At 36.5% G+C, this 129,040-nt stretch overlaps 6 protein-coding genes, 3 long non-coding RNA genes and 3 pseudogenes across 26 annotated transcripts; 6 read left to right on the plus strand and 6 right to left on the minus strand.

Moving 5' to 3' along the window:
- Nucleotides 1-2,820: 2,820 nt before the first annotated feature.
- On the minus strand, nucleotides 2,821-5,286 carry LOC139783479 (serine/threonine-protein phosphatase 6 catalytic subunit-like). 2 transcript variants are annotated; one of them, XM_071722659.1, is made up of 7 exons: nucleotides 4,745-5,286; nucleotides 4,522-4,630; nucleotides 4,304-4,426; nucleotides 3,827-4,036; nucleotides 3,717-3,732; nucleotides 3,530-3,635; nucleotides 3,390-3,405 (listed from the first exon to the last, which is right to left on the minus strand). In XM_071722659.1, the coding sequence occupies exons 1-6, from the start codon at nucleotides 4,936-4,938 to the stop codon at nucleotides 3,628-3,630; spliced, it is 660 nt and encodes a 219-aa protein (XP_071578760.1). In that variant the 5' UTR covers nucleotides 4,939-5,286; the 3' UTR covers nucleotides 3,390-3,405; nucleotides 3,530-3,627. The 2 variants fall into 2 exon arrangements, with proteins under 2 accessions (XP_071578761.1, XP_071578760.1); XM_071722660.1 differs by lacking the exons at nucleotides 4,304-4,426; nucleotides 4,522-4,630; nucleotides 4,745-5,286 and adding an exon at nucleotides 2,821-3,157 and having other exon boundaries at nucleotides 3,244-3,405; nucleotides 3,827-3,966.
- An 8,453-nt stretch (nucleotides 5,287-13,739) lies between these two features.
- Nucleotides 13,740-18,533, plus strand: LOC139783474 (CLIP domain-containing serine protease HP8-like; annotated as a pseudogene).
- A 3,515-nt stretch (nucleotides 18,534-22,048) lies between these two features.
- LOC139783473 (CLIP domain-containing serine protease HP8-like) lies at nucleotides 22,049-25,847 on the plus strand. Its single transcript, XM_071722649.1, has 5 exons — nucleotides 22,049-22,429; nucleotides 22,848-23,014; nucleotides 24,020-24,311; nucleotides 24,490-24,761; nucleotides 25,139-25,847. Exons 1-5 carry the CDS (start codon nucleotides 22,354-22,356, stop codon nucleotides 25,487-25,489), a joined length of 1,158 nt encoding a protein of 385 aa, XP_071578750.1. The 5' UTR covers nucleotides 22,049-22,353; the 3' UTR covers nucleotides 25,490-25,847.
- LOC139783472 (protein FAM161A-like) lies at nucleotides 24,414-32,433 on the minus strand. Its single transcript, XM_071722648.1, has 9 exons — nucleotides 32,347-32,433; nucleotides 30,406-30,959; nucleotides 29,666-29,872; nucleotides 29,198-29,356; nucleotides 28,755-28,973; nucleotides 28,035-28,277; nucleotides 27,599-27,721; nucleotides 27,378-27,522; nucleotides 24,414-26,964 (listed from the first exon to the last, which is right to left on the minus strand). Exons 2-9 carry the CDS (start codon nucleotides 30,951-30,953, stop codon nucleotides 26,563-26,565), a joined length of 2,046 nt encoding a protein of 681 aa, XP_071578749.1. The 5' UTR covers nucleotides 30,954-30,959; nucleotides 32,347-32,433; the 3' UTR covers nucleotides 24,414-26,562.
- A 181-nt stretch (nucleotides 32,434-32,614) lies between these two features.
- Nucleotides 32,615-33,486, plus strand: LOC139783475 (uncharacterized). Its single transcript, XR_011721277.1, has 2 exons — nucleotides 32,615-32,699; nucleotides 32,962-33,486. It is a non-coding gene; the product is annotated as an uncharacterized lncRNA (long non-coding RNA).
- A 2,052-nt stretch (nucleotides 33,487-35,538) lies between these two features.
- On the plus strand, nucleotides 35,539-45,371 carry Coq6 (ubiquinone biosynthesis protein COQ6, mitochondrial). Its single transcript, XM_071722662.1, has 8 exons — nucleotides 35,539-35,756; nucleotides 36,269-36,459; nucleotides 36,717-36,956; nucleotides 43,707-43,814; nucleotides 43,948-44,010; nucleotides 44,323-44,633; nucleotides 44,881-45,163; nucleotides 45,249-45,371. The coding sequence occupies exons 1-8, from the start codon at nucleotides 35,561-35,563 to the stop codon at nucleotides 45,297-45,299; spliced, it is 1,443 nt and encodes a 480-aa protein (XP_071578763.1). The 5' UTR covers nucleotides 35,539-35,560; the 3' UTR covers nucleotides 45,300-45,371.
- LOC139783480 (transient receptor potential channel pyrexia-like) lies at nucleotides 36,955-43,329 on the minus strand. Its single transcript, XM_071722661.1, has 6 exons — nucleotides 42,024-43,329; nucleotides 41,651-41,952; nucleotides 41,390-41,572; nucleotides 39,570-39,855; nucleotides 38,945-39,322; nucleotides 36,955-38,764 (listed from the first exon to the last, which is right to left on the minus strand). The coding sequence occupies exons 1-6, from the start codon at nucleotides 42,141-42,143 to the stop codon at nucleotides 37,205-37,207; spliced, it is 2,829 nt and encodes a 942-aa protein (XP_071578762.1). The 5' UTR covers nucleotides 42,144-43,329; the 3' UTR covers nucleotides 36,955-37,204.
- Nucleotides 45,372-53,660: 8,289 nt separating the features above from the next.
- On the plus strand, nucleotides 53,661-57,122 carry LOC139783483 (uncharacterized). The gene is made up of 2 exons (XR_011721289.1): nucleotides 53,661-55,097; nucleotides 55,198-57,122. It is a non-coding gene; the product is annotated as an uncharacterized lncRNA (long non-coding RNA).
- Nucleotides 57,014-62,176, minus strand: LOC139783482 (uncharacterized). Of its 11 annotated transcripts, none has more exons than XR_011721282.1 (5): nucleotides 61,974-62,176; nucleotides 61,824-61,915; nucleotides 58,817-60,040; nucleotides 58,579-58,744; nucleotides 57,014-58,348 (listed from the first exon to the last, which is right to left on the minus strand). It is a non-coding gene; the product is annotated as an uncharacterized lncRNA (long non-coding RNA). The 11 variants fall into 11 exon arrangements; XR_011721283.1 differs by lacking the exon at nucleotides 61,824-61,915 and having other exon boundaries at nucleotides 58,817-59,256; nucleotides 59,503-60,040; nucleotides 61,974-62,175; XR_011721279.1 differs by lacking the exon at nucleotides 61,824-61,915 and having other exon boundaries at nucleotides 58,817-59,053; nucleotides 59,123-60,040; nucleotides 61,974-62,175.
- Nucleotides 62,177-78,358: 16,182 nt separating this feature from the next.
- Nucleotides 78,359-83,452, minus strand: LOC139783476 (uncharacterized). 7 transcript variants are annotated; one of them, XM_071722657.1, is made up of 8 exons: nucleotides 83,206-83,452; nucleotides 83,042-83,114; nucleotides 82,692-82,930; nucleotides 82,346-82,570; nucleotides 81,161-82,189; nucleotides 80,442-80,587; nucleotides 80,170-80,379; nucleotides 78,359-79,987 (listed from the first exon to the last, which is right to left on the minus strand). In XM_071722657.1, exons 1-5 carry the CDS (start codon nucleotides 83,245-83,247, stop codon nucleotides 82,118-82,120), a joined length of 651 nt encoding a protein of 216 aa, XP_071578758.1. In that variant the 5' UTR covers nucleotides 83,248-83,452; the 3' UTR covers nucleotides 78,359-79,987; nucleotides 80,170-80,379; nucleotides 80,442-80,587; nucleotides 81,161-82,117. The 7 variants fall into 7 exon arrangements, with proteins under 7 accessions (XP_071578758.1, XP_071578756.1, XP_071578753.1 ...); XM_071722655.1 differs by having other exon boundaries at nucleotides 80,170-80,352; nucleotides 82,342-82,570; XM_071722652.1 differs by having other exon boundaries at nucleotides 80,170-80,355; nucleotides 82,342-82,570.
- LOC139783477 (uncharacterized) lies at nucleotides 81,933-95,109 on the plus strand (annotated as a pseudogene).
- A 29,220-nt stretch (nucleotides 95,110-124,329) lies between these two features.
- LOC139783478 (BMP-binding endothelial regulator protein-like) lies at nucleotides 124,330-127,984 on the minus strand (annotated as a pseudogene).
- Nucleotides 127,985-129,040: the final 1,056 nt, after the last annotated feature.

Consider the following 129,040-nt stretch of genomic DNA (forward strand, 5'->3'; position numbering starts at 1 on the left):
CCCTCTCTACCTTATGTAATACATTACTCGCGTAAAGTATCGCGCAATTGTAATTGTACGTTATAATATGTAGTATAAATAGAGAATATACCGCGCGCGCGTGATGTAAAATTGTAAGAGTAGACCTAAAAGGTAGTAAAATCGTAAAACGTAAATATCGTAGAAAAAGTTTCGCGAAAAGCAAAGGCTCGTTCCAAAACAATAGCGGAAGGCTTATGAAAATGAATAAGAAAGCATTTATACTTCTAGTAGACCGTCGTGTTATAGTTCTGAAGGCACTGTTCAAAAGTTTATTACATTTCTTGGAATAACGGGTCTTCGCAAAACACCTCTTCGAATGGTGCGACAAGGAGAGTCGTTATAAACATCGACATGACCATTGCACACGCCTCCTTCGGTCTATATCACAAAATTCAAATAGAGTAGTCTCAACTTGACAGCCTGTGCCACAATGCCAATGCCATATTGTCGGGTCTGTGATCGGTTAGGAATTATCGTGAGCTAGCAAAAATCGATGGTCAGAATTCAGGCTTATGATACGCAATGGCCGGTGCATTTCCATAATTATGTCATATCAATATCGTACATTATATTACACAAACGCTTATTAATTTAGAGGCACATTGCTAAGGGTCTCGGTTTTTTTTCTTTTCAAGTGCTCTCTACATTAATGAACTTATGACAATTAGCTAATTACGATTATTCAATACGACAGCGATTTGGCATATATGTATATATACTATATATAGAAGAGAGAAGTGTGTGTGACGAACGAACGGTGGATATCTTTCTTGAAAAGAACATTAATGTGTGTCAAGGTAGTTTAAGGGATGCTGGAGCCGTCTGTTTTGTCTATATCTTTGTCTATACAAGGACAGATATAGTCGGTGAGCACTTCTTTATCGACGCTGATCGAGTTCGCCTGCGGCTCCAGCATCCCCTTAAAGACAATATTTGAGCTCGGAATTTCTTAAAATTAAGCGTAAAAAAATGTCATGTGCATAAAAATAATAAGACAACTCTCTACAGATGCTATAACGATCCCGCTATCGGATTTCCTTACCTAAGCAGGAAAACTTTGGCTACTGCTACACGCTATTTGTACTTCGGCGAAAAAGAGCCGAATTTACGATTCTTGCTAAGAACACCGATTGCGCATTTAGAAGAAAAAAGAATGGTACGCAGCACACACAGTACCTAAACCAGCAACAGATCATTATATGTTCAGGAAGACCTCCCTTAGGAAAATTTACTTAAAAAAACTTAAAATAAACTAGAAAGTTTACCAAAGAAATTACTATTGATAAACTAGAAGTGATTTCGAACCAAACTTTAAGTATTTCTATAATATACTTTAAAGGTTACTTTAAGTTAACTCATGCAATTACTATTAATCACCCAAAAAAAATATTCTGTCATTTAGTGGCTCCCGCTTGATTTAGAGGATTTTCCTCTGAAATACGGTCTCAAGAAGATATTTTAAAATCTAGAGGAATATCCTCTAACCATGAGACACTAGACTTAAGATTACAGTCCTCTTAATACTAGAGGACACTGATTTCCGATATTCACCCGGAATAAAAAAAAATTATTTATTTCGAAATTTTATTACTATTTTATAACTAAATTGTTTCTTAAGATGCAGTCTATGATTATAAATATTTTCTCGTATTTGAAAAACACACTTACCTTGGTGGGATTCGAACTCGGGACCTCTGGATCGTGAGCCAACTGCCTTACGTGGTAGACTACTTCTTAATTTGATGTAAGTGTATATATAGTCTACATATGTCATAACCAGCGCAATTATATAATTTTCCAAAAATCATCTTAAGAAACAAATTCAGTTTAAAAAGAGTAATAAAATTTTGAATTGGATATATGATAATATTTTTTAATGTCTCGTGTGGTGCAAGTGTGGTGAAAAAGGGAACTTGTCTTTTTAAGTATACTGTTGAAACAACACCCATAAGTTAAAATCAGCTTTAAGTATTACCTTTATAAAAAGTAAAGTTAAAGTATATTTATAAGTATTACGTTTGTTAAAAGTAAATTTAAAGTATATTTGCGACTTGCTTATAAAGTTTTTATTGAGGTTAATAACTTAAAGAAAACTTTACGCTCGGCTGTCAGTATACTATTAGTCTACTATTATACTATTAGTATACTATTATTACGGCTAGTATACTTTATAATACTTTAAAATACTTTAAGTAACTTTAAAAAACTTTAAGTAAATTTTCCTAAGGGCTTAACAGTACTATATATGCTCACGCTTTAATAAATCTGAATTCTACGCACAACGATTGTAATGTCAGAGAAGCATTTACTGTACTCAGAGAGTGTACTTTTTGCCGGAATGTTTAAAAGTGATATTTCTTTCTTTTCTTTTCTTTTATATTCACACACAGCACTGGACTATTTGCGTTATTCGCGCTCATAAATTATTTAAAAGCTCTTAGTCTTTGAACATTAAAGTCCAGAATGCTGCTCTGAGATATGAATGCTCTACAGAATGTACATAGTAGACAGCAAAAGCGTCTATACCACAGAATGTTCACATTTGCTCTGATGCAAAATATCGTTTTCTTTTTTTTCTCGAGCTACAAAAATCAGGCTGATGCAATGGCAGATACTATGTAGATATATAAAAGTAGCTTTACAACATGTAAAACCTGATAAAGTTCTTAAAAAATCTAAAGAACATTCCCTGAATAAGATCAATCACACGACAATTCAGTCCTCTCTAAGTATCGTACTTTGATCGTAGAACGCATCAAATAATTTCTTTTAAGGGAATCAAAATTTTCTAAAGTAATATGTATATAATCAGTGATATATTCTCATGAATGTGTGGGTCCGTCATGGTACCAGCCTGGATCCGGCCAATCAAATCATGTGATTCCGTAGAGTCTAGACACAGACATTTCTCTTCCGCATCCGTACAGATGAGCCACTAAGATAGATCACAAAAAGTACGGAGTGGGCATTAGAGGTGGGATTACTCTCTCGGAATCAGGCACTGCCTGGAACAGCACTGGTGATCTCTGATCCACTGTCGTGAACTGCATGATACTAGCTATGTTACCACATCGATAACAATAATTTGGGACCGACCACACTGTGACGAGTTTGTCATTAAACATGTACCTATAACCTGCATGATAAAAATATGCGTCATCATACATACTTCCGAGATATTTAAAAAAAATCTGCGACAGAAATATTTGAGCAAAGACATACCTTCCTGAACTAATTGGTGCGCCCTACAGATGAGTTTAAGATCATTCACTTCCATGAACATGTAAGTCACTTTGCTGCCAAACAGCCAGCCTGCACCATGCGGACTTACTGTCCATGTTTCTACATCTTCTGGATCGGACCAGACCAAATCACAGAAAGCACCTGTAATATGGCAATTAAGCAACGATATTTTATTATTATTGTACAATAACAGTAAATATCCAGTCATGTAACTTTTATTATTATGTAACTTTTGCAATGACATATCACTTTATACAATTAATACCTTTGTGTGGAATCTCTTGATTTCTTTCAATCGTTCTAATTTGATCTAGTGTTCTAATAGCTGGAGACAATCCACCGTGTACACAAAGAACCTGTTCATCAATTAACTAAAACAGAATTTATTCGAGCGTAATCAAAAGTGGAGTTATACTCTACAACAGTACTTCCACGCATTAGCATTGCCGTACTTGTTTTGGCATTCATCTAGAACAGAAAATGAAGAGACCAATGAAATCAAAGCTTTATTATACACAAATGTAAAAAAAGCCCAGAAAAGAAAGTATCGTTGCGCACTTACCGTAAAATCCAAATAAACGTGCGTGATTTGTCTAGTTTCGTGATTACCGCGTAGTAACGTTATCCTGTCGGACCATTTAGCTTTAAGTGTGAGCAGACGAGTAAACGTTTCTAAGCTATAGTAGCCCCGATCGACAAAATCTCCCAGGAATATGTAATTTGTATCTGGCACGGGGCCACCGTTACGAAACAGTTCCTCTAAATCATAGAACTGTAACAGCACAAAAACATGAACAATCTGATGTATATTAATATCACGATTGTGTACAAATAACTATACAGCTACAGAATATTAAAATCGAAAAGTTGTGAGGCAATAGATAATGGAAGACTAATATTGTTGCGACGCTAATTCGGAAGATTAAAATCCGCTAAAACTTTACGTCGATCCCGTAGCGGTGAGCAAGGATGCTCCGACTTTGAGGTTAGTACAACATTCATCGCACGATACTGTTATAATTGCAAATCGGAAACGTACCTCGAGTCCAGCTCTTCTGCGATCAACGAAGTCGGGATCGAACGTGTCAGTCGTCACTTTCTGCCAAGCGTAGAGAACCTTCTTTTCCGGCAGCGGTGGTAATACGATGTAGGGATACGAAATCTCCAGATAAGCACGAAGCAATTCAATTTTCAGTATATCGCCGGCACGATTACGGTGTTACTGCCGTTTCGCGTACGCGTGTTGTCGCACCTTACCTCGCGACAGCGTGCGGCTCGTGCAAACGTTAACGCGCGGCCGCAATCGCGCGGCAGAAACGCCTCGTGTGAACAGGCTCCTTGACTCCTTGATCTCAGTATCAGCTCCCTGCCGTCAATATATAAATAAATATAATAGGTTATTAACCTATGTAAACACTCACGTAAACGTAGTATATAGAATAAGATAATTAATTATAGGATAATTACATAAAACAATTACCTTGATTGAATTAATCGTCGCGTCGCGTAAAGAGTCACGGTCGGTCTCGCTCCGCGCGTACTACCGTGTCTCTCTCGAGAATAGGTTAACTGATGAACTGACTGATGACAGCGCGCTAAATGCACTGTCTCCACTGCACTGCACTGCGATACTAACGCCGCTAGCCGCCAGTGTCGAAAAAGTGAAAGTGACATTTTCTGATATATATATGTTATATTGATTGAGAGACGACGACGTATCTCCGTATCTTAAAAATAAATTTTCACATTTCGACTTTGCGTCGCAATATCTCCGCTCGTAGGGCACGTAGCGGAAATATTATAACAGAAACCCCCCCCCTAATTCGACCCCAAGCTATCGATCAAGCCTACTTAGAACTTGATCCGTTCACTCGTTATCGAGATCTCAACATCTCGAGTACTCGCAACCCGTCGCGTCGCGTAAAAGAGTCACGGTCGGTCTCGCTCCGCGTATACTTGGCGCGAGACACTACCGTGTCTCTTGATATATATTTTTTAAAAACGAAAATCTTTGATTGACCAAACTGCTTCAACCTCCTTAACTATATATAGTAATTAATTGTTTCATGCCATGATTGAGGTTATTCGATCTTGATTGTGGAAACAGCATATATATAAATTTTAATAGGTTAAAAGAATCTAACTCTTATATATCATTATTATAATGATATAAAGCCAATGGCACACAATACGATTTTTAGATGTAAAAGAAGAAAAAGGATTACCTTTGATATAAATAACGTATAATTTTCGAAGTGATCAACATGAGATCCTGGCCTGCCCGGCCATAGAAGGTAACAGAAAGAGATCAGGATCGGAATGACATGCAGATGGCGTTGGCATAGAAGGATAGCATATGGATATACAAACTTGTCCATTTTGGGATATTCCTACAGTGTCCACAAATGTATATCCCATCGACATATAGTATGGACTACGCGATCCCTATATAAAAGCCTTCAAAAAGTGTCCGGTAGAGTTGACCTCTACCTCGTTCCCTCTTTGTCTGTACGCACTGGATAGAAAAAGACAGCTTGACCTCTACCAGTCACTATCTCTTTTCTTCCACCGGTGTGAGTCGCCGGTCATATTTTTCTATACCTGTGCGCAGTCCATACTATATGTCGATGGTATATCCTATGGATATCTTTATAAGGTCCATGGACATCCCGACAAGAAATGGACATAAAACGGACATCAGTAGGATATCCTGTGCTGTCTGGGATAGTAATCTGTCCTTGTTCGATCGCTGCGCCATCTCTCGCTACACGCAATACTGCTTACTCTATCAACCTGCATGTGCTTTTGCACAAAATAGTAGTGAAATTTCAAACTTTTTTGTTACGTTTTTAATTTTAATTTTTCATGTACGGTATTCTTTGTTCACATTATACGAATGGTGCGTGTATCTCATTTTGTACATACAAACTGTACAACTCCTGTATTAAGCAAACGTTTACGGTAGGTGACAGCTCAAAAATGTATTTTTTTAATTTTTTCCGATTTTTGTCTTGAAACCAACAGTCGCACTATTTGTTTTCGTGCATATTTCAATTGTGTATAAAAATTTTTAAGTTCTGTGCAGTCTACTCAAAGTTGGAACTCTCCCTGTAATTTTCGGTAATTTGGGTCAGTTTAGGATCCCCTTAAAGTGATGCTGGAGTCGTCTGTTTTACCGACATTTCTTTGTCGTCACGTAGCGTCGTATTAATTTGACAGAATTAAAAATCCTTTTCCAGAATTGCAGTACATACATCAATGATTCAGGGAAACTCCGATTTGATATAGAAAACGAGAAAAAATTACGGAATTACAGATTTCCTTACCTACTTTTATCCTAATATGGCGTCTCAAGTTACAGCGATCGCTGTCAGCTCATCACAAGATGTGCTTCATATAAAAGATATACCATATTGATACGAACGTGAAAACGAGTTTCCCTGAATTGCACAACAAGAAAAACATCGATAAACCCTCCAAATCGAGATTAGAAGTCTAATATAAGAGTATAGTGTATATGACGATTCGTGCGTATCTATGCCTGCAATGTAGGTGCTATCCTTGTCCATACAAGGACAGATATAGGTCGATAACATAGAAAATGGTAATTTTGTCGGTTATACAGACGGCTCCAGCATCACCTTAACACTACAAAAATGCGTGATATTAGTACAAAATCACCTTTTTCAAAAAAGATAAAAAAAAGGTGCCAAGTACAAGCAATGTATTTTGTAAATTCAAAAATCCAACCTAAGTAGTAGCTTTATTTCTCCTTAACAAAATTATATCATCACAAAATTACGTTACCTAACTCAACTCAAGTGACAAAAAAGACTTTTCTACTCGGTTTAACTGACTCTACTTGCATACAAAAGATTCGGCGATTATTACCGGACACCCTGTATATGTCTGTTATTGGCCTACAAAATTGTAATTTCCAGAATTTACCACGTGGAGGTTACATTACAATTTTATATTTAATTCGCGGTGCTTTTGTATAATGAGTCTTCTTGCTTCTCATGAATCAAGGTATTTGTTGTGAGTCATCCTCTTATCTATCACGAATCAGGGTGATGCTTATTTATCGTGAGCCTCCTCGCTTCTCATAAATAATGTTCTGAAAAATTAATTAATCTTCTTCGTTAGATATAACTCTTATATCGCTCAAATTATGTAAGTTGGGCATAGATTAAAAAAATCAGCGTTTTGGCTATCTTCAAGCAATAGAAGAAATCAGGTATACTATCTTCAAAATGCAATATGTATATATATTATAATTACATATTCTTTTTTAACAACTGTGTTTTTAACAGAAATGTTTCTTTTTACACCAATTGATTCAGCTCATTATTTCGTGTAGGGGAGACCGGCAAACTCGACACCGGGGCAAACTTAAGACTTTTTGCCAATTTAAATCTATCGTAGAAACTTGCCTTTCCTACTGTAAATGCGTCTTTATGTGCCAGTATTATCAACGGAATTTGGTGACATTCTGAGTTATGGTGTACTTTTTAGCGCGACATAAGTGTTTTTGATGATAAAAAGTAATTTGTCTGATCTCTCGAAAATTTCTATTCTTTCATCGAGCTTTAATCTTGCGAACCTATAGATGCTCTATACGAATCCAATAATAGTTTTTACATATTTTCAAAATTTTCATGTGTTTGGAGTAAAAAAAAGTGAAAAACGAGGTTCGGGGCAAAGTCGACACCACGCCGTTTCATCGGCTCCCAATAACAAACGATGCTTGTCATGCAGCCATATGACTCATGACAAATATGTGTGCACGTCCGATCGCGAATTTACTTACATAAATTAGTTTTTCAGACATGAGTTTAGATGAAAATAATTGAAAGTTTAACAAGTTTTGTTCTCATTATTTCCAATGATTGATTTACTTAATTCCGAATTTTTGTACTTTCCAAATACACGATAAACAATGTATTTTCAGTTTCAGACAGTAAAAAATAAGTTCCTGATCAAATTGTGTTGATCAGGCAAAGTGTCGAGTTTGCCCCGACATTTTTCAATTTAAAAATTTGTCTTTGCATCACTTTTCATTCCCTGGGGGCAAAACTAAGCGACATACAGCAAAACTTTCTTAAGCAATTTTGTACCTGAAGAACACTCTTTAAATGTGTACCATTGAATTTGCTTGAAAATTTTAATTAATTTTGTTAAAGAGAAATAAAGCTACTAGACGGAGAGCTGGCTACAGAGAAAGCGACATGCCTCGGTCCACGAAATATCTTACCTGGAAAAGGTTCGATTGCTGCCGGCAAAGCGAAAGCCCGATCGTCAGAAGGCGCGCTGGAAGCTAAGTGGGTGGCCGCCCGCCCAAACGTGTAAATTTTCCGACCAAAAAAACTGTCGATCGGCACGGCTGAAAATTTACATAAGTATCGAGGAGTATGAGAAAAAGCAGGGAAAAAATTGTCAGAAGAGTAAGTAGAAGCTAAAGAGTTGTCAGAAGCTGCCAAAGTTGAGAAAAATCTCGACAAATTTACATATTAAGAAGAACTTCTGACAATTTGCATTTGTATCGTTTACGTATAGAATAAACTAAGTGCAAAGTGTCAGAAGGCAAAGTGGAAGCAATCGTGAGAAAATCAGGTGCAAAGTGCGAGAGCGTCTTTCGGCGCGCGGCGCAGCGCCCAGTGGACCGATCGCTTTTCTCTTGATTTTCACACCGTACATATTTCATAGCACTTCTGACAATTTATCTAAATATTCATAAACGACTACAGGAACTATTATTAAAATGTCAGAAGTCAATTGAGAAGAATTAATAAATTTAATTAATTTTTTATCGTAACCTTAGCAACATTTTGCGTGATTTTTATTATCTTTAATAAAAGTATATTGATGTTTTTTTTTTAATCGATAGAGCATCATGTATGGAAAGTTGGTATTGAATTTGGCGATAATCAGTAAAAGGGTTCTTTTTTTAAAAAATTTTGAATTTTTTTAGAAATGTCCGTGGTTGCTTTAACTTCCGCAAATTTGGAGATATCGATCTATTTCTAATTTTATTATATTTTTCAGTCTTTTCTACCCCTATTTCATATATAATTTTTTAAGATTTGATTGATTAGACCCAGCTTTATACGCGATCAAAGGTCTATAATTTTGTTTCCATCATGTGTTAAACCCGATCCATGCTTGACGATGTCCACGAGTAATCCTAACTTTCGCTTAAATTCTTCTTGTATTTTCCTCTTCGTGCTTTCTCGTTGTTCCATAAAAACGGGATTGCGTACCGACCATTTTTTGAATGTTAAATTGTATGACACATGAAGCAAAAATTCGATATGGAACACGGCTAGACGTTTCTTTTCTGAAATTGATATTACTGCAGAAATTACAGGATTAGATAAAGAATTAATCAAACGATTTGCAATAATTCTCCAAACAATTTCATGCGGGGAAGCAATAGACGCGAAGAAATTCAGAAAATATGCCATAGAAACAGCAAGATTGTTTGTCCATCATTATGGCTGGTACAATATGCCTTCATCCGTCCATAAATTATTAATACATGGAGAAGGAATTATATCCAACTTCTCTATTCCTATAGGCGCCCTATCAGAAGAGGCAAGCGAAGCTTGGAATAGAGAATTCAGAAAATACAGAGAAGGACACTCACGCAAGATAAATAGAGTAGCGACAAATGAAGATGTTTTACATCAGTTATTAGTTACTTCTGATCCTCTTATTTCGAGTCTTCGATCACGGGATAATTTAAAAAAGAAAGACAAGTTGTTTCCTGAGGCAATGCAACTTTTAATTTAACACTACAGTCTGCAATCTTTGATTTACACACACACACACACACACACACACACACACACACACACACACGAGATGCAAATCCGACTGTGCAACCTCCACGTGGTGCATCTTGGGTAGGTAAGAAATACCTAGCAAATGCCAGCGGTAATACTTACTATTTTTAACAAAATTATTTCTTAAAAACCTTCGCTGGGACTATAGAGTAATTTTATTATCATGAAATCATCATTATTGTCATAGAAAATTTATCTTTTTATAAAAAAAAGTACCCACAACTTTTACATTTTCATTACACGGCATGGGATTGCAAGTATTCGCTATCGATACTTGCCATCTTGCGACTTTCGCTCAGAAAATTTTATATATTTTGCTAAGCGGCACCTAGCGGCACTTGATATCGCCATAGGTATGTAGTACAAGGCTTATTGTATACGATAAAATTATGGAGAATCCTAACAATGTTAAACATTTTTTTATAACTTAATTACAAATTGTATAACACGTACTTTTTCTCATGGATCAGATATTGTCCCGGAAAATATTCAAGTAATGCGATAAACTGTCTTTTATATCATTTTTGTTTACTTAAAACATGAACAATAACGTAGAAAAAACGTGCATTCGATCATCAACACCGTTTACAGATAGGGCAACCTGAAACATTAGCGCGGAAAAGTCGCAGAAGTTACATATGTAAGGATGACCTGTGTTATCGTACATCTGTACGGAAAATACGTAAATATTCAGAGTGAATGACGTTATTTCAGTAATCTACAACAAATTTACTATAAGAATTTGCAAAAAAAATAAATATTTCGATAATTCAATTTTTTGGTTCTATGTCCGCTATTTCCTACGCTTCGACCCACTGTGCGCCTGCGGGCCTGCATTCTCACCCTGACCAGCCGCCGATTCTGGGTATCCGAATCCCTGTCTCGTTAAACGTTTTCCACCTGTGCCTGCCATGACGGCATCAACGCCGTAATCCAGGGACTCAGCCGGATAACGGAATTGCTCCGTTGCCCGCCGTCACCGCGTGGAGGTGCCCTGTGAGGTTCAATATATTATAGGTATAAGGTTATGTCAAAAACCTGACGTGATGGGGTAAAATGGACTTCGGATTCGGTTTCAGCGACCCCAAAAACATATAATAAACATGGTCTGACCCCCAGGCCAGAAAATAATTTTTTTTGTGTAGCTGTGTTATTTTTTTAAGATTTTTGACATCTTTTTTTATCTCCGGTGAGCTGGTTGACCATCAAACAGAATCCAGTCCAGCGCGCAACCGGTGTTTTTAATTCTAGCTATATCTCAGAAACGAATAATCATACCGAAACGAAACACAAGGCATTTTAAAGCTAAAAGTTGGTACTTTCGCGTGGCATTAATGAAATTGAGGAAAAAAAATTTGCTGCCGTGCTACAACGTCACGACAACCATCAAAAATGCCGTTTTTACAACTTTGAGGCCATTTTTCTTAAAATTGTGACATGCTAGCTGAATTTGGACAACGGATTCGTGTTCAGCAGGCAAAAATACATCGAAAATGACTATTCACACTCATGTAATCGACAAAATTTAAAATTTGTTGCCTAATATTATCGTGCTTTTCCATTCTAATCACGATTCTGGGTCCGCCATTTTGAATTTTCAAAAACGCCACACGGCATCGAAAAATAGACACTTCAACGAAAATTTTAAGCCCTTTTAGAGCATTCTATCTCAAAAATTGAAGTGGGCAGGGGAAGGTGGCCTTTTTGACAGAAAACGCCCCATATTGTATATATATATATATATATATATATATATAATTTATTGTGAGACTAATTATTCATTATTGAAAAAATTAGTAATTATTTTCCACTAATTATTAATTTTTAAATAAGTATATTAATTCATTTGTTGTAAACTATTAATTATTTTAATAATAAACAATTTATTTCTACTAATTACTAATTTGCAAAAACAAATTAATTCAGTTTTTCCTAAATACTAATTTTCACTAGGAGAGACCGGGGCTAAAAGGTCAGTTTTTTTTCGGTGCCGATTTTTAACAAGAAAATAAATAATTTTAGTTAAATGTGGTATACCACTGTAAAGAGTGAACCTTTAGCTACAAAATTTATATAGGAAATTTTTATCTACGTCGCTTTGTTTAACCGATATAGAGCAAAAACGACAACGGTGGAAAAATTGAAATCTCAAAAATGCCGGGGTTTAAGCGTCACCCGCCCGGGGCTAATCAGTCACACTGCATTTTCAATACATATACGTACATCTAATCCGGAAAAATGATAGGATACATTTTAATAATTGTTTTTTAAGAGAAAAATATAAAAATTTATTTAAAATTTTTATGCGAAACATTAATAAAAAATAATTGTTTTACCTATTCCGTAAAACAATTTAGGCACGTGAATACAGAGGTTAACCAAATCGTAAACTCCCCAACGGCACGTCATATTGTCAACGCGAGCAACCACGGGGAACACGCGTGACGGCGTTCCGGTGCCATAGGATCAGCGCGGACCCTCGAGCAACCTAACCAAGCCGCGTTTCTCGCGGGGGAGCGATAAATAGCGACAGGGGGGTTAGAAAAGCTCGCGGTGGAGCGCGACCATTTTACCGACTCGACGGCGTCCTCGCGCCGATTCCTCGACGCGCCGACAACGACGACGACGACGACGGCCACGACCACCACGACGACGACGATGACGACGACGACGACGACGACGACGACGATGACCACCACGCCGACAACGACGACGACGATGACCACCACCGACACCACCACCACTACAACGCCGGCGACAATGACGCCGAGACGATGCGGCGAACGCTGGACGATGCGGTCGCACGCGCGACTGTCACTGACACAACGACCAACAACGACGATCTACCGCGCGCGCGGCATGTCAACTCTCGCGCGGAAATCGCGGGATCGCAGAGCCGTGCCGTGCCTCGCCGTACCTCGCCGACGTGCCGTGAGCGCGAGCGATCTCAAAAACAACAGTCCGCCATCTTTTCGGTCGGCCAAAACACCCGTTTTGCGACGATACGTGCGTACCATTTCCCTCCTATACAAACTGACGCACGTGCAAGGGAAGACAGAATCACGCTCGAGGGAAACCTAACCTGAAATCGCCGTGAGCTGAAGTCGTGCGCCCGGCGCGCCACAGTGACTGACCAGCCCCGGGTGCTTACTGACTGATTAGCCCCAAACACAAGTTTCAGGTTTGATCGCCCACGAAATATTAGACATCAACGATAATGAAAAAACTACACTCGATTCGTGTTCAGCATGCATTATTCTTTATAATCACGTACCTCGAGATTTGGAGAGCAAATATTATTGCAGATATTACAAAATTTCCACGCGCAGAAAATTTCACTTTCACCTTCCGAAAACACGTTTGCCCTCGTAAAAATCATAACACGGCAGGTAACCTGCCGAAACTCCGTTGGTCACATGGGTACCATAAGCAGCGTTTACAATGTTAATAGCGAGTTCGCACAATATACAGGTTCCGAGATATTTGATTTGACGCTTCAACCCCGTTGACCTTTTAGCCCCGGTCTCCCCTATAGTAACTAGACATTTTTCTCTGACAAATTACTAATTTTTTAAGTAATGCGTAATGCACTTCTACCTAAACATTATTAATTTTTACGTAATTAGTATATTTTTGTAACTAATAACTAATTCAATAAAACTTCTTTTTATAAAATTTTTTTTTTTCAAATTTCTAATTCAATAAAACTTTAGGTAAATATGTAGAATAACGGCACCCTCTCCGATTCTTTTAAAATTTTCAAATTTTTGTGTATTTTAAAATTTTTAAATAGTAAAAAAGATTTTCAGAAGAAAAATTGTCGCTCATTCCATTTGTTTATAATTAATACTTAAAGTATCACGATGTCTGTAAGTAAAGAAATAATAATTTATGGATATATATTTCGCTTCTTACTATTAAATCATATGTTATTTACAACTTTATTCAATTATATATTTTAGAATTATAACCTTTGGTAAGGGGATCCTATAGTGAAGGCCGAACTTCCTTGATGTCGATAATGTCGAACATTTTTAATTCCGTTCTAATTCGTTTTCTATCATTTTCTATATTACCGGCCTATATCTGCCCTTGTCTAACGAGAGGCATCTGTCCTTGTTTCGATTGCTGCGCCATCTCTCGCTACACGCCATACTGCTCTTCTTGTCATTCCGCATGTATATTTGCATGTGTAAAAGTTAAAACAATGACACTTTTTTTCTAGACTTCTATCGTAGTTGTAATTGCACGATATTGTTCTTTAATGTTTTCCCTAGAGGGCTAGATTCTCATTTTGTATATATAAACTGCAGTATTTTTGTATAACCAAATATTGTCGTCAGTGACAGCTCTATGTACCCAAATTTTTAATTTTTTTTTCGTTTTGGAAGTTAAAACCGATCTAGCCCTCTACATTTTTGTGCGTACTTTAATTCTAGACCAAATTTTTGCAATTCAGTAAAGCCAATTAAAAGTGGTTTTGTTTTAACTAAATGTCGGTAATTATTGCCACTATAGGATCCCCTTAAAGCAGAGAATAATAGAAATTAATACAAAGTATTCTCCTGTTTTAACCAAAAGCACAAACTGTTGTCTGCTTTAATTGTGATCCTTTAAATTTTTATCCCAAAACATTTTTCGAATAAATTTGGGCCGTGTATTTACATTACCAATTGCATCTTGAACTGCAATCAAGGACAATTATTAATTTGTTCTACTGAATATAAAATATAAATCAGATACTATATTGAAGTTGTAAATAACGTAGTATAATATGATCTAATTGAATAAGTAAGAAGCGAAATATAATATCCATAAATTATCGTTGTAATTATCATTTCCTTACTTATACTGTAGACATCGTAATATTTCAAGTATTAATTATTAGAAACAAACGGAACATGAGCGACGATTTTCCTTCTCAGAATCTTTTTTACTGCACAAAATAATGTAATACTTCACTAATACTAAAAAGTAATTAACATACTTTGGAAAAATCTTTATCACGCGATAGTGCCTGTCACACGTGCATATAATAGATACAGATAACTTTCTCGTTCTCTTTAACTTTTACAAGACAGCATATATACGTACGTATGCAATTTTGGATACACCTTCCTTCTTAAAGATCTCGGTATCAGCTCCCTGCCAAGATTGGTCAAGATCACTATATGTCACTATCTGTCACGACGTTCACAATTGTCACTACACTGATAAATCCGACCCGCTAATATGTCGTCTCTTGTGACGCCCATCCTAATTTCGACACTTCGATCCTTGCGTGACGCGACTGAAAATCGGAAGTAAACGATTGTATTTAATGATGAGAGATCACGGTTTTATCACGATACATTTCTAGGTTATAAGTAACTGACCGACAGCGCGCTGAACGCGCTAAACGCACTGTCTGCACTGAGCGCAGAGCGCACACGACACACACGTACGTATATGCTGTCTCTTTTCAATCAAAGTCGGTAAATGGCGCGTCGGTAGCGACGCTACATAAGGTCTTCCGACGGCCGCCATTTTGGATCCAGTGACTGTGCATTAGTGCACGTCGTACAATAGTTGTTACTGTGTACGTAGTTCGCCATTCGCGGACCTTGGATCAGCTGAGCGTTGTGGTCGCCATTTTGGATCCAAACAGCTCGAAGTGCGGCGGAAGACCTTATGTAGCGTCGCTACCGACGCGCCATTTACCGACCTTGTTTTCAATCACTCGAGGTATTCTCGAAAACGCTATCTATCGATGCAAAAGCAACCGTACGGCGACGACGACGTATCTTAATTGTAATTGTAAAAAACATTTCAGACTTTGCATCGTAATATTTCCGCTCGTAGGGCACGTAGCGGAAAAATAAAAACACGCTGTTATATAATTTAAACCCAAGCTATCGATTGGGTCTACTTAGAACTTGATCGGTTGAGTGGTTATTGAGATCTCAAAATCTCAAGTACTCGCAACTCGTGCGTTCGCGTAAAAGAGTCACGGTGCGATCTCGCTTCGCGTGTACTTGGCGCGAGACACTACCGTGTCTCTTGATAATTCACGTAACGTAAATTATATTATTATATTATGAGCTTTCGGCATATATCCGGGTTGAAGCCGCCTGAATTTTTCATTATTTGAGGGATCAAGTGAAAAACAAAAAATTTACGCGGTTCCAATCAGAAAGCCAAATTCAGTGCATATATACACACTTCAAATATCAAAATAAATTATATTCTTAAAAATTTACATATAACTCATGTATCTTTTCAATATTATTACAGCCTACGGGATATCAACGGTATGCGGTGGTGTCTTGATTAGTAAACGCTACGTTCTCACCGCCGCTCATTGCATCAAGGACAGGCTCATACTAGACGACTGGCGTCTGAACAGCGTCCGCCTGGGCGAATATGATACCGACATTGAAAAGGATTGCGTGACAAATGATTTCGGTACTGTGCAGTGCACTGATAATCCGGTAACCGTAGGGATAGAAGAACAGATCGTCCATGAGGAATACTGATGGCCACTGTCGCGAGATCAACGTTACGACATTGCACTGCTGCGTCTCAATCGCGACGTAAAGTTCACTGCTTACATCAGACCCATCTGCCTGCCGTCCAGTTCGCTGTATTATGGCAAACCCTATGTGGCCGGCTGGTCGAGCAGCGGCAGGACAAAGACCAGCTCGGCCTCAAATATTATACTGAAGTTGGCGTTGCCCTTGATGGATAAGAATCAGTGCAAGCAGATCTACACTAGAGTCGGTATCCAGCTCGGTTATGAGCAAATCTGTGCTGGTAGCCAGAGAGACAAAGACTTGTGCCGGGGCGATTCGGGTGGTCCCCTGATGGCTGCCGAGGGCAACGCCAATGGTGGAACCACCGGCAAGTGGACCGTCATGGGTGTTATATCTTTTGGACCATCGTCTTGCGGCATGCAAGGATGGCCTGGCGTATACACAAAAGTAGTAGACAATTTGTTCCCTGGATTCTTAGCAAATTGAGGCCATAAACGGAGACAACATGCATCTGTGAAGAAAGTTTCATCTCCTGATCATTGCTGTGGCGACGCATGAAATGCGAAGTTATAATGTCGCACATCGAGAAGAATACTGTTAAAACTAAAAAATTTACAATTTTCAAGAGAGAGGCAAAACAAAAATTTAATTCAATTTTTTTGAATTGTGAGATAACTAACACAGAAATCTGGTATGATTCTGAAAAGAATTTTTATTCAAAACTTCCAGCACCCTTGATAGGGTGGTTTTTTGAGATGTGTCATTGTTCTTGCAGCAATAGTTATGTTTTTACTAAACTTGTATAGGCTTTAAAAGTAGAATGAATATAAACTAAAATACATTTTTGAAGAGATCATGTATTATAAAATAAGTAACAAAATAATGAAGTATTACAAACGTAACAAAATAATGAAGTATTAATAAACTACGAAACTTAAACAACGTCTGAAAAAAACATAATAATTATTATTATTAAAAAAGACTGTTAATTATTTAAAAAATAATTAAATTTATTGAATTAATTGAATTATAAAAATATAAACTCGTAAAAAGTACGATAAAATTTTGGAATATGATTGTCTTTGAGAAATTCCCGAATATCAGATTTCTTTTTGTTTCCTAATATAATAAATAACTTTCTAAAGTACGCTGGTTGTAGTTCTAAATAGGCAGCGGCAGATTTTGATTTTCTCCTATTATTTACTAGTACTTTTTTGTAATTTTGCTCAGAGAAAGATGTTTTAAAAGAGATAATGTAAGAACTATTTTTTCTACTTCTATAATCTGAATGTCTGTCATTATATCTCATTCTCAGTTGTTTTTGAAAAACTGTTGTCCCAGTGCATTTGCCAGAAAAAATTTCCTTATTTTGTAAAAGAAGACTGTCACAAGTCAAAATATTTTCAGGTTGTGACATTGTTCCAGTAGAAATACTGCAACACTCACTGTATTTATTTACTTATAACACTATTCATCCAGCAATATAACCGGTTTAAAAGAATAACGACACTTTTTCTCCGTGCGGCAGATTTCGCATATAGACTTGTGACACTATAGTAACTTTTTGCAAAAAAGACATTTCGGTAACATTTTACGCATACTTTTTATGGGCTTAACTCAAAATCGAAAATTTTTTAAGTTATGACTATATTCTTCTAATAGTGCGATATGTGAGATAAAAGATGAGATTGTCATCATTATATAATAAATATATTTTTATCTGTGTTTCCTATATACACGAAAGACATAAACATACTCAATAATACTAAGAAAAGATGTATAGTTAAGTGACATTAATTGCTCATTCGTCTTATCTGCATTTATAATGACATATTTTATACTTTTATAGTAATACCTACAGATATTTTTAGCGAGTTTTATTCAAAGTGCAATAAATTTAAAATAAAATTCACGATATTGGATCATTGAGAAGTCAATATCCTAAAGAATATTATCATGTAAGAACGACAGTTTTAAAAAAAATATTTTTCAAGTTTTAATAACACTAATAAAAATAAATGAAAATTCTTTCTTAAATATATTAAATTAATAATTTTTTTCCTCGGCGCTCTATTCTGCTCATTTATTTTCTCTTCTATTATCTTAATATTATTTTAATAATTTCCTTATATATTTGAAATAATGCTTTTCAAGTTTGTTATCTTTTTTATAGTTATGCGTTATTTTCCTTAGGTATTATTATCCTTGTTCTTATAATGCGATTATTTTTATCAATGCAATCAAATCCTTGATGCCTGTCACATAAAATTTATATTTCTATAGAAATGTACGTGTCATTTATCGATAAATTGGAATATTATATATATTCCAATTGGAATATATATATATTATATACAATACTTCTTATACACATTTTTTATCTATCTAATAAAAAGAAATGAACGAATTTCCTGATAATTCCATCCTCTTTTGAGTATAACGTAGTATAAAATCGCAAATTGTTGGATTGCAAAATTATGTGATCGATGATTATGTTGTTCGATATTCGCCATCTTTATTTGCCCTCGGAGTTATCAACGCGCGAAGGTCACTGTGGAATTCGACCTATCGCCGTTGTATCATCATACGTCACAGTAGTCTACGCCTCTACGCCAAGCAACTTCAAAAAGCGTATTCAAAGACAACTGTGCTAGAAAATTTAAGAGGGAGAATAGAGAAGATTTCTATTCTCGTCTAGAGTACTGTTTTTGGAGGTAATTTTTAAAATAGAATAAATTTAAAACTGTTCGAGTTTTTTTTCTGAATTTTTTTACACGTATTTATTGTTGCTTTAAAAACATGTATAAATTTTGTTGAAAAAAAAAAAAGAAATTTAACATATGGTTTTGTACGCCCGGGCACAATGGTGCACTTTTGATTGGCGACCAGAGTTGCGGACGTTGTATGTATCTGAAAAAAAAAACCAAACATATTCTTCATCTATAATGTGAGTGTTGTAAGGATTGGTACCAGATTTGGCCAGAAAATTTTTTTTTACAAAATAACGACATGCTAAATGTTAATTGTCAATTTTTCTTACGTTTTTCCTCTTCAGCGAGTTATAAAAATAAGAAAAAAAATTATTTCAACTCAATTCTGGTACCAACCCTCACAACACTCATACAGATTAAGAATATGTTTGGTTTTTTTTTTTCAGATACGTACACATCCGCAACACTGGTTGCCAATCAAGAGCGCACCATTGTGCCTAAGCGTACAAAATCTCATGTTAAATATCTTTTTTTTCCAACAAAATTTATTATGTTTTTAAAGCAACATAATAAATATATGTAAAAAATTTCTGAAAGAAAACTCAAATAGTTTTAAATTTATTCTATTTTAAAAATCACCTCCAAAAACAGCATTCTAGACAAAAATACCCCCTTAAAATTTTCATATTATTTTGAGAGATAAGTCGACAAACCATCAAAAATTTCCTCCTCAAGCTTTACAAAAGAGTAATTCTCAAAAACTCAGTGATCAATTAATTATTATTAATCATGATGTGCCAATTAATCATTAACTCATTGATTGTACTAATCGCCTTACAGTAATAAATGCCTTTTCAATATTACGAAGAACTTCCTAAACGAATCTTCGCATTTTGTTGCGGTCATAGATCATGACGATACGTTTAAAGTTTAAAGATTCTGCTGAGTTGAATAACAAATATGTAAAGAGATACGCAATGGGCGACGTCCTTGGTAACGGTAGTAGGTTTAGAGGAAAGTGCTGATATTTTGTCGTAACTTTCCTCATCTGTCAACGATGACAAGTATCGTCTACAATACACGGAGTAAAAGGCCCGGTCTACAATGGATGTCGTAACTGTCGTAAGTCGTGAGTCGTAAGAAATTGACCAATCATTAGTTGATTATTTTCTTCAAATTCGATTGTGATTGGTCAATTTCTTACGACTAACGACTTACGACAGTTACGACACCTATTGTAGACCGGGCCTAAGCGTGGAGTAAGGAGTAAGAGTAGGCAGGAGTAAGCATTATAGCTTGTTGCGTCCTGATTGGCCGAGCGTAAGTGTAAGAATAAGAGTAGGAATAAGAAATAAACAATAATATAATTAGACTCGTGAAAGTGTCAGAGATTTAATGGCGAATGCGAGTCAGGGGCGCGGAACGTGGTGCGCAAATAAAACGAAAACATGTATTTAAAAGTGACGAACGTTTCGGCTCTTCTTTTGAGCCATCTTCAGCGTTTATTGAGAAAAAAAGATTTATTCTATTCCTGAGAAACAAAATTAATTTATTTCGCTTACGCCCTTACGCCAGCTCTCTTAAACCGAAAATAGCCCTCTTACGCCTGCTCTTACTCCTTACTCCACGCTTACTCTGTGTATTGTAGACGATGCTAATAGTTGCACGTTTTAACAGGACAACACTCCTGCCTGAGCTCAATCATGCAGTAATGTTATCTCGGGAAACTCCCGGTGATTACAAAAGTCATGCGTCTATTCTCGATCGATTTTTTCTTGCGAGACTTCTTGGAGTTATCATTTTCCGAACGAGAATAAGCTTTAATTATTCCAATATCCAACCGGTTTTTTTCTCTGCCTCTTTCCCTTTTATTTTACCCTCTCATTCCTCATATCTCCTCTCTACGTATATCTTTTAGGAAAAATTCCTGCTACTTCACTTTGCCTTTATTTTAATTTTATTTATAGACGACATTAATTTCCTTTCTAGAAGAAGATTGATTTTGTCATTTTTTTATTTTTATTTTAATAAACAAATATGTTTCTTTCAAAAAATTACGCCGTTAATTAAGATCAATTTAGCAAGAGTAGTAAATACATGTTTATCTAGCTTCCATGATTTCAGAACTGAATTGTGAAATAACATGAAATGATTCTTGAAATTGTTTATAGAGAAACATATGCATGTACAGTGTCGCCAGTGTTTAAAGTTTATTGCATAATTCTTCAAACGCAAATGATAAAGTAAGAGAAAGATCTATCTATAAACTTTTAAAATGTAATTAATAAAAGGTTAAACATTGAAAGTTTTAAATAAATTAAAAATCAAATTTTTAAAGAAAACAGATAACAGAATAATATAATGTACAAACGTACAAAATAAAAATTAGTTCTCTAGATAAAAATCATAAAAATCTTCCAATTGCAGATCGATTCTAAATTTATCGGAGGCGTGAATTCAAAAGACAAATTCACCCTATACAGACATATAACATTATTTCTGTGAACCGGATGTACGTAAACACAACATCAATATCAACATTCCTGGAACTATTAATTTGCGTCATAACGAATTATTCTCAACGATAAAAATTCGCGCATTTCCGCAAGGCACGAATCGCCAGATTCAGCTTTAATCGGCAACGAATCACGGCAACCGATGGATCATTATCGACGATCGTCCCCACCAAACTGACAGATTTAATAGGCCCAGCAAGTGGTGAAGGAGCTTAGTCGATTGGCGACTCACGGGCACCCGATTAGTACCGGTTTTGGTCTGACCCGTGATACACCTCGGATTGAGTGCGGACTTGTCACGAGAGACCGACGCGATTCGCGAGTGGGATTTATCGCATTCCTCAACGGAGTGCGAGCTCTCTTACCGAAGCGCGTTAATCGGTAAGAACCATCGGAGCGAAATAGGAAAATCCCCGGCTCGCACTGATCCGTGAGGGAGAGAAGAGAGAAGAGGGAAAGAAGAATAGCCAGAAAGTAATTTCGAGATTGATTGGCGAAGAGTTGTATGCTGATACCACAAATAAACATGATGTTTATCGGGACGCTTGTCCTTTTCCTCGCTCTATCAACAATCGATGCACGTGAGTGGTTCATTAGACGTCAATTCTAACGTCAGTTTTTCGTTGCATGAGCATTTCCATTTGAAAAAGACGTCAGTTCTAACAGCGAATCCTTGCTTGATCAAATTTTTAAAAAATTCATGCTTTTATTTTAAATCGTAAAAATTACATTTGACACAATTAATTGACATATTAACATTTTAATGCATCCATAAGACTTTTATCATACATTTGTATTTATATCGAGATGCTTTTCCAGATGAATGTTCCATTTGAGATAATCCAAATTATTTCTACATATGTACGTTTGAAAATTGGTCATGCGATTCATTCTAAACCGAATTTATTCTAAACTTCGATAAAGTGTGAATTTTGTCCTTAGAAAATTGCTATTTAAAAATATCGATTGAGTAAATTAAACAATGATTTACTGTTACAGAGAACAGGTGCTCGGATGGAAGTGCTGATTGCATTAACATTCGCAATTGTCCAGAGATTATAGCAATTCTGAGAGGTCCAAGACCACTTTCGGCAGAGGCGTTGCGAACTCTTAGAAACTCACAATGTGGCTTCGAGGGCAGTGACCCGAAGGTTTGTTGCAACCAGGTAATTGAACTTGATCTAGACACATTAATTTATTGATAAAAACATTAACTTAGAACTAACTAATTTATTGAAAGCAAATAAAGTAATCAAGTAAAGTTAATTAACGTGTAATATAATCCACAATCTCTAATTTAAGAGAAAGAATTTTATTTTATTTTATTTAAAGCTAATTTAATTAAAAAGTAAACAGAATAAACTAGAAAGCAAAGAGAGATTCTAATTAGGAATTATAATGCTTAAAAAAACACACTTCTTTCGCGACTAAATTATTGTAGCAACTTTGTATTAATGATTTTATTCCTCTATTTGTTTCCGATTCATTGCTAGTTTCGTAAATAAATTTTTGAAATGTCAAAAGATTATTTATTGTCAGATTGATTGGTTCTCATCAAGGACATCGAGATTAATGCGTTTCGGATGACTTTTTATCATTTCCACGTGATATATCACATTATACATATACATATCGCATGCTGTCGTCATTCGTGTACGTCATAAGGATGCGTCGTCGCTGCGAACCGTTTAATCGTCTTCTGAAATAATGCTGAAACAGGTTTCTGTGACCTCGAGTTTCCGTTTTATCCCGATCTCGTTGTATTAGCAGGACATCGAGTTAGAGCTTTATTATTCGTTGAAATTTGAAATTTGTTAAATTTTTTATTATACCGCGCGTAACGATAAAATCAGAGATTTTCTTGCAATCAAAGCTGTCTTAGTTTAATCTTAAGGATATATATTTTCTGAACAAAGCAATGAAAATATTTCTACGCACAATTCTCCTATATTTTTGAGGATTTTTAATATCACTTCGTGGACGCGCGTTTGTAATAATTGGACAATTATGCGTAGGGTGCATGTTACTTTTACATTTGTAAAACATAATAAAATTTCCTTATAAATTGTTTGTAATTGTAAGATAGTTGAATTTTCGCTTCTTCGTAAAAATTAAATTCAAGTGTTGTTTTTCCATTCTGTCTCATGTTAAATATTACTTTTTGGCAATAGGCAACAACAACGACGACGTCGACAACGACGACGACAGCCCCAGACACTGATCCAGGTCCACCAGATGTAACAAATCACCCGAAACTACGTCTGTTGGATCATGTAGCGTGCGGGCCTATCAACCAGCAGAAGGTGGTCGGCGGCAACAAAACTGGAATCTTCCAGTATCCATGGATGGCGTTAATCGCATACGACACCGGAAGACCGAATCCGGAATTCCGTTGCGGCGGCACAGTCATCTCCTCGCGTTACATCCTCACCGCTGCTCATTGCGTCACGACACTTCCAGCGGGTAAGGAAAACTTATATAGCCGTAAACATAACAAAAATTGGTTTAAATATAAAAAAGGAATCAAGGATAAAAAAATAAAGTTTGAAAGATATTTGAGAAACGTTGTTCTCAAGGGAGGTTTATTAATTGTTTCTTGTAATTGGTATAAATTCGTGTAATCCGAATCGTTATTCTCCAGGTCTCAGATTAATAGGCGTCAGAATAGGAGATCACGACATAAACAAGGAACGTGATTGCGAGAGAGATAACAATGGGCAAGAGGTCTTTTGTGCCGAGCAGTATCAGGATTTCGGCGTGGATAGCGTCCACTTCCATCCGGATTACACGAGAACGAGGCTGCAAAATGACATCGCGCTTATCAGATTGAACGATTCTGTAGACTTCAGACCTCGGAATGCCAAGCCCATTTGTCTGCCCTTTGGTACTGCGGCGATACTAAATCATAAAACGGTGAGAGAATAATCAATATACATTCTTTCCATTCAATTCTTCCAGTCAGGAAGTAATAACGGAAGAAGTAGCCGAGCAGATTTGCGAGAGTTACATTTTTATTTTATTTCAAAGTATTCAAATCTACTACTACTAATTTGACAATAACTAGCAAAGTAATATTTAAATAACATTTCTCATATATTCCCTCTCTTTCTCTCTCTTAAATTAGAATATTTCGCAACCATGTCTCTTCGATTCTATAATCCATCAAAGTTTTCCAAGAAACATTCTCTAATCGTTTCTAAAAAACTTCGTTTTGATATTCAAAGATTTATCTCTCGATTTTTATAAAGATTGATTCACTTCTATTTCGAAATTTCTCTTCTGATTGACAGGCTGTAGTGACCGGCTGGGGCGCGACGGAATTAGGTCCGCGCAGTCAGGACCTCCTGCAGGCGAAATTGCCGCTGATGAACAATGACCAGTGTAAAGAAATATACAAACGGACCACGCAGATTTGGTACAAGCAGTTGTGTGCCGGCGGCCAGATGAACGTGGACTCCTGCTTGGGCGACAGCGGTGGACCTCTTCAAGCGGGTGGTATATACAACGGCAGATCAGTGCGCATCATCCAATACGGCGTGGTCAGTTACGGACTGAAACAGTGCGGCACCGAGGGCTTCCCCGGAGTCTACACCAAAGTCGCTTACTACATGGACTGGATCCTTAACACGATGACAGATTAAAGTGCGACTGAAACGTTGCGGAACGCAAGTCTTTCACAATACTTCTAATCTACGTGTTTGAGATAAAGTGACGCAAACGCGGTAATCGATCGCGAGATGAGAATGAGAACATAAATTTCGCGAGGCATTCGAGAGACAGATAAAATTGAAATTCGAAATATTGGCAGGACAAGTAAAATTGCAGTGGCAGAAAATGAATATATTTGCAATTCTTGTGGAAATAGGTGATTTTTAGGCGTCTAGAAAAGTGGATCCACAAGTGAATACCGTTGGTGCGTGTTTTTAATTTATAAAAATAATTATTGTTAACTTTAAAGTTATCCTTTTATTAGAATAAAGTATCTTACTGCCGGTACAACTTTATTCCATTTAGACGGAGATCTTTCGGGATTGTAACGTAAATTAAATTTGATTATGCTACTTTATTGCATGTGTAATAAGCATGTAACACATAACATCTTCGATGAAAAGAAAAAATTGAGAGAAAGAGAGAGAGAGAGAGAGAGAGAGAGAGAGAAACGGACGTTCTGCTTGCTAATGGATATTTGTGCTAAACCGATGCGTGATTATAATTTATAACATATCATGTTAACATATCATGTTGTTTTTACTCTTTATAATATATCGATAATATACGATTTTTTTAATAAAAAAAAGATGTTGTTTGTTTCCTAAGTTCTACAAGACGTATTTGTGTCAGTCGCGATAACACTGGACTTCCCGGAATATATCGCAATCGCTTTAATTTCGTATAATTCTTCGATTAACTCAGAACTCAGAACCGTTCTTTCTCGACAAATGTCAATATATCAGAAACTTAGCTAGACTTATACCCTTATAAATAATTATATATATGAAAGTAGTAAAGATATAAAATGCAGTTTAATATATAAATAGTGATTATAAAAGTTGAATAGATAAAAAACTTCCTCTTCAAATATTTTCAAACTGCGTCTTGGTTAGCTAATCAAAGCTTAGCTAATTGTCGTAATATCTAATCATAATATAATTAGTCAAACGTAGGAACCTGATATTCAGAATAATTTCACGATAATTAGAATTATCGGTTCAATTCATTCTTCGGCAGTGACGTTATCACTGCGAGATCGTTCGTCGCTACTGGACAATTTCTCGTTACGATCCTCAATCAGTTCCGCCGTCTCGTTGATCGACACCTTCAGCGGCCCGCGATCGGCCTTCCTCTTCAACGTCGAGGCCTCCGACTTGGCTGCGGATTTATCGGAGAAATCACCCGACGACTTCGACGATGATTGGCTTAAGATCGGAGTACCGGAAGAACTGGTTAATGATCCGGAATTCGGTCTAGAGTTGCTAGCGAAGCTCAGATACGAATCCAAGCTACTTGACGTGGACCTTTTCGATTGCTGCTGTTTCTTCTTTTTCTTCTTCTTCTTTCGGGCATGAGCGCTTTTCGGAGAAGCCTTCTGTTGCGCCTTCACGAGCGATTGAAAGCTCTGCAAAGTTCATGTATAAAGCGCGCGTAGTTTATACGATACTTTCTTAGATTAGAACATATTCTAAAGAATTTACAATATCTTAATTTTATCCACTTTATATGTTAATGGGTAAAATGCACAAATAAAATATTAAAATACGTTTACTTCCCAGACAGCACGTATATCCAAAATTGGGACATATGACGTCTTAAAGACATCTTTTAGACGTCTTATAAAATGACGACAAAAAGACATCTTAATGACGTCTTATGTCTCGATTTTGGACACGGTGCTATCTATTTGAATTGTCACAGAGAAGGCAATCATTGATAAATATATTTAATTAATTCTTCCTTGAAAAAATTATCTAATATCCTGTAGTTATCTTGTAATGTTGACGCACGCAAATAACTATAAGGAACTCACAGTACCTGAGAATGCCGCTCAAAGAGGTTCGGTATTTGCGTCACGCGGTCCAGCATCATTTCCATCTGCAATCGATGACGTTCGGCCTGTTCCCGTGCCTCGTCGCGACGAAGGGACGTCCGCATGTCCAGGTCTCTATCGTGCTCGTGCCTTGTTTTCACGACATTAGATCAATATTCGATCGTGAAAATCGACGAACATTTAGATTTACAGTTCCAGTGCGTACCTCGCGGCCGATCTCAAGGCCTTCCACGCAGGTTTCCGACCAATCAGTGTCTCTCTGAACTTCAGTATCTGTTCCCGTCGCTTCTCCTCCATCCGCTCCCGTATCTCGCGCTCCAGTTTCTCTCTGCAATGAGTTTTTTTATTGTTACGCATGTGAATTTATTTCTAATTAAAGCTTTAGGGAGAATTCGTTGTGTTTAGAAAAAATTAAATCTTAAATTGGTATTCTGTGAAAATTTAGTCTTTAACATTGGCCCCAAAGAATAATATCCTTTTATTTATTTTCTCCCTTTTAATTCATGAAACTATAATGGTTTATAAAAAACAAGGATGGTTCATAATCGATTTTTATGTCTGAAAACAATTTGTTTCCTCGGTTGAATTCCTAAAATCAATCTTTTGGGAATATAAATAATGGGTAAATTATTAGGCCGTACCGTGAGGCCTGACATCTCAGAATCGCGGCCAGATTGTTCCCGCGCGAGGACAATATGGATGTCATTGCGGACCTGGTTCTCTCAGACGTTATTGCCGGGGTGACAAACTCGTCCTCATCTTTGTTGGGCTCCACGTCCTGCAAATGTGCACACGCAGACTTGACACGTTCACGCCTCGCCATCGACGGCGGTAAGGAAGACGACTTCAGCAACTCGGCGGCCCTCACCCTTTTCCTTAGCTGCCTGGAACCGCGCGCGTAAATCCTTACGCTGAATCTAATTGGTTTTAATTCTCGATTTCGTAAAGTCTTTAGGTAATCTTGTTAAATCGCCTAAGTGCCTTCAGGTTCTAATAATCAAACTCATCTTTTCGAATTGCAAGGCAATTTTAGTTGCTCATATATAAACCTTCACACATATACAGAATGAGCTATAAGATAATTAAACTAACAATAAGATTTAATTCCCCAAAATTTTTATCCATTTGCAATTCGAAGACAGTTGACAGTGTTTAACCGAGAGAAATGTCAGTATTTTCCGGACATTCGATATGAACAACGGTGCGATTTTGCCGTTTTCATTGGCACCAAGAAAGAAAGAGAAAGAGCAAGATATGATATAAATATATTAAACGCGTATACAAATTTAATTTTTTATTTAAAATTTTTTCTAAAATAAAATGTGCACAGGATGGGACAATTTTAATAGCGAGAGGCTGACCTATAGTATTCGTCCTCGAGCATACGGTCGTAAACCTCGGTGCCGAACAGGTTTCTCGGCACCGGTTTAGCCTTGAAACGCGAAGAGCCGCTCTTGCTCGAGCAAAGCTCAGGACTGGACCTCGCCATGGATCGCCAGGCACGGCGGTCGCACACCAGCTTAAACGGCCGCACCTGCGACAGCAGGTTCAGCGCACTCTCCTCGCGCACGATGCGACTTCTGGAAATAAAAAACGCGCATCACATTGAAATATTAATTTCGTAGATCTCTAAATAATTAGATTTAACTTAATTGCTTAAGAATTAAAATAAAGAAAATTAAATAATATATAAAAATATAGTTATAAACTTTCAGAATTGGAGATACGATATTAAATCCGGGAAATTAAAAGATATATAGTGTTACGCATCTATCTATAAATACGAAAGCGTTACGTAGCCGACCTTTCCTCTTTCTCGGCCATTAGTTTATCGTAGAGCGGTATCTTGGACGTGATAGGAATCGGTCTGACTCGCCGTTTTTTCGAGGGACTCTTCTTTCCATTATCCTCATTTGCACACTCGACTGTCTCTATTTCTGTCATATATTTTTCCACTTCTTCTCTAAAACAGGATATGTAACGTTCTACAGAAAAAAATATATGCAATGTATTATAGCATAAAAGCATAAAGATATTTCAAGACATTTTATGAAGCTAAAAGGAAAAAAAATAATTTAATCCTTTATTAGTAAAGTTGATTCTCATCCGATAAAAGAAATGCTGGCTGAATGTTTGTCAAGATTAGATTAATAATAGAAACGAATACATTTTTATGCTAATACTCGAAGAAAACTAATACATAAAGAAAGACGCATCCATTAAGCAGTTATTTTTAAATGCACGCAAGAAACTTCGCGGTTCGGATGTTTACCTCAGCGTGAAACTAAATGGCTTAGGCACCGTGGGATGCCACTCTTTCGAGCTATTCGGCGGTAAACTCTTCGTTTCAATGCTGTCTTCACTATCGCTATTCACGCTGTCATCGCTCTTCGACTCACTCCACGTGCTCCAACTCTTATTGGCCGCGAGGATCTCCTTATTGCGTATTGTCTTCGTCTCTTTGTCTTTGTCTCTGCATCTGGAATCAACATTGAAGCGTAAATAGCAGCGAGAGATGGCAAAAGACAGATATAATTATATATCATTTCTCCACTGTATTTGTAAATTGAGAGATTCTTTCTTATCAGCTGCCTGATCTCTTCCTCTATTATCGTCTGATAATTAATTAAAGTAATCAAAATGATACATGGCAGTCTGTCGACAGATTGGTAACAGACATGTCAGCAAACTGACATCAACTGCGTCCGTATTCAGCTTATGTTCTGCCGACAGAGTTTACTGAAATATATCAGACAGCAGATTGGCGGTAGAAACCGCGCAAAGCCTGAACGGTTCTAGAATAGAATCTCTGCTCGATTTCTGCCGCCAATCTGCTGTCTGATTATGTTTTAGAAGCCTCTGTTATAACTTCTGTTGGCGTTCTTCTGCCGACATCATGTGATATATCAGAACCGGCATCAATAAATTTGTAATCTTTCTGCCGACAAAATTTGTAGCAGATACTTGGCAAGATCTGCTTTCGACAGACTTGGCTGTCTGAGAATATATTACCTGTACGTTAGCAGATCTTGATCCTCGGCGAGACTGGCGAAACTGCCGGATGGGAACAGGATCGGACTGCTAGTTCTAGATTCCTCGAGGTAACACTTCTTGCCGTTCAGCTTGAGATCGTCGACGAGAACGTTCGGCTTGACGTTCTTTGACTTCGAGCTCTCGTTTCTCGCGATCGACAAACTCGACGGCGGCTCCTCCGCGTCATCCAGTGAGTTCCTCAGATTTTGCAGAAGCAGCCGCTGTTTCCTCCTCAGGTACTCGACCTTCTGCTTAAACTGCTCGTTCGACAAATGGTGCACCTGCCCGTAATCAGGTATGCTCTTCAGAAAGTCCAGAAAGTTCTCCAAGGTGTCGCGTGGACTTGACGACTCCGAGTTTTCGACGGTTTCGCCCTCGGCAAAGTTGATTTTCTTCACCTTCTCTGATCTTTGGCTCCCGGACGACAGTCGAGGACGTTCGTAAGAAGGGGTTGGTTGCCGGCTACAAGGATCCACCGGCATCTTCACGCACGAATGGAAGAAAGATGTGCCTCTGTGCTCCGTCATGGTTCACTGATTTATTACGAAATATGATGTAATACGTGCAAATAATGTAACATATAAATAATTTGTGATAGAATAAATATGGGCTATAATGAGGAGTAAGACCAATATACGAGCATTAATAGATGTTACGGCAAATTCATATTATATCTAATTTTATATGTATTATTGTAACACATATATATTCCAATTTACACATATATATTACAATAATACATATAAAATTAGATATAATATGAATTTGCCGTAACATCTATTAATGCTCGTATATTGGTCTTACTCCTCATTATAGCCTTTGTTTCAAACGAGCGAAAAATAAGTTTCTTATTGAGAATAAATATGCTTTTGAGTATTAATAAATTTGCTGCTAATTAAGTACGCATAATATTCATTGATAAATAAAAAGATACATCAGCTACAATCTACAATAGATATTTTGTAACTGCTAATATATTCATCTATCCTTTTTCCTTTTCGGCATTTAATTGATGAAAAATAATTATTAATTCAACAGACTGGAAAGCTATTTAAAACCTGTAATGACATGTAAATATTATCAAAGATAGGATCATAACGTAATCAAATTATACAATAGAATTGTACAACTGCTACCTATATGTATATAATTACAGTATAAGATTATAATTACACAGTACGTAAGATATGCCGCAGATGTACAGGATATCTAAAAATTACTATTACCAGAGATAGCAAACGTTAAACTGTAAGAGAGGAACATAAATTCTACTGACTTTTCTAATTACCAAATGACCAAATCTTTAGTCAATCACTGCAGGTCTTGCTATAGTCAAAGGCCCTAAAATTACGGAGCATTTAGGATAGCATGATTAATGTGTATTTAAGCTCTACCTACAAATGTATCTTTCGCAAACATATTATGTTCTAATCGTCATCAAAATTAAAAGACACTTTTCCAAGTCCATTTCGAAGGTCTACCGAATTCTTAGAAGTTTTTCTATCGGATTCTTCATGGGGCTTCCTCCTCGATCGCACAATAAGCAATAAACTGCCCGCAGATGTGACAACAGATTGGCAGCAGATTTGCCCATATATCTGCATATTAAACTCGTGTTTTATACCGGCAGAATCTGACATTAGCTAACAGCAAATTATCGGCAGAAACCGAACAAAATTTGCCATTTCGTAAACATCATTTAAGTGGAATACAATTAAATGTTATAAAACGACAGATTCTGGGTTCAGTTTCTGCAGTCAATCAGCCATTATATCCTGTTAATAACAGGATTCTATTATATATTTCTATTATATTTCTATTATATTGACATTCTATCGACAAAATTTGTAGTATATAGACACTTTAAAAATATGTTCTCGACAGATTTGTGCAGCTATCCGGGTCGTTACTATAAATCACCTTCATCCGAGCGATCAGCCGAATGTGATTCCAGGTCGACTCCGTAGCGGAGGTTTATTGCTCCGAGATCCGAGTCCCAGAAACGGGATGCAAACGGCGTTGGTTGCTTTGTTGATGGCCGTTACCGTACTTACTAAAGGGGATCAATGCGACCTGGCATCGCCGACCTGGCGTCGCCGTCGTCATGGTGAAGCTCGCGAGGAAGTGCTAACGCCCTGCGACCAGTCCCGTGGAAATAAATGGCGCGCAAAATAATTCGATCGATTCGTCAGAAATATGAACGTTACCGTCGTACCTGTGGGGAAGATCGTCGTATCTACCGACATTTTCTTTCGAGCACGAATCTCGCCCAGGTAAAACATAAAATTCATAATGACATTATGATGATGTTATCACGATTTTATTCATCACTGATATCATGAGTTTCAACTCATTATGAATTTTCCCAGACAGAACGCATAACTATAAAAAGACATATTTAAGACACGTTTTAGACATACGTACCATGTCTGAAAACATCTTAAAGATGTCTTTACGATGTCTTTTGACATGCGTGCTGTTTTGGTGCAGTTAAACATATATAATTATATATCCTACTTGGGCGTTTAATTGCAGGTGTATGTCGTGCGGGCGGTGAAATCTCGATGATCCGGCGAAATTTATACCCTCAAATCTCCGCTATTACACCGCGTATATATTGCATGCAGGCCCGGATTATTAAAAGAGGATTAACCCTCAGCCTCTGTCCATGGGTCATTTATGTCCGGCCAAAATTTATTACCTGTAATATCTTGAAACTCAGCAGAGGTGGTGCCATTTGTAGTAGCTGAAAAAAAACTTCAAGTGAAGAGCCACTTCAGGAAAAAACTTGGTTAGATTCCGTTGATACAACCGCGATTCGAGTACTGGAGATTACAAATCTCGAACGGACACGAATGACCCATGCACACAGGTGCTACGTGTGCCAAATGTATAATAGGGTCTTAAAACTTACATCAAAAGAAGTTAGATACATAAGTGTTAAAATTAAATATATAAGACAATTAAGACCCATATGTGAGGAACATCGCTTATGTGTATGCCGGGATTGTTAATATTATTAATCATAAAATATAAAAATATAAACTTTTATAATACTTTCACTGCTCTTTTATAATATTTTCTATAAATACGCAATTTAAAACAAATATCACATGATTATCTTATTTTTATTCCTTTTTTTCATGAATCTATAACGACATCAAAAATACGCATTTTTTAATTGTAAAAAAAATACTATTTTTCAATAATACAAGATTGACGTAATTTTTTTCTTAAAAAGAACAACTCTTCAGCTTCTATTTAAAAAAAAATTTTATTCTACATCAATTTCAACCAGAGATATGATTTTTTTTAAATGTTTACGTTTTTTTAACGACTTTTCCGAATTTATTTGTTAAATTCATAGAGATATAAGAATAGAGTGCGCAAGCGAGCTGAAACAACGATAGAGGAATAGAGAAAGAGAACGCTGCATATGGGCTCCTTCTGTCTTTGTCTCGCATGCGCGCATAGACAAAGACAGAAGGGGCCCATATGCAGCGTTCTTTTTCTATTCCTATATCGCAGTCTCTTACGTGCTAGCATATGACTCGCGCACTCTATTCTTATATCTCTATGGTTAAATTTAAACAGTTATTTAAAATTTGTTTTATTGTTCTAAAGTATTATTTCGTATTCTATAAGGTTCAAACATGCTCTATAAATTTTTTCAGATTTTTAAAACATTTTTAAAGTTATTTAATAAGCTCAGGACACGAACGACATTGATCGTCAAGTCTAGTCGTTTAGTTTGCACGCGCCGTCAAACTCCGAGACTCGGATCCCAAAAACTCTCGATTTCATCGTTTTTTTGATGTTGTGCCGGTGATTTTTTTCCGTCATTTAAAATGGAATTAAAAATCCCCAAAAAATCACACATCATCTGAGAATACTTTTCATGATGCAACCGATTTTTTAGACTCTTTTTCTTTAGTTTGTAGCTATGTAAGCAAAAAATTTTAACTTTTTGGATTAGTCTTAGTTTTTCGCTGTTTTCAGGCCTTAGAATTCATTTGAGACAAATTTTATCATATGCATCTTGTTTTGGACAAAATTTGTAACAAAAAAGGACCCTTGTATTTTTTTCGTACGATGAACGTTGATTTTTTTATTGACGCGCAAAGTTAAGCGTTATCCGACCTGAGCGCAATATTGGATAACTTTGCGCGTCAATAAAAAAATCAGCGTTTGTCGTACGAAAAAAATACAAGGGTCCTTTTTTGTTGCAAATTTCGTCCACAACAAGATGCATACGATAAAATTTGTCTCAAATAAATTCTAAGGCCTGAAAACAGCGAAAAACTAAGACTATTCCAAAAAATCAAAATTTTTTGCTTACATAGCTCTAAAAAATCGGTTGCATCATGAAAAGTATTCTCAGATAATGTGTGATTTTTTGGGGATTTTTAATTCCATTTTAAATGACGGAAAAAAATCACCGGCGCAACTTCAAAAAAACGATGAAATCGAGGGTTTTCGGGATCCGAGTCTCGGACTTTGACGGCGCGTGCAAACTAAACGACTGACTTGATGATAAATGTTGTTCAGATCATTATTGTAGATAATTTTACGCTCTACAAAAAAGGTATGTATAGTTAGTTACCCTATCTTGCTTAGTTTTCGAGATATTTGAGAAAAAATAAAAAAAATCGTGTTTTTTGTTGATAATATTGTTAATAACTTTTTATTGCGCGTTAATTTTGCGAAGCAAAATAAATCCCACTTATTATAGCACCTCAAATCAAAGCGATTCATGGTGATTGCAACCTGGGAAGATTAATTGGACGATTCGATGTCTAATATGACTGGCCTAAAAGCGCTAATTCTATCGAAAATGCATTAATTGTGCTTCGATATATGCACAAGTTCATATATTAGATAAGTTTGACTTTAACTTTTCTGCTTCTTCTACAATTTCTGAATACAGAATGGCGTCACAATAAGACTAAATGATAATGCGTATCGAACAGAGTAATTGAGCGATAAATCGGCCTGTGTTTTGCGTATTTTGCGAAACACGGAGGCGCAGTTTTCATTTTCTCCTTCTTCTCGAATTCTCGATCGTGTCGGGCGTTTCTACACCCGCTTCGCTCACTTCGCTGCACAGGCTGCACTCGTCAGTGACGTCAGTGCAATGGCGACTCTCATGGAGACGATGTCGACATGCCGATTAATTCTCGCGTCGTTATCGCGGAATTGCGAGCGTGTTATTCCCAGCGCGATTGCGGTCTCGAGAAGGAGCTACTCGAATACCGCGAAAAATGAGGAGACCTACGATGTCGTCGTCGCCGGAGGCGGCATGGTTGGCACGACGTTGGCATGCGCCATAGGTTAGCTTTTTATCAACACTATCAGTTTGTGTATAGCAGATGGTCAAGAAAAAATGTGAGAACCACTGACAGAAGTCTATCAGGTTGTTCAAAGAAATTTAAGAAAACTATTTAAGAAGTCTAATTAAAAGAAAAATTTTTAAAACTAAATTTTAGTGATAAAATTAGGACACAAAGCTGTCTTCTTTTTCAATTAAAGACCTCTCAAGAATTTTATTACATTTCTTAACAAACTTATAGATATTTAAAATAATTTCCACTTTTCTTCCAAAAATAATTACCTGTTAAAACAACAAACAAATATTCTAATACCACATGTATCAAAATTGCCATTAGCAATTATTAATTAATGGAATTATTTTAATTGTTGCAATTATTTTAAAGTATTCTGTGAGACAAAAAGAACTTGGAATATATATCCTTTAAAACTGAAGGTCTGCGTTTTATCTATGGTTTTGTTATGCTTTCTGCATCTAAGATATATGAGGCAAGTATATGTTTGTTTGTTTCAGCAAATAATCAAAGACTAGCGAATAAAAAGATCTTACTTTTGGAGGGTAACACTAAACAGGAATACACACCGCAGGAGCAATACTCCAATCGAGTTGTTGCATTGAATCAGCAAACTCGTATCTTATTATCCAGTATAGGAGCATGGAAACACATAGAGGCAATCCGCTGTTCTCCAGTAAGAAGAATGCAGGTAATCCTTTACATTCCTTCTTTGCTATTTTAGAATTAATTACATCGTTAAGTTACTAAGTTTGCATTAATAATATAAAGATAATTTCTACTTATAACGGTTGATCTTGATACATTACTTAGCTAATAGTCAATTATGATTAAAATGCTGTAGTTAAAATGTAATCTTTAGGGTTCTGATTTTTGTGTAGTTTATATGGTTCTGTTTTATAAAATTAGAGAATCTATGACATCTAGATATAATTTTTTTTACAATAGGTGTGGGAAGCATGTTCCGATGCTATGATAACGTTCGACGAGGATTTGTTGAACAATAATCTAGCTTATATAGTCGAGAATGACCTACTGTTGCACGCGGTCAACAAGCAGCTTTCTGAAATGGAAAATGTTACTGTAATTTACGATTCTAAGGTTGCCAATATAAAACTTCCAAAGACATCCATGGAGTTTGTCACTGTACAGCTGCAATCTGGGGAGCAATACAGGACCAGGTTACTGGTGAGGATTAAATAAAACTACATTGGATTTTTATACAATTTTCGAAATAGATATGTGTATGTAGATTGTCGTTGAAAATATGCGGCTCGTTAGAGTCATATCTCTATTAAATTATTATTAGGCTCTGATAATTTATATCTCTTTCACCTCAAGTTCGTGCTTCTTTTTTGAATCGCTAGTTCTCATGGTTTTTTCACTTATTTCTTTTAACAATTCGAAATGCTCGATAAGACAATAATTAGGCAACATTAATGTAAGTGCGTCGACATGCCCAAGTCCCTTGCGATACTCTCCACCTTATCGGTCAAGCTGTCCAGCCTTGTGCTGATGTTGTACGAGCATCTTTTCAACTCGACTGCCAGCTCGTTCAGCTGCTGCTGGCTCTCGTTGCTGTACATCCTGCTGAGCCTCGCGTGACTCGAATCTGCTGTGGACGCATTTGCATTTCGCGACAGTGGTGGCACGCCGCCTCTGAACGTCGCTCGCCGCGTTTTCCTCTCGCTGACCAGGCGATATATCGCTCGGATAAGATCTCGTGGTAAACGTTTTTCGCGCGGATCGTTCGGCCGAATGTGCAAGGCGCAGTGATACGGTGGATGTAATAGCAGAGCGCCTCTTCTACACGCCCGTATTATCCTGCGTGCCGGAGCGTGATCCAAAAGTTTGGAGAACAGCATATTCTCGAGATGAGCCACGAGCTCGGCACGACGTACTAGTCGATCAAGTCCGGCGCATCTGCGAAGCTCTTGGATATCCGATACGGCTAGACCAACCATCAGATTCGTCAGAATCACTGTCACTAGAATAACGAAGCCGAGGAGCATCAGGTGGGCCGTACCGGGATACTTGAGCGGCGCTGTTTCGTCGAAGAAGACATCCTCGAACTCGAGTTCACCCGACATCATAATCACCGTCTTGAGTAGACTGATCAATGGATCGGCGAAGGATTTATAATTTTTGTGCAGCACGCTAAAGCCGAGAGAGAAGCCGACTATGAGGCAAACGTAGGCTGCAAGAAACTTGAAGAAGTTGATGGACACTTGGGTGAACATCTGTACGTAGATACCGAACATGGGAAAGCGACCGACCACCATCATCAACTCGATCCAGACCAGCAGGACACCCAGGGCAGCAACGTGATGCTGCCAAGTATATACCGACGGAATCAGGATGATGCCAGAAGCCATGATCACGCTCCACTGTAGCCAGTTCTCCCAGCGTCTTGCGTATGAGCAGATACCGTGGGCGACTTGAAAGAGTTCCTTGCAGGCGAGCACGCAGGTGAATATCAGCACCGGCCAGAGGAGAACATTACTGAGCCGTTTTACTTGCCAAAGATACGTTGCTCCGATATACCCGGTAAAGAGGGCGACGAAGATCGAGTGAAACATCAAGCTGAGCAGGAAGAATTTGCGGATACGCAGCCACTTGAGATAGAGAAAGCTCTCGCACAACGGGTGCTTCAGCACATGACCCTGACCAACCTCCACCAGGCAGAGCATCAAATCCGTCTCGCCGCGACCGCCTGGCACCAACGGTCGGAAGTCCAGCCGTAGCTCACAGTCCACATCGCCCAATTCATGATCGTGCAACGAGATCGCCTGATCAAAGCGCGCCACAAAGCGCGGCAATACATCCGGAGTGCGACGTATAATAAAGCTAAGGGCAGAAACGCCGCCCTTGGTGCGCGCCGTCACATCAGCACCCTTCGCCAGCAGCATCATCACCGTGGGCGAACTCTCATTCAGGGCCGCGATGTGCAACGGCGTGTAGCCGAACTTGTCCGCCTTGTTGACCGAGGCACCTGCCTTTTGAAGGAAGAAAACTTCTATTATTTTCGTGTTGTTACTTTTAATTATTATTGTCTATTTCTTTTACAAAACTCTTTTATTAGAATATAATTTATTTAATCTTTTTTATTGACGCAAATTTAAAATAATATTAGGATTATTTTTTGTTCAAGGAAAATTTTCAATTAAATTGCGAACCTGTATTAAAGTTCTGACCAGTTCCCCGCTCCTTAGAGCTTTTGCAACTGCAGCATGTAGAGGAGTTCGCCCGTCGTCATCCTCTGCGTTGACTTTCGCCCCGGCATTTATTAATGCATCTAACGTTTCTACAGATTGAGCAAGCGCTGCTAGGTGCATTGCCGTCTGACCGCGCGAATTTTTTGCTTCCCAGGCCGCACCAGCATTCAACAACAACCTGGTGCACTCTACACTTCCCTCTTCGGCTGCCAGGTGTAGAGGTGTTGACCTCGCGACACCCAGTTGCACTCTCACATCTGCCCCATGACTCAATAACAGTTTGGTACAATGCACGTTGCCCAAACTAGCCGCCACATGCAAAGGTGTCTCTGTGTAAACCTGCCAACGAATCATATTAATTCATCGAAGATATATTCGCTCCCGAATCTTGAAGAGACGCGTTACTTTAGTGGGAAAATTTTGATTCGTAGAATTTTATTATTGCTCATTAATGTGACGTTAAACATCTTATGATCCATTACTTTCCGCATACAATTATCTCGATAAAATTTCACTTTAAGAATTTCTGTTTAGGCATTACTTCCCCACCAAATTCGTGCTTGACACGGTCGTGATAAAGGTGCACCTGTGGATTATTGGGACAAGCACCTGCTTGCAGTAGAGCCTCGACACAATCTCCGGCGTTGTTTAACACAGCATAGTGAAGCGGGCTTTTGCCGGACAATCCGGCGTCCACGTTCGCACCCGATTTGATCAAGCATTTGACGGTAGCAACGCAACCCGCCGCTGCGGCGCAATGCAACGGGGTGCATTTCTTCCCGAGGTCCCATTTGCGCGGATCGGCGCCGTGCTTCAGTAATTCCTCCACGAGTTTTACAGACGCGGCGCAAGCTGCCAGATGTAACGGCGTTCTAGGTTGTAAAAACGTCATTTTTCGAAAATCAGTTGAAGTTGCAGGCTTGCTTGATTAGTTCTAGTCAAGGTATGTCATAGTTAGATATGATAGAATCAGGTAATTTTCGAGATATTTACAAGAGGACACTACGCGCTGCTCTCCGCGGATTTTGATCAAACTTGTAGGAGTTGTAGGAGATACTATGTAATGAATATCTGTAAAGCCGTTTTTCTGAATGGGAGCCGAGTTATAAACAATTATAGGTGGATCTTTCCGCTGCGTATTTATATTAAGCCGCTTACCTTCTACCCTCTCGATTGAAATGAAACCTTGGGAAATTTAAGCATGCTTCAGGATCATTTAAAGCTAATCAGATTTGCTGCAATATTGCCAGAAACACCAGAATTCAAAATATTGGTGGCTTGGTGGAGTCTGCCATCTAAACTAATAATTACGTTTGCATGTATTTCTATGGGTAATGTTTCTGAATGTTTCTACAAAATTGCCCGTTTGCAGCAACTAGCAGCGGCTAAATGCAGTTTTGCTACTTTTCTCACTTATTTATTATCTATAAATTAATTTATTCGTAGTTTTATTTGATTGCTGATTAGATAATAATTATAAGTAACAAATTTTTTTAAACGATTTATACACAGTTTATGTGCAATGTTTCAAGCAAACAGTACTTGAAACAGTAGCACTTTTCACAGTTTGGATGGCAGATCCACCAAGCCCTTAAGGACGTTCTCCGGTCCTTATACTAGAGAAAATCGATTTTCTTTAGATTTTCTTGAAACTGTGAATATACGTTAATTTAGATGTGCTTTATGCGTGGTATAAATTTCAGTACCTCTTCCGGTATAAAAAATCAAGATACTGGGCCTCAAAGTTTCAATTTTTACCAAAAAAAATTTTAAAATTTAATTTTTTTTTAATTTTGGCATTTTTTCCTTATAGAACTCGACGAGAGGAACAACTTTGGTCCTCTTGGCCAACCTCGTATCTCTTACCGTTTGGCCTGAAAAACCTTTTCATTAGTAAAAGTTGAAACTTTGAGGCTCAGTATCTTTATTTTTTATACCGGAAGAGGTACTGAAATTTATACCACGCATAAAGCACACCTAAATTAACGTATATTCACAGTTTCAAGAAAATCTAAAGAAAATCGATTTTCTCTAGTATAAGGACCGGAGAACGTCCTTAACAGTGAATCCGAATTCTGCTGCTCCTGGCAATTTTGCAGCAAATCTGACTAGTTTTAAATAATTCTGAAGTATGCTTAAATTATTTCAAAGTTTCATTTCAATCGCGAGGATAGAAGTTAAGCGGCTTAATATGGATACACAGTGGAAAGATCCACCTATAATTGTTTATAACTCAGCTCCTAGGGCCCATTAAGAAAAAACGACTTTACAAATATTTACTACATAGTATTTCCTACAACTCCTGCAAGTTTCATCAAAATCGGTAAAGAGCAGCACTAATGTCCCTTGTTAATAAATTCTCAATAATAATATCTGATTATCGCAAATTATAACTATTATATATACCTTCCATCGCAATCACATGTGGAAACTGGTGCGCTTTTGTCCAGCAAAACCCTCGCGATCTCCACGTGACCCAACCAGCTAGAAATCAATAGACACGTGTCCGGCCATTCTGCAAGTAGCCGACCTGGAGTTGCGGCAGCCGCTGCTCCGTTTTCACTATCTAATAGAGCTTTTCGCATAAACCTGCACGGATAAGCTTATTTTTATTCCTCACTTTTACACCTGATGTAAGACTAAATTTTCGTTGTTGTCATTAGGTACCCATTTGCAAACGTAGGCAACGAGATCTTGCGATGCCTACAATCCACAGTTTCGTTGAGAGTCAAGCATTTGAATTCCTCTAAAGCCTTTTGTAGAGCGTCATCTTGAAGAGAAGGGATCAGGGAGAGGGCGACTTCGCCCCCTGGAAGATTCGATAGTGCCGCTTCAACTTCCTTCTTGCTCCAAGGTTGCTCCTGTGTCATCGGTGTCGTTGGTATATGGCAGGTAACAGAATCCGAGCTGTTCTCGGAGGAGATGCTGCCACCGTCGATCTCACTCATCCAAATGTCCTCGCGTTCTTCCTAAATTCAGTACAAGTGTTAAGGAAACGTCAGAAGATCATCGATAATCGATCATTATTTCTTTCACTGACTTGGTTGCTGATCACAATAGACGGTGTTCCGTTGTTGGCAGCTTCCATTCTCAGTGTCTCTCGCGTCAAACGATTGCCGGAGAGTCTTTCGAAGAAATTCTTCTTACCGAGAATTGACATAATTATGTCCTCCTTTGGATTCTTAAAGAAATTATCTGAGCCACATGAATGGGCACTATAATTGTAATGTCTCGAGATGCTCGGCAGTATTTATGTATGCCCTATAGCCACGCAGTGTGCGTGTGACTACTCCGAATTGCTCCCAATCTTGTTGATTTCCTCACGACGCGACTCGAGCCGCAGTTACCCGGCAGCCGCACAGTCACTCACATCTTATCTTCCAAATACATATTTGTTTGTTAGTTAATCCGTGGTCTGTTTATTAAAAACCTCAGTCCCGATATATAACAATAGATACTATAATCGCGTAGCGATTCGTACAAAGGGTGGAAAGTTTCTTCTCTCGGTTAGCTCAATATCATTCTCGCAGCACACTTCCACGCGTACAATAATACATTTATCACTAGACAATACGACGATGATTTTTTCATCCAAGTATTAACTTTGCGATGATGATTAACGGCGAATAACGGGAAACATATCGTTAGACCGGTCGTTTGATGAGCAATTCTCTTGACATTGTAGAATGGATGACTTTCTAATGCGTATCTATCGCTCGCTCTTGTTCGCTAATACTGAACACTTAGTCGACTATTCCGGCTCTCTGTATATCTCAAGATACCCACATGTGTTTATAAAACAGTTATATATTTAGCTTCCATTAATCTTTCGCGGTTCTCTCTCGTTCCTCGCGTATCCGGCATGTTTCAACGACGAAGAAGGAGAAGAAGAAAATCCCCGACCGCAGACTCTTTCCCTACTGTCCCGGCGGAAATAATTGTTTTATCAATCAACTCCGGTCATTCCATGCGTAAACACATTCAGTGGAATTCGGTCGGTCCATCAACCGATATCATTCAACGAAATCGTCGTTCACGTGTATTTCCTTCCTCTTATAATTAATTTTTAATTAATGAAAGACTCGAGAGAATATGTTTTATAACAGTCTATTTATTATGATTGATCAACATAGACATATGTTAAAGACATCTGTTAAAGACTTGCATCTACTTCAATTTGCAAGAAAAACTTAAAGGAAAAAACACATGAACACACACACACACACACACACACACACACACACACACACAAACTAAAGAAAAAAAAATAACATTAAAAATAAATATAATTTGGAAAATAAATTAACGTTTTCTTTAATAATAAGGATTAGTAATATAATTTGTTTTAAATAACTACGAGGTTTTGTGCAAGCTTTTGTGAGGTTTTCTAACATATTTGACTGTTATATCAGAATGTAAATAGCACTTTTTGCGGATAATATCTGCAGATTTGTGTATAAACGAAGTAGCGTTTACGACGGGAAACAAGTATAAGACGTTAACCATTCGACGCAGACGATCTCCGACATCTCCGCTGAAATCTGGAACAGCACTGACGTTATTTTCGTACATGTTTGTAAATCTTCGCGCTCGTCTGTCGCAACGCGCATTATCCGCGCTATCCTCGTGCTAATCCAATAATCTTCCTTATAACAACGTTTATAATTTTACTTTTAAGACGCGGTTACTGTCAAGCATAAATAAAGCGCTGGATGTGTTCCAGGTGGGCGCCGATGGTGTTAACTCGCTGGTGAGAAAGGCGATGGGGGTGATTTATCTTAACTGGCAATACAATCAATCGGGCATTGTCGCGACTCTCAAGCTGTCTGAGGTAATATTTCTCTTGAAAATATGTAATGTAATACACAGGCACAGAATAGAAATAAGAGATACGGCGGTTTCTCATATTCCAGAAATTATCTATGAGCTGCTAAGTTATAATACTAGTCGTTAATTGATTTCAGCCCACGGAGAACATTGTCGCTTGGCAGAGATTCCTCCCAACAGGACCCATCGCATTGCTTCCGGTAACTTATCAGTCTTTGTACTTATTCGTCTCTTCGCGTGAACAATATCAAAGCCTAAAGAGCGTCTGAACGCTTGGAAAATCTTGCGGGGACATAACAAAATCAATGAAATAAAATAAAAAAAGGGAATATTATTCCGTGTTATCTTCAGCGTCTTTCAAGAATAATTTATAATAAGATATGCAAAATGGATGTGCATGAAGTCGAATACTTTAAGTAATTTAATTGAACGCGATCCCCCCCCCCCCCTCCGAGGAAGAACGAGGATTAATGAATTGATTTATCATAATAACAATTCAAATTCTCTAATAGTTGACAGATTCTATCAGTTCGCTCGTATGGAGTATAACGAGTGAGAAGGCGAAGGAACTGATGAAAGTCTCGGAGGAGGAGTTTGTCGACAAAATAAACGAAGCGTTGTGGCGGACCTATCCGAAGAGCAGCATCGTTGAGACCGGGATGTATGGATTCCACTGGCTGCTCTCGAGACTCGCCTTGAAGACCAACGCGTCCAGGCAAATGCCGCCCTCCGTGGCGGCGATCGTCGAGCGATCACGGGCAGCGTTTCCCTTGGGTTTCGGCCATGCCTCGTCTTACGTCCAGCCGGGCACGGTGTTGGTTGGGTAAGAAAATTTCTGATCATAAGAATTATATCGGTTGATGGAAATCTGAACAAAAATCTCAAATAAAGACCCGAAACAAATCTCAACGATAATCGTCACAAGAAAAATTCTATTCGTCATTACAATTCGTCTTTAAAGCGAAATTGTTATATTGAGATTTTATTAGAAACAATTTATCGTATAATACAACAAATTTAATACATTAATATTCATTTAATCTTTCATTGATCTTCGTGTGTTTTTAAAGGGACGCTGCGCATCGAGTTCATCCTTTGGCGGGTCAAGGTGTGAATTTAGGTTTCGGCGACGTGACGGAGCTGACGCAGATCCTCGCCGAGGCCGTCGTGAACGGCAGTCATCTCAATGATATCCACTATTTGCGAAAGTATGAGACATCCAGGCAACGTCACAACGTACCAATGATGTTCGCCATCGATGGACTCTGTCGGTTCTATCAATACACCACAGCACCCGTTGTTCTTGGTAGAAGCCTGGGATTGCAACTGGTGGATGCTGTGCCACCATTCAAGGTAATGCATTAATAAATACATATTTTTGAAGAAAGAAGCATTATTTTTTGTTCGACATTAACCGAAATACGATTTTTCCTTTTAGAGACTGTTGATGCAACAGGCTGCAGGAAATAATATTTTTAAAAAATGCTAGTTAATAGTGAGATTAGAATGTAAATAGAAATATTGTGACATTACGCTAATTAAAAATATTTTGGAATGTGAAGGATGGTTTGTAATTTACTCTCTGTATTCCATACGTATATTATAAATTGAAATACTACAAGGCTATGGGTGTGATTAACATTAAATATTAAAATTTGTATATATAATTATTATTATTCTTTTGTTATTTTACTCTTATTTTTTTGTCTCTCTTGTTATTGTATTTACATTATTACATATATCATCGCATTTTGTAATGCATTTTTAAAGGGTACCCCACGGTAAGATAGGCAAAATGCCACTGTCAATGAAACGGAAAAATTACTTTGGATTTGCATAAGTACACTAAAAAAAGAATTTTTTACGATTTTTCCGACCATCCATCCCCCTCCTTTTTCTAGTGGCACCAAAAAACCGCTTTTTTCGAAAATTATTTTTTTTCTCCGGTTCCTTCATGTTAAAAATTTTGAAAAAATTTGAGAATATAGCTTATAAAAAGTACTTAGCACACAATTTTTTTGAGCTTTAGGCGCGTTGAATATCTAACCTAAAAAAATAAAATAAGTATTTGAATCAATTTTTTTCTAATTTCTTTGATAGTTGCAGGTCTAATTACTCTAGAAAATTGTATATTTTAGTGTTCTACATGTATTAGAATTTTTTCAGATTTTTTGGAATGGTGGGCCGTACTCAAAAATGCGAAAAACCCTATTTTTAGCCACTTTTGGGCCTTTTATGGTCCTCAAATGATTGATAGTGCCTTAACTGACTCTAAAATAAACATAATATATTACTTTTGGATATATGTTGTCAATATTTGATACATTCCGATACGTCTCATATGTTTTTGAGCATGAAATCGGTCATAACTCAACGAGAAAACCCTACTTTTTGTATAAAAGTGCCTATTTTTCGTCGATTTCTGGATTTTTGGTTATTTTATCTAAGTTTTTTTGCATATGATTGGTAAATGTGAATATAAATATAATAAAAAAAATTGTACCTCTTATACATATATTTCAAAGAAATCGTTCATTTATTCAAATATATACATTTTCATGAAAAAAATATTAATTTTTATGATTCCATGATCGTCTCTTTAATCCTCCTCGTCACTATCTTCCTCAATTACTGGTGTTACTTCTTCGAAGTCAAACAATGTTGTAAGTATCTCAGCTGGTCGAATAATCCTTGACAAGTATCTTGCATGAGACAGGTAAAAAACTATGGCGATATCAGGTTGATATTACAAATCTTATTTACAATATCAACCTGATAGTGTGGAACTCAACGGTGTCAGACGTTATTGCTGTAACGGCGCTAATGGTAACAGAACTATATAGGGTGTTGCTCGCATATAGTCGCCATAGTTTTTTACCTGTCTCATGCAAGATAATTGTCAAGGATTATTCGACCAGCTGAGATACTTACAACATTGTTTGACTTCGAAGAAGTAACACCAGTAATTGAGGAAGATAGTGACGAGGAGGATTAAAGAGACGATCATGGAATGATAAAAATTAATTTTTTTTTCATGAAAATGTATATATTTGAATAAATAAACGATTTCTTTGAAATATATATGTATAAGAGGTACAATTTTTTATTATATTTATATTCACATTTACCAATCATATGCAAAAAAAACTTAGATAAAATAACCAAAAATCCAGAAATCGACGAAAAATAGGCACTTTTATACAAAAAGTAGGGTTTTCTCGTTGAGTTATGACCGATTTCATGCTCAAAAACATATGAGACGTATCGGAATGTATCAAATATTGACAACATATATCCAAAAGTAATATATTATGTTTATTTTAGAGTCAGTTAAGGCACTATCAATCATTTGAGGACCATAAAAGGCCCAAAAGTGGCTAAAAATAGGGTTTTTCGCATTTTTGAGTACGGCCCACCATTCAAAAAAATCTGAAAAAATTCTAATACATGTAGCCCAAGCAGCAAAATAGGGCGAAATTACGTTTATTCGACCTTCTGATAGGTTCAAAAGTCTGTTCGACCAAGCCCAACTTACGTCGAATCGACGTCAAAAGAAGGTAAGTGGGGAATAAAGTTGAAGTAATTTTACGGTTGAAATTAGGTAATGCAAGGCATTTCGCCTTATAAGTCATAGTCTGATTTGGTGAAATGGACCTAGCAGAAGGTCGAATATCGGTAATATTTTGGTAATTTTGACCAATTTGTGCCCCCTCTTCGACCTAACCTTTGTCTTTGAGACATCTAGTAGATGGCAGCGCTGCACATCATGAAAAAATATATATTCCATATTAGTTCTACCAAGACGGATGTCTATGCTACAGTCATAGCATATGGTTCCAACCACCCATGGAAACTCAGAATAAAATATTAACAGAGTCCACCACTACGTCGGTTTTGAAACTGAATATCGTGTGACATGTGACAGAAATATAAGTGCGAAAGAAAATTTTCTGTACAGAATTTTATTTTACTTCGTTAAAAGCAACGCGATGTCGAAAATAAATAATTTAAGCAATTAATAATTAATCGTTAATTATTTAGCAATAATAAGTTTTGCATTTAGCACAATAAAAATATTTTAATCTCGCACCTACGTGAAAAGTATCGTGAAATAGATTTTTTTTCAATTCTTAGTCACTCCGAGAGATATAATATAATTTATTTTATAATGCCTAATTTTAGAAAGCGTTTTGGCGTATCATGGCGGACATACTAGTTCTCATAATAATGGCCGATTTAACGTTTTCGTCTGAATTTCGACCTGTAGGTCGAATTCCCCTACTGTGAAAACCAAATACCAAACTTTGAGGGCAGATTTCCTTGATCGGGGCATTTTTACTTCAAAGTCGTTGACTTTGAGGTCATCTTGTCGATCAATAAGGCATTTTGACTAATAAGTCCGATTTCCCTATTTATAAGTTAGATTGACTATGAAGTCGAGATCGCTGGATCGATATATAGAGAAATGCGAAGTCTATTTCGCGCCTAAAATATTCCCTATTAGTCAAGTCAAACATATAGGACTTATATATGGTAAAAATTAGGTAATTCTGACCAATTAAAGTCATATCGCCTATGAGATTGAAATTAAGTAATACAACCAGGTCACATTTCCTTCAAACAGGACTCTAATTTTAACTTATAAGTTGAATCGACTTTGAAGACACATCTTTGATCAAAGTTTGGTCATTTATAACCTAATGTATAATTTTAAAGTCACTGAACTTTGAAGGCATTTTGTAGGTTTAAACTACGTAATTTTCGACCTGTACACAACACTTTAAACGCTATTTGACTTTTAAGACATTTTTTATGTCGAAAGTTGGTAATTCTTCACTTAATTAGGGCAATCTGATTTTGATTTGGTCAAGATGCCCTGCTTTGCTGCTTGGGAGAACACTAAAATATACAATTTTCTAGAGTAATTAGACCTGCAACTATCAAAGAAATTAGAAAAAAATTGATTCAAATATTTATTTTATTTTTTTAGGTTAGGTATTCAACGCGCCTAAAGCTCAAAAAAATTGTGTGCTAAGTACTTTTTATAAGCTATATTCTCAAATTTTTTCAAAATTTTTAACATGAAGGAACCGGAGAAAAAAACTAATTTTCAAAAAAAGCGGTTTTTTGGTGCCACTAGGAAAAGGAGGGGGTATGGATGGTCGGAAAAATCGTAGAAAATTCTTTTTTTAGTGTACTTATGCAAATCCAAAGTCATTTTTCCGTTTCATTGACAGTGGCATTTTGCTTATCTTAACGTGGGGTACCCTTTTTAATAAAAATTTAATGCTGAATTTTTTTCCAAATATATTTATATTATATCTTTTTTCTAGGTAAAACATTTCATTAAATTATTAGAATAAAATATCAAATATTTTACAATTTATTTTTTTTATATGAATACACAGCCCCACAAAAAAAAATTTTTTTTCTGTCCGGCGGACCGGACTAGTCAATTCTTACGTATTTTGGGTCGCTGAATCCGAATCCGAGGTCAGAATTCAAAAGTTGGTTCGTGTTTTTTTTCTAATCTCAAAAAACATACTTTTTTAGTACATTTTGAGCCGTAATGAAAAAGCGCGAGCTAGTTTCGAAATTCTGACCGTGGATTCGGATTCAAAAGCTTGAATTACATAACAATTGACTACATTTTTTAATACAAAATAACAGATCCAATATGGCGGACCCAATATGGTGGATGTTTTTTCAAATTGATCCGATTCGTTTGAAACTTGGTACTCAGAGGTTTTTGTGGTCGCTAAGTACGAATCTAATGTCAGTTTTCCAAAATTCAAAATGGCAGATCCAGTATACCCGATGAGTTTTTGAAAATTGACCAGATTCGCCAAAAATTTGTTACTCGAGGGTTTTTGGGGTCGCTGAATACGAATCTGACGTCATATCATAACATAATCACACTGAAAATGCAGTTTTTCCCGCATGACTCTGAGAAAGTACAAATCTTATATATTTGACGTCCAAGACCACAATAGTCAAAGTATATCCACCCTGGCGAAAATGAGAAGTTTCATAAACGTTTGTTTGATGTTTACGTAAGCGTTTGCGGAAGTTCGTTGAGAGTTTAGAAACTCTCTGAGATAGAAAGAGAAGGGAGTATACCCGTGTGTACCCGGGTGACGTTTCCGAATGCAGCCTAAACGCTTAACAGAGGATCTCTAAATGTTTTAAAGAACTCTCAGCAAACGTCATACGTCATGTAAACGCTGTGCAAACTCTCAAAAACACTATATACAAACGCCTTTCAAACGCTGCAGCGTTGCAATTTCCGCTCTACGAACTCTCTCCTGACCGTTTCTAAACTCTCAACGAACTTCCGCAAACGCTCACGTAAACATCAAACAAACGTTTATGAAACTTCTCATTTTCGCCAGGGTGGATATACTTTGACTATTGTGATCTTGGACGTCAAATATATAAGATTTGTACTTTCTCAGAGTCATGTGGGAAAAACTGCATTTTCAGTGTGATTATGTTATGATATGACGTCAGATTCGTATTCAGCGACCCCAAAAACCCTCGAGTAACAAATTTTAGGCGAATCTGGTCAATTTTCAAAAACTCATCGGGTATACTGGATCTGCCATTTTGAATTTTGGAAAACTGACATCAGATTCGTACTCAGCGACCACAAAAACCCCTGAGTACCAAGTTTCAAGCGAATCGGATCAATTTGAAAAAACATCCGCCATATTGGGTCCGCCATATTGGATCTGCCATTTTGTATTAAAAAATCTAGTCAATTGTTATGTAATTCAAGCTTTTGAATCCGAATCCACGGTCAGAATTTCGAAACTAGCTCGCGCTTTTTCATTACGGCTCAAAATGTACTAAAAAGTAGAAACTTACACATTGCTTTCATATAGTTTTTAAGTGTGCAAGTAGAAACTTGCACATTGCTTCCTCATAGTTCTTAAGTGTGCAAGTAGAAGTAATTATTAGTATTTTTTTTTTGGCTTCCTCATAGAGGAAGTAACCCCTTTATTATTTTTTATATAACAATTTTTATATAAAAATTTCAGTAAACTTGGTTGTTTCTTTTTTTAACAAAAATCGGTAATCCCTTTATTATTAACAATTTGTAATAATTATATTATATTCTTCAGTCTTTTCTACCCCTATTTCATATATAATTTTTTAAAATTTGGTTGATTAGTTCTTGAGTTATAGAAATTTCAGTAAACTTGGTTGTTTTTTTTAACAAAAATTGGTAACCCCTTTATTATTAACAATTTTTAATAATTCTATTATAATCTTCAGTCTTTTCTACCCCTATTTCATATATATCTGGTTAAGATTTGGTTGATTAGTTCTGGAGTTATAGAAATTTCGGTAAATTTGGCACAGACATACACACACACATACATACATACCGACATTTTTTTTTAGGCGATATTTCGACGTTTTACAACAATATGAACATATTGGCAGAAAAAACTAAAAAACCAATCTTTTCTTTGGTTTCTTCTACCCCTATTTCATATATAATTTTTTTAAATTTGGTTGACTAGATCCAACTTTATACGCAATCAAAGGTTCATATACGAATTTACGAAAACAAAGCTTCCTCCATGAGGAAGCAAAAAGTATGTTTTTTGAGATTAGAAAAAAAACACGAACCAGCTTTTGAATTCTGACCTCGGATTCGGATTCAGCGACCCAAAATACGTAAGAATTGACTAGTCCGGTCCGCCGGACAGAAAAAAAATTTTTTTTTGTAGGGCTGTGATATTATCTATATTATTTATTTTTTCTACGTAAAAAATGTAAATATTTTCTATACATTGACTCGAGCCTGCAGGCAACATGTTGCATGCTGTTCTGTTGGTCAGTGCAACACAGTTCATTTCAATGGATAATTAGTAACTTGATTAGTATGTTCAATGAATTGATTAACTATCAAAATTTCCATCGAAATAACAGCTTTTTAGAGAAACAATCTTTCATGGTATTCTGTTTTGTTAAACGGGAATAAGAATTTACGATAACTATCAAGATATAATTTTTCAATTAATTTCAGATTATGTATACATATTATATGAATTGCAGGATCGAGGGATATATGACAACAGAGAACTGTGTCATATCAACCGCTTATTAGTAATTATCATGTGATGCATTAAATAAAATATTTGACATTTACTTTATTATGTTAAATTGTTAAATATTTCGCGTTCATTCCATGTGTGCGCACATCTTGCAAAGCCTATTGTTTATTTTTTAGAGTGCTATAATATCACATCGCGTTTCGCCGACTATAACCCATGAATACGATCTTGAACGCGTTATTGGCCTATTACCCAGAAGGTTGAAAACCCAACGGGGAAGCTAATTGTATCCGTTGCACTAAATTGACGAATACGTGGAATATTCATTTTAATCGCCTATTTTTTTATTTTCTATCTATTTAGAATAAAGCAGTGTATCTGACAATGAGCATTAAAAGGAGAAAAGACAAAGAAATTAGAGCTAGAAAATATAATTAAAGTAAATCAATCTCGCAGTGTATGACAGTTATTTGATTTACTATACAAAACCTAATTCGAATATGTTTATGTGCGAGGAATCACATTCACTCTTTGACGTTCTAATAAATAAGATGTATTTCCAAACAAAAGAAAGTGGATATAAGTGAAAAGCAATACTGTGCCGTCTTTGTGCTAGTTTAGATATAAAGATCTATTATTGTGTAAGTTATTTGAAAAGGCTTTAACGTGATGACTCTCCCAAAATAGATATTCCAAAATCTACTGAAGATCAACGGTTTCTTACGAAACCAGGTATAATATTTCAATTATTTAAATAGCTATAAGCATAATATAAAAATTTGAAATATATTTACTTATTTTTTTCTTAAAGAAAATAGAATAAGGAATGTTTGTGAAATTCGTAACGACGTTTGAAAGACAAAACTGCTGCACATATTCTTACAAGGGGACCCAACCTTCGACCCCTTAAATTTTGCTAAAATTTTAATATGTTACAGTACATTCCATTCACTAATACAAGATACAGTAACTCTGTCCAATGCGCAATAGTTTATAAAATATTAATATTGAAATTTTTTTTTCGATATCAATATAATAAATAAACCAGGCTTGGTGCAAAGAAGTTGCATTTATAAAGCACACTTGGAACAAATTAGTAATGTGTTTTAACCCTTAAATGCCACACCTCTCAAGAATCTCGTAAATGACACATGGGGTCTAAAAGACCCCAGCATGAAAAATGTCTCCTTACTTATTGATTTTTTGATATTTAGTTATAAAAATTATTTTCAATGTTGTTCAAGGCTTAGAAAAGAGAATAAAATACTTATATTGTTAAAATTTCAATTTCAACATAATATAAAAAATTAAGATCGCCAACAGTTAAAATGTTGGCTCCAAAATCAAAAAAATAATAAATAATAAATAAATAAATATGAGCTCCATATTTGGCGGGAACATTTGAAAATATATCATTCTAAAGGGTCTGGGGTCCGCTGGACCCCGGGTGGCATTTAAGGGTTAAATGTTTCTCTAATTAGATATCATCAAAAAACGTGTACATATTGTGACCATATTTTTGATAGCTATAGTGAACAAATTGAAAGTTCCGACACCAAAGACTACTTTGTCATGTAATATATTTTTATTTATTGTGATGTATTTCTTTGTAATGCCATTATAAAATTCTATTTTTATTATTTATATTATTGTTTAAAGTTTGCTAATTTTTTGAACAATTTTACTTGATCCCTTAATTATTTGGTAAAGTGTATTTAATTATCTATATAGTTTGTTCCCTTTCTAAAAAAGGCATGGATAGTTTATTGTTAAATTGCCTCTTTTCCGCGATGCTGATTGGTTGTCTCGAAACTCGATCTTGATTTTGATACCAGTCACTTCAATTCGTGGCTGTCGCGAACGGTGGTATTTTGACATTTGTCAGTTACGTAGAAGAGGGTTAACATATTAACAGAGACTTCTTTTTTCCTTTTGGATGTATCAAGATTGTTTCTCAGATAAGTTTTATAAATCATTTTTATTATAATCTTTATTCTTAATTTTTTAGAAATGATACTTTGTGTTATTTTTTATTTTCAGTAAGTGGTTTTCGTTTTTACTCTTTGTACAAATGTATTACGATGACTGTATGTATAAGGTTATTTCTTATACATGGATCTACGTAACGAGAACGTAACGAGATTTAAAGCATTGGGTAAAAAAAGGAAGAGAAATAATAACGAAAGAAAGAAGGAAGGAAGGAAGGAAAGGTATTTAAAAGAATAAATAAAAGAATTTTAATTCTTTTTTATTTTTTTCCTTTTGGATGTATCAAGATTGTTTTTCAAATACGAGATTTAAAGCATTGGGTAAAATCAGTCTCTCGATTGATTGCCGTCGCGCCGTGGCTTGCTACATCTCGTGAGGGGCTGTCATCGCGGAGTGTGAACGTTTTGACAGTTTGAACGTTAGCGTAATGCGTAATGTCGTGTGAGTATAATAGTGTGACGTAGTAAAAATTAAGTAATAGTAGTAAAAAGTTAAATTATAATAAAAAGTATAAAATTTAAAAAACTAAATAGCGCGCGCGCAGCGCGCGTCTGTGAACGGTCGTTATCGAAAAATTTCAGATAAGTTTCAGATAAATTCTATATAATGTTTTTATTATAATTTTTTATATTATTTTTAATATTTTATTATTTTACATAAGATACTTTGTGTTATATTTTTATTTCAGTTATTAACGGTTTTCATGAATGTTGCTAACGATATGTTTCATGTACAAATGTTTTGTGCACACAACGATAGTGAGTAGGTTACTACTGTATAAAGTTACATAAAGATACGTATATAAAGAGAGAAAAATATTTAATATATGCATGGCCGGCAATCTTGAAATCTGAGATGACGTTTGAGAATTATTGAAAAGAGACGACAGCATATTATACGTACGTATGCGCTCAGTGTAGATAGTGCGTTCAGTTCGCAAATTGAAAAAAGTCAAAAAAGACAGAGAAAGAAAGAGAAGAAGACAGAGAGAAAAAGTGAGAGATAAAAGAGAGAGGTAAGCCTTAAAATAATAATTAAACTTATATTGGGCGTAACTCGTTTACGATGAAGATGCGTGTTCGTCCGTAATTTTTTTATTCTTTGTGATTAGATGTTACAAAGTTAAAGATGATGAACAAGAGGAAAAGAAGGAGACAGAGAAAGAAAGAGAAAAAGAGAGAAAAAAAGAGAGAGAGAGAGAGAGAGAGAGAGGGAAAGAGAGAGAGAGGGAGGTAAGCCTTAAAATAATTAAACATATATTGTGTGTAACTCGTGTGCGATGAAGATGATGATAACGTGTTTGTTCGTAATTTTTGTATTCTTTGTGATTAGATGTTTTGTGTACAAAGTTAAAGATAATAAACAAGAGGAAAAGAAGGAGACGGAGAAAAAGAGAAATGAAGAAAAAAAGAGAAAGAGGAGAGAGAGAGAGAGAGAGAGGAAGGTAAGCCTTAAAATAATAATTAAACATATTGTGCATAACTCGTCTACGATAAAGATGATGATAGCGTGTTCGTTCGTAATTTTGTTATTCTTCGTGATTAAATATTGCAAAGTTAAAGATGAACAAAAGAGGAAAAGAAGGAGACAGAGAAAGAAAGAGAGAAAAAGAGAAAGAGAGGCAAGTAAGCTTAAAATAATAATTAAACTTATATTGTGCGTTACTCGTCTATTACTACGTTTACGCCAGCGTTACTTCTGTAGTAACTTACGATAATTCCTTCGCGTAAACGGGATTTTGTAGTAACTTACGATAATTTATTCCGCGTAAACGAGTGATATATCGTAAGTTACTACAGAAGTAACGCTCGCGTAAACGTAGTATATGATGCAGATGATGATGGCGTGTTTGTTTGTAATTCCTTAATTCTTTGCGATTAGATATTGCAAAGTTAAAGATGAACAAGAGAAAAAGAAGAAGACAGAAAAAGAAAGAGAGAAAAAGAGAAAAAAGGAAGAGAGAGGAAGAGAGGCAGGTAAACCTTAAAATAATAATTAAACTTATATTGTGCGTAACTCGTCTACGATGAAGATAGTGATAACGTGTGTGTTCGTAATTTCTTCGTTCTCCATGATTGGGATATGACCAAGTTAAAGATGACAACTAAGAGAAAAAGAAGAAGAGTCGAGAGAGACAGAAAGAAAGAAAAAGAAAGAAACATAGAGAACAAGGGAGAGAGAGAGAGAGAGAGAGAGAGAGAGAGAGAGAGAGGGGCGAGGCCGGGGGGAGTTAAGAATTTACTTTCGTAATCAAAGAGATAATAGGCATGTTAAAAATTTTGTATATAAAAATTGTACGTATTTTTTTTCGAGGCTTTTAATTAATTATTAAAAGTGTATTTATATCGTTGCAAAAAACATGAAATTAATTTAAATAAAGATTTTTCTGTACAAAGTCATTTGAAAGTCATGTTGTTATGTATATACCGTTAAATTTTTCTTAATGCGTTATTATTAAAGAGCAATAGCGTTGCAAATGTTGTTTTGTGTAATGATATAGAAAAAAAGCTAAATGGCACGCGCGTAGCGCGCGCTTGTAGTGTTCTAGTATGTATAAAAAGAGTGTTACATTCTTTTTGTCAGGAAAATATTGATACAAGTAGTCCATCCAACCCTGGCGGAAAAAAATCTATGAGAAGGTATGTCATTCCGACAAAAAATTATGACTGTCTACAATAAAGTATCCGAAATTTACAACTCACTCATATTTTAACAAGTTGTAGTTTTCTTGTAAAAAATTTATACAGCTATCTAAAATAAGCTATAACCTTCTATAAGAAAAAATAGTTAGTTGCAGTTTCTCATTTAAATTATAAGTATCTATGCTAATTAAACTACTAGTTTCTATGACATAGTTCGAACATAAAAATGGGAAACGAAAAGATGGACGGAGTCATTTGTTGTAACTTTTCATAGAAATTACAAGGAGAACACATAAGTCAAAATGACGTCAAAATGACATCTTTTAAAAGTCATATTTAAGTCATGTTTAAGTAATGATGACGTCATTATGGTTCCTGGCAAGAACGATTTCGTGACGTCATAATGACGTCAAAACAACGTCTTCTTGACTTTTCTCGTGATTTTTTTCGTACATATTATATATAATTAATAAGATACTTATATTTAAGAATATATTAAAAACTAGTTTATTTTTAAATTATTTATTATATTTTGAGTGACTGTGATGTACATGTACCATAATACAACACTGTATAATATTTGACATAAAATATAATATTATAATTTTTAACTTATATATATTGTACAATATTTGTTGAAAGATATTAGACTGTTCTACGGCATGGTTTAAAATCAGGGAATGTGTGAAAGAAATTCAGCGAGAACAGATGGTACTAAAAAACGTTATAAAAACTTATAAAGTTATAAAGGGACATAAATTATAAAGTAGCGAAGTTACTTAATAAACTGGATAATATATTTTCTTGTAAGAAATTATAGTATATCAATATTTTGAAGTAAAATGTTAAAAGCACAGAATCTCGAGTCTGATTGGGTGTCGTCGGTCAGTGACTTTAACACTGTGCAAGTATTTGCAATTACAGCCGCGCTTTGAAAAATTCCACAAAAGAAACGCATGAAGCGCGGATAACGAGTTATGGTGGCGCGCACCCTCGGTTATAAACATCGTTAGTATGCACCGTTCCATTATTGCCATTCGTTCTAATACAATATTTAATATATGCACGAAGGCCGCGTGTCCGGCCAGACGTTTCTCTGAGGTATCATTCCCGATTATTACCCCAAAAGGGGTAATACCTAATTACTTAGGTCCCTTATACTTTTCTTTGGCTACTTGTGTGAAACCATCTCTTCATACTGCCTGTGGCAGCTTGAAGATCGCTTTGCGGAAAATTTTTCAAAATAGCGCCTGGAAATACCAAAACAACTCAATGACCCAGATAGCCAAGCGTGATATAGCATATTGAGCAAACTAATGCATTGCATGTGTTTTCACATATTTGCTGTAAATTTGCTGACATCGAAGTAGAACACGTTACAAATACAGCTACATGACTGCTTATATATGCAATCAGTTGACGCAATTTCAAGAGCAAACGGTCCGCAATATTGGTACGTTATGTTGTCTGCAACATGTCAGCAACATGACAGCAATGAATGATTCATCGTTCCATCTTGAGCATCATGATGCAAACGTGACGGCAACAACACATATATAATGATTTCCATCCGTTATTGTGTATATGTCGTCAAGCTATGAAGTTTTTTAATTGTATATCGTTGCTAACGAAGTGTTGACAATATGAAATTGTCACAAATCCCTCACAAATTGATGCTGTCACGTTGCAATCAATTTGCTGTTAATAGAAATATTATTCATATGAGTTCAACCCGACAAGCATAATGCTGTCTCACCTTGTCCCGAGTTTGTCAAAATTAGTTGCATTAACGACAAGCTGCTTGTTGGCAACATGGCAGCAAACTCTCTGCATTTGGCTATCTGGGGAAGTTATTGCCAATCAGATGTATAGGGCCGGTTTCACCATCTCCGATTAACTGTAACCTTCGATTAAACTCACTCTTCGTCTCTTTCTAGGGGGACAGTTAGAAAGAGATGAAGAGTGAGTTTAATCGAAGGTTACAGTTAATCGACGTTGGTGAAACTGGCCCATATATATATATATATATATATATATATATGTACGTTTGTTCAATCAGAGTGCAACTTACACTGAAGTGCTTCGTGGAGCGGGGTGCCTTCAATGCCTAATTTGATCATACCCGATCCTGTCCAATTAAGAATACGCGCAAGTTTGTTTGATATGATTTTTGCTAGCAATTTTCCAACAGCAGATTTTTCTGTATCTGCGCGAGAAAATGAAGCGAAATAATCGACCTAAAAATGTAAAACACGAAATATCACTATTCAAGTAAATCATTAGTTATACGAGGTTACTACAATACTTACGGTAGCATTAAAGTTTATATCATTTTGAAGAAACTTCTGAAACGCGTTGAATGCCTCGTGAGTCTGGAGGGGCAGCTGCAGCAAATTCTTGGGCCGTACTACTGCCTGCTCTCCAGAAAATAGCTTCCGGAAGATTCTTTCTTGATTAATCAAAAGTATATCGATTTTACTGCTCACTTCTTGCAGTAGTTGCAGCCTTGACTAGCTGTACCGCCGAAGACTTTGAAGTGACAACAGCTGAAACAAAATTTCGTTTTGCGTAAAAGTCCTGAAAACCTTTGGCGTTTTCTATCATATAACATTTACAGGTTTCCGCAACAAAATCTTCTAAGAACATGTTTATATCCTCCGGTTTTTTATTGCCATAGTAGACACCGATGATAAACGGATCTGCCTCGTCACTAAAACTCCCAAGAATCGGCCAAAACTCGCCATCCGTACTGTCATATAAATTTAGCCCATCAATGTTTACATCCACAACTATTTCACCTTTGTCCATTATATAGGCATCAAATAATTTTTGGCGTATGTTAGCTTGAATACCCTTATACCACATCTTTCCTGTACCAATTACTTTCAAAGGAACTTTTCGAGGAGTTTTCAAAAGAGTTTTATAACTTTTGGGTAAAATGGGGAAAAGAGGTTGCAATCTAGAGAGCAAATCATTAATTTTTTTTTCTACTTACGCCTCGTAATCCCCACGCTTTAAGTGTTCTTAAAATATAAACATCTCTGTCACGCTACGTGCCAATAACTGGTATATTATTGGGATTAACGTTGCCAACATAAACATTATACTCAGAGTCACTATTACTGAAAGAATCCTGTAAATTCTCCAAGTTCTCATTTAATTACAATTTCCTCTCGATCATCATTTTGTTCAGAACTTGCGTCAGCACTGCAATTACTACGGCTATCTCCAGTATTTTCCTCATCACTTATCGCATTATTGTCGTCGATTATTTGGGTTGGAGAACCTTGCAGAATTGTTGCATTAATATTTTCTGCGTTCTCATCACTTTCTCTATCCCCCCGATAAGTATCGGATTTACTATAACTATTTCTGTCTTCATCAATTTCATCATGCGTATCAAATTCCAAATCAGTTTCAGATCTATTAGCATTTGTCAGTCCACACCGTTCTCGTAATTCGTATTGACGCACTTTCTTAGATACCATGACCTTCGCATTACCTCGGCTTTTCCGTTTCAGTGATTTTAATTTCTATTTAAAAAATAATAAAATAAAAGTATTTCAGTTCAACTGTTCTTTTATACAATATAATACTAGCAGGAGACTCTTATATACAAAATCAATACGATAATTCTTCGCCAGTACTAAATTAATAAAACACGAAAATTTGTCGGCCTAACTGGCAATAATTTTAATATCAATCACAACAACGTTTCGACCTCTGCTTTGGGTCCTTATCAAGTTACAAATATTTAGCAATGCTGCAACAACACAAATTACCGATATTACACAGAAATTAATAAATAATGGTAAAAGTATAAAAACTTACAATAATTGCGCGTCAAGTTATAAATCAAATTGTCATCGTTAAAAATATGCGGTCAGGAGATGTAAAAGTACAAACACTAGAGACATGACCATGCCGTGTAAAGCTCGGAGAACGAATGGTAAATTCATAATAAACAAACGCAAACTACCGTGAATTGTATAGAAGGTAAAGTCTAAAGCGAAGATATAATACGGTCATAGACTAATGGTAGATTTTCAGTGTCTTTTTGTGAGTTAATAGCGTCTGTATGTTTTTTAATGAACAACATTTCCGAAATTTCCCGTTTTTTGAGGTTTTGTTCCCTATGTAAAATTTTAACGTCTTGCCATTTAAAGTTGTGGTCGAAATCCATTCTATGCTTACTAACGACTGAGTGCTGGTTGGAACGCCTGTTAATGTCAGCACTATGTTCTTTTACACGGGTCTCCAAGTGTCTTTTGGTCTGACCAATATAACAGGCACTACAATCCGAGCACTCAAGCATGTAAACCACGTCAGTGCATTTCTTATTCTCGAGTCTGTCCTTTTCTTTTTTAATTAATGTATCTAATTTTTTAGGTACGGTGTATAGGGTGCTTACGCCGTAATTGCTAAAGGTCCTTCGCAAGCCTTCACTAAAATTTTTTAAATAGGGAATGGGCACATAACTTTTTAAATCTGGGATGTTATATCCTCTATCATCGTTGTTACCACTGTCATCGTTGTTCGACCGCTTTTTAATTTCCTCAAGTCGTTTTTGAATATGTTTATTAATTAACACGTCTGGGAAACAGTTGTTCAATAAAATCGATTTTACCAAGTTAATGTTTTCGGCATGAAACTGCTCATCTGACAAGAGTATTGCGTGGTCAACTAGGCTAATGATGGTATTGATCTTATATTTCAACGGATGGCGGGTCTGATGCACCTGGGAAAAAGCTAACGATAAATCGTAATCTTAATTTGAAGTTGCCGCTAATTTCAATATTTCAACGGATGGCTGGAGAAGAAATTGATGTAACGGCCCGAAAACGTTGGTTTTCGATACCAGTTTGTAACTAAGCGATTATCATATCTAAAAACCATAGTATCTAAGAAACTCAAACCATTGTTCTTCTCCAGTTCATACGTGAATTTGAGCCGAGGGTGATAGTTATTAAAAGCCGCCACAACGTCATTAAGTATTGTTGTGATTGATATTAAAATTATTGCCAGTTAGGCCGACAAATTTTCGTGTTTTCTTATATACAAGTTGAGATAATAGTTGTTTTCCATTTACATCAAAACTCAGATAATTCTCACTTGTGACGTCATAACTCAGTTAAATGCACGTTCTTTTTGCATGCTGGCAAGTGAGATTCAACTGAGTTTTTATCCACAATCGAGACCATGTGCTTTAATAAATCTAATAGAGTTAAACATTAAAAGTGAGGCTATGGATCTGTATTATTATGCGATAGCTTTGTTAACAAAATAAGCAGGTAAATACAAAATGACATATCTTACCTGAGTATAAAATACTCACGTAACTGAGTGACTCAGATCACTTGAGTGTAAATGGAAAGCAACTAATGTTAAATTTGTTGTGATTCCATAACCTGTACAACACAGGTTAAAAATATGGTTATTATATACTCATCGTCAGTAAATACTTACATGTTTCTCAGCCATGATGGTCACTATAGATTGTTAACAACAATATTAGTAGAATATTCGACTATAAACACTTATCAATGCCACGTATTACAATTTTTAGTCGCAGCACGTTCAGGCGAGTACAAGCCGGTAAATGGTGCGAGCCTAGAAATAACGACGGAAGCACCGCGTGCTAGTCTATCTAGCACGGCGCAGCAAAGTTAATGCCCGGTCTACAATGGGTGTTGTAAGTCGTGAGTCGTAAGAATTGACCAATCACAGTCCATTATTCTCCTTGCGGTCGAAGAATAATGAACTGTGATAGGCCAATTCTTACGACTTACGACTTACAACACTCATTGTAGACCGGGCCTTATGCCGGGTACAGACCAAAAGCGACACGTGATGTAGAATGAGCGAATATACAGCTTTCTCGAGAAACCGACACCCGTCACCCGACACGCGACACGCGATATACATAGAATGAGCTGTACATAGAGGTTTCTTGGCGAAGCTATACGCTCATTGGATATCGCGTGTCGCTGGTCTGCAGCCGGTATTAATCAATTCAAGTAAGTAAAATTTTCGATGAATAAAGATTTCATAAAGTGAAATCAGTATATATTACACACACACACACGCGCGCGTGCACGCGCAACACACACACACACACACACACACACACACACACACACACACACACACACACACACATAATAATTTTAATTTTTAATTAAGTGCCAGGCAATCTCCCCTCAGAAATTTAAAAAACCGTTTGTAGCGATGCTTCTAAAGAAATTCACTGAAACATATTCTTTTTCAGAACAATTTGTGAAACTAATGATTGAACAAATTATATTTTTGAAAATAAATATAAAAACCCTGAAAGTCAAAATATCGTCATGTAATGATTTTATGACGAGTCACTGTACAGTCATTTTGGACTCATGATAGTGCAGTGATCAAACTCTGACTTTTTCCCATCATTTTGACGTCACAATGACATCATCTTGACTTTTTGTGCTCCTTGGGTAAGTTTCTAAAAAAAGTACGACGTTTAACAACCGTTTCTGACTTTGACCAAAAATAGAAACAAGTAAGCCCAGGTAGCAAAGTGACGTCTGTTTAACGTCATTTTTTGGTCATGTTCTGACGATTGCGACGTTATGAAATGACGTCAAAGTGCCGTAAAAATGACGTACTTTTGTCTCATCTCCGTGACGTCAGGTATTGACGTCACTAATACGTAATTAATGACGTCGCCGTTACGAAATAAAAGTACGTCAGATTTTGAACATTTGGACGTCATCTTGGAATGGCAGTCACAAGACTGACCATAAAATGTCGTCTATTTGACGACAACTTTTTAATCTACATTATTTTTTATGAAATTAAAATGTTAAAATGTCCACTTGATAAACGTTTATAAAAAACCGTTTTTCTTCTTTATCTATGAAAAAAAAACGCTTTTTTAACTGTTTCTTTACGTATCATGTGCATATAGCCCCGCTTTCTCAAGGCGGTCACCCATCCTAGTACAGTACCGCGCCCGTGTTGCTTGACTTCGATGATCCAGTGAACAGTGACGATCTTCTGACCCTGATGCTTCCTTAGTAACTGTACTTGTCTATAACAAGTACATCTTTAAAGTGTTCAAAAATCTTGTAATGATATCTTCTTGATAGCTATAACACTGCATGAAATAGTTATCATTGTCTTATAAACGTCCATTATTAGTTGCCGACGTCATAGACCAAAAATGACTAAAAATAGACGTCATTATGTCGATGTCGTCTTCTGACGTCACTTTGCTCCTTGGGTTGGGTACTGGTCTACAAACTGACGAACCAGATACGTCGTGTTAAAGTCAGTCAACTAACGTCTTTTATTAGTCTAAAGTCTGACGTCTCAGGTATGTCGTGTTAAAGTCAGTTAACTAACATTTTTTATTAGTCTAAATGACGTCAAGGGTACGTTATAATGAGGTCATTCTACGATTAGTTATTATTTCGTCAAAAAAGTCACGACATTTATACGTCTTAAGTTGGTAAAATGACGTCGTACCCAAAAAATGACGAATTATTGACGTCATATTAACGTCACCTTGCTACCTGGGAGGCAAGATATTCGTAAATTTTTATAGAAGCTACAACTTTGTATACAACTCACTGCAACATTCTAAAACTTTATTGAACTTAAGAGAGCTAACCAGGATGTAGTTTTTCGTAACTCCTTATAAATACTACAAGATTGTACCACAAATTATGAATTTTTACAATTACTAGCCTCCACCAAAAATTTACTACTTGAAGGCATTCACAGTTGTAATTTAGCATAACAAATATAAATTTCTAAGGAAAACTACTACTTTTGACAACTCTTACAGACTTGAACCGATTGTGAAAAATACTCGACAGGCATACTTTCTTGTAATCTTTAGTTAAAACTGTAACTTTCTACGAATTACAACAATAATCTGCAATTCTGTTGAACTTGAAAGAAAAGTAAACTAATTAGAGCGTAATTTCTCGTAACTTCTCATAAATACTACAAGATTGTACCACAAATTATGAATTTTTACAGTTACTAGTCTCCACCAAACATTCACTACCTGGAGGCATTCACATTGTAGTTGTAATAGAAAGTACGACTTTTTAAGAAAAACTACTACTTTTGACAACTCTTACGGACTTGAACCGATTGTGGAAAATTACTCCATAATAGGCATACTTTCTTGTAATCTTTAGTTAAAACTGCAACTTTCTACGAATTACAATAATAATCTATTACAACTTTGTTGAACTTGAAAGAAAAGTCAAAACTAATTAGAGCGTAGTTTCTCATAATTTTTCTAGATAGATAGATAGATACTACATGAATTCTACGAGAAGTCACGAATTTCTACAGTGCCTAGCTCCCGTCGCAAATTGTTGAAATTTATCGTAGAAAGTACAACTTTCTACAAAACCTACTTGCTTTGACAATTCTTGCAGACAAACCGAAAATGGAACCAAGTAGAGCTACAACTTATTACGAGTAAAAACAACATTCTACAATATCCTACAACTCGTCTGAACTTGAAAGAACTTGAAAGTCTGAGCTATATTTATTCTCTTTTGTCTCAATGTCAAATTTCCAATCCCAAATCAAACGTTAGTAGATACCTACGTGCCGCGAGACAGGACACGATGAGACGTCGTAAAGCGCCGCGCTATCGACCACCGCCACGAAACATCGTCGTCGTCGTCGTCATTCACAGTCTCGTCATCATTGTCTTCCCGTTGACTTCCTCCGATACTTCCGATAGCAGGGGGTCGATTGTGTATCTTGAAATGAGATAAAAATTATAAAAGTGAGGAAATTCATTACCATATCTACGATTTTATTTATCAAAATGTAGTAAAATCTGTTCACTTTTGTAATTTTTACCTCGTTTCAAGATACACAATCAAACTCCAGACGTATGTACGTGGCGGTTTATTTTATCGACGTTAAAAGTTGACGGGAAGTCGACTTCAACGACAACAAAACGACAACGACAACGACAACAAAAAGTCGAGGTTCTTGCAGTAATTTGAAGTCACAAAAACAACTATTGTTACTAGTGACAAATATATGAATGATTTAGTATGTAAAAATTAGCATACATTAAAATTAATTATTCCTTAAGGTTTTTTCTCATTTAACCGTTGCTATAAACTGAAAATATCAGAGCAAAGTCACAAATTTGACTAGAGTTGGTGATATAACCATAAATATGATCACGCCGGTAAAGAATAAAATATACTAAAATAGAAAAAATATACGTCAAATCTGTGATAGATTGGCTATGAAGGTACATAGAATTTTTGAAAAATACTGATTTTTGCGAAATTGACACTAATTTAAACAAAAGTGTCCAAATTTACACTGAAAAATCGTGTATAAAATTGGTTCCCAAAAAAAAACTAACAATCCAATTTAAAAACGGCTATGTACCTCCATAGCCAATCTATCACAGATTAAGAATTTTTTTGGATTTCTGTTCTAGGTCATACCAGTCAGCCGAAATCGTGTACACCAGCTGGACGCACACGGCCTCTTTTGACAGGGTGTATATTTTATATACGAATAATTTTATATACAAAAAAAATTTTTTTTACATCTTTAATGTATAATAAAAAGACCCCTTAAAGCCGATTTTCGATTGCTCTATTCCTTATATGTTAAAAAAAATCGTGAAAAAAAAGGTTAAATTTCATGCTCAAAGGTGTTATACCCCCTTAAATAAGTTATAACGCGAATTAAAATCAAAGAATCAAAGATAAAAATATTTTTCTTTGTATTATATTTTCAGCTTTGATTTTAATTCGCGTTATATTTATTTTATATAAAAACTAAAATAAATAAAGGTGTCTAGACATAGGTCTTAAAGTATCCCAGCATTGATACATATTTATCTTGTATGTATGTATATTTTCTGATATTACGTATTATTAGAATTTATATATTATATGTGTATTCTAAGAATTGAGACCGAATATTTTCTTTTAAAATAGTTGTTAAGAGGAAATTACATATATATTTATATTTTTGACTGTTTGTAATCCTAGCATGCTTATGCAATATATGTTATATATGTAAAAGAATAAGAAAGTTTTTTTTTAAGATAATTTTTAAATCGCTGTAATAAGTGGTTGCTTCTATTTTAAGAATCACATGAAACTATACGAAAAAATACTCTGTTTGCTTTAAACGTGGTTTCCAAAATAAGGACATGCAAAGTATCATTGTATACGTATAAATGTCTAATCGAAATGTCTTTTACATTTAACCCTTTAACGCGCTTGTCAATAATAACATGTACATAGTGTCGTAAATCTTGATATATATGAAACCATTTTTGACAAATATCATTATTGCAGTGAGTACAACCCATAAATACTTAAACTTATTCCTTTACGGAAGTAGCCAATATAGGCTGCGTGGCCGCGCCGGTGCGGCGCGCGGCGTGGCGGCTCGCAGTTTTACGTTTCACTGGTCGCGCGAAGGTAAATAAATTTTTTTCTGGTCTTTCTTAATATATATAGGAACAAAACTGCAATATCACAAATTTTCCTATAAATGAAACTTTTTTACTAAAAAAGGTTTCATGTCCATTAGTGGAAAAATAAAAAAGTTGAGTTTTATAACTCGTATTTTTTTATGCAAAAAAATTTATTTTTATACCAGTGAATAGTTTTTGAAATTTTGTACATTTCGTCATTTACGAAATTACGCTATGTGCTTAGTTCACAAGTTATAGAAAAATGAAATTTTGGCCGATTTTCGAGGGCTGATTTCACCCCTTAAACATGTTTAATAGCTGATAAAAAAAATACGTATCGAATATTTTGATCACCTCTACAAACCCACCAAGTTTTATTAAAATCGGAGAGAGATACGTACCTGGGAGCCTTTTCTTGTCAGTGAAAACTGAGTAGCTATTTTTAATAGTTTTCAAATTATCTTAAAAAAGGTTTTAGGGTATTCCACAAACTCGTACTTTCTCTTCTTTAAATAACATACATCCAACAAATACAGCAAAAGTAACATGTAAATAATAAAAACAGGTACATACAATTTAAGTATATAATAAAGAAACATGAATCAGGAAGTCAATTTTGTGTATCTTCAAACGAGGTAAAAATTACAAAAATGAGAAAATTTACTAGAGTATCTACGATTTCATTTGTCAATGTTTTTTTTTAATTTTCGATACACGCCCAGTAAGCAAGAAACGTCAAGAAACATTTCAACTACATTGCATTAATGTTAAAACGTTGCTGTAATGTAGTTAAAATGTTTCTTGATGTTTCTTGCTTACTGGGCGGTAATTATGAAGGAGAGGGGCTCCCTCACCAATTTGGCTGAAACTTTACAGTTTTGTGTATTTTAGTGCGTAAAACATGAATCTATAAGTTAAAATTATCGCTCTCAATTAGGAAAAAAGTATATAAAGTACCAAAGTTGACAGTTGCGTGATGGTTAGGATGTCTGTCATTTATTTATTTATTATATACTTTATATTTATAGACTTTTCAATATGCCAATTATTTTCTGCTTTAAAAAAAGCATAATACTTAACTCTATTTCTATTATCTTTTTTAACCATTTAACTAGACACCACAGACGCGCGCTTCGCGCGCGCTATTTAGCTTTAACATTATGCTATTACTATTACACTATTAACTTCTTGATACACACAACTGTCAAAATATACGATGACAGCTGCAAATGAAGTAAGCGCAGCGAGAGAACCAATTGGCATCGCGGAAAAGCGGCAACAATAAACTTCGAGATATGCGAGTATCGACTTAACATGCCTTTTTTTAGAAAGGACTAGCACGCAGCGCGCGCTACGCGCGCGCTTTCACGTCCAAACTTTTTCCGTTCCATTCACCTTAAAACACTCGTCCCACATCACCATTTCTCTCCGTTAAAATGTATTCCCTTTCTCATCCACTGTGCCAATGTCCATTCGCCACCACTTGTTTCTTTTTTTCTCTCCGCTCACTTCACACATCTGTCTCTCCCATATTTTGTTTTCTTCTTTCTTTTTACTTCTCGCATAAGACTTATCACACTTCGCTTCCTCGGCTCTTATTTTTCTTTTTTTTTCTTACACTTCACATTTGTTATCCCCTGTGCTTTTACTTCTCCCATTCTTCCTTTTTTTTCACTAATTATCTCTTCTTCCATTTTTTCAATATTTCCACCACTACCTCTAATTTTCTTTATTTTTTTATTTTATTTATTGAAAGATAATCTATCACATACTCGTTCTTTGTTATTAATTTTCTTATTTTTTTTCTTTATTTATCGAAAGATAATCTATTACATATTCGTCTTTCTTTCCCATATTTCTTTTTTCCACCTTACTCTTCACATTCTTTATCCCACTATACCTCCTTTGCTTTTCCTTCTCCCGCTCTCCCTTTTTCTTCACTATCTCTTCTTCCATTCTTTATTTAATCTTTTCTACCGCCATCCTTTTTTTTATTTTTACTATCTCTAATATTTTGTTTTTATTTATATTTATCTATTTATTTATTTATTTACTTATTCTTCTTTATTTCTTTGTTTTTCTTTATTTCTTTATTTATCGAACTCGCCGACATCTTAATGAACCAACCACTCTCGCGCGGAAAAGTGATAGTATAATAATACATATCGACAGCGCGATACATATCGACTCAAGACACATCTACTTCTCGATCAAAATTAATTTTTTTAAGTTTTATTTCTTTTCTTCTTCTTTTCTTTATTTTATAAAACCTTGATTGTAAAAAAAATGTAACAATTGTACACAACAAATAAATTTCTTTATAATTTTATTATAGTTATAATTATATTATTATTGAAATAATTATAAATTATAGCATTAATTATACATATTATTACTTAAAAATTAAATTTCATGATCCCTTTTAGCACATTAAATTAAGAAAACTTAGAAAAAATACAGTTAATATCAATTTTTTTAAAGTTACATTAATTCTTTCTACATTTTTCATTTATATTATAAATAAAGTTGTGAATGACGTAAATATTATAAATAATTTATTTAAAAAATGGAAGTATTAATTACGAAAAACCATCGATACGTGTTGCGAAATTAATATATTTCAAAAGTGTACTCTGACGAAACGTGAAGCTTTTATAATATATATGTATATAAATGAGTTCATGATCGCCATTGGTGGACCTTATCATTATTAAAGCTACAACTCATCTATCGTAACGCTTTGATCGTGGTCGTAAGCAATGAAGCCGTCGTATATAAACCGTATATCTATGTATAATATATCTATAAACACATTTTTTTTCACACGTCGAGAAAGCTGACAAGTTACGTAAAGAGTTCAAGCTGAATCAACTCATACGATGAGCTTACGATAGCGATTACGATGAGCGTTACGATCGCTTACGGTGAACATTACGATAGATGTAGTTGTAGCTTAAGACTTAATTGTTACACATTACTTTTCCAGTACAGTGGAACAACTAATACAACAATGATCATATCTAGTACAATATTTTATATATACAATATAATAAAAAAAAATGGTACAAATTAGAAATTAGCATATTGCTTAATCAACATTTAAAGACACACACAAAGTTCCTCTTATTGTATTTTATTTAATGCAATTACTATTTATTATTTTAGATTCCTCATAGAGGAAGCTTATGTGTGTGCGTCTTTAAATGTTGATTAAGCAATGTGCTAATTTCTAATTTCCTCTCTTTGAAATGATGAGGAAGCAACGTGCAAATTTCTAATTTGCACCATTTTTTTTAATTAAAAATTTATCTGTCGGAAAATAGAAAAGAACGTTCTTTGAACATTTACTAATGAAAGATTATCGTATAGTATCAATACACTGTAATTTTCTAATTATATTTAATTTAGTCTTTTCTACCCCTATTTCAAATATAATTCATTAAGAGAGATTTGGTTTATTACTTCATGAGATACAGATGTTTAAATATCAGAGAATGCGTACAAACATAAAAACTTTACAAAATTAGATCTAATCAACCAAATCTTAATGAGTTATATATGAAATAGGGGTAGAAAAGACTGAAAATTTTAATGGAATTTGAAACAGACCAATATCTCAAAATTTGCGGAAGTTACAGCGAAAATAAACATTTCTCAAAAAATTCAAAAAAAATTTTTAAATACATGATATTCTATTATTAAAAAAAAAATTTATCTCGATATTTTAAAATTTGCGGAAGTTACAGCAACCATCGTTTAAACCTATCGTTAAAAAAAATTCATCATATCATATTATTATGCTGATGAGGACCTAATTTACTTATATAATTAAAGACGTAAAAACCCATACTTCATAAATTTATTGATTTTTATATATAAAATCTGCTAAAAACGAATCATTCAAAAGCAATTATTAAAAATAAATTTACCCTTTCTTTTACTAATTGTACAGTTTAAATAATAGTGAATATATTATTGATAATATTAGATCATTTTACATGTTTGTAACGTCCTAAAACTATTTAATTAAATTTTCTTTGTTTTTATTTTTCTCATAATGCAGTTTTATATTTAAATATAAAATTGAGATGCAACGTAAACTGGCATTCTTATTGATAAAACAGATTATAAGGTAGTAAAAATCAAATCGAATAGAATAAAAAACACAGCATAAGATCTTGCTGCGAAATTATGAGATAAATACTGGCATGCTGTCGGCATACTGCCAACATTTTGCTATGTGGGGTAAAGCAATTGTCAAGACACACACAGTAACAGACTACGAAGGTAGAAAATGAAAGGTTTCGAGTTTAAATCCTGATCGGCTCTGTTAATTTTTCCGTTTACCCCTCTCGCTATCCAAAATTTCCTTCCGTATCTTTCCTCCACCCTCACTACACTCTTTGTTTTCTCGTATATTTCCATGATCCTCTTTCCCAACCTTCACTCACCCATGGTTTTTTCAGACATCTTCCCAAAACCCTCCTGTCCACTGAATCAAATGCTGCCCTTAGATCGACAAAAGCAGCCACTACCTTCTTTTTCCTCTTTAATCGCTTCCCTATCGCATAATTCAGTGTGTAAAGGTTGTCCACCACTCCTCTCCTCTTCCTAAACCCTGCTTGGCTTTCTGGAATCATCCCCTTCTCCACCATCTCTTCCCTCAACCTATTTGCTAATATCGACGCGTACACTTTGTACGCCGTCGGCATCAGCGTAATCCCTCTATGCTCACTCACCTCTTTTGCCCCTCTTTTTCGCTATCGGAACGACTACTCCGTCCTTCCACGCCTCTGGAAAACCCTCTCCTTTCCATACTCTCCTGCATACTTCCCATAACGCCTTTCTTAAACCACTTCCCCCATAACTCCACACTTCATTTCCTATCTCGTCCTCTCCCGCCGCTTTACCTTTTTTCAGCCCTTTCAGCACTCTCTCTACTTCCTCCCATCCTATCTCCTTCTCTTTCTCCACTTCCCCCTCCGCCCCTTACTCTCCCTCCTCTCCTTCTCCAAGCCTTCGCTTGTATTCCGTTCCTTCTAACATCACCCTAAAGTATTTATCCCACTCCTCTATTGTTATCTCCTTATTAATTTCTACCCTTCTTCTCCTTTCCTTGTTTATTACTTCCCACACCTGCTTCTCTGTTCTCGCCTCTCTTGCCTCTTTCAGCAGATTTCCCTTTTTTCTTCCTTTTTCCTCACACATTTCCTTATACTCCTTCTTTCTTCTCTTATGATCTTCTTTGTGTTTTCTCCCTCTTTTCCAGTCTCTTAATAACTTTTCTACCTCCTCCCTCTTCTTCCTACAGTCCCCATCCCACCATACTCCCTTTCCTTCTGCCCCTCTTTTTACTCTTCTCACCCTTACTTCCATCTTAATTCTTTTGTCAACTTTTCGACCTCTTTATCTATTGCCCCCCTACTTATTTCTACCTCCTCCGTCCTTCTTCTAAACTCTTCTCTTGCCTCTTTCGACCAGTCCGTCTTTTAAACCCACCTCTCTCCCTCCGCTATTGTCCCTCTCCTCTCACCAACCCCCCCCCTTTGTCCACCCGTACTGCTACTGATTGGTGATCCGAATCTACCTCACACCCCATCTCCAATCTTGTCACTCTTTCCCAAGCTTTTCTAACTCCTATTGCGTAATTGATCACTGTTTCCCCCCTTCCTCCTGTAAAAGTCACCTCCCCCTCCTCATCTCCCTCCTTTGCTCCGTTCATAATTTCCCATCCTTCCTCTTCCATCCATCTAATCAGCCCTTCCCCCTACCTATTTATCATTTTATCTTTTGATTTTCTTTCAACAACTCCCTCTTCTCCATCCTCTAGCGCTCCTTTCTCCCCTGTTCTCGCATTGAAATCGCCCCCCAATATCCATCTCTCCTCTCTCCCTTCCCCCTCTTTTACCGATTTTATCTTACCCATCATCTTATCCAAGTTGCCGCTTACGTAAACTGTTGCCAATCTCCATTTCTCCTTCTTCCATCTTACTTCTCTAATCATTGAACTCTCCTTCTCCACCCATTCTTCTTCCTCTTCTAACCCTTTTCTGACTTCCATCATTATTCCACCTATTGCTCTTTCCTTTTCTTCCAACTCTTTCTTTCCTTGCACCCTGTATACTCCAGTTGAACTCCTTTGGCACCCTATTCTTCATTTTCTCCCATTCCTCCTGTTCCAGCCACGTCTCCACCAACCTCACGATATTCCACTCTTTTATCCTTTCCCAAAACCCTTCTTGTTTTTCCTTCACTCCCGCTACATTCCAAAAGCCTATCTTTAGGCTTCCTTCCTGTTCTTTCCCCTCCTCCTCCTTTCTCCTGCATTCCTTTCTTCCCCCTTTCCCCATTCTCCCCTACTTTACCTCTTTTTCACTTCTTTTTCCTCATCCCAACTCCACCACTTCCCCTCTATCCAAATCTTTCCGTACTTTACCCAAGCTCTTCTCCTATTCCTTCTCTCCTTCTCAGCTATCCTCTACAGGCTCCATTACATTTTCTTTCCTTCAAGGTCATGTCATCCTCTATTCTTTCCATCCTTCCTTTCAACACATTCTTCCTCTGCATTACCTCTCTTTTTCTTTCTCTATCTTTTAACCTAATTAAAACCATTTTCTTCTCTTTCTTCGTCTTACTTCCTATCTCTTTTACCTCCTCTATTTCTCCCTCCACCCCCATATCTAGCCATATCTTCTCTACCGCTTCTTTTAGCATTCCCTCTTCCACCTCCACCCCTTTTACTACTATATTGTTTCTCCTTCTGTCTCTCTCTTCTAACTCTCCCCACCTTTCTAGCTCTCTTACTTTCACTTCCATTGCTTTATCTCTTTTTCCTATCTCTTACTTTCCTTCCTCTTTCACTTCTCCCTGCCCTTCCTTCCTTCCATCTTTTTCCTTCTCTATACTCTCCAGTCTTTCTTTCAACTCTTCTATCTCCTTCTTCAATTCCTCCCTTTCCTTCTGCCATTTCACCTTTCTTTCTTCCACATCCGCCCTCATCTTCTTAATCTCATTTTTTATCATTTCTTTCTCTTTCCTTGCTTTCTACCTTCTACCCTCTCTTTCTGTTCTTTCTTTAATTTCCGTATTTCCTCCATCATTTTACTCATTATCCTTATCATCTGTTCTTTACCCTCTGGCGATCTCACCATTTTCCTACTCCTTTTAAACGCCTTTTCCTTTTCTCCTCTTCCCCCTTCCTCTCCTTTTCTTTTAAAATAATTATCCATATCCGCTTTATCCTTTCCCTCAATTTCCTTTTTCATCCCCTCTACTCTCCTTTTTATCCCCTGCCTTCCTCTCACCTTCTTTATTCTATCGTCTCCTTTTCCTCGCTATCTCGCTTCAAATCTACCGCCGCCCTACTCCTTCCCTTCTCTCTCCGAGATGTCACTACCTGTTTCTCTCAGCCTTTCTTACTCTTCACCCGCGATGTCACCACCTCTCAACCGCCTGCCAAACTTCACTTTTTCTCTAAGGTGTCCCTAACCTCTTTCTGACCACACACCGTTACTAACTAACATCTCCTCTTCTACCCTTCCTTGCTTCTCGCCACCACTTCCACCGCCTTCGCCACCTCTCCCTTCCCTCCACCACTACTCTCCTCTCTGCTACTACTCCTAATCTCACTCTATGCTTTATTTTTCGCTCTCTATCGCGCTTGCTAACCACCCGCTTCCACCGCCTCCTACACCAAAAGTCCCTCTCCCTCTCTTATTAATTAATCACATATTATTTTATTTTTCAGACTCCCTTGTACTTTTTCAATCTTTTTCATTCTTACTCATTCTCTCTCATTTTATCTCATTTTGTTTTATTTAATTTGTTTGATTCACTCTCAATTACGTTCTTTCCATCACTATCTTATGTAGTCTCCTTCCACTGTCTTTGTATAGTTTCCTTCTTTCTCATCTATTCTGCATCATTTTTCTAATTTTATTGCATTTTACTGCTTTACCTTCTCTCATTCTTTTTTATTCTTATTTGTTCTCACTCATAATGCTTTATTTTCGCTCATTGTCTTCTCTTTATTTCTCCCATTCTTTTTTATCTTCTCTGATTCTCTCTGATTTTGTTCATGTCCTATTATTCAATTTTATTCTCATCTATTCTCTTAAATTCATATCCTGTCGTCCTAATTCTGTCTCTTTTCGCATTTTGCAGCCATTTTTTTCTTATTCTCACTAATTCTCTCTCTCTCTCTCTCGCTCTCCCTCTCTCCCTTCTCTCTCCCTCTCCCCCTCTACCCTTCCTCCCTTTCTTCCTCCCTCTCTTTCTTGCTATCCCCCCCCTCTCTCTCTCTCTTTCCCCCTCTTCCTCTTCCTCTCTCTCCTTTTTCTGCCTCTTGGCTCTCCTCTTCCTTTTTTTTATTTTTTCTTCCTTCTATTTTTTTTAACTTTATGATATCTTAATCATAAAGAATAAAGAATCATATATTACATAAAACACGCTGTAGCTATCTTCATCGTTGATGTGATCATGATTTATAGCATCAGTTATATCAATTATTGTTTAAAAATTTAAAGAAAAAAAAATTTGCTTTTCTTGTCACGCAATGACTCAACGTAAATTTTTTTTTTAAATAGGACGGACTTTAAAAAAAGCTCTAAAAAGAATAAAAAATGAAAAAAATTAACAAATAAAGAAGCTTTCAAAAGTATGAAATAATACTTTTAAGAATTTCTTTCAATTTTTTGAAGTCGGCGCCAAATTAATGATAATTTTAATAGCGTTTTTCATTGGCAGAATTAGTGCGCACTTACAAGTACGCTCCAGTTCTGCCAAAGAAAAACGCTATAAGTATTCTTTTCAATTTTTTGAAGTCGACGTCAAATTGATTTAGTAATTATTAATTTGGCGCCGACTTCAAAAAATTGAAAAAAAAAAAAACTTAAGAATATTATTAATTTGGCGCCGACTTTAAAACATTGAAAGAAATTCTTAAAAGTATTATTTCATACCTTTTAAATCTTCTTTATTTTTAATTTTTTTATTCTTTTTAGAGTTTTTTTGAAAAATCGGTTTATTAAAAAAATTTTTTATTTTAAATTTATACTTCTTTAGTGCGTTATTCAATTGATACGAATCAAAAATAATAATTTATTATTTGCTTGTAATTATTAAGTAGCATATTTCCTTACTGCTCCGTACCCTGATGTTCTAACGCGATATTTTATGTACTAAAACTTTCCGGAGCAAGGATTGCTCTATAGTGAAAACCGCATCCGTCCAGTAGTTTCAGAAAAAATCGTGGACATATCTACATACATCATACTCGCCGAATTGAGAACCTCCTTTTTGAAGTCGGTTAAAAATAAATTATATTTAATTTTTTATCATGAAATTAAATTTTACACGTGACTGTTATGTCACATAGAAATTGATATATAAATCTATTTTAAAAAATAGAAGAAACAATTAAAATTTTAAAATTGCTCAAAAATTTAAAAAAGATAGAACCGACTTCAAAAAACTGTAAAAAAATAAGAAAAAATTTTAAAAAATAAAAAAGCTTTACATTTTTTCTTACTTTTTAGAGCTTTTTTGAAGTCGGTTTTATTAAAAAAAATTTTTTATTTTATACTTTTTTAGTGCTTTATTCATTTAACATGATTAAAAAATAATATGTAATCTCTTTCAAATATTATATATCTTTCTACTTCTTTCTGCACTTTTTCAATCAGTATCTCCAATATTTTTGCAATATTTTAACCATACAGGATAACTCCATCTGTTTTTGTTACATATAAAATTTTATTGCATTGTCTCGTATACTCTCCTTTGGTTTTAGTCTGTGTAATTCCTTACTTGTTGTAATTGGATATCATTTAAGGATAACATTTTCTTGTAATTTTTATTTGAGAAAAGTCGCTATTTTATAATTTAAATAAATCTTCGGGTAATTATGAAGAAAAGTGGCTTCCTCACCGATTTGTCTAAAACTTAATAAATATTGTGTAGGTCCACCTAGCTTACTGGCTGAAAAAGTGCAAAAAAGGGAGTCTTAAAAAATCTTTATTAAACTTCCTATACACATAAAATCCCGAAAAGACGTAAAATGTAAGTGTAAGAAAATCGACCAATCCTAATCAAGTATTGTGCTGTCCGTAATCCCAGTAAAAGAAAATATTAGATTAAAATTAATCGATTTTCTTATGCTTATTACCTTTTATGTCTTTATGGGATTTTATGTGTGAAGCGGGGAGCACACACTTCTGCACAACGCATAATGCGTAAGCATAAGAAAATTGATTGGTCTATTTCCTTATGCACATGTGTATGGACCAATCAATTTTCTTATGCTTACGCATTATGCGTTGTGCAGAAGTGTGTGCTTCCCACTTGAAGGTCTTTAAGCCCCGGACACACACTTTTTCGTAACAGTAACAGTAAAGTTTCGACCAATCGCTTTGTTCGATTCGGGAACATACGGTCGTACATACGTTCCCGATTCAAGCAACGCGATTGGTCGAAACTTTCTGTTACTGTTACGAAAAACTGTGTGTCCGGGCCCTTAAAGGCTGTTGCACATAACAAAGTTTAAAGGTCAATCCAGACAAACTTGCATAGCGCATAAACATAAGCATAAGAGAATTGATTGGTCCGTATGCATGTGCATAAGGAAATAGACCAATCCGTTTCTTTATGCATATGGTTATGCACCTATGCAAGTTTGTCTGGATAAACTTTTATGGCTTCTGCCCACAGAACACGGAAACGCTTGCCGCGCGGCAAGAAGCGACACGGTAGCTAATAACTTTTGGTTCTTACAGAAAAGTGACACGTTGCTTGGTTACCGCGTCGCTCCTTGCTGCGCAGCAAGCGTTTCCGCGTCCTGTGGGCAGAAGCCATTAGTCATAATTGTAAGGCCATAAGAAAATAGACCAATCACACTCGATTATTCTTCAAACGCAAGGAGAATAATCGATTATGATTGGTTTATTTTTTTACGACCTTACGATTATGGCTGAATCTTTGTTACGTGCAATGGCCTTAAGTTTGATCAAAATAAGCTCATAATCGTATTCATATATCGCATCGTTTATATTAAAGGAAATTCAAGGTTTATTGTACTAATTGCCAGTTTACGTACAGAAATGATTTATTTTTAAATTATGATCAAATTACAATCAATACAAATATATCGGAAACAAGCAAGTTAGAGAATATCTCAGTTTTTTGGCTACCATAAGAATATTCAGATAAAATGACAGCTATTTTGTTAGGTGTCGATATATTGCATCAACCGCCATGTGTTTTTGCAAAATTCATGAGATACGTCCTATTAGTTATTATCATATCCGACAGAAGAAACAACTGTTTTAAATTGATAACTGATTTTTAATAAATGTTGATAATCAATTTAAAACAATTGATCATATCTATTTTATAGCTTAGTATAGTAAAGCTAGTTTATTTGTTCAGACATCCACATTTCCACTAAGTATTATTATAGTAATAAAGGTATGCGCTAAGTCTGTACTTTAGCTAGATATCATAAAACATGTATCATTCTTTCTCTCTGGTACATCATACATTGGTATTACTAAGTATACGTTTACTTTCTTTTTAAATCATACGAAACAATGCAGAAAAAAACTCGATATCGAATTCTAAAGTTTGATATAGTGTATGCTTAGACTGTAGTAAAAGTAAAAAAATATATATATAATAATTAAAAGAAAAGGAAAAAAAAGAGAAAAAAAAGAAAGAAAAGACGCTTAATTACGTGAAAAGTGTATTCAGGAAATAAAAATCGATTCCTTGTGCACATCTGACCGTGTTAAATTCAAACAAGTCATTTTCGTCATCATCATAATGTTATTAATCAACACAGCTTTGAAACGTAAAAATCTAGTGTTGTTAAATAACTCTACTAATAATCGTAAATCAAAACTCAATTTTCTCAAGTAAATAGAAAGGAACATCATTGGGAACACCTTTGAACCAGAATTTCTTGAAGCTGCCGCCTACCATTGTTACGATTAAATAATAACAGAAATCCATTTTCCTTGTACCGCATCGAGTTACATCTTAGTTATGTCACATTCATTTTTCGGTTTTCATAATCACCTCCGATAGCGCGTATCAAAGTAATCGACGAGATTATTGGGTCGAGTAATAAAGTGATAAAGTATCAAAGCAACAATACATATTTTACCTCAATACGGAACATTCGTGAAAAGTATGTTGAATAATTTGCCCATCGGATTAAGACACTATCAAGCTAAATTAAATAAACTCGATACCAGAACATCACACTACGAATACCAAATTGTATATATTGTGTAAGTACTGAGCGACATATCTAGATGAAAAATCTATCCAGAGCGATAATTGACGTACAAACCGCGCGTTATCCAACCTAATATTGGATCGTTAAACGTTAACAAGTGACCAAGGTGTACCATACGATACATCCACATAAGTTAGGAGAGCTTAGTATAAAAATGAGGCACAGTTTCACAAACAGGAAATCCTTCTTACCAAATGCTACTCCTCTATCTCCCAATAAATATATCCGTATATCAAACATGACAGTGTAATTACCATCATTAAACTAAACCATGCATGGATATTAATATTATGTGTCCTTAAATGTGTTTAAGGAGAATGACGATTTCTTAAATAACTGTCGTATTCTTATGTCGGTAACAAACAGTCTTAACAACGAGTGTAGACTAATCATGACGCGTTCTATAATCGTGTAATCCTTGCGTCGGTATGCGTCATGTTACGTGCTGGGAGTTAATAATTCTCATCAGGTGTAACGTAGCAACGTTAGTAGCGATTGGCAATTGGTGACGACGCAACGTAATTGCTTAATCACTGGTACCATTAATCAGAGTTTCTTTAGGCTTATTGCTCTGCTGCATATGAGGAGGACGAGACCGATGTTCTCTTTGGCCTTTAGGTCCCTGAGAACTGTTGTTAGATATGGATACGTCGTTCGCGGGTGTTCCTTCCTTGCTATTCATGGTCGATTGGTCGCACGGGCCGGCATTACTGCCTAAACAAATGTATATAGATTAACTCTAAATGTATTCATATACATATACAAATATGCGCGTCAGCCTACCGATCAAGCACGTCTTTCACACGCGTACACACGCACACGTGTACACGCGCACGTGTACACGCGCACGCACGCACACACACACGCGCGTGATCAATAAGTATTATTATTATTACCTTTATCAATGCTTGAAACATCTTGGCTGTCTAAAACAGTGTCTTCGTCATCGGTAGTACGACGATATTCATCTCTGCGATCTCTACGCTAGGTTGGAAGATGACTTTGTCTGCCACTCATATATCCTAAATTACTTCTCTGATAACCACCTCTTGACAGTAAAGCCCCGAACGCAATCTTCACTGCTGTCCAAAATATCTCTACGTAATCTTAATAAACTTTTATAAAACAATTTCGAAATAATACAAGCGATAATAATTTTTATTATTACCTCTCTATATATCTTAAATATGCATGAATTTTCTTCCAACTATATTTGTAATGTCATCAACTTTTCACGCTTGTTGAATATTTGCACCATGAGCACTAATAGCTAATCCCATCAGATCTTCTCGAACATTAAATTCATCGGTATATCTAAAATAAGGCAAATTTTACATAATGCAAAAACAGTAATTATTACATCTGCTTATATATATAAAATATATGATTACAAAGATAAATATAATTTACTGTCTGTATCAAAAATCTATAATTACTGTAACGTATACCTTAGATTAGATTTGTACGAACAAGCAATAAATATTGAAACATTATAGATGACGTTAAAAGATAATAGTTACTTTCCATTTACATCAAAACTCAGATAATTCTCACTTGTGATGTCATTCTGTCTTTATTATTCATTAATTGCCAAAAAGGCTAGAACGACGTCACAAGTGAGAACTTATCTGAGTTTTGATGTAAAAATGTAAAGCACCTATTAATATGTAAAATATAATTTATATATATTTATTTATTTACTAATAATATCATGTATATTTATATAAAATTCTAACCTCGCGAGACACCACGCGAGCACACGTCATTGCGTTAAAAGATATTAATGTATAATATAATTTATATATATTTATTTACCAATATTTTATCAATAAATATTTATATATAATAGTGAATTATATTTATTATATAATAAAAAATCCTACTAACCTCGCAAAACACCACGCGAACACACGCCACACACGTCACATCGCACGATTTACACACGCGAAACTCGCCAAACTCGCCGCAATCTCGATCGCGCCGTCAATCTCGACCGCGCGCCAGCCAATCACGCACGCGGAAAAGCGGCAACACTACGTGCGAGATATTCGACTCCAAACAACAACTTCTCGCGTCTCCATGACTTTTTTTAGAAAGGATAGGAAAACGCATAAATAACAAGAATTTCTGCTCAGATAATAACCTTACAGATCAAGAAATATGAGCGAATGAAAAAAACTGTTATGTGCGCGTTATCTCTACTCGCTCGAGTAGTTTTAACCGGTTCCGAGATAAAAACCTAATTTGCCTCCACTATGTTGCAAAGAATTTCGGCTGTTGCATAACGTCGATCGCGCGCGCGAAGAGGCTTGGAGGACGTGTTTACGACACGGCCGCAAGGCCGTCATCGACTCGTCGCAACATTGTTGCGCTGGTTGCGCAGCGCCCAAATTCATGGACAAAAGCCGTTTTATGAAACGTAAAATAGAAAGTTTTTCTTTTTGTAAATCAAAAGCGTAATGTTTAAAGTATAGGAAAACGCATAAATAACAAGAATTTCTGCTCAGATAATAACTTTACAGATCAAGAAATATGAGCGAATGAAAAAAACTGTTATGTGCGCGTTATCTCTACTCACTCATTCAGTAACAGCCCTTCTCTCGCTCGCTCGACGAGTCGATGACGGCGTTGCGGCCATATCACCGCGAGAAGTCTTCATTATTATTTGCCTTTCACCGTCCCTTCTCGAATCGTTAACTCGAGTGGGGAAACATAATATAAAAGCACATCCGCCCAGTGCGCGCTTTCATTGTTGAGTGATCAAGCAGACTGTGAACAAGCAGAAAAACTAAAGTAAGTATTATTCATTTCTTGCTTCTCTTTTTATTTCTCCAATCCTTTGTGTTATAGTTCGAAGTAAATCCTTCTTTGTTTGTGTGGTCCAACCATGTTTGATTCCGTAATAAAGAGAAAAATCTGAAAATGCAATGTACATATCTGTTATATATATATAATTTTAGAATTTAGAATTAAAAATTTTAGAATCTATAACAAATATTGTTTGCAAAATTAGAATTTTTATTTATTATGATTAAGATTATTATAATAATAAAAAAAATATTATTTACCAACTATTGCGTTAATTGCAATAGGATGTAAGCATGAGACTTTAACATTTTGCCGGTTTTTTCCTTGTGATCTAGGAGTTTGTCCAGTCAGAGTACAGTTAATTAATGCTTCTTTTTTAAACACTCCTGTTAACAGTCTCCTAACAATATGTGATGATCTGTGACAATTCCCTAAAGCTGCATAATATATTGCATTTCTACAATAGAAATTATTCTTCAAGTGTATCATCTGCAATCAATTTTTTTTCTGTTTAATAATTTACTGTGTGATTATACATTTATGAAATATTATTGAATCTGGAAAATTAAATTAATATTTACAATAAATAATCTCTATTTAGAATATTTACCTTAAGCTCGAAGTTCTTCCCATATAACTGAGTATCTGTATCTTCAAATTCTTCTATTTCAATATCACTATCGTTCTCAAGATTTTCTATATTATTATCAACATTCTCATCAACAGTATTATCAACCGAATTTGTAATTTCAGATTGCGTATCTGAGTTATTTTCTATTTCCATTTCGAGATTGTTAATGTTCTGTGATGGATTTAACTGACAGGAATCTTTATCTATCTCCTTTAACACTAAACAGATATGAAATATAAACTTATTATACATACATTGTATATTGATAATATTAACGTAATTTATATAATTTATATTATAATATAAATTTCAGCACGTAGCAAACTCACAAGATTTTTCTTTTAACTCTTTTCTGGTTTCAAAAAGCATTTTTTTCAATTCTTCCTTTGTCGGACTATGATCCTGTAAAGATTTCACACAAACCATATTTAATTTATAAGTAATAAGAAATAATATTTTGATTAAAATAATGTATGTATTATTTAAAAATCACCATTTTTTTATTATCTTGTGAAGTATTGTAGTCATCAATCATTGTACTTGAACTCGATAAATCTATCGTGCTATTACTAGCATGATTATTGCTATCACTGGCATTGTTATAAGTAGTTTTGAATTACTACATTTATTCAATACATCAAAAACTACAGAATTTGATGTCCTCTGTATTTTTTTTAAGACCTAAAATTTTGCAATTAACAATTTATAAATTACAATATAAACAATATAATATATTAAATTATAACGTACCTTTTTAGTATTATTTTTGCTTTTAGCATTAGCTATTTTTGATGATGTGCATAAAGACGGCGATGGTTCTATGTTCCTTCTTTTACGAAGAGACATTTCTGTTTTATTTGATTCCTTACTTTTTTAAACTTTTTCCATCAATTTCAACTTATCGAATTGTTTTTCCAGGTAACATTTATTATCTGTAATAGTTTTTTAGAAAGTTATTAGAAATTGGTATACAATATAATATAATAATGACTAATAGTGAATAATAATTTCTACATAACAGACGTATATAGATTTAAATTAACTTTACCTGAATAATCTATCACTTTTCCAGTATATATTGTTTATTATTATAAGTAAATATCACTTCATCACCTTTGTTAATATTTTCTTCGTTAAAAATAACGTTTTCATTTTCCACACAACTGTAGGAATTATCGCTAGCACAATACAAAATAAACATTTTCAACAAACAGTTGCACGGAATATGTTAATAAGAAACTCGAGATAGTTCACCACGTGGTGTACCGTTATCGAATATTTTACAATATACTTCGCGCGTTGAGTTGCTTTGCGGTAGGGACGTTGAGAAAAAGTAAGCCGTGGATCACACACACACACACACACAATCGAGAACCGCCGACCACGTACACGTGCTGCGCAGAACGCTCTGCGCGACACGGTTCTCGATTGTTACGTGTGGCATATATCTTATTTCTATATACATATTACTGGTCTCCTGTCTGGATTAGGTTTCCGCACAATAGAAAAATTACAATAGTGTATATGCAAAAAATTATTCAGCGCTATTAATTTATAACGTTTTTTCAGTGTGCACATCAAGTGTTGCACTTGTACATACAGTAAAAGTTTTTTCATTAAAAAACGCTAATAGAGAGCTTCAGAAGTAAACTTCAATTGTAAACGGTACAGTATATGTCTCTCTCGTTCAATGGCCAAATATATTCGATACGATTAACGATATTATACACTAAATGTTTGAGATAATTGACGATCAATAACTTTATACTAAATAATACTGCATTGAAAAATTAAAAATATTTTTTAATTAATATTTTTTAATTAATATTTTAAAGCTTAAGTCTAATTAAATTATATAAATATTATAGCTTAATTATAATTATAATTTATAATAAAAACACACAAAACAATAACATATGCGTTTTTAGGAAATTATATATATTTAGACAAAATGGCCAGTGAATATATACTTCCACGAAAAAGATATAAACTGTGGGAAGAAAATATAAATGTTCCGGTATGTATAAAAACTATTTTTATATTTTGTATATAATGTTTAAAAGATGAACATTATAAATTATATAATAGAAATGTTTTTATGCAAATAGATTTTTGTTAGAAACCGTCAACGATGGGATAAAAAAATTGCACTATCAATTCCTGATATACATGAAAGTGGCAATGAGACTATAAATAAACAAAATTTTACACAAGCTTCGAATACAAGTCATGAAGATAATCATTTAAGCTCTAGAAGTTGTAGCGATCATATTTATATAGATGAGGTATCTAATTCTGAAAACGAATCTATAAATGATTTCGTCGATCATAATCATGATTATGAAGATGATACTGCGGTGTTAGATGATATAAATTATAATGCAATTGATGTATGTAAATCATTATATGATGAGCATCATACAGATTTTAATGAAAGTACATTTTGCACTTCTTATAGTAATAATAAGAATGTTTTATTTAATGATAGTGCTCAAACTGTTGATGAAACAGTTTACAATTTAATAAATCTTTATATCAAACATAGGATGACAAAATCTAACTTAAAGGATATGCTAATAGTCATAAATAATATGCTTCCCCAGCCAAATTTGATGCCAAAAACTTTATATAAATTATTTTCTTATGTTAAAAATATTGTTCCTCCTTTTATTGTTATTAAACATTTCTATTGTAAAAAATGTATGTTATATAAAGGTGTAAATACTGCGTCAGAAGTGTGCAAATTGTGTTCAATAAGCGAAAATTCTTTTTTTTTTAAATTGATATAATGGAACAAATTAAGTGTCTTTTTGAACATAGGAATTCAGCTAAAATATTAAAAACGTTTCAGAAAAATGACTTAAATAACGGATTTAAAATTTCTGATATAACAGATAGATCCGAATACAAAAGGGTTAACTTTCGACAAAGTAGAGGAGAATATGATCTCACATTAATGTTAAATACTGACGGCTTATCTTTGTCAAAAAGTTCAAAAAGTAATTGTTGGCCTCTAATGTTTCAAATAATGGAATTACCTCAATATCTGAGAGAACAATTCATTATTATAGGTGGATTATGGTACGATGATCAAAAACCAGTAATGAATACTTTTTTACATCCTTTTTGTTTAAAATTACATAAATGTTTCCAAGATGGAATAAATTGGCTTCATCCTCAAATAAAATTGGTTTATAATACAAACATTGTTGTACCATTAATAATAGCTGATGCGCCTGCAAGAGCACAAATACTAAATACATACAATTTTAATGGGCAGTACGATTGTAATATCTGTGAAATTAAAACACAAGAATGTTTGAGAATTGAAAGCAAAAAAACTATTCGTATCTATCCTTTTGTAGAAAATGGCTGTACATTGAGAACTAATGAAAGAATGATTGAACAAAGCCAAATAGCATTTAGAGAAAATGTTGCCAATGCTACAGGTGTAAAAGGACCAACAATTATTTCTGTACTTCCGTTTCTAGATCTTGGAACTTGTGTAATTCCAGAATATATGCATTCTGTGTTACTTGGAACTGTAAAACAGATTTTAAATACATGGTTGCAAAAAGATGGACCTTGGAGTTTAAAAAAATATTTAAATAAAATGAATAATTATTTGCTACAAATTAAACTTCCAGATACATTTAATCGATTACCAAGAAGTCTGAATTTAATACACTTTTATAAAGCTTCAGAATATTACAATTGGCTTCTATATTATTCCGTTCCTACCTTAAAGAATTATTTGCCTACACAATATTTTCAACATTGGCTTTTGCTTGTTATGTCTATATTTATTTTACTAAAGCGCGATATAACGTTACTTGATATTGAAGATGCAGAATTTATGTTAAAAATATTTGTGAAGCAAATTCCAGATCTTTATAATGATAGACAACTTACATATAATGTGCATCAGTTATTACATCTTGGTATTTGCGTTAAACGTTGGGGTCCTTTATGGGCTACTTCAGCATTTCCATTTGAAAATTATAATGGAATAATAGCGAGTTTATCACACGCATCTAAGAATATAGGCCAAGAAATTATTAATAATTTATCTATACTTTACGGCGTGACTATTTTAAAGACTAAAATTATTCTTCATAAAGAAAAAAAATTTGTTGAGTATTTAGATAAAAATATTTCAGATTTGCTATTGACAGAGCAAGACAAAAACTTCTTAAGTCAAGTATTGGCTGGGGATTTTCTTATTTATGGCAGAGCAAACATAAAAAATGAGACATTTACTTCTGAAATTTGTTCTAGACACAATAAAACTAATAGTTATACAGTACAAATAACAAACAATTCTTCTGATTCTGCAATATATGGCATGATAAGATTTTTTATAAAAGCTAATAATTATGTTATGTACATTGTTTTGCGGAGATTTAAAATTATTCATACTAAAATATTCTATCATGAAGAATTACGGAAGCAAGTAAAGTATATATTGCCTGTTGAAATAGATGATCAATATCTCATATTAAAATTAATGGACATTAAAACCATTAATAAAGTTGTAAATTCTATTATGTGAACAATAAAATATATGTGTACACACACATACATATGAAAATAAAATTATACATTATTCTTACTAGAAAAATGGTATTTTTACGCGAATTTATTATTTATTATTTCAATCAAACATTAAAATATAAATATATATATATAATTATATCTAATTTGGCGCAATTATATATAAGTTTGTATATAATTTGATGTATCTCAACTTGAAAAAAAATTTTAATATTACTTTGCATAATTTGATATGGAGTTATAAATATTTTGATATAATTACATATAATTATTTACTCGAAAAAGACTTTTGATATAACTTTACATAATTTGATATAGAGTTATAAATATTTTGATATAATTACATATAAATATTTATTCAAAAAAGAGTTTTAATATAATATTGTATAATTCGATATGGAATTATACATATCTTGATATAATTATATATAATTATTTACTCAGAAAAGAATTGTAATATAATGTTGCATAATTTGATATGGAGTTATAAATATTTTGATATAATTGCATATAAATGAATACATAAATAGATCTTATTATATATAATTATATATAATATATATATAATTATATATAATATGGTATAATTAGATAAAATTTTATATAAACATTTTTTCCCGGGGACACGTCCGTGTAATATAAAGATCGCATTCTGTTTAACATCAAAATAAAATAAAAATATTACTTTTACAACATAAAAATAACATTGATTCATACAATATTGTGACGGTCGCGAATGATCTTTTTTTACCTCTACTTTATTCTTCATTCGACAAGAAGCTCCCTTGATGACAATGTAAACTAAAATAATAAATTATTTTATTCATTCTATTCGATAATAAGCATGAAAAAGGTAATGCTTGTTTTCTGATGCAGACAGTTACCATTGACTCTTCGTCAGAGAAACAGCTAGAGATTGAAAAGAGATTTAACATCGCATTATGAACAGTAACGACGATCAGGTATACAAAACAAATTCTATTCCTTTGGTACTTGTAATAATTCTTTCGTACTTACACTGTATAATAAACTCAGTTTTTTGTAACAAATAAAAATAATAAATTAACTATATCCCTTTTCAAGAGAGAAACAAAAGCTTGCTATTTCCTCATAAAAGGAAATTATAAAAAAAACTTTCCTCCCGATAATGTTACATAATTATTCGCAAAATTTACACCTTTCGTAGAAATAATTTTACATAAAAATATATCAAATTCTCTTTATCTATCCATCTATCTATCTATCTTCTTTATTTCTGTACAATTTTTTAAATTCATTAAAATTTATAAAACTTTTCCAAAAGAAGTTTCAATGTGTAAAAATCGAAGATCATCTTCACTAAATTTTACTTGTTAGCCTCTTTTGTTTTAACTGTCTCATATAATATACAAATAATATTCTAAAGCATTAACAATAATTAAAATACATAATTACATAACTACAAGTTTATAATTGAAAATATATCATCCGATGAAAAAAAGATAATGTAATTAACACACATTTTTATATCAACCGATACTAAATGTTCTTATTAAAAAATTTTCTTTTTCAGACAATCATGATAAAAACGTACAATATGTTGCTTCTTCTAGCAGAGATATTATTTCTTATTTTAAAAGTTATATATTATATTTGTGAAGACGTGTACAGATTAATCGTTCCAACGAAAAAAAAGAGTGTAGCTGGCGAAATTGTTTTGGTGCGTATGAAATTTTTAATATGGGCACTATGTATATATAAAAAAACATACAAATAAATTAAGAATTTACACATTGTTTCATCAAAATTTTATTTCGCTCACAAAGCTCTTAAAAATGGTGAGAAAGCAATGTACAAATTCCTAATTTTCTTCTTTTGTTAGTGTAAACAAGTGTTATCTGAAATTACATTGCGTGTGTGTGTGTGTGTGTGTGTGTGTGAGAGAGAGCAAATAAAAAAATACTTATTTTACAATTAGACTCTGAGCTGAGATTCTTTATTTGATGACATATTCGTTTTCATATTTTATTAAGTAAATTCGTTCTTTAATGCATACAATTCAACAAGAAAATTTAAATATCAATGATATTTTGAACTTTAAAAGTTTGTAAATTGTAATTTCATAATTATAATTTGACAATTATAATTATATTTTAAATTATATTTTATATATTATATATTATCACAGATAACAGGTGCAGGTCACGGTATCGGAAAGGAATTAGCGATTGGCTATGCATCGTTAGGAGCAACAGCTGTTACATCTGTAAAATGCGACCAAATTTTAATTAGTATTGATAATTTAACAGGCGTTTACACATATTCGTACACGTGTAAATTTTATCGGAGTAGCTTTTTCTCACTCCATCGAGTCTTGTAAAAAAATCGCTGCAATTTACCGATACGCATACACTGGGTCTTTTCCCATTTTTTTGATTACTCTCATAGTTTCATTGTTTAGTTCGTCGTTTATATCCCAGCATCACTAGTGATATGCTGGGACATAAATGAAAAAACAAACAACGAATTAATGACATTAAAAGAATGGGAAGAGACTCATCTGTACATACAGTACGAGAGGAACCGCAGGTTCGGACATTTGGTTCACGCACTCGGTCGAGCGGCCGGTGGTGCGAAGCTACCATCCGTGGGATTATGCCTGAACGCCTCTAAGGCCGTATCCTCTCTAGTCAAAGGTGGCAATGATATCTCTAGGAGTCTCGTGAGTCGAAAGGCTCAAAACAATGTGACACACTACTAGGCGGCCGGTCCTCGCGGGCCGGTCGTCGCACGAGCCCGGTTTGCCGTACGGCGCCTCTGCCCGTCGTCGGGATCTCACCGCTTACGACGGCACGGCGTCTAACGGTCGAACATGAGTTTCGCGAGTTCGATGTCGAGACTCGGAATCGTCTGTAGACGACTTAGGTACCTGGCGAGATGATATGTACAGATGAGTCTGTATATACAAATGTATATACAGAAGAGTCTCTTCCCATTCTTTTAATGTCATTAATTCGTTGTTTGTTTTTTCATTTATGTCCCAGCATATCACTAGTGATGCTGGGATATAAACGACGAACTAAACAATGAAACTATGAGCGTAATAAAAAAAATGGGAAGAGACTCTGTATATGCGTATCGGAAAAATTGCAGCGATTTTTTTACAAGACTCGATGGAGTGAAAAAGCTACTCCGATAAAATTTACACGTGTACGAATATGTGTAAACGCCTGTTAAATTATCAATACTAATTAAAATTTGGTCGCATTTTACAGATGTAATGTAGCAGATAGGGAAGAAGTCTTCCGGGTAGCCGAGAAAGTAAAGAAAGAAGTAGGTGACGTTACTATCTTGGTCAACAACGCCGGCATAGGGGTTATTAAATCATTCCTGAATCACAGTCTCGATGAAATTGAACGGGTCATAAACGTCAATGCGACAGCGCATTTTTGGGTAAGTATTAATTGTATATCTCTCTGAAACATATATATGCCGAAGCTACGAGATATAGAAAATTACCATTAACGCAACTGCTATCATTTTATTTTTATAAAACAAATACATACAAATACAAGCTTGCTGCTCGTAATCGGAACGTACCGTACGATTTGGACGAGTATACATATAATTAAGTTCTCAAACCACTGTTCATAAAGGGATATTTCTTTCAGACATTGAAAGCATTCTTACCAAGTATGATCGAAAAAAATCACGGTCATATTGTGGCAGTTTCGTCAATAGCAGGACTTATTGGCGCTCCTTATGGGACTGTTTACTGCCCTTCAAAATTCGCAGTTAAAGGTAATTTATCCCTTATTTAACGATAATAACATTATATGAATAATGAAACATTATATAAACGAGTATAATAAATCATGTGAATAAAGATGAATATATTTACAATTAAATGAACTAAAAATTAAATAGGGGAGACCGGGGCTAGACCGTTAGTTTTTTTTCGGTGCCGATTTTTAACAACAAAATAAATAATTGTAGTTAAAAGTGGTATACCACTGTAAAGAGTGAACCTTTAGCTACAAAATTTATACAGGAAATTTTTATCTACGTCGCTTTGTTTAACCGGTATAGAGCAAAAACGACAACGGTGCAAAAATTGAAATCTCAAAAATGCCGGGGTTGAACCGCCACCCCCCCGGGATAAATCAGTTTCAGGTTTGATCGCCCATGAAATATTAGATATCTACACTGGATTCGTGTTCAGCATGCATTACTCTTTATAATCAGCATGCATTTATAATCACGTACCTCGAGATTTGGAGAGCAAATATTATTGCAGATATTACAAAATGTCCACGCGCAGAAAATTTCACTTTTCACCACGAAAACACGTTTGCCTCCGTAAAAATCATAACACGGCAGGTAACCTGCCGAAACTCCGTTGGTCACATGGGTACCATAAGCAGCGTTTACAATGTTAATAGCGAGTTCGCACAATATACAGGTTCCGAGATATTTGATTTGGCGGATTTACCCCGTTAGCGGTCTAGCCCCGGTCTCCCCTACGCGCGCGCGTACACATATACATATATCTTCTAATTCAAAGTACATCAACGTGTTCAATTAAAGCATTGGGTGCACCAAAAATATTATTTTTCCAAATATGTTAATGAACAGTTAATTTCAAACCTACAGAATTTAAATGTGATTACTTGATTTTATTCCGTTAAAATAAACTTGGTTGTTAATTAGTATGTTTTCATCATAGTGAATTACGCCTTTTATTTTAGATACTTATGCAAAAGCACGTAAGGCCAGTATTAAAGCTGAAGAAGACAGTGCAATTGATACAGCTGCTGGAGAAACTGATATAGAGAAGGGTAGAAAAAAACGCAAGCCTGTAAGATATGCAGAGTATGATAACTCTGAGCAGGTTGATGATCCTGTTCCAAAGAAATCAAAGAAACTGAAATATCCCTCTGATGATAGCAGTGATGAAGAAATTTCAACAGCAGATAATATCAAGGCAAAAGTAAAGACACTTTTGAAAAATAAAAATCAATTTTCTTCCCTTTGTCGATTAAAGAAGTCCATAACAGTAAAACGTACAGTTCTTCCTCCGCCCTCGTATACTGAATCATGTAATGCATCATCACAGTCTTCAGCTTCCGTATCGCAAGATACTTGCGTTGAGGATGATGAAAACTCAACAGTGAAATCTCTCTTCAATGATAGTAAGTTCAATTTTACGCAACTTGTGTATCTTACAATCTCATATTTTATAAAATGGCAATGTTTTACTTCTTAATCTATATTTTTATGATGCTGAAGAGAAAATAAGTTAACACATAGTGTTCAAAGTAAAGCTTCAAATTTTTCTTGAAAAGGCAAATTTTACATTTCTTTCTTTATTTTAAAAAGCTATTTTAGTTTTCACATATTTTATTGTATACATTACAATTTTCATTTTACTTTTTTTCCAGCGGATATGGAAATGCATATTTCTAACACCCCCAAAGACTACGCCTATAGGCAATTATAATCGCAATGAATCCTCTGAAATTACTTCATCTGTCAAGAAAGGTAAGGATGAAAATATTAACTTATATGATTATTTATTAGCACCGTTTTATAAAGAATTAAATTTTTCTTTCTGAAATTCAATGTCAAAGTTCTTTATCTGTATTTGTGGGTAAGGTTTCTTCTGTAGTTAAAACTTTATTCACAAAAGTTGCAACTTCCCAATCCTGCTCAAATTGTATGTATTTATGTTGTATTGTTTAGTTAGTTTTTCAGCTTACATGCATGATATAATCAATGCTTAAATAGCGCAGTCATGTATTTATTACTAATCTTACAGTTTCTCATGCAGTTTCGTATGAGTTTCATACTTTCATAAAATATTGGCTTCTATTTGATTTCTTGCAGTGTATAACAATCCATCGTGTTTCAATGCTCTACTTGTAGGAAATAAATCACCAATACATGAAACGATCTCCTCGTCTTTCGAAAGAACAATCTCTGTTAAAGAAGCCTCTACAAAAAAAGATACTTCTACATCCTGTCAATCTGTGACTCCTCAGCCAAGTCATAAGTGTAAGATTATGTATTATTTTCAGGTTATAACAAATTTTCTACTGATTTTGTATTAAGTTTATTTCCACAATTATATGTACTGATATATATTTTATTATATTTAACTGATCTTTTAACTATATGTTTCAGCTTCTTTGTCATCATTAATGAAAAATATGCATATGCAATTAGGTAAGTTGTTGGTTGCTTCTTGATTAAATTCTATTTTCTATTTGTTAACTATATATAATATACACATATGTTTTGTGTGTGTCATTTTTTATAAAAACGTTAATCTCCCCAACCTCCCTCTTTTTTTACTGATTTTTACTTGACTTTGACATCATTATATTATTACTTTATTTCAGATATTAATGTCGCTGCTGTCCTTCAAATTTTGGTGGATAGACAAGAGGAATTGAATGGAAAAGTTGAATATGGAAATCTAATGCTTCATAGGATTTATCGCAAGTTAGCTCCAGAAGAAGAAAAAGTAATGAAACCGAAAGGACTTCCTGCACTCCCCTTAAATGATGAAAATGCCTTTGAAGAATTTCAAAAGTTTCTTATATCTGATGATAATTTTTACCTTGTAGTAAGTATAGTTTTATTCATATTGTAGTAGTCATAGTTGGTTTGCAAGTTGAACTTAATAAGTACATCTTATTTCATTTTCGTAGATTATTTTTATTATATTATAATATAAACTATATTTTATATTTTAGTTTAGTTATTGCCGTTTACTTATTGCCTTATATGTTTTATTACTGTATCTTATATGTAATATTACTTATAGTAATATACCATTACTTATTGCATCTTATATATTTACAAATAAGTTATAAAAAAATTTCTATATCTCAATAAAGAAATTTTTGGCTTTTGGATATTTGTTCACCTACAGAAACGACATTGAATGCATATGATAATAGTTATAATACAATTGTACATAGTTTATAATACAATTGTGACAGTATTAAGTTTTTTTATATTTTTTTTTAAGTATAATGAAGAAAAGTTTCATCTATCAATAATCAATTATTCAATAATCGAATATGTATACAGTTTGTATTATCTACAGTTAAAATTCTCTTCTTTTTCAGATAGATTATTTTGGTAAATTAATGAAAGTTGATGAACGGACCGACGAATATACAGCTGTCGGCCGTATTCTGCCAAAAGTTATTACAAATTCTTTAGCTCAAATGATAAATTATGCAGGGTCAGGTTCAGTGAAGCTCAAGTTCCAAAATACGAAGCTTCATGAAGCAATTATTTGTAAGTTTTAATTTAGCACTTTACAAACAATATTTCTTATTTTCAAGTAAACACACTGATCTTTATTTTGTATATATAGATGCTGTTTTAAAGGTATTCCCTGATAGTAATTTGGTACAGGCGGAGAAGAAAATGTCACGTTGGTTCCACACAAGTAATCAGAGGAAAATCTAGTCGTGCAAATTCGTTTTATAGATTTTCCGTCTTTTTTCCGGTTTCCGTATTATATATTTATGTGTTATACATTTCTATATTATAAGCTTTATATTTACTGTAACGTCAAGAGATGTTACTTTATAAAAAATTTTATTTTTGTTTCTTTTTTATTTATAAAAAAATTTTTGATTAATATTTGATTAACATTTGTTTTTAATAATAGATATTAATATAACAAGTTTATTTTTTAGCATTAGATGTAAATCCAAGGAAAATAGAACAATCAAAATAATATTAATTTCACTTTCTGTTCTTCTTGGGAAAGTGCCATTTGTGCAATGAAGTTTATTACTTTTATAACAATAATTTATAATGAAATAAAGTTTCTACCATTTAATTTTGCGTAATATTCTTCTTTCTGAAAGTCATATTGAAATCAATATGATATCAAAAATAAGTCACCAAAACATCGCTAAAAATGTATCGAATGAGGTCATTATGATTTTTTCCGAAATGACTTTTAAGTGATGTCATTATGATGTCACTTTGAGTTTTATGTTCTACCCAGTAAACAATTTGTCAGCAAATTGTAACCAATTTGACACCAAATACGCGCAAAACTTGTCGACAAATCCGGTGCGATCTGTGTCTGCAATACTCTTGTGTTTTGCTAGCAAAGCTTGTGTACATGACTTGACACCAAATTGACGCCAAATATCGAGCAGAACAGGGCAGCAAAAGTTCAACGGCAAATTTGCGCCATATTGTAAACAAGGCTTGCCAACAAAAGCTCGACAGCAAATTTGTGCCAAATTGCGAGCAAACCTTGACGAAAAAACTTGACGCCAAATTGATATCAAATATCAAACAAGATTTGAGAACAATACTTAACAGCAAATTGGCACCAAATACAGAGCAAATCTTGATGACACAGCTTGACGCCAAATTGCAGCAAGCCTTGTTACGTAGCCATTAATAAATACTAAAATATATTTTTTTTTAGGAAAAATTAAAAGCATTAAATTATAAAAAGCATATAATTTTTTATTGATTTACAATAAATTATTTTATACATATGTTAAAAGAAATCTTTATATTTATAAAACATTATAATTATAAGACATTTATAAAATCTAACGGTGGCAATAAAATAATTAATTATATATTAATTACAGTAAATGTTATACAATGTGAATTTACTGACATATGCAAACATTTAACTTTGTCTACAGCACATACAATATTTGTAAACACTCGAGAATCTTATCTAATGCCTGGAACACATACTCCGTGCGCAGATAATGCATTGGCCGGTATAAGAAGGATTTATAGAATCTTACTGAAAACACGAGTATAATTTCTATGAAAATGCATCTAAAACAATATTCTTATAAGCCTAATACTACTAACTTTCCTTTCTTTAATCATACAATAATAACTACCGTGCATATTTAAACAACTAGTTCAAACGGGAGGGTCCCGTTTGTCTACAAAACGATTGCCTACAGGTTCGATTGCACACACTTATTGCACACAATCCCGATAGCACACATTTCAATTTGCCTACAGAGCGATTGCCTACAGGCATTATTGCGCACATATTTCTTTGTCTACACGATCATCTTGCACACAGCGCATTGCACACACGACCGTATTGCACACAGCGCATTGCACACATGGCTGTTATTGCACACACGACCGTATTGTACACAGTGCATTGCAAAAACGGCTGTATTGCACACAGCGTATTGCACGCAGCGCATTGCACACATGGCTGTATTGCACACAGCGCATTGCACACACGACCGTATTGCTCACAGCGCATTGCACACACGACCGTATTGCACACAGCGCATTGCACACATGGCTGTATTGCACACAGCGCATTGCACACACGACTGTATTGCTCACAGCGCATTGCACACACGACCGTATTGCACACAGCGCATTGCACACATGGCTGTTATTGCACACACGACCGTATTGCACACAGCGCATTGCGCACACGGCCGTATTGCACACAAGTCCGTGTTGCACACACGGCCGTATTGCACACACGTCCGTGTTGCGCACACGGCCGTATTACACACACGGCCGTATTGCACACAAGTCCGTGTTGCACACACAGCCGTATTACACACACGGCCGTATTGCACACAAGTCCGTGTTGCACACACAGCCGTATTGCACACACGATTGTATTGCACACACGGCCGTATTACACACATGGCCGTAATTGCACACACAGCCGTATTGCACACACGGCCGTGTTGCACACACGACCGTATTGCACACACGGCCGTATTGCACACACGGCCGTATTGCACACAAGTCCGTGTTGCACACACGGCCGTATTACACACACGGCCGTATTGCACACAAGTCCGTGTTGCACACACAGCCGTATTACACACACGGCCGTATTGCACACAAGTCCGTGTTGCACACACAGCCGTATTGCACACACGGTTGTATTGCACACACGGCCGTATTACACACATGGCCGTAATTGCACACACGGCCGTGTTGCACACACGACTGTATTGCACACACGGCCGTATTACACACACGGCCGTATTGCACACACAGCCGTATTGCACACACGGCCGTGTTGCACACACGACCGTATTGCACACACGGCCGTATTGCACACACGGCCGTATTGCACACACGGCCGTGTTGCACACACGACCGTATTGCACACACGGTCGTGTTGCACACACGACCGTATTGCACACACGACCGTATTACACACACGGCGATGGCAATTGACTCTCTTAAGGTAGCCAAATGCCTCGTCATCTAATTAGTGACGCGCATGAATGGATTAACGAGATTCCCACTGTCCCTATCTACTATCTAGCGAAACCACTGCCAAGGTAACGGGCTTGGAAAAATTAGCGGGGAAAGAAGACCCTGTTGAGCTTGACTCTAGTGCCGTATTGCACACACGGCCGTATTGCACACACGGCCGTATTGCACACACGGCCGTGTTGCACACACGACCGTATTGCACACACGGCCGTATTGCACACACGGCCGTATTGCACACACGGCCGTATTGCACACACGGCCGTGTTGCACACACAGCCGTGTTGCACACACAGCCGTATTGCACACACAGCCGTATTGCACACACGGCCGTATTGCACACACGGCCGTATTGGAATATTGCTTTAGCTTTCTGTATTCTAGAAGACGATAAAAATGATGACGACGTTTACACCGAGTAAACGTGCTAAACGATAGACTAATGTAGGTAAGGGAAGTCGGCAAATTGGATCCGTAACTTCGGAATAAGGATTGGCTCTGAGGAGCGGGGCGTGTCGGGCTTGGTCGGGAAGCGGGTTTGGCTGACGTGCCGGGCCTGGGCGAGGTGAACCGATCGGCGTTCTCCGCCGGTCCCGGGGATCCGAGCTCGGTCCCGTGCCTTGGCCTCCCGCGGATCTTCCTTGCTGCGAGGCTTCCGTGGCGGCGCGAGCCGTCGTGGTCGTCCTCTTCGGCCGCCATTCAACGCTCAGCTCAGAACTGGCACGGACTAGGGGAATCCGACTCTCTAATTAAAACAAAGCATTGCGATGGCCCTCGCGGGTGTTGACGCAATGTGATTTCTGCCCAGTGCTCTGAATGTCAACGTGAAGAAATTCAAGCAAGCGCGGGTAAACGGCGGGAGTAACTATGACTCTCTTAAGGGTTTATGCCCTGGGCTCTCGGCCGGTTTCGACCGATGCCAGCGGGTTTCATTCCCGTCAGGGCAACAACATCGAGAACATACCCTGGGTTCTCGGCCAGTTCCGACTGGTGCCAGCGGGTTCATTCTCGCCAGGGTAATAACGAGAGCACACCCTGGGCTCTCGGCCGGTTCCGACCGGTGCCAGCGGGTACCACTCCCGTCAGGGCAATACAGCTGGTCACGGGCTAGCAACCCCGGCTGGCTTATCTTAAAGTCGCTAAATATAGAAATGGCAAAGCCTCGGACGATGGGGAACACGGCCCCATTCCCCTGAAACACGGCCAGGGGGCTAATCGAAGACAACCAAGGCAAGAGATACAGGTCTGTGAGTTATCGCTCCCCTTCAATCGAAGGCGGTGCGAAAGTTGCGCCGGAGTGGGCGAATATATGGCTCTCACTATCAAAGATGAGGCCCGGCATATTGAGGAAGTGCACCCTCACCTAAGCGTCAGATATAAATGTGAATGGTGTGGCAAGTCGTATGCGTCGTACCATGCGGCTGCATGCCACCTGCCAAAGTGCCCAGCAGCCGGGATAAATGAGGGGCAGCGAACCGTAAAGCAGGGCCGGTTCGACTGCCCGGAGTGCGACAGAAATTTCACTTCACAACGAGGGCTGTCGCAACACCAAAGGCTGGCGCACCCGGTAACAAGGAACCGATTGAGATCAGAGCAAACAGCTCCGAAGGTAAATGAACAAAGACGGGGCAGAGTTTTTTCTGCCGAAGATATCAGCAGGATGCTCGAACTCGAAGTGGAGCTCATGGGCAAGATGAACATAGCGAGAGCTATGGTTCCATTTATGCCGGAGAAAACCCTGAAGCAAATAAGGGACAAAAGAAATGAGTCGTGTTACAAAAGATGGAGGAAACAACGCCTCAGTAGTTCACTTTCTAATCAAGAGGCTGTCAAGGAAGAGGACCAGCAAGTGGGCGGTGCACCACTAGAGGTCGACGAGGTTTTTGTTGATGCAGAGGAGAACGAGGATGTTTTCATGGATGCGGAAGAGACACCAGGCGATATTTACAGCTTTGAGGAGTCTTCGTCAACCATGAGTTGGAGGCAAGCCAGCATTGCGGCTGTGCTTAAGGAGCTCAAAAGTAGTGAGCCCAAGGAAACGCTGGAAGTGCAACGGCATATTATCGAGCTCCTGACGGCAAAGAGTGAAGGTCAGGCAATAACGCAGGCAGAAGTAGACGCGGCCTACGAGCTGGTGGTCAGTTTGTTCCACGTCCCTGCAACTGGGAAGAAAGGCGGTAATTCCCGGAAGCATCGGAGTCGGGAGGAAAGGGCTCTCGGGTAGAAGCGAACGCAAAGCCCGAGCCTATGCCCTTACGCAAGAGTTATATAAAAACAACCCCGCTATGCTCGCTAAAATGGTAAGAGAGGGTATGGACATTCAAGCGCAAGATACAGGTGAATCGGTGAGTCCATCAGTGGAGAGCGTCAAGGAGCTCTATGAAGGGCTGTGGGGAAAGCCCGGTCGATGTGATGTTGAACAAGAGAAGCGAGAGGCCACGGTGCCATATAACCCAGCAGAAATTCTGCACCCTATCTCCAGTGCGGAGGTTCTGAAGCGTTTCAGGTCTACACGGCTGAGGGTCGCAGCCGGGCCTGATGGACTCCGCAAGGGAGATCTGATGAGAAATGAGGGAGGATACATCCTCCAAGCGATCTTTAACGTAATCATGCTGGCATTGAAACAGCCAAGCGCATGGCGCTGCAATAGAACAACGCTGTTGCTCAAAGAGGGCAAGGATCCCTCAGTAGCGGCCAACTACAGGCCAATTACTATCTCCTCGATACTGAGTAGATTGTATTGGGGTATTATGGACCAACGCCTAAGAAACGTGGTTCACCTAAACGCACGGCAAAAAGGCTTTGTGCCAGAAATGGGATGTTATAATAACATCAACTTGCTAAATGAAGTCCTTGCAACAGCCAAAAAGGGCAAAGGAATCGTTGTCACTCAGGTGGACATTGCCAAGGCGTTTGCTAGCCTTCCGCACCCAGTTATTAAGTATTCTTTACTTAGCCAAGGGTTGCCGGAGGAAGTAGTCGCACTGATAATGAACTCGTACAAAGGAGTCAAAACGACCATGAACTGTCGTAACGAAATGTTCGACATAGAGTTGAGAAGAGGTGTCAAACAAGGCGACCCTCTGTCTCCACTCATCTTTAATATCTGTATGGATTTAATCATTGACAAGCTGGAAAGGATGGAAGGCTTCCAAGTTAAGGAAGGCCTTAGCATATCGTGCTTGGCCTTTGCCGACGATATAATTTTAATAGCAAATGATCGAGTAGCGGCGAGTCGGCTTATGGATGAGCTCGTTGGCTTCCTCTCAAGTTGGGGAATGGCACTATCGATTGGGAAGTGCGTTGCCTTTGGTATTGTCACCACCAAAGATAGCTGGTATATGGTGGACCCTGAAATATACAGTAATGGCGAGAAGATCGCCTACTGCGGCCCTGCGCAGTCAATGCAATACCTAGGCATACAGATTACTCCATGGGAAGGAGTAGTTATTAAGCGTGCAATCGCACGGCTAAGGGACACGCTCCCAAGAATTAAAAGGCTACCCCTGAAGCCTCACCAAAAAGTCGAACTCCTGGCGCGGTATGTATTGCCGCACTTTCTGTACGCCTTCACCGCGGGCACTATAAGTGCCGCAGTGCTAAGAGATATGGACCAAGCACTGAGGACGGCGGTGAAAGATTATCTGCACCTCCCACAGTCTACGGCAGATGGTCTGCTATACGCATCCAAACGCGATGGCGGCATGGGCTTTCCGAAGCTTGAAATTGTTGTAACGTCCGCAACTCTAAAAGCTGGATTTCGCTTTCTAACTAATAGCGACCCGGCAATACAGGCCCTAGTAGTAGCGTCAGGGCTCGAGAACAAACTAAAGCGCCTTGCGCATGTAGCCAAACTTGGCTGGCCACTACAGTCGACCAAACAGATCGACGGCTACAAGCTCAAAGCCAAAGCAGACGAATGGAAGAGATGGGCGGATTTGCCCTCCCAAGGCAAAGGAGTGCAAGCCTATAGAAACGACAAAATAGGCAACGAGTGGCTATACCGTCCTAACCTGTTGAAACCGTCCAGGTACATTACGGCGCTCAAGCTGAGAGCCAATGTAGCGGCGAACAAGGTGTCGCTCAATAGAGTCGCTAAAACCGGCAACGTCATGTGCCGAAAATGCAAGGCGCAGCCTGAGACGCTAGGCCACATACTGGGGCAGTGTACTTATACCAAGTCCGGTAGAATTAAACGGCACAACGATATTCGAGACTGCATTGAACGACACGTCTTGGGGCAGCGTAACATGGCAGTAACGAAGGAGGCAAGACTGCAGGACCCTCATCTGAGGAATCTCCAACCAGACCTGATCATACAGTATCGGGAAAGGGTCTTTGTGGTTGACATCACAGTCTGCCATGAGGATGGTGATCTCCTTGACAGAGGTAGAAGGGACAAGCTCGCTAAATATGCGTCCCTCGTAGCCCCGCTTAAAGCTCAATTAGGGGCGAAAGACTGTATGATCCTCCCGATAGTTATCGGGACAAGAGGAGCAATGCCCAAAAACACTGTTACCTGTCTACATGAACTGCAAATTAGAGACAGAGGCTCGCTGAGAACGCTAACACTGCAAGCGCTCAGGAGCTCAGTGGAACTTTTCCATATGTTTATGGACTATAATGCGCCGTTGCGCCTTAACAACAGCGATGCTGCTGATTAAAAACTCTTGGCTAGCTCACTGATGTAATTTTTATACACTAACGATGGTCTGGGATCTGATCCACCCATGCAGTATTTATTTATTTATTTATTTGGGAGCCTTCTACACTCCCAATTTTAAGCTATGCCGGCACTTTTGCCGTTGACATCAGTGATGCGAGTCGTTCGGATGGGCAATGCCCATGGGCACCGAACGGCGGCAGAGCCGTGCGACCGACCGCCACGGCGTACGGGTGGACGCCTCCACGTGGCTCCCCGCGGTAACGGCAACACTAAGCCGGCCAAGTTCCGCTTCCCCAAGCTGGGGACTCTGCTTCACAATTTTTCCAGCCCGTGCGCAGGAATCCCGCGGCAGATCAGTCAGATGGGTTTCCCTCCTGCGGGAGGACTTGTCAAGAGTGCTAGATAGACCCAGTCAATATAGATAGGATGGAATTAGAACGAAAGTTACACTGGATCTCGTATCCTTACTGTTTGGGCAACCTGTTGCGAAGATGAGCGATCCAATTGTTAACCTGCAGGATCGCTCAGCCAGGTCCCGTTGTTAGCAGGAACCGCACTGTCCCGAAGCGGTAAGACGCGCCGATGGCGTGATATAAATAGCCAAATGTCTCGTCATCTAATTAGTGACGCGCATGAATGGATTAACGAGATTCCCACTGTCCCTATCTACTATCTAGCGAAACCACTGCCAAGGGAACGGGCTTGGAAAAATTAGCGGGGAAAGAAGACCCTGTTGAGCTTGACTCTAGTCTGGCACTGTAAGGAGACATGAGAGGTGTAGCATAAGTGGGAGATGGCAACATCGCCGGTGAAATACCACTACTTTCATCGTTTCCTTACTTACTCGGTTAGGCGGAGCGCGTGCCCCGAGGGCTTCGTGCCCCGGCGGTCACGGTGTTCTAGAGCCAAGCGTGTCAGAGTGGCGTGAGGCCTCGCGGCCGATCGCCGTTAATACTCCCGCGTGATCCGATTCGAGGACACTGCCAGGCGGGGAGTTTGACTGGGGCGGTACATCTGTCAAAGAATAACGCAGGTGTCCTAAGTGATCCCCCGGACACGGCTTAGGCGAAGAGCACCGCAGTTGCGGCGGTGTCCGGATCTTCCCCTCGGACCTTGAAAATCCAGGAGAGGGCCACGTGGAGGTGTCGCGCCGGTTCGTACCCATATCCGCAGCAGGTCTCCAAGGTAAAGAGCCTCTAGTCGATAGACTGTAGCCCCTGCGGGGGGAAGCGGCTATCCTAGCGGGTAACCGGCATACGCCCGTCGGGCGAAAAAGAATCCGGTTCCTATTCCGGAACCCGGCAGCGGAACCGCATACAATTCGGGCCCTCGTAAGAGTGTTCGTCGGGGTAACCCAAAATGACCTGGAGACGCCGTCGGGAGATCCGGGAAGAGTTTTCTTTTCTGTATAAGCGTTCGAGTTCCCTGGAAACCTCTAGCAGGGAGATAGGGTTTGGAACGCGAAGAGAAGACTTCGCCCGTCGGGCGAAAGGGAATCCGGTTCCTATTCCGGAACCCGGCAGCGGAACCGCATACAATTCGGGCCCTCGTAAGAGTGTTCGTCGGGGTAACCCAAAATGACCTGGAGACGCCGTCGGGAGATCCGGGAAGAGTTTTTCTTTTCTGTATAAGCGTTCGAGTTCCCTGGAAACCTCTAGCAGGGAGAAAGGGTTTGGAACGCGAAGAGGAAGGGACGGTCAAAAGTACAGGCAACAAAAACAGGGAATAACACAGGCAATTGGATTTTCAACTTAGCGCTAACCTTCGGAAGCGCGTGTATCAATGCTACAGCATTGACTACGTTTACACGGCCCGATTTACGCCGAATTAAGTTATATCATCGATATTCAAACTTTGGTGTAAATCGAGCCGTCATCACTCGGTGTAAACGTCGTCATCATTTTTATCGTCTTCTAGAATACAGAAAGCTAAAGCAATATTCCAATACGGCCGTGTGTGCAATACGGCTGCTGTGTGTGCAATACGGCTGTGTGTGCAACACGGCCGTGTGTGCAACACGGCCGTGTGTGCAACACGGCCGCGTGTGCAACACGGCCGTGTGTGCAACACGGCCGCGTGTGCAACACGGCCGTGTGTGCAACACGGCCGTGTGTGTAATACGGTCGTGTGTGCACTACGGTCGTGTGTGCAACACGACCGTGTGTGCAATACGGCTGTGTGTGCAACACGGACTTGTGTGCAATACGGCCGTGTGTGCAACACGGACTTGTGTGCAATACGGCCGTGTGTGCAACACGGACTTGTGTGCAACACGGCCGTGTGTGCAATTACGGCCATGTGTGTAATACGGCCGTGTGTGCAATACAACCGTATGTGCAATACGGCTGTGTGTGCAACACGGACTTGTGTGCAATACGGCCGTGTGTGTAATACGGCTGTGTGTGCAACACGGACTTGTGTGCAATACGGCCGTGTGTGTAATACGGCCGTGTGTGCAACACGGACTTGTGTGCAATACGGCCGTGTGTGCAACACGGACTTGTGTGCAATACGGCCGTGTGCGCAATGCGCTGTGTGCAATACGGTCGTGTGTGCAATAACAGCCATGTGTGCAATGCGCTGTGTGCAATACGGTCGTGTGTGCAATGCGCTGTGAGCAATACAGTCGTGTGTGCAATGCGCTGTGTGCAATACAGCTATGTGTGCAATGCGCTGTGTGCAATACGGTCGTGTGTGCAATGCGCTGTGAGCAATACGGTCGTGTGTGCAATGCGCTGTGTGCAATACAGCCATGTGTGCAATGCGCTGCGTGCAATACGCTGTGTGCAATACAGCCGTTTTTGCAATGCACTGTGTACAATACGGTCGTGTGTGCAATAACAGCCATGTGTGCAATGCGCTGTGTGCAATACGGTCGTGTGTGCAATGCGCTGTGTGCAATATGATCGTGTAGACAAAGAAATATGTGCGCAATAATGCCTATAGGCAATCGCTCTGTAGGCAAATTGAAATGTGTGCTATCGGGATTGTGTGCAATAAGTGTGTGCAAACGAACCTGTAGGCAATCGTTTTGTAGGCAACTGGAGCCCTCCCGTTCAAACTTGAAACACGATTTATTTTTTGCAAGAATGCAAAATTGAAATAAACAAATGTTCACAATGTGCATAGTTCGTCGATTACGATGGAATAATGCAGTACTGTTGTCAGAAAGAAATAACAAAAGAATAATATACATCATTTAGGTGCAAGCAACCGAAGTGAATTTTGTAGTGTTTGATGTAATAGAAATTAATATACAGCAGAAAAAAACTGTTCAAACAAAACTTTTAAACTATTCAAACAAAACTTTAAACTTTTACAGATAAAAAAAATACACGATATTTCATCAACAGTTCCAAGATTATTTTGAGAAATATTTTAATCAAAGAAAGAATATGTAAAATTTTTAATATTGCAAGAATATGATAGTTATAAAACTAAAGCATTTCCCTTGTATTTTAAATTGTTTTAAATTGTTTCTATTTCAAACTAATATTACAATTTTGCCTTAATCAGATTCAAACGGCAAGTAGAATGAAACATTTTATTACATAATATTACATATTCTTTATACTCTTATAACTCTTCTTTAAGACTATAAGAGTATAACTCTTTATACTCTTATAACTCTTCTTTATAACTCTTGTTTTCACGAAACATTTCGAATATTTTTTATTCTCATATTCTCGCAGTTTTCAGAATTATCATCGTTGTCATCTGAATGAGCCTCGTTATTGTTGCCGGTGTGTCTGTTAATGTTAAATATATCTCTATAATTATCGTTATTTTCGAAATCAAAGTGTTCAGAGTACTCAAAATGATCAGCATTATTAGAAAATTCAGAATGGTGAGGAATTTCAGAATGATGAAAAAGTTAAGAATAACGAGAAAGTTCAGATTCTTTTTGATTATGAAGAAAATCTGGTATTACGGAACTTTGGCTTTTAACGGAAGCATGTGCTTGCTGAATATGCGACTGATCGAATTCAATTAAAGAATCTGTTGAATTGAGTTCTTCTACAACTTCAACATTCACTTTCTGCCTTTTAACTTTCTTAGAAAGCTTATGAAACGGTGTTTTTTGGCATGTTCTAAAATAAACTGCAAATAAATTTAAATGTTATGTTTACATAAAATACATAGATTTCAAAATATAAACTATTTTTACTCTTTAAAAACATTTATTTTTTCAGATTTTCTACTGCACAATCACTATAACAAATGGAATGTTAATGGAAAAAAATATAACTAAATTAATTAAACTAACAGTACAAAATAAACTATAGGATGGAAGGCTGGCTGATTTTCTCGAGTTATAAAAAGGTCATCAATTTAAATTTAAAAACAAAATCTCGTTTAATTAAACAAATTTTAAATACAATTAACGTTTTACGTTTTGACTTTATATACTTAATCTTCTTCAGAAACCTGATACATAAGAGATAATACATAAAAAATAATTAAAAAATAAAAAGAAATAAAATTGCTACAGATAAAAAGGATAGAGAACAAAGCCGCATACTTTGGACTGACTTGCCAGAAATGTAGCTAAGATCTACACTATGACATAGTATAGACCTTACCCAGGGGGAAATGGTAAATCGGATCGACATCGATCAGACGTCGATGGCGTCTACAGCTTTCCCAGATCGAAATAGCAAATCAGATCGACGTCGATCAGACGTCGATAGCATTTACAACTTCGATCGATTATCTGTAGACGCCATCGACGTCTGATCGATGTCGATCAGACGTCGATAGCATTTACAACTTCAATCGATTATATATAAGTTTAAATTAAAATATAATATATTAAAAAATTAAACGGGTCTCAATTCCTATTTACCATAAATAAACGGACATGAGGATTTTACCTGCTTTTGATTACAAATAAACTCATTCATTTTTTTCGACACATAAAATTAGGAAAATTATGTATATACATGCAGGCACAAAATATAGCGTGAGTTGATACAAAATAACGCTGTATTTTGTCCATCTTGTATATAATTGTATATGTATATGTATATGAAAAATTATACATATGCTATCTATATTATTATATTTTTTTTATTATATAATTATTATATAACTATTATAATAATTATCATATAATAAAATTTTTATAATTATATAACATGTATAAATATATATAAAATATAATATGTTTTAACTTTAAATTTTGACCGTTGAAACTATAAAGAGTACATCATATATGCAAACAGATTCACGATTTTTAAAACAGTTGCAAATTAAAAGATCGAAGGACCGCTCAGCGCTGAGCGCTCACGGACGTGGTTCCTCTTTTGTGTGTGTACTCCCTCTATCTCCGTTTCACGGGACCGCGTCCATGCGGCCTCGAACGACCAATGCGATTACATCGCCCGCGACGCACGATATCCAATGAGCGTGCTGCGACGAGTGCAAGGTTATGTTCGTTGGATATCGTGTATCGCGCGCGATTGACGTGATCGTGCTTGTCTGCCGAGGCCATCACAGTATACTGCAGCTGTGTTTCGTGTCTGGCATCACTGCTGAGAGTGCTGAGTCGTGCTATTTAATAAAGTCAGCAATCAATTATCGAAAATGAGTGAAAGTCCACCGGTAAGTTTTTCATAGTGTTATTTCTCATTTATCTGTTTTTAACTTCAAGAATTCTCGTTTTCGAAATCTACATATATATTTGGTCGATTTAGATTACCTTTTGTAAGTTTATTGTTTACTTATTTACTCAATAGCAACCTATATCGTCGTTTGATGTTATCATAATATCAATATTTGGTTATTATTGGTTATTATAATGTCAAAATGACATCAGATGATCGATAGCTTTCTACTTGTTTTGTGTTCTTAAAGAGTCTATAGACAATTATGATTACTTCATAAATAACTTATGAAATATAATTTTTATATAGTTCATAATTTGTTAATAAATATTTGTTCAGGTTTATTTAATTGGAAACGTTGTGTGCTCTCATATGCTTTACTTTATAACCTTATTATGCAGGTTAAATGTTATCGATCATCAATAATTCCACTATTCTTATACTTCTTGCTTTTGCCATTATTTATTTATGATTTGCGTACTATCGAGATTTTTATATTATTGTAAATGCAACATAAGCAGCATACATATATTAATGTTATTATATATTAATTGTTTTTATATAATAAATATTTATTTTATATATTGTTCTTACATGTGAAGTATCGTAGAAATGCGCAGAAGAAATTTATCAAGGAATTAGTTCTCCAAAGTAGGATTGAAGCAAATCAGGCTGATTTAAGAAGACGAATAACCGCGGTCTACGAAGCAGAAACTTCGTCCGATGATAATGAAGAAATTCATATGTCTATTCCAGAGATCAACAATGAAGATATTCCTTCAGAAACAAATAGGTCTGAATTATCAGCAATATTATCAGCAGGATCTGAGCAGGCATCTAATGATAGTCTTTTTGAAAATGAAAACACTATAAATGGTAGTGATGTTGATAGTGAATTACATTTTGAAGATGAGAACAGCGACAGTGATGGAATTGCTGAAATGGATGTTAATAACAGATGTAGTGATCATGAAGATAATGACTTAATGATTCAATTTGAAAATGATGAAGACAGAAGTTTTTATGCTTTAGCAACATTGAGAGAGTGGGCTCTTGAAGGAGGTGTGTTATCCATGAAAAAGTTGGATAATTTACTTCTTAGATTGAGGGTATTGTTTCCTATTTTACCCAAAAGTTACAAAATCTTACTCCAAACGCCTCCAATCTTAGGTGTTCAACAGCTACCTGATGGATCACAACTGTGGTACAAGGGTATAAAAGCAAACCTTGATAATATGCTTCTTACTGAATATTTAAATGTTCACAATTCAGTTATTATTGATGTCAATATGGATGGCCTTCCATTATCTAAAAGCTCTAAATTAAAGTTTTGGCCAATTTTAGGTTATTTAATAAATACAGAAAATGAGCCGTTTATTATTTGTTTGTATTTTGGTGATCATGATCCTGCTGATACGCATTCTTATCTGCACGAATTCGTCAATGAACTAGAGGATTTATTGGAAAATGGTTATGTTCGGGATGGCTTCACATATCCATTTATAATAAGAAATTATATTCTTGATGCACCAGCTCGTTCATTGGTGAAATGTTGTGTTAGTCATGGAGGTTACGGAGCTTGTGAAAAGTGTACCTGTGTTGGTGAATATGTTGCTGATCGTGTAGTCTACACAAATCTGAATGCTCCATTGCGAACTGATCACTCGTTCATCACTCAGGAAGATCCACTTCATCATATAGGCCGTTCTATTCTAGAGAGAGTACATACAGGAATGGTTTCCCAATTTAGATTAGATCCATTTCATTTAGTCTGGCATGGAGTCTTTAAACGATTATTGATGACATGGATGCAATGGAATGGACCATGGAAACTTAACAAGCTCTCCAAAAAAAATATTTCTAACAATTTAATTTTTTTAAAGGATTTCTGTCCAAGTGATTTTTGCAGACCACCGAGATCAATTAACGACTGGAAGATGTACAAAGGTACAGAAGAGAGGAGATTATGTCTTTATGATGGACTCCTAGTATTTCGTGATGAATTGCAGAAAAACGTTTACAAAAACTATCTCTTACTTCATCGTACGATACATCTATCGTATGTATATCTATTTAGTACACTCCAATCAAAGTAAAATGCATACTGAGCGGTTGTAGTACCGAATGCACTCATTGTATCAACTAAATGTCTAATAGATGTTTTATAGACGTCGATATTAAGATCTAGATAGCGTCGAAATTCAGAGAGTTGAACGTCTATGTAGACGCGTCTATAGATCTCATTTAGACACGTCTAAAAGACGTCGATTCAATGTCGATCCGATGTACCAATTCTCCCTGGGTTAGCCACAAATAATGTATATACGAGTAGTCAAAAATAGAATGAAATAAGTCAAGTAATAAAATTGTTACTATTATCTATACTGTTGTTATTATTATTAAACGATATTATTTATTATTTGACAGTGTAAAATTGTAATGCATATATTAAAATTACATTAGGGCTAGAATATAAACCAGACCCACAAGAATGAGAGCAATTCCAAGATCTCAAGACGAGAATTAACCAGATCTTACAGGGCGGAATTAAGGAGTCTGGATTACTGATTGAAATCAAAGTAAGAAAAGAAAAGAAAAAAAAGAAAAGAAAAGAGAGGGGGGCCTCTGCTTTTGTCTACGAGATCAATTCTAGGGCTAGAATATAAACCAGAGCCACAAGAATGAGAGCAATTCCAGATCTTAAGACGAGAATTAACCTTGCAGAGCCCCTTGTACTACCACGATCAATGTCGATCTTCCAATATGGCGTCCCAAATGAGAATATCGGAAGGGCCCTGCTCGCTGGACCGGACTCAATCCTCCTCGCCTCAATCCTCCCTCAAGCTCTCCTTTTCCTGGCGGTGAGCTCTCCTTGGGAAGTCGAATCTCGCTCGGTTGGTCTCCAGAATACGTGCCGCTTAGCTCAATCAGTTACGAAAGAAGGAAAACGTACTCGTCTCGTCCGAAGAAACGCAGCAAGAGCGGCCATGACACTGAACAAGAGCGAGGAAGGAGGTGGGGGCGCTTTGAAAGTGGCGACTCACGTGTCGCGCCATCTGAATGAAACGCCCTAAACATCGCTTGGTATTTGGCGTCAATTTGTTCTTAAGTTTTGTTACCAAAATTTGCTCAATATTTGGCATCAATTTGGCGTTAGGTTTAGTCAACAAACTTTAACAGCAATTTGGTGCCAATTTGTTATCAGGTAGTTGCTAAGCTTTGCTCGGTATTTGGCGTCAATTTGTTCTCAAGCTTTGTCACCAAAATTTGCTCAATATTTGGCATTAATTTGGTGTTAGGTTTTGTCAACTAATTTTAGCGGCAATTTGATGCCAATTTGTTATCAGGTACTACTAAGCTTTGCTCCATATTTGGTATCAATTTGGCGTCAATTGTGTACGCATGTTTTGATACGTATTTGCTAGCAGTTTGTCGACAACATTTGATAAAACAAATTTTGATGCAAATTTGTACTATTTCTGAAACCAAAATTTGTAGCAAGTATTTGGCATTATTTGTTCGAACAGATTTGGCTATCTGGGTACCTAGGTATACACTATACACAACTTCTTCGATCACCTCGGCTATTGTCGCGATATATATTCACGCCAAACCGCATATATAACATCGTGTTATTTTTACATTTAGGAAAATTATTTCATATTAACTCAATAGGCGTTAAACTTGCATACATAAGTGAATCTCGCGTTTTATGAAAAATTTTGTAAGAAACCGGTATTCTAACCTATACTACGTTTACGCGAGCGTTACTTAATTCTGTAGAAACTTACGAACAATACGATAATTCCTCCGCATAAACGGGAGATTTTATAGTAACTACGACGATATCGTTCGTATAAGTTACTACAGAAGTAATACTCACGTAAACGTAAACTATTATTATAATTCCTGTCACATGCACTTAGTCGCGTAAAAGAGTCACGGTGCGGTCTCGCTTCGCGTCGTATAATAATAGGGTAATTACATGTAAATAAATAAAACAATTACCTTGAATCAGAAAAAATATTAATCGTCGCGTCGCGTAAAGAGTCACGGTCGAGTCGGTATCGCTCCGTGCGTACTTGACGCGAGACACTACCGTGTCTCTTGATACTGCTAGGAATAAAAGAAAAATAACAAGTACAATGCGCGTACTAACTTTCTTTTATTACTACTACTGCTATTTACATTTATTTTTATTCAAAAGCTACCATATGCTACTTACATTTATTTTTTATTTCCATTTATTTTTATTCAAAAGCTACCATATGCTATTTTACATTTATTTTTTATTTACATTTATTTTTCTTCAAAAGCGCAGATTACTTGTCTTATCTCTAAAGTAGGTGCATGTGCGTAATGAACGTCAGAATTTTATTGTATTTTACAGGTTGCCGTTTTACAGGTTTTACATTTAATTTCGCACTCCGGAGCCTGCGTCTCCGTTCGTCCATAGCTATCGTTTCCCATGATTGGGACACCGTTGAAACTTGAAACCGACCGGAGAGACCGATTGTCCAACATGCCAAAAATCATGTTGGATATTTCAATAGGCAGCTGTTTAATTATATCCAATTTCTTTTTAAATACATCAAAATAAGAAACAATTCTCCTAAAGGCTTCCATTGCTCCTGATCTGTTATGTGACCTGTAGCCCTCGAGAGTCTGAAAGATAATGATAGTTCGATTTTTTTTGTGGATCCTTTGTGTGTCTAAAGCAGTACCCAGGGACAACACCTATTACCTGCATAAAAAACATATGTGAATTAATATTTTACATACATATTACAGTATGGAAAAGCGATTTATTTTCCGAGTGTAATTATTGGGAAAAAATTTGCAAAAAACCCATGACACATTGCCGGTTGAGCTGGCTTTTAGGAAAGGAAGATGGGAGAAGAAAAAGGAAAAAAAACTGTCTATATTGAGTCAATATAATGTTTAGGTAACTTGCATCTAATAGTCATTGGAATTTCATCTGTGCTATAATTTCCGATGTTGCTAATGAGAGGGTTTTCGTGATCAGGTTTATAGACTTTAGCCCGATCATCCCATAAATAACTTTACTAACATACTCCACTTGTGTTTGCGTATGCAAATCAGTGATGCGCGTTCTAGATATATTAATGATGATGCGAAGAAATTTGTTCTGCATGATTTGAATTCTTTTGATATGCGATTCGTGAGCTGCCGCCCAGACCTGAGCTGCATATAGTAAAACGGTTCTGGCACATGTCTTGTATAGCATAATTTTATATTCTAATTTGAGATCGCTCTTCCCGTTGATAAGAGGATACAACTTTCTAAGGGCTCCCCGAGCTTTACTGATCCTGTCGTCTATGGCAGGTCTTCACTTCAGTTGCGCGTCAATCTTAACTCCAAGATACTTAACTTCATTAGCCCAAGGGACCATAAAATTTTCCATCCTGATGGAAGGAGGTTTTGGAAATCTTTTACGAGTTACAATTATCGCCTCGGTTTTTTCATTGTTGATTGTCATTTTCCAATCCCTAAAGAACTGAAAAATGACATCAACATGCTTTTGCAATCTGCTGACGAGCAAAGCCGGACTCCAAGAAGAAGTATACACGGCAGTGTCGTCAGCATAAATTGCCAATTCTGTGTTCGGGTCTTTAGGAATATCATTGACTTCGTTTACACGGCACCGTTAATCGGGTTTTATAACATCGGTAGTTCTTAGGCCGGTCAATCACAGCTATTCCCTTCTTCTGAAGAATGAGTGTGATTGGCTAGTCTAAGAACTACCGATGTTATTAAACCCGATTAACGGCGCCGTGTAACAGCAGTCATTAATGAATATGTTGAAGAGGACCGGCCCCAAAATGGAGCCCTGGGGTACACCCGACACAGCCCTGCAAACGGAGGAAGATTTTCCCTCAAAAGTGACTGTAAAATAGCGATCCCTTAGATAAGAGCGTAAGATTTTAATTATGTATTCCGGCATACTAAGAGTGTTTAATTTATATAGCAAGGCCTTATGCCATACTGAGTCAAATGCTTTTTGGATGTCAAGTAATAGCATTGCTGAGCTTCTTTTCTTGTTAATTTCCATTGCAAAGAATTCCGTAACTCTAAGCAACTGCTGAATTGTAGAATGACGAGACTTAAAACCGAACTGTTCATTGATAATGATATTATTAGTTAACAGGAAGGCATCAATCTGGGTAAGCAAAACTCTTTCATACACTTTACTTAACGAGCTTAGGAGGCTGATTGGCCTATAATTTATTGATGATGTTTGTGCCTTTCCCGGCTTGGGGAAAGCAAGAATCTTTGCCGTCTTCCAACATGACGGAAAGTAACATAAACGAAATGAGTTTAAAATAATATAGTATATCTGAAGAACGATTTTGAAAGATGATTTTTTAAGCATAACAGTCGTGACCTTATCCGAGCCTGGGGCTTTGTTGTTAGGAAAGGATCTAACATAATATTAGAAATCAGGCGTGGTGTTATGAATTTCAAATCGTATTGCGGGATCTTTTCGTCCAGTTGCTCAACGTATTCATTTACAACGTTTTCATGTGGAGATACCAGGCTGTCTGCTTCCTGATAGATTTTTTGAAAGTTTTGCGCCAGTAATTCTGCCTTTTCCTTAGGATCATACGCAAAAGAGTTGTTACCGAGATCAAACGGTGGAGCGGGTGTTTTATTTCTCTGTAGAGCCTTCCACAATCCCCATATACTATTGTCGCTGATCTTCGCACTTTTCAGTCGCTTCGCCCATTTTTTATTTTTAGCTTCGCTTAATTTATTTTGAATGATGGAATTAAGTATATTTCGATAATGCTTATGCTTATCAAGACCAGCATGCTGGTATTTCCTTCTGTAATAATTACGGAGTTTAATGAGCTTATTTAATTCTGCGGCCGTAGAAGAATCAGACGTTATATGGCTGAAGTTGAAGTTTTGCACTTCAGAGGCATTTTTGAAGGCTCCACAGAGAAACTGTTGCAAGTCGCGAATACATGTATCGATTTCTTCCTGGCTCAGCAGACTATGCCTTAATCTCCACTTATTCGTTGCAGAATTGAAAGTTTCCCAATTAACTTTACGAGACTGATTTAACCTTCTTTCTATTTGCGATTTCTCAAGATTCAGAAGTACTGGGAGGTGGTTTGAGGAAAGTTCATCGGCTGTTACACAAGTATAATCGTAATTCAGATTTTTAGCTACGAAAAGATCACTGTTGGAAGGCCGCCTGCGGGGCATCCTATGCGAATATGTTGAGCTGTGTATGATGTTAATATTTTTTTTTATTTGTATAGTTTAGCAGTTTGATGCCTCTGCTGTTATTGCTGAAATTGTTCCAGCAGCGGTGTTTAGCGTTAAAATCACCTCCTATTAGTATCTTGTCATTCGACAAATCTTGAAAAATCGCATTAAATTTATCAAAGTCAAAGTTCTTTCTGGGGGGGATGTACACTACCCCCAGCGTCAAGCTCAGGCCCGAAAGCAGTTTTATCAAAAGAACCTCGCATCCATCTATGTCAGGGTTTGGAAGTGTATGAAAGCGCAGAGTCTTACTAATTACGATCGCCAATCCGCCCGCTCTAACGCGTGGAGCATCTAATCGGATAATATCATAACCCGAAAAATGTAACTTGCTACCTGGATGTAGCCACGTTTCGGTTACTAAGGCTATATCAATGTTATTAGCACACATGAAATGGTTTAGTTCAAGTTCTTTATTATTTAAGCTTGTGGCGTTCCACAAGCAAATCCTTAGGGAAGAGGGAGAAGGAGCCATTTTTAGTTTATAAGATCGGCTGCCTCAACGAACATCTGTAATTTGCTAAGTCCATCAGTGCAAGATGCTAGCTTTTTATTAAGCTCACGTATAATATTACACATCGATTTAATGTTTACTAGTTGACTTAGCTTTTTGATTTCAAGGATTAGGCCGTTGAAGTCGGCCATATCGTCTGTATGTGTGAGGTTGCTAGATGTATTGTTTGGTACGTTATGTTTCAGTGCTTCAGCATATGTTTTTGATGGTGAGTAATCTTGTTTGTTCGTTGAGGCAGTCGATCTGCCCGACAGAGGAAAGTTATGACCAGATGGGTTTAAAAACATAGTTTTACGCCGTGTGCCAGGAGTTTCTTTGTTATGTACCTCGAACGGCAACAAGCCAGACGGGCGAGTAGCCGTGCGCTTTTCCAAAAATTTTAGATAAGATACGCATTTTGAATAGCTAGCTGGGTGCTCTCCCGAACAGTTACAGCATTTAGCCGGTGCACTTAGATCTTTTTTACAATCCGATGTTAAGTGATTCTCAGCACATTTGACACACCTTGGCTTTTTAAAACAGTTGGCTGACGTATGGCCAAACGCCTGACATCGAAAGCATTGCAGAACGATTTTGCGGTTAATGAACTTATCCCAGTAAATTCTAGAATAGAATAAATATCGAATCTTTCTTAATTGCGCGAGCGAGAACTTAGCGTTTAAATTAATTTTATAAGTGGCATATGTGCTATTTTCATCATTAAGCTGTGTACACGAGTTGATTTCGATTCCATATTTAGATTTTAGTTCGTTGGAGACCGTTAGGTTCTGGATGTTTGGAAGGTTACGGTAAGAGTCTTCTCTTCTGGGAGTGAATAAGTGTGAAACGCGTATTTTTTGTCAATTGCAAATTTCTTAAACCCAACGAAATCATTTAGCTTAAAAAACTGTATTTTAATTTGATTGCCAAGGTATTTCAAATGAAAATTTTCACCAACACTTTGCTTCAGTAGATTCGCGAATTCAGCATAGTCATGTATCCTAGTTGCAAGATAGATCGGGGGGGGGGGGTTTAGTTGCTTTATGTTCATCCGAATTTTCAAATAATTCTTCGTCACGATTAGTTAATCTACTCACATGCTCACTTTTTGACTGACCTACGCATTCCTCATCGTCTCTCTCAAGCAAATCTATATAGTCTCTGCCAGGCATTGGAAGCGATTAGTTGTATTGAATTTACCTTGTAATGTAGAGTCGGTTTCTATGCGGGGTAATTTTTCCAAGCCAGAGTGGCGGAAGAGTCGTCTTCAGCCTGTCGCTTAAGCGGCAGCCCCGTAGTCTTCTTACCCTCCGATTTGGAGGGGTGTCCAGACGCCCGCTTCTCCGGAGACACTGTGCCGGCTCCGCCGTCCAGCCTTCAACCTCTCCAGCAGCACCAAGGTAGCCCTCGTCGGCACAGCTCTCACAAGACTCAGAACTCGCAGAGTCGAAGACAAACTTGGATAATGCGATAACCGAGTATGCTCCACCGCTGCTGCTCTAATGATAGTTCCGCAGTCGATGCTGCTATTTATACTCCTTTCCCTATCCGTCACGTGGCTACCCCGAAAATGGCGCGTTCTAATTGGCTGCCCTCCCTCCACCCCACTCCCCCCACTCCCCCATCCCCCACCCTTGTACATGTGCCGTTTCGTTCATTGAATTTGAACGTTAGAATTTTATTACATTTTACAGGTTTACATTTTATTACATTTTCATTACGTTTAATTTCGCAAGACGGAGCCTGCGTCTCCGTTCATCCATAGATATCGTTTCCCATGCTTCAGACACCGTTGAAACCGTCCGGAGAGATCGGTTGCCCAACACGCCAAAGATCATGTTGGATATTTCAAGAGGCAGCTGTTTGATGACGTCCAATCTCTTTTGTATAAATATATCAAAATATGAAACAATTCTCCTAAACGCTTCCATTGCTCGTGATCTGTGACCTATAGCCTTCGAGAGCCTAAAAGATAATGATAGCTCCGCAGTCGATGCTGCTATTTATACTCCTTTCCCTATCCGTCACGTGACTATACCTCGAAAATGGCGCGTTATTCTGATTAGCTGCCCACCCCAAACTTTAATGTAAGCTGCCCTCAAACTTTAATAGTAAGTATGTTCTATGAGCAGAGAGAAATAAGAAAAAAATGTTATAGAAAAATAGGTCTCAAAATGCTTTATTGGAAAGTTATAGAAAAAGTTCGAATATTGAAAAAATAATAACGGTTTTGCCATACGTGTGACACGCCCGCGCCGCGCCGCGCCGCGGTAACACGAGTAGTGGGGTTAGAGTGGGGGTAAGGGTACGCTGAGAGAGAGACTACGCACACCGACCGCGCATCGCGCACTGTGCCGAGTCACTCGCCCGCGGCCCGTGGCCCCCGCTCCCGCCACGAATCGCGGAGTAATACACGTATCGGACTCCGACAGTTCAGATTACGAAAAACTGTGATATATCGAATGTTCATTTATATATGTGTTTCGCGGAATTTATACGGATGCCGAGGTATGTCGCATTCTTTTGGATAATCGGTCTCACTTTTTTCAACCGTCAACTTGATTCGCGTCTCGCGTCGTGTCGCGCGGCTTCAGAATAACTCCCTGATTTCCATGTACGCATCTCCGCGCGTTATAACGTGCGTCAAACTTGCCGTCTCCATAGGTTACACCAATCAAATGCGTACTTTTTTCAAACGCGTGCGTTTGGTGCGCGGCAACGCGTGCATGAAAACCAGGGGTAAAAAAAATAAAGATACTGAGCCTCAAAGTTTCAACTTTTACTAATGAAAAGGTTTTCCAGGCCAAACGGTAAGAGATACGAGGTTGGTCAAGAGGACCAAAGTTGCTCCTCTCGTCGAGTTCTATAAGGAAAAAATGCCAAAACTAAAAAAAAATTAAATTTAAATTTTTTTTTTTGAAACTTTGAGGCTCAGTATCTTTATTTTTTATACCGGAAGAGGTACTGAAATTTATACCACGCATAAAGCACACCTAAATTAACGTATATTCACAGTTTCAAGAAAATCCTAAGAAAATCGATTTTCTCTAGTATAAGGACCGGAGAACGTCCTTAAAATCAGATATCTGTTAAAATAACGTTTTAAAAATTTGCCGGGCGCGATAATTATTTATTTCAAGTGTCGATCTTCTTGGGCGCTGCTTTAATGTAAAAATATTTCTGTTACAGATCAACGCAGTGTTATCTACAACTCCGCTCACTCTCCGCCCGCTGTTGCGCATCTCGGTCGGTGAGTTATTTTTTTATTTCAATGTCTGTCATCACTGATTTCGACTCGTGATTCTCAGGATTGGACGATGCTCCGTGGTTGCCTGTTTTCGGCATTCATAGTTAAGTAACGTTTCCTATTTCTAGAGATCTTTTGTGAATTTTCCGTAAGATTTTTTCGGAGTGCAAAACGATTCGGATGAGGCTAGCGATTTGCTATCACTTCGGTGATTTATCCGGTCAATTATCGGTGTTTTTATTTTGAATGGATTGAATACTTACAATTAGTGTTACGTAAAGGAATCTTCGACGAAGCTTCGATTAATCCCCATTTTAACTTGTCGAATAATGCCACTTTATTAACGTGGATAAAATTACGTGGATTTTTTTTTTTTTTTGACATATGAAGGTTCAGAACAATTTTTTATACATATAGAGTGCGATCCGCTTGGCGCTCCAAACGCTCTTGGAAACATTTCATCCTTATTTATCAAATGTTAAACAAGGACAAAATAATGCTCTGAAGCGTTTGAAACGTCTAGTGGATTGCGCCCATAATCCAGCGTTTTATCGCGAGCAATTCTGCCTGTTGAGTTAATCGCCGATTAAGTTAACACGGTGACTGCCGAATACGAGTTAAGGACGTTCTCCGGTCCTTATACTAGAGAAAATCGATTTTCTTTAGATTTTCTTGAAACTGTGAATATACGTTAATTTAGGTGTGCTTTATGCGTGGTATAAATTTCAGTACCTCTTCCGGTATAAAAAATCAAGATACTGAGCCTCAGTTTCAATTTTTACCAAAAAAAATTTTTTAATTTAATTTTTTTTAATTTTGGCATTTTTTCCTTATAGAACTCGACGAGAGGAGCAACTTTGGTCCTTTTGACTAACCTCGTATCTCTTACCGTTTGGCCTGGAAAATTTTTTCATTAGTAAAAGTTGAAACTTTGAGGCTCAGTATCTTTATTTTTTATACCGGAAGAGGTACTGAAATTTATACCACGCATAAAGCACACCTAAATTAACATATATTCACAGTTTCAAGAAAATCTAAAGAAAATCGATTTTCTCTAGTATAAGGACCGGAGAACGTCCTTAATTCGTAGTTGTTGATACATAATTAAATTCCAGTTATTTGTTAATTCGCTTTTTTTGGAGCAAAGGAAATAAAATTTCTCTTGTGTTTTGGTTTTGATAAAGAATAAATACAATTAAGTAGCATATTAAAATATAATGCCGATGCAGAAACGACATCGAGAATAAAATTAATTAAAATAAATATATAGCAGCAATCAATATGTTAATCAAAGCGTGCTTAAAGTTACTTTTAATCTTTTCCGAGTAAGAAGGAGAAGTGGTTTTGATGTGGCCCTTATAAAGCTTTCTTTCTTGGTACATATAGAAAACATTTATGATATTTTAAAAATGTACCAGCCAAAAATGATTAGGCGAATCGACGTCAACTCAACGTCGATGCGTCGACAAATAGTCGATGTCAAATATTAGTTGATATTTTTGTCATCTTTAACTTCATCATAATTTTATGTTGATTTTCTATATACATATACAGAGTGATTCTAAATAAGTGCAAAAAACTTTGGGAGATGATTCTTTGTCGAAAATTAAGAGAGGGTCTTTCATGTAAATATATATTCCTATATCTTTTCCTGAGGAGTACACACACACCTCCAAATTTTTACTTTCCTCCTTTGAGTAGGTATATGTTTATATGAAAAACTTCCTTTAATTTTTGACAAAAAATTATCTCCTAAAATTTTTCACACTTATTTAGGATTACCCTAGAGAATAGAAGAAAGAGTATAGAAGAAAGAGAGAGGGGGGGCGGAATTTTACACAGAGACACGGTGTCTACGAATATAATTGATTTATTACGCTCGTAACTCTCTGTTCTACACTATGACTCTACGCTAAAGTCGACAAAAATTGGCTAACGCTTTGGACTACCCGGTATACAGAATTGGTTTGATTCCTCGTCAAAACTCGTCGTCGGTGATAATTAATTATAGTGTATTTTAGCTATGTACAGTTTTACTGAGTTAAAAAGAATCTCGTTTCCTTGTGACCTTCCGCAAAAGTAACTTTAATAAAATAGCTTTAATAAAATAGCTATTCTTTTGCGAAATTCCATAACAATTTGCTAAGATAGAGATACAGGGAGGAAGTAGGTAGAAAGAGAGAGAGAAAATCGAACAAAAAAAACGGAGTAAAAAAGGGAATAATAGGTGAAGAGCGTTAAAAATCGTGGCACATTATTAGAAACCATGTTTAGTGCTCGCTTAACGTTAATAATCGTGTCTTTCTATGTACAATTTGTAAACGCATCGTTAAAGCTAAAGTATATATAAACGTTTACGTTACACGCTACTTAGATATGTGTTGTATACATAATATAAAAAAAGGTGTGCTCGTCGTCGAAGACGAAACGGGGAAAATAATCCCTCCTAATTCTACATGACGAAAATGTAAGAGTGATAAACAGCGGGGGGCCTGTGAATCCAAGGATCTGTGTAAATCGAGGGATCTACGTTAAGATCAGAAATTTATAGCACCACGGATCTAGAAATAGAACATATTTGCGGAACCACGACTCGTACGACGCAAACACGATTCGTGGATCTGAATTTATTATATTCCGAGCGAATATATTAGTATCTATGTATGTATCTAGATCCGTGGGAATTTATAGATCTGAGGATACCCCGGGAATTTATAGATCCCAAGAGAGCGATCGCGCGATTCAAAAGATTCGTGGAATTGTAAACTTGTGAACTAAAGGAGCAACGCGTTTAAAAAACCGTTTAGATTTGCGATTTACGGATCTCCGGATTTAATCGGATTCGAAGATCTTGGAAAGCGAGAGTTTGAGAAATCACAGATCTATGATTCAAATAGATTCAACGAATCGTTGTACTGCAACTGACGCGGAGATCCGCGAAAAGATACGAGCATAGATACGTGAATACAGGGTTCGGTACAGACTACAGAGACACAGATCTGTGGAGCCAAGGATCCGCGAATCCATACATATTTATATGTGTACATACATATACAAATAATCGATTGCGTTAAACTGGGATGTACATGCTATGCCGCGAGCCTGCTCATCGGCCGAAATACTGCACGGTGTTCCGAAACATTACAAGACATCGCCATCTGCTGCTAATTGCAAAGTCGTCCTCACGAATTCAAACATACCGATTTTCGTTTTGTCAGTATGTTTGTTGCCCAATAGAGTTCTATTCCTGTTCCCTTCATTTGGGTGATCGTACATCATAAGTCTCTCAGTGAAGTATACATATAAAATTCATAAGGCAGCATTTACAATTATTAAAAAATGTCGATGATAATTATGCGGTTACAATACAATCAATGATACTACATTTTGTCAAACACGGTGTCACCTCAATTTTGTTCGATAATAATTCAACGTCCCACACAGAAGGGACGATCCTAAAGCTAAACATGTTCTCGATTCACAATAACGTACGCGAATCTACATCTACGACGTAAAGGTTCAGGATTAAATTGCGCCAAGTTTTAATTTAGCGCTGGATATAAGTTTTTGCTTTTTGTGCTTCTCGCTCTGTGCGACGCAAGATCATCCATTTTCCTACATTTGCACGACTCTAGCTCGACTCGCGATGCTTCCTCTCGGATCTACAGGATTTCGCGTGAAATCGGTTGACGCACACATACACACACGTGAGATCCATGTTTCCGGGCGTCATGGCTGCGTACTTGTGCTGCTGTGACCCACGTGAGATTTCCATACGAATGAGCGCGAAATCACCGCCGCTCCGCGTCGACGAACAGTTGCTACTAGAGACACTCGAGTCAGAGTCTGACTGAAAAAATTCGCTATAAGAATAAAATAATAATCAGATGTGAATGACTTCTTAAAAGTAGTGGTTGTAGGTCTGTGTAACCAGTCGATGACTTAAATTTCAAAATTATGCTAATTTAGGAAACTTAAAACTGAATTAAACACGTTTTTTGATTCTACGTAAGAGTGATCTTATTTCTACGTTGTACCCTGTATCTATAAAAAAGATTCATAAAAGAAATACTTGTAAATTCTAAATATATTTATAATTTTTAAAGGTACCACAATAATGGAAAAAATATAATTTTGTATTTTGAAGAATATAGGTATTTTCTGGTACGAGTTATATTACAAAAGTAAATTAGAAATAAAAAATATAAACAAAGCAGATATTGAGCTTTTTCCTCTTTTCTAAAAGCGTGCGATCATGGCTGCGTTCGGGGAGCGCGCTATTAGCGCTATTTGCTTATTCTATCCTTGTTCTACACTTGATGAGCGATAAAGATAGAATGATGCAATAGCGCTAATAGCGCGCTCCCCGAACGCAGCCCCTGAATTAACGTAACTTGCAAATCAGATTTTTATTCGATGGTAAAAGAATCTTTTTTTGCGTAATATTTCGTGTATATATTTTTCTGTAGTTATAATTAGCATATAATTATTTATACGATTGTTAAATTTGAGATTTTTTTTCTCGTCATAACTATGTGAAAGTACTACTCCGGCTCGAGTGCGTCCCTAGGCACTACTCGACGTTATTAACACGGGGGCACAGGAACTTACCGTTAATGCATATTGATACGAAGTGGTGACTAGTAGATTCTCGCCGAGCACTCCGCCGCGTCCGGTCTGCGCGCTCCGCAGACAGAAGGAGCTCTTGGAATAGAAAGATACATCGCGAAGAATGTGAAGAGGAGACGTCAAGCTGGTGGCTTGCAAAGCCGAGAGAAAATTTCAACTATTTTATGCTCATCATTGTTAACAGTTACATACGTCGTTTGTCGTAATACAACACCACGATTATTCCGACGCGGCGTGTCAGTCGACATACGTATAGCCGTTCGTATTACATTTGCAGCGCAAGCAGCGAAACATTTTCTACCGCATTAACGGTCTATTGCCGTTTCTCATTATAGACGGCAGACTTATAAGTGCCGCGTGCATTACGTTGCTCCACGAATAAATAAGCATTTATGAATACTTATTTTGTATTAATCCCTCGCGGTATATGTCATAGGGCATATGGGTATTAAGAAGAGTACTACGTTCTTTGTGTTATTATTGATTGTGAGTATTTAATCGGAAGCTTATTCTCACTCAACGAAAACTTGAGTTTCAAAAACCAATACCGAATTCCGGATAGAATTTTATTCTTCTTTGACTATCTCGCGCGCGTGTTTCAGAGTCCCATATAGCTCTACGTACAGAACAAACGCGCAAATTAATTTTAGATGTCAGTTCCAACATCGCGTCTCTTCTTCATTATTCGCGTATATTAAAACGTTATCTTAGAAAGGAGAACGGGAAAAAAGGAATGGGATCACATATATAGAGTGATTTCTCTAAATGCATGCAGAATGTACACCGAGTTCGATGCGGCCGTTCTCGCTGCACGTCCCTCGGATAGAGTTTTTTTAGAGGCCGGACGCGGCAGTGGACAAAGTGCGCGATTAATGTAAGCGGCGAGCGAAATTCGTCGGACTTATTGGCTGGTCCCAAACGGTTCGACACCTCGTGGCTTTCCGCCAGTGCGGCAGCGGGATGTCGAGTCGCTTGCATTGGTGCGCGTACGCCATGAAGGACTCGCAATAACAGTGCTGGGTCGGGCACTCACACATATCTTGAAGGCAGGCTTTGTAGTACATCGCCGGATTCACCTTTTTATGGCAGGATAGAAGATCTGTGATTTCAGTCGATTACATAATCTGCAATCACAGAGAAGTAAATGTTGATGGCATTGTGATAGAAAGTGTAAAGCGTTTATTTCGAAATAGGCATAGAATAAATTTTGGAAAACTTTTGTTGGCGATATTATTGAAACAATAGATCAAATAATGAAAAAGAAAAAATAGTTGCCAGCAATAATACTATAATTATATGGATTTAATTAAGAATGTTAGTTTGATAGTTTTATATCTGTATTAATAGCAACTGGCAATATTAAAGCTGTATTTTTTATAAATGTAAATATTAAGAATATTAAAGAATTAGGACATTAAAAAAGGACATTAAAGAAATTATTTTACAGCTATTGCTTGTAGCTATATAAAATTATCTTATAATGAAAATGTTCTTTTTTACTTCTGATATTCTGTAGAAGATATATCAGTAAGAAAATGAATAAGTATTATATAGAATACCGCTGATCTTTTCTTCTCGGCAACGTCTCTGCCTGGTAGTATTTCCTATTCTCGGGGTTCGGATGCACATCTTCTTGTTAGCACCCACGGCCCAGGATTGGCCAAACTGCTGCGGATCGGCACCACTCGTCCTTGTCGCACAGTAAGTCATCTTTGATTTGGGAATTAAAGTTACCGCAAGACCGCACAGTGGACCTCTGTACGACGAAGGCACGACACTTCGAGAAAGCTATACCGTCCCAAAGGACTTTGATTCCGATCCGCGTATTGACGAGCACACTCCTCATCCGTACGGTTGATGTCCAGTCGGTTAGGGATGCGATAAGGAACATCCACCTTCTTCCCGTTCACCTTCACTCTCCTTTTCTGACCAAGATTCACGTTCAGATCGCCGATCTGCAACAGTGATCGCGCGGGAGGTAATAACACGAAAGTTTCTTCGTTTCTCTTATTTTTCGTCCGATTCGATACAATTCTTTTGAATAGAGCAAGAGAGCTTCGCGTCAGGGTAGACTTTGTCTCGCAATGCCAGTTTATTTAGTCGGAATCTATAGTCTCATTGCATACAATGGAAAATTATGAATTATCTTTTGAAAAACGTTAAAACCAGTTTTAAATGATATGCTATTATTCGAATAGGTGACATTATTGTATGAATGATGTGATGTTATTCGATATTCGATAAAATTCGAATGCGGTAATGATATTTTATGTAACTTCTTTTATAGCTTTCTTTAAAAACCAGTTTATGATGCTCGGTTCAAGGAAGCGAATGTTAAATTCGTCATGTACTACAATTTGTTAAAACCTTCGTGTAATTTAACGCACCTTTATGGCAATAGTTTTGGTCCACGCTGAGAACTTCGTTCTTCTGGCGTCATTGGTCACGCGTATGCTGAATGTGTGAGAGAAACAATCGGTAACCAGCTGGTACCTGCACGGTCCCTTGAAGCTATAGAATTTACCGTCGAACGTACGATAATGCGGGTCTCCGAAAACCGTGCAAACTCCGTCACCTGGAAAAATTGATCATTTTAATGTCTTAAATGTATGTGCGCATATATACCAGTTTTGTAAGGTGTGGTAGCACCACAAAACTCACGCTCGACACATCGCGGACAGCATTGACCCTCCGGATGCTCGAACTTGGAATTTGGTGGGCAGGGAAAGATTATCGGCGGGCATTGAGGCATTGCGCAGCGTACTTTTCCCTGTTTGCAGGTGCATGTCTTGCAGGAATCCAGCTTCCAATTTTCGCCATCCTGCCTAGGACAAAAAAGGTCGTTTAAACCACGATAAGACGAAAACGCCGCTCAACGGCAACGTAAATAGATACGAAATGAAAATATCTCGAGGAGATTTAAGCAACAAAATTAATTTTTACTTAAAAGAATGTTAATTAATTAATCTCAATTAATTAATTTGGATCAAAATATTATTAAAACAATATTCTTTAGTTCTAATTAGAGCTATGTATGTCAAAATTTCACAGCTATCTGTTCGATATATTCCTTTAGTTCAGTTTCTCATTTCGCAATCACGTTTGCTCACGCGATGAATAAGATTGCATGACGACGAATAAAAGCGTGATACTCGCCACATAAGTTCTTCCGCCGTAAGAGCAAGAGGCTCTGCTCTCCTCGACGAGCAAGCAATTCGGACAACAGTGGCTGCCTTGCACCTGATGCTCCTTGGGACATTCCAGCACCGGACAAGTGTCCCTTACGCACGAGATCGCCGAATTGATGCATTTGCAGTGCGTGCAGGGATCCGCGTAGAACTCACTGCCCGAGTTGTATAAACGCGTGCCGAGCATGCACGCGCCTTTCGGAGGCGAGAAGAATCTTGCGCTGCCTGTGTGACAAAAGCAGTGTTTTTTAATCCTTTAACTTGAATATGCGCTACCACAAATGATCGCACTATAAGCGAAACGTTTCTGAGTCGTTTTCTTGTTGTGCGGTAATTACGCGAATTATTTTCTCACGCATAAAATCGTATCGAATCTACAATCTACAGTGAGATACATATGAGTATCTAGAGACAATGATATTGAAAATTTGATATTAATTTTATGTAGTATTTTTTAATTTATGCAGTCTTAACGCTATCACTCGCATTTCTATCCGACGTAATTATGGTATAATTTCATATTTTCATACTTTGCATTATATTTTAATACAGAATATGAAAGTTGTAGTGAGATATGCCACAGCTAAATGACTGCAGCACGTATATTCTTGGATGGCTAGATGACAATCGTAATATTACGTGCGGCTGGTTTTTACGCAATTGCGACATTGGAAAATAATCAGATTCGTATAAAACCGGTTCGCGCAATATCTCTGGTATTGTGAGAGAGATCGGAATGACCTATAAATTCAAAGTGACTTTAATTGTTTGTGCAATTGCCTAGAAAATGTTCCTTTGAAAAATGTTGAAATAAAACTCCGATCACTATACTATATATATATTAATTTGATCGCTCGGCATCGAAATGCTTACGCAATAAGGCAATCCATATCTTTATATGATTTTATAATTAGCAAGCTTATACGTCGTTAAAAAAAAACAATAACGTATTATTACTGAATCCAAATTGAAAATAAAAGTAAGAATAAAAGTAAGAAAGCGAAAATATATGAGCGAATAATAACAATACGAAATAGATTTCCTTCTTTTCAACTGCTCAATTCGAGGATCGTTATTTTGGAAACAGATAATTTCTTTCGGAGCAGAGACGCGATATTCATCTCGAATAATGAAAGTTATGTAACTCCTTTCACCTCGACAGTGTGGACAGCATTCCCCAGATTCATCGACGATCCTCGAGGCAGGACAATTGAGCGTCGGACAGGCTGCTTCGCGCAGGTGAGATGCCCCTTGTTGCACTTGCAAGTTACGCATGGATCCTCCGTCGTTGTCACCGACCTGTCCTCCGTTACCTTCTGTCCATTTACTAAGCATCCTGCAAAACGCGGCAAGATCGAATTGTTTGCTTATTTTTCTCTGTATTCGGACGCGTCAAAAAATATTAATTTATGCGTAATACAGATACGCAACATAGAAAAAGATCACAATTGTACTATTCGTATGATCTCAGAGAATATTATGACATCTTAAAGATGTCTAAAAGACGCCTTATACTTTTATAAGACATTTTATAAAACTATCAGAAAGATGTCTTTGAAGTATAGACGTTTTATTTTAATTAATTTAAACGACCACTTTTAGACATATTGTAAAATAAAAATTAATAATGCGAAAACGCGTTAACAAAAGGAAAAAGACGACAGAGGAGCTAGTGTTGCTTGATGTGAATCGGTAATAATTAATATTTATATACTTTGATAACAATCTGTCTGTACGACGCAGATTGCGGTTTTGTCGTTAGCAAAGTTATGTAAGTGTTAAATCATTAATATACCGATGTATCTCAGATAATTCCAGCTTCTGTTTCGTATTCTTCCTCTTGTTAACGCGTTCCGAACAGCTTCGCCTAAGATTGTTGTGACATAAATAATGCAAAATACCTGAGTACCAGATTAGCTGGCAGTAAATATTTTTATAGGCTATGTTATATTCAAATTGGCCGTATCATGTATTTTAATCTGTAAACGTTATAGTCGATAATGTAAATTGTAAATATCTGGGTATATTCCAAAAATGTCTATAAAAACCAACTTTCAGACATTTATTCGGAAAGTTTTGAAGATGTTTTTACGACAACTTCTGGTAAAGTTTAAAAAAAACCGTCTTAAGAAAAACGTCTTTTAGATATACATGTTGTCTGGGGATGTGAGATCTTACTGAGACATCGTGTTAAATTTACGTGGTAACGTGGTTACGTTATTCCGAAAAAAAAAAAAAAAAAAAAAAACCGCGAAAGAGAACGTTACAACATACACGTTATCGTCTGTACGTTTTTCGTCGGATAGAAGCGGCGCTGTAATTTTCAATCATTATCGTTCTCCCCCGTTATATCGACGGAACATTCCAGTCTTAATTGCGCGGCGAGAGCATT

Source organism: Temnothorax nylanderi, unplaced genomic scaffold, assembly GCF_030848795.1.
Source record: "Temnothorax nylanderi isolate EJ_2023f unplaced genomic scaffold, tnyl_v1.0 TNYL_tig0504_pilon, whole genome shotgun sequence".
Lineage (NCBI taxonomy): Eukaryota > Metazoa > Arthropoda > Insecta > Hymenoptera > Formicidae > Temnothorax > Temnothorax nylanderi.

Bases quoted from the DNA above. Each gene is read 5' to 3' on its own strand.
- LOC139783479 (XM_071722659.1), bottom strand. From the start codon at position 4,938: ATGTCACTTTCACTTTTTCGACACTGGCGGCTAGCGGCGTTAGTATCG. The intron at 4,631-4,744 runs GTAATTGTTTTA...TATTGACGGCAG, and splicing joins CGACGATTAATTCAATCAAG to GGAGCTGATACTGAGATCAA. The intron at 4,427-4,521 runs GTAAGGTGCGAC...GCTTATCTGGAG, and splicing joins GAGCCGCACGCTGTCGCGAG to ATTTCGTATCCCTACATCGT.
- LOC139783473 (XM_071722649.1), top strand. From the start codon at position 22,354: ATGCTGATACCACAAATAAACATGATGTTTATCGGGACGCTTGTCCTT. The intron at 22,430-22,847 runs GTGAGTGGTTCA...TTACTGTTACAG, and splicing joins TCTATCAACAATCGATGCAC to AGAACAGGTGCTCGGATGGA. The intron at 24,312-24,489 runs GTAAGGAAAACT...GTTATTCTCCAG, and splicing joins CGTCACGACACTTCCAGCGG to GTCTCAGATTAATAGGCGTC.
- LOC139783472 (XM_071722648.1), bottom strand. From the start codon at position 30,953: ATGACGGAGCACAGAGGCACATCTTTCTTCCATTCGTGCGTGAAGATG. The intron at 27,722-28,034 runs GTACGGCCTAAT...AACTCATTGCAG, and splicing joins CTGAGATGTCAGGCCTCACG to AGAGAAACTGGAGCGCGAGA. The intron at 27,523-27,598 runs GTACGCACTGGA...CGTGAAAACAAG, and splicing joins GCCTTGAGATCGGCCGCGAG to GCACGAGCACGATAGAGACC.
- Coq6 (XM_071722662.1), top strand. From the start codon at position 35,561: ATGGCGACTCTCATGGAGACGATGTCGACATGCCGATTAATTCTCGCG. The intron at 44,634-44,880 runs GTAAGAAAATTT...GTGTTTTTAAAG, and splicing joins CCGGGCACGGTGTTGGTTGG to GGACGCTGCGCATCGAGTTC. The intron at 45,164-45,248 runs GTAATGCATTAA...TTTTCCTTTTAG, and splicing joins ATGCTGTGCCACCATTCAAG to AGACTGTTGATGCAACAGGC.
- LOC139783480 (XM_071722661.1), bottom strand. From the start codon at position 42,143: ATGTCAATTCTCGGTAAGAAGAATTTCTTCGAAAGACTCTCCGGCAAT. The intron at 39,856-41,389 runs GTATATATAATA...TTTACAACCTAG, and splicing joins ACATGTGATTGCGATGGAAG to AACGCCGTTACATCTGGCAG. The intron at 38,765-38,944 runs GTTCGCAATTTA...TTCCTTCAAAAG, and splicing joins TGGTCAGAACTTTAATACAG to GCAGGTGCCTCGGTCAACAA.
- LOC139783476 (XM_071722655.1), bottom strand. From the start codon at position 83,247: ATGATTGATGACTACAATACTTCACAAGATAATAAAAAAATG. The intron at 83,115-83,205 runs GTGATTTTTAAA...AAATCTTTACAG, and splicing joins CACAAGATAATAAAAAAATG to GATCATAGTCCGACAAAGGA. The intron at 82,190-82,341 runs GTAAATAATATT...TTGCATTTTCAG, and splicing joins TGCAATTAACGCAATAGTTG to ATTTTTCTCTTTATTACGGA.